This window comes from Cryptomeria japonica, chromosome 4 (assembly GCF_030272615.1).
Source record: "Cryptomeria japonica chromosome 4, Sugi_1.0, whole genome shotgun sequence".
Classification (NCBI taxonomy): Eukaryota; Viridiplantae; Streptophyta; class Pinopsida; order Cupressales; family Cupressaceae; genus Cryptomeria; species Cryptomeria japonica.
Window position 1 is genome coordinate 666,276,155 of NC_081408.1, and position 144,179 is coordinate 666,420,333.

Consider the following 144,179-nt stretch of genomic DNA (forward strand, 5'->3'; position numbering starts at 1 on the left):
GCATTTGTTAGTGTTGGGACATTATCTGAAGAAACAAAGGACAAAGATGTGCCACAATGGCTATACAAGGATGAAGAAGTCCAACAAGAGATCAATAATGCCAGAATACCTACAGAAAAATATGGCATGGGATTTAACATTCTTCGGAAAATAGGATACACTGGAACGGGTACTTTAGGAAAAAGAAAGGCATTCTAGAACCCATAGGACCTCATACTCAACAGGCTACAGACAAATCAGGCTTAGGGTATGGACAAGTTACTCTACAAGAGGACACATCTTCTAGGCAACAAAAAGATGAATATGATAACAGACAAGAGCAACTTGCAATTGAAAGGGAAGAAGAAGATGTAGGTGTCGATGTAGTTCATGCGTATGCAGGACAAATTTTAGGAACTAGATCACTTGAATTAGAATCACATTTGGTTGACTTGGACTTAATCGAGGATGATCGGGAACTACTTGCGAGAGGTCATTCTAACGAGAGTATCGTTCTAGACAATGAAATACATATCGAAAGCTATGGCATCTCTATCATGACCCTTAATACCTTTGAAGCATCTCAACCTTAAGACCCCTTACCCCTAATCCATCCAGAACTTATTGACTAGGAAAATGAAAGACATATTGTCATTGATACCTTTCCTAATGACCATGCCATATCCTTATATCTTAATATAATCGAACCCACAACAACTTCACCAAGGATTTCGTCAATGCATCTTCCAATCAAGTGGATGCCAAATCTTCCAGTCGCAAAAGTGAAAATAAAGAAAACAATATCAGGTCTACTAATGAAAACCATTTATTGGCAACATTAGATGAAGGAAAAGTAAAAATAAAGGACACATCTAATGGAAAAAACCTCCTTGAGGCACCGAAAGATGGGAGATTTGACACTTTACCTGAATATTATCAAGAGAGATCATCTATATTGATTGAACCAACAGAGGCAGTCAACATTGGAACAATAGATAAACCAAAGGTTCTACATCCGCCAACTTCTCTATCAGAACAAGAAAAGCATCAATATCTGGAATTTTTTAAAAGACGACAAATCAATTTCATCTGGTCCTATGTAGACATGTCAAGGTTGGATCCAAATCTTATAATGCATCACTTAAATGTCACTTCAGGAGAAAAACCAGTAAAACGGAAATTGAGAAAGATGCATCCTCATATAACTCTCCTTATGAAAGCAGAACTAAAGAAATTACTATACATGGGATTCATCAGACCTGTAGCATATCCTCAATGGATATCAAATATTGTTCTAGTTTCTAAACCGGACAAAAGTATAAGAGTATGCGCAGACTTCAGAGATCTTAATAATGCATGTCCGAAGGATGACTTTCCTTTACTGAATATTGACATCATTGTTGATCTCACCGCTAAATATTCCATGTCTTCTCTAATGGATGGTTTCTCAGGGTACAATCAGATTAAAATAGCACCCGAAGATCAAGAAAAGATAGCTTTCACATGTCCATGGGGTACTTTCTACTAGAATGTCATGCCATTTGGGCTAAAGAATGCAGGTGCTACATATCAGAGAGCCATGACAACGATATTGCATGACATGATGCATACATTCATGGAAGACTATGTGGACGACATCTTGGAAAAATCATACAACAAAGAAGAAAAACTGGAAATGCAAGAAAAGATCTTTGACTGGCTAAAACAGTACAAGCTAAGGCTCAATCCCAAGAAATGTGCCTTAGGTGTCACTTTAGGTAAGCTATTGGGATACATTGTTTCAGCTAGAGGTATAGAAGTAGATCCGGCTAAAGTTAAAGAAATCAGGAAATGGCATCTCCCAAAAATATCAGTCAACTCAGGTCACTTCAAGGAAGACTGCAGTCAATTAGAAGATTTGTTGCCCAGTTGGCAGATAAATGTCAACCATTTACACATCTCTTACACAAGAATGTTCATTTCAAATGGGACAATCAATGTGATGAAGCACTCAACAAGATCAAGGAATATCTCATGCAACCACCACTCTTCATGTCACCAATTCAAGGAAAGTAGTTGTTACTATATGTATCAGCCACAGAAGTATCATTAGGAGTTTTGCTCGCACAACAGGATAATGAAGGAAAAGAACGATCTATTTACTACATCAGCAGAACATTAGTGGGATACGAGCTCAATTATTCTCCAACAAAAAAAGCATGCTTAGCAATAGTATTCGCTTCTCAAAAGTTGCGACACTATCTACTCTCTCACTCCATCAAACTGATTGCTAAAATAGATCCATTTAAGTATTTGCTCGGTAAAGCGACATTAACAGGAAGACTAGCAATATAGATCATGATATTAAGTGAATTTGATATTGAATATGTGGATAGGAAGGCTATCCAAGGACAAGTCATTGCAGACCAGCTAGCAAAGGCACCACTTCAAGATGATCATCTTTTACACATTGAATTTTCAAATGCAGATATACTCACAGCCATTAAACAAACATGGCAATTGTACTTTGATGGTTCATAAACCTAGCATGGATGAGGAGCAGGCATTATATTCGTCACATTGAAGGTCACATAACTCCAAAGGCATATAGATTGAGTTTTCCATGCACCAACAATATAGCAGAATATGAATCTTTGGTCACAGGAATCAAGATGGCCATAGAATGGAACATTGCATAGCTACAGGTTTTCGGAGATTCTCAGCTCGTCATCAATCAAATCAATGACGACTACCAAACAAAGGATGAAAATCTAATGCCTTATAAGAAGATGGTAGATGATTTCAAGAAGTATTTTGTAGAAATCACTTTTGAGCAGATTCCTAGAAATGACAACAAAGCAGCAGACGCCATGGAAACACTTGCTTCTCTATTGCAAACATAGGAAAATCAAGAGCGTTACGAATTCCTAGTGGAAGAGTTGTTTTACCCTACACATAATTGTCTTGATTCCCAAATTATCTATCACCTTGTTGGGCATGATTCTTCCCGCTATAGCCAAATTTATACATACCTGAAAGATAATATCATCCCTCCTGACTTGTCAAAGAACCAAAAGAGAAATTCCATTCACCAATCTTCCCATTATACTCTTGTCGCAGATACCCTTTACAAATGAGGCCTGGATGGTACTCTCTTAAGATGTCTCGAGCAAGAAGAATCTGAGAAGGCCTTAAATGAAGTCCATAACAGCATTTGTGGCACTCATTCAAGTGGTCTTACCCTTTCAAAAAAACTCATATGCTTGGGCTATTGTTGGCCAACTATAGAACGAGATTCTTTTCAGATAGCTAAAACATGCAAACAATGTCAAATCCATGGGAATTTAATTCATGCAACAACATAAGAGCTTCATGCTTTAGCAACTTCTTGGCATTTCTGCCAATGGGGTCTTGATCTACTAGAAAAGATAAACCCTCCTTCATCCAATGGTCACAAGTTCATCCTTGTAGCTACAGAATATTTTACAAAATGGAGTGAGGCGGTACCTCTCACAAATATCACAAGAAAACAAATTGTTGCATTTATCTTGAACTACATCATATGTCGCTATGGCATACCCATGACCATTATCACTGATAATGGGCGACCGTTCAAGAACCAGGATGTACAAGAGCTTTGTGAGAAATTTCAAATCCAACATAGATTCTCCACACCCTACTACTCACAAGGGAATGCATGCCAACAAGAGCCACACCTTTCTCTCTTGTCTATGGATCAGAAGCAATACTACCAATAGAAGTAAAGATACCTTCTCTATGAGTATCATTAAAGGTCTTATCCCAGATGAAGAACAGAGAGTATCTAAATTACAAGAGCTAGAATTGATCCATGAATGACGACAAAATGTCTTTGATCATTTGAAGGTATATCAGCAAAGAATGTTCTGAAGTTATAATCACAAGGTCAAACCAAGAGCCTTTCAAGTTGGAGAACTAGTATTAAAAGAAAATCCACGCAACCAGTCAGATCGAGAAAAGAAAGGGCAGTTTGAACCAAACTGGTTGGGTCCATTTGTGGTCACAGCAACATTTGGGTCAAGAGCCTATCAGTTATCAACGCCAGATGGGGATCAGCTCAAGGAACCCATCAATAGCATGCATCTGAAGAAGTGTTATGTCTAAAAAAGCAGAAAACAAAAAAAAATGTGAAAAAGCAAAAAAATCCAAAAAAAAAGTGAAAAAGCAGAAAAATCCAAAAAAAAAGTGAAAAAGCAGAAAAATCCAAAAAAAGAGTGAAAAAAAAAAAAGTGAAAAAGCGGAAAAATAAAAAACAGTGAAAAAGCAAAAAAATCAAAAACAGGGAAAAAGAAGAAAATACAAAAACAGTGAAAACGGCGAAAAATAATAAAAATCAAATATGAGAAAAAGTGCAATAAAAACAAATGGTGAAAACCTGGTAATAAGCGTTATCTGTCAACTAGCTCTTCTATCTATTAGTTCATGCATCCTTCCGCTTGCATTCATTTCCATCATCATTGTTCATATCCATAAATAAGTGTTTGTACATACGCAGCCCTTGCAGGTGATTTTTTCACCATGGTTTGGATCATTGGGTATATCATAATGAAGTTTGTTTCTAGACTAGGGGCAAAATCCTACACCTCGCTGGGGGTAGAATTTTCCATCGTTTTGAGCATTAATCCAACAAGTAGAACAACACTTAGACAACACTTGCCAAGCAAAACTGAGACACATCCAATATTGAACACGAGATCCAACTTATCAACCATCAAGCTATTACATGACAGTCTAAGCACATCACACACTTTCATGGATGATATCTTTTGACTTATGATTTTAACAATAATGGTTCAACTTTTATATCTTGATTTTCGCTATCATGATTTTTGAGTGACTCCAAAATGTCTTTGACTAGAGGAACAAGGAAGGAACATAATATTTTTATTGTCTACTGTCTCTAAATTAATCATTATTATGTGCAAATTTGTCTTAGGACATGATCATCGGAGTATCATCAAAGACATTTCCGATTTGCATGGTTAATCTTGCATGTTTTACGCTAACAACACTCAGGTCATCTTGGTTCAATTATACCTTGATGCTTGTGCTAACTTGCAATATCAAAATCCAGGAAAGTAGTGCTCAGGTCATCATGGTTCAATTATACCATCGATGTTTTCACTCACTTCCCAAATTTTAAAAAGCTCAATGATGACACAAAGCAATAACCCAGTGACTGGTCTGATCGCAACATTGCATTGCATTTGCATTTGCATATTTAAAGTAGATTGCAATCCATTCTTGCATAGGATCACAAAATCTCATCTTATCCAAGGCCAAATCTATCACAAGAATCATCAATGTATCATCATAGGTGTATATGCAATCAAAACAATGACTCATCTCTCTCCAAATTTTGTCGACCCAAAGCGAATCTAATGCCACTCCCCCGAATGTGCCAACATCAGCACATCTGAATCTTCTTGCAACATGGTATCAACAAAATGTTAGTTCTTTATCTAATCAATCCTATCAATTCTATCAATCCATCTCATCTGATCCATTCTATCATGTCTTATACAGGATGTATCCTTCCTGGAACCAGACGTTTTGATCAAGTCTTATACAAGATATATCGTTCCTAAAACCAGACGCTTCGATCATATTAGTCATAAACAGGAAGTGTCATTCATGAAACCAGACTTGATCTCAATCTTATCAATTCAATCAAACTCTATCAATCATCAAATCAAGCACCACATCAAAGTGATCAAAGGACTCACACTTTCATCAACCACAGTTGTATGAATCATCTAGTAATCTATCGAGAAATCAATTTTCCATGAATCCAAACACTCCAAAGGTCAATTTTCTCAATTGATCTCTCGAGGGGGCATCATTGTATCGCAATTTATCAATCAATGTCTAGGGTATCGCGTTGAACCTATATCACATCAACATCATCAAATTGAGAACTCTTTGAATCAACACGTCATCATACCTCGCTTCAAAGAGGGGCAAAATGTATACACCTAAAAATGGTTTGAAGATAATTAATTAAATAAGCAATTATTTAATTAATCCTCCTTCCCAATTTAATTTAATTCACTAGCAATTTAAAAAATTCCCCATTCATCTCCTTATAAATAAATCTAAGGATTTATTCATTAAGTTCATTTCAATAATCCCCTTTGATTAAATAATCTAAATTTTTATAATTCTCCCCCATTAAATTCATTTCTTCTAATCCCCTAATTAATTAAAACAAATCAATTTATGAGTTTGTTGAAAGTTAATTAGCCTTTTCCTATTATTTAAATTTTTAAATTCAAATTCCCCACATGCCTCCTAACTTCTAACCCCCTAACCTAACCCATTCCACCTAATCCTGGGTTTAACTAACCCTATCCTCTTGCACATCCTAACCTCCTATGGGTTGGATATTCTCCCCTTGAGACACGTGGAACTTATGCCACATGTCTCCCCCCTTGGATACTTGCCCTCTTGTGAGCAAGATTCCTTGACACTTGTCACCACAAAGATGACAAGTGTCCCTCCCTCCAACCTCTTCTCCAACCTCCTTCAATTTGACCCTTGATATCTTCATATTCAATCTTGACCATTGATTCCTGCCACCTCACCCCTAGCCTTGGAAATCCTATAAATATCCCCAATTTTGGAGCACAAAGGATCCCATCTCAAGCATTGTTATTATAGGCATATCATTTCTAGCATTCTAGTTTAGCATTGTTATCATTTATTTCATCTTGATATAGCATAATCAGTCTCTCATCTAGCTTAATTACATCTATCATTTAGTATAATCATGCATATCATTAACTTAATTAGCTTCTCGGATCAATCTAGCATAATCATGCATTCATCTATCTTGCACATTACATCATTTTAAATCCTCTATCTTGGTGTAGTCAAGTCATTGGGATTGCCCATTCATATTTGAGAGAAAATCCACACTCGCATCTCTTAGGAGGCGATAGGTCGCTTTGCCATGGTTTATCTTTCATTTGATTTCAGTTTTTTAACCATGTTTGTAATGATCTATTGAGTTGTTTGTGTTGCAGTTGCAGGTACCCCAGTTCACACTCACGACGACAAAAACAAACTATTTGTTTAAACGTGTTATTGATTGTTTGAACTTTCTTGTCAATTTTTGGATACATTTTTTATCTCACATGTCCCTTAAGAAAACTCATCCAAATGATCCTATAAGGTTGAAGAGATATGGATGGTGAGTCCTTTGTAATTAAACCCTTAATGTGTTGATGTAATAAATTTTATACAATGACACATACTAGTTTTGGAATTGGGCACTTGATACCCAAACACTACACCAAACTAATGCTCTTGGTGACATTTGATTGCCTGCCATTTTGCGAAAATCTCTTTGTGTTGGAAAGATATTTAGGAGTATTTAGAAATTATTTATATAATTATAGGAATACATGATGCATACATATGTGTCACTATTTTTATTCATTATCCTATCAAAGTTTGACATATATACGATGAGTATTAAATTAGAGTTTCAAAGATTATCTTAAGATCTTATTGGAATTGAACAATTATAAAAAACTTGATCTGAAATGATTTAATTATCCTTCTAGAAATTTGAATTATTTTACAATTAAGTTTAGTTCAATTATCCAATTATAAATAATAATTAGTTGTCACTACATGAGCAATAAAACTAGTTAAATTGTATTATTCAAAATATCTTATTAATTTCCAAAAAAAACTAAATAACATTTTTCTTGTTTATATTTTTATATGTATGAAAGTTTTTTTTTAAATATTAGATGTCTCTAATTATTTCAATAATCTTGATAAGAAAATCATATAATAATTTGCATCTTAAGATTTATATTATCAATTTAGTACTTTTTTTTTTGTAGATACAAGAAAGCTTTTATATGAATGTTAAGTAAATAATGCATTATGTGATAGATATTATATTGTTCTATAGTCGGTTTCTATACAATGAGGTAGATATAATTATTTGAGTTTTAGTTTAGCTTCTAGGTAGTATAGTTAGTGAACTGATAAAATCTAATGATATAAATAAATTTCATTTTAAATGTTTCAATATTAAAAGGCATTATAAATTGAATTGTTATGACTATCTAGTGATAGTTCAATCTATTATTTTAATTTTGAAATATATATTATTTTGTAAAGTTAGTGATTAACTTCATGAAATTATTTTTAATAGAAAAATTTAAATTTTTTTTGTTTATTTCATTAAATGATACTTTAATTAACATATCTCTTCTTTATTCATTTCAAACAAACTTAAACAAATCATGAACCAAAAACTAGCAGCATTCGATAACAAAGGTGTCTTTGGTTCACATACACAAGTAATGTCATCATGTGTGAACTATTGCACTTAATATAATTGTAACATTTGTGGCATCATCCATATAAATCATAAGAGAGAAATAAGAAACATCTTATTGATTAAAATTTCAAGGAGCTAGTAATCTTCCTTGGATTGCAATTTTAAAAAAAAAAATGCACAAAATAATAGAATCAAACACAAAAAAATCATCATGTAGTTTCATAATGAAGTATAGATAACTTTACATAATTTTTAATGAATATAATTATAATCTTTTGAGCTTCAAAGGGAAATGAAATCATCTCCTAGACCTAGAAGATTCGAACAAACGTTATATAGTTCAAAGAGAGTTTGTATTTTATTAAGATTGGGTATTAGATGAAATGAGCAAACAAGTATTGGTCATGGTGACTTAATACTTCGATTTTTAATGTCTCCCTTCTTGGGTAGTAGTTAAAGAGGAATTATCTAGAGGAAAAGGATCCTATAAAAGGTTGTGTACCCACAAAAAGAGTTCAAATCAAACATAGTTTAAAAAATAAAACTAAATGTATATTATACATTGATCTCATTTGGAAGTGGTGCATATCGATAGTCTAGAGAACAAAACTAGTTTCCAATACTTTGGTGTTTAAGCACAAGGTTGAGAAAGTATCCAAGAATGATTATATCAACTTTAATATTAGTATTGGGTTAAACTTTAATATTAGTATTGGGTTAATCATTCAAGAGAATAATTCAACTACAACTAAGGGTGAAATCCCTAAAAAATTACAAGATAAAACATATTTATTGTATACTCAAACGACCAAACTAAATATACAATTAATTCCTTAAGGCTTTAGGGCAAACTACATATGTAGGTTAATTCCTTAAGGCCTTAGTCCAAACTATATATATACCTATAGAGGGTGTGGTATTCAATTAGTGACTCAGGATCTGAATGGTCAAGATGAATCTTAGACTTTGGCCAAAGCATATACCTATCCTATATGGATATATGTCTATCCCATTTGGATAGATGCTTATTCTACATGAATAGAGGAATATATGTTTCCTATTGACATATTACTAGCCTATATGGTTGGATCCTTATCCAAAATGGATGATTGTTTGTCATGTATGGATAGACATACATGTGTATATAAAGGAATAGACACTTAACAACTTGTAAAAACAACAAACCAACCAAAAATATAGCGGTAAATTTGGGTGTAATGATTGGGTCCTTACAACGAGGCCTAATGGAAATTGTAAACAACTCCAAATATCAATATAATAAGATATATTGTATTTCAATCAAAAGAATCAATAGAATGGATTATAATAAGAATACAAGAGGTGGATGTCTTTGGACATGTAGTGTCATGGTTAAAACACGTCGTTGGTGAAGCGGCCACCAAGGTTCAAACCCCTGTTGGGCCATTGTGCTCGCAAGCCTTGTGTCTTTGTTGGGTCGTTGTGCTCGCGGGTTTGAACAAGTGAAGTGTGGGGTTGTGGCCTCACCAGTTCATAGCTTCGGGTCAAAAGTTGTTCACGTGGAGTCGGAGGGCGTGTCATGCCAGCGTCGTCAGTCACGTTACAAAGTTTACTAAGCATTATTTAATAAAAAATAAAAAAATACAAGAGGTGAATATTTATAGGATACACCACCAAGAGATGTAAATGTACAACAAATTTGGGATAAATGATATGTACTCACATGTGACCATACTATCTCCACCAAAGTAGGAAGGTACAAGTCAGATGATATAACCTACCCAAATAGATATCTACCTAAGAAATCTTATTATACCTCAAGTGCATAAAATTCAATAAAACAAATAAATTAATATAGAAATAAAATAATGCACCAATGCCCTCCATAAGTGCAACTTAAAATGGGAAATTGATAAATGGGTCTTACCAAATATATGTAGCCATGATAGGAACCAATATATAAAATGATCCCCTCAAATGGAAGAGGAGGAAACTCATAGGATAATAAGAGGAAAGGAAGAGAATATCTAGGGGAAGAAATTTCTTGCACCCATAAGAGAGCTCACAAATGATGGAACTTACTCTTAACGAAGGGTTTGGTGAAGATATCTATGACCTAGATTATTATAGGACAATATTGCAAATTAATGTCTTGGTCATGGATTAGTTCCCTAGCGTAGTGTATGTGAATCTTGGTGTGTTTGGTCCGCTAATGGTGAACCAAGTTCTTTGGGATTTGGATGACACTCTAATTGTTATAAAAAAAGATTGATGACAGGGAATAGAGATGCTAAACTCAATCAAAATATTTTGAATCCAAATATCCTTAGTGGTATCATTAGTATCCCCCAATTCTCATCCTTAATTGAACAAAGAATAACAACATGATACTTCTTTCTCCACCAATAAATGGGGCCAAAACCAACGTGAAATTTGTAGCTAAATGTGGGCTTATGATCATCAAGATTGTTATCTAGATCCAAAAAAAAAAATTATCCAACAAGGTACATAGTGAATACCGTGGCTATGAATGTTCTATATATAATGGAAGATACATTGGGTCACATTCTAATGAAGCTTTTGTGGCTCCTGCAACAAGAATGAAACCATGCCAATTGCAAATGAAATGTTGGGGCAAGTGTGGTTCAAATAGATGAGGCTATCAACAAGTTGACAATACAATGTGGCATCAACAAGGGAAGTTGAACACTCTTGATCTTGACAAAAATGGAATCAATGTAGGCTTATAATCAACAATATGGAACTAAATTGACAAATCAAGAGCATATACGATGCAAAGGAAGGATTGAGACAACACAAATCAAATTTAGATTCTTCCTATCACCATTCATTCATAAAGTGAAACTAGGACAACACTGGATTTTTTGACCTTCCATCATGGGACCTCTCAAACACCTTGGGGACACAAACTATCTAAGGACACCCTCAATATATTTTATGACATTGCAAGGTCTTCTTGACTCCTAACACCAACCCACATACATTTCCAAATACAACTTGACATATGAAAGCAACCCTCCACTCATATAATGGGACTACACTATTGAGGAATATTGAGACATACAAAGCAAGTTTGGTTCACTGACACTTGAACAAAGTCTAAAACCATTCTAAGACTCTTTCCAACATATACCATGAGTATTCCACCCGATTTTGAACAAAGTTTCTTCAATCTCCTATTCCTTGTCCTTAACCAGTCATACACTATCCTTTTAGGTTTGTTATTGGGTAATTTGTCCCAAGCATCACATGGGAAACTGTGGCACATTGATTTAGGTTTGAAAGACCTCTCCACACCTCTACATTCATCAACTTACATCAAGCAGCACCCATTCAATGACTGGTAACTTCAATATCATCACTTTCTTGTCTTGACAATATGATATGCCATGAAAATCAGACTTTCTGTCAATTAGAAGCACATGCAATCTTCATCATGGGAACCTGCAAACTTGGAGCATCATAGAATACATAATTACAGACCTCTCCACCCATTTTGAGGATTTTTCAATGGTGGAGTGTGAAGATATACAATTATTTTACTTGTTGCTTACCCTAGGTAGGGTTTTGACCAATCTTCACTAAAAATGCAACTTTCAAAATACTAAATGAAAATTGATGAGACCAGAAGCAAACGAAAGCAGATTCACATGCCAACAAATCCCAAATGGTTTCAGATCATAATGTGGATCATACAATCTGTACCATTTGCTACAACAGCCTGCAAATTCTAGAAAAAACAGTCTTATAGGGTTGTCTATAGTAAAATGGCCATAACTTTCTTCAAACTCAATGAAAAACCATCAACCAAAAGCAAACAAAAGTATATTCACATGAGAACCTTTTCCAACCAGTCTTGGGTCATGAAATGGAAAATGCAGTCCGTACAAGATGAAGTAGCACCAAAAATATTCTAAAATTTTTGTTTTCCTTCACCCAAAACTCCAATACAAGTTCTCCAACCCTTGGGGTCGTGTGGAAAATGCTTATGTATGCCTTAACAATTAGTTTCTGAACCCCCAACCGACCTACAACTGCCCTTTAACAACATTTTAAAAAGTTGTCATTACAAGCGAAAAGTTGTCATGATAGCATTGACAACTTTGTAGCAATTTTTACATCTTTTATCCAAATGACCCCAAACTTTCACAAATGACTCCAAATGATTATTAATGGTCCAAAATGACCTTATTTACATGAAACAACACAAAACATGACAAAAACTCAAACTTTGACTCTCGGAGGCATGATAGGCATGTGGGTGCTCCTGCACCAATATAGTTTGAATGAGAGTGGTCCTAGAGTGACTTTGATCTTAAGAAAGTACTAAAAGAGGCCCAATTTTGCAAAGTAAATGACTACCAATGCTAGTGACAAACTCTTAGTAATGATCACAATCAACATAGAGAACTAGAAGCAAATGTGAGTCATCCTATCATTAAATGTAGACAATTGGATGCAAGTGGCATCTTGAGAATCTCATTTAGACTGGAAATAAATCTTGGGATACCAAACTCGAGGGGCTTATTTGAGCCTATAAATAGACTTCCTTGACTTGTAAGCCAAATCATAATTCTGAATGATCCTTATGTTTGCTCCATGTAAATCTCCTTTTGAATATCCTTGTGAAGAAATGCATTCACAACCATTTGATATATAATCCAACCATGACCTACAACTATAGCAAGAATCAAGTGAATGAAATTTGTATTTCATATGGGGGTGAAGTTCTTAGTGTAACACTTGAAACTTGAAAGAAACCTTTAGACACAAGTCATCCTTTGAACTTGTCAACAGTTCCATACTTTACATATTTGGTTTAATAGGTCCACATTCACCAAACTATTTTCCTTCTTTTAAGATGGGGGATGATGCCCCATGTGTTGTTCCTCATCACGGAATTGAATTATTTATCCATTAATGAATCCAATTAGTAATACCTAATTCTTTATGAAAAGATTGTGGTTCTAAAGTAGAGGGAATGTATACATGTGGAAGATTTGTATGTTATGAATGAGACCAATATCTAAAGGATCCCCAACAAATGTGCTTGTTAACTAGATTTTGTTGAGCCCATTGAGAAAATGAAGAAGTTGGGGATGGAGGAGAGTCCTGAAACCCTAAATGTAAACGCAATAGAGGTGGTGAACCCTCATGATCCTCTTTTCTCAACCTCTAAATGGGAACCTAATGGAGTTGGAGGTGAACCCTCATGATCAAACCCACAAGTTCAAGGTTGAGGAGAAACCTATAAGTTACTATTGGTGTAAATAATTATTCATCATGGATATTATTACACTTACTTAAGTTTACTTAGGATAATGCATTTCATAGTAGTTTGGATATGAGACACTTGGGTGTTTGTGCCACATTGGGATAGTGTGTGTAGGAGAAATTCTACCTCTTATGGTGTTGATCTTGTTATTACACTATCATATCCACTTATTGTGGAGTGATAATTCCACCTTCGGTGGGTGATCCACCTCATGTGGAATATTATATTATTTCTCCTACCTACCCACACCTATTTCCTACCTACCCTTGTTTCTTATTGAGCCACATGTCATGTTTGTGTGCTCATACATATCCCTAGCCTTGCCTATATAAGCAGGCTCATCTACATTGTATGTAACTATTGAACAGTTGATTATTGATCATTTTCTATTGATGAGAATACAGTTTATTCTTATCCCATATTATGTCTCTTTCATGTACATTTCAATGACTTCTTGATCTTGGCAAAATCCAACATGGTATCAGAGCTATTGGAGTCTTATTGATTCGTCTTGAAGAGGCATTATTGCGACATCAAGAGGCAGATCTGAGGAGTATCGTCACTTGGAGGCATCCTAGACCAGATCCGACCTCTCCATTGCATCCGGAAGGCCGTTTCCATGAATTTTGGTTATAAAGTTGGCCTATTTTGGTGAGAAAATTTTTTTCTCCATTTTTGCCTATATCGTACGGATTTCGAAATTTTTTTATTAATATTTGCAAAAAAATAAATTTTTCTCTGAATATTATTTTTCAAAAATTGAAAAATCAAAAAAAAAAATCAAAAATCAAAAAAAAAATTCAAAAAAAAATCAAAAAAAAAATTGAAAAAATTCGAAAAATTGAAAAGCAAAAGTGAAAAATCAAAAAAAAAGAAAAAAAAAATCATTTTTTGGGGGGTCCGCAGACCCCCCCCCCGTGCCGAAAGAACCTGCGCAGGTTGCAGGTCTTGCAGACGCCGTACTCTGCACTATCGTACCTGTCACGCCGTCCGTGCAATCGCCGTCGCCGAGTCCATCGCACGCAGAGCCGCCAGCGCCTGTGCATTCTCTCGGGCTCCGTGAACAGCTGCCTCGCCCGTACACGTCGCGTCTCCTCCGTCGCAGGTCTGCAGACGTCCGCCCTTCGCTCCCCTCGTCTCCGGCAGCGCCTGTACCAGCGGCGTCCACCGGTACCACACGCCGCCCGAGCTCCCGTTCCACGCCCACCGCGGCCTCCGTCCCTTCGCCCGCAGCGCCTCCTCGGACTCCGTCACCAGGAACTCCCGCGTCCTCTCCTCCCCGACGGTAACTGCTCGGCTCCTAGCGCCTCCTCCACCAGCGGCTCCGCCCGTCCGCTCAACCTCCGGGCACCGCCACGTGGACACAAACCGGCGAATACCGCGCCCGCCACGTGGCAGGTGGCCACTGGCCCGCGGGTACCCTCCGTACAGACACGTCGCATTTCCGTACAGTGCCACGTCAAACACCGTACGCACAGTCAACAGTACGGACAGCCACATCACCTGCACAGTCAGCAATTCCGTACAGTACGGAACGTACAGTCAGCTTGCCACACGTAATCCGTCCGTACGGTACGGACGCCCAGTCAGCCAGGCAGCGAAGTTTTGGCGACGGTCATACGGCCGTCAAATTTAACCCCATGTTTTGCTGACGTCAGCGCCACATCAGCAGGGTTTGGAAATTTTTTGACCCCCTCTCATTTGCATTTTTGATTTTGCAGTTCAACTTCAAATGGCCATAACTTGCTCATTTTTGCTCCTTTTTGGGTGCAATTTTTTTTGAAATGGGCTAGAATTTCGTGCTCTCCGCATTGGTGAAAGAATTTTTTGATTTTGATGCACGGATTTTTCAGAAAATGCAGTTTTTGGTGACTGTCCCTGAGTAATCCCAGTTTTTGCAACTTCAGAGGCTTCGTTTGGGGTCATCCGACCTCCTTTTTAGGTGCCGTTTTTTTTGAAAGTGCGTATTTTTTCGTCTACTTTCACATGATGCTATCAGATTGATGTCATTGTAAGTAGAAATTGTACTTTCAGATCTTGGCCTTTTTTGGCTCTCTTGGTACTTGTATATTTGCTTGAATCTCAGTTAGATTCATTGCAATATTGATTGAAGTCTCTTGTATCTCATTTGAGAAGTTGTAAAATTTGCATCATAAGCCCACTTTGCCTTGTTTTGCAAGTGGCTCATTGTAACCGCACTAAGTATAAAGTGCCAAAATCATCACTTTTGGGGGGGTACTTTGATTGATTGAATTTGGGGGGTGTCTCTTGTGCTTTTGTGCTCTTGTGTTCTTTCCTTTTTTGCTGCTATGAGTTCTTCTAAGTTTCCTCTCTTAACTCCACATAACTATGCTACTTGGAAAATTGATGCATGGAGTAAACTTATGGAAAAAGGACTCACTCATTACATTGATGGAACTATTGTTGCTCCAGCTGATCCAGTTGGTCACTTAGATTGGCTCACTAAAAATATCATGGCAATTGGTACCTTAAGAAAGTATGTATCAAAGGATCTCATTTTTCATATTGAGAAATGTACTCTAATCAAGGATGCTTGGCAAAAGTTTCAAGACTTGTATGGTCAAGTTGATGAGATTAGGGGATATCAAATTGATAGTGATCTCACCATGTTAGATCCCAAGAACTTTGATACTATACAAGATTATGTCACTAAGGCAAATGAGTTGAGGGCACAACTCAAAGATTGTGGCATTGATAAGAAGGATACTCAATTGATATTCAACTTGATAGGGAAGCTTCCACAAGAATATGCAGCATTTGTTTCTAGTTTCCAAACTCATAGGATGACAATGGGTTCAAGCTACAAAATGTCTACATTTGATGCTTTCAATGAAATGTTGATGATGGAACAAACTAAGTTGATAAGCATGGGCATTCTTAAGACTTCTTCTAAGTCTCAAGCATTAGTGGCAAATCAAGGGAACAAAGGAAATCAAGGAAAGGACAACTCAAACAAGAAGAAATGGCAATCAAAGCCTAAGGATAAAGCATCATCTTCTCCACAACAAGGAGATTCATCTTCTTCCAAGAAAGATAATTCACCAAAGAGAGAGAGACCTACTTGTGCTTATTGTAAAAAGATTGGTCATGAGGAACATCGTTGCCATACTAAGAAGATTGATGAGCTCACACATATCATCAAAAAGCATAACATTGATTTGCCTAAAGTCTACAAGAAGGATGATTCATCAACTTCCACTTCCTCACATTCAAAAGGAAAAGGGCAAGCATTCATGGCTTCTACAAGTGGAAAAACTCACTCTTTTGGAACAAGAAAAGGAAAAGCTCTATGTGCTACAACAAATCATACTTCAGAGAGATGGCTTCTAGATTCAGGGGCTTCTCATCATATGGCATCTTCACAATCTATGTTCTCTACATTTGAGCCTTGCACCATGCCACAGATTTTGATGGGCAATCATACATACATGGATGTGATTGGGAAAGGATCTATTGACATTGGGGATAACTCCTTCAATGATGTGTTGTGTGTACCCCACTTGACAAACAATCTCCTTTCTATCTATCAAATCACACATGGCGCAACTAAGAAAGTTGTGGAGTTCACACCTGACTCAGTTTTTATTAGAGACATGGAGACTAGAGCAATCATTGCAACTGGGGTGGTTGATCATGCATCTCGGTTATACTCCTTTTCAGATTTTGTTGATGATGATGATTACACATTTGATGATTCTACACATGATGATCACACTTATTGTGATGATTCAGATTTTGAGGAGAACTTTGGACACTTGAACTTGGGGATTCTCACATGTAACCCAGTTCTTGAGTCTTGTACTTCATCTTCTCATATTGATATCACATCACCTATTGCACCTGATGATGCAGATAGTGCGACAGTTTTGCCTTCATGTGATTCAGTGCAGCAGGATATACATTGTCTTCCAGCTTCAGATTCATGGGATGATTACATGACAGATATTGCAGGTTTGTTTGTGGAATCCTACATTGCAGATTTGGGAGACATCATTGATGACATACATCTTCTCTTTGATGAAGATGATCCTTCTTCGATTGTTGCGAGGGCACACTCTGACCCTCTTGTTCATTCTCTACATGATCATTCTTTTGAGGTTGACATGATTGTGGATACTTATGTACAACAGTTGGAGGAGGTCTCTTTATGCTTTGAGGAGACACATGAGTCTTTGGACATTGTTCTACATCCATCTTCACTAGATGTTGGAGTTCCTTTTTCAGCAGTATGGCACAGTTTACCATCTTTGGAAGGGGTATCTTTCAGCATTGACATGGGGACACTTGAGCAGTTTTCAGAGATTCATTTCATCATGAGTTTTCTTCATACATCTTCCCTTCATGATTGGGGAGACTTCATGGATACACCTTTGGTTTTGTTTCTTCCTAAGGGGAGGAATGTTGTTCGACGTTCGTGGAGCAGTTTCTTCATACATCGAGCTTCTATCATTGGTGCAGATTCTTCATTGAGGGATGATCACAGTTTGACTTCTCTTCTTCTCTCATATGGGGGGGACTATTTCCTACATGGGGTTTTGTTCCTCACATACTTCTATGAGAGTTCTCTTGTATAGCTTTCATCTCTCTTTTGGGGGAGGGTTTTTTCCCATTGGGTTTTTCTCTCTTTCCCCACTTTGTGAGAGATTTCATTGCATTGGTTTGCATGCATTTGCATTTGTGCATGGGTACCTAACATGGCCTCGTAGCCGGGACCCATCTTGCATTGCTTAGTTGCATTGTAGACTTAAGTGCATTCCCCTAAGTTGCACTTAAGGGGGGGTGTTGGTGTAAATAATTATTCATCATGGATATTATTACACTTACTTAAGTTTACTTAGGATAATGCATTTCATAGTAGTTTGGATATGAGACACTTGGGTGTTTGTGCCACATTGGGATAGTGTGTGTAGGAGAAATTCTACCTCTTATGGTGTTGATCTTGTTATTACACTATCATATCCACTTATTGTGGAGTGATAATTCCACCTTCGGTGGGTGATCCACCTCATGTGGAATATTATATTATTTCTCCTACCTACCCACACCTATTTCCTACCTACCCTTGTTTCTTATTGAGCCACATGTCATGTTTGTGTGCTCATACATATCCCTAGCCTTGCCTATATAAGCAGGCTCATCTACATTGTATGTAACTATTGAACAGTTGATTATTGATCATTTTCTATTGATGAGAATACAGTTTATTCTTATCCCATATTATGTCTCTTTCATGTACATTTCAATGACTTCTTGATCTTGGCAAAATCCAACAGTTACTGTAATTTGAGCCCAAGAAATACTTCCTCTAAGTTAACACTCCTCTCAATGGAGAGTTCATGCATATCATAGTCCAAGAGCCAATACCCCTTGACAACATCAAGATATCCAATAAAGATATAAGGTTGGCTTTGTGGTTCCAAAGCCTTCAGTTTTTTGAAAGAATGTTGCACAGCTAGTTTCCTCCCACAGTAAGCTTCAAATGGAATCATACCTTTCAAGGCCTTGTGGAAAACTTGATTCTAAATGTGATTAGCATAGTTAATTGATTCAATCCAAAATTCAACGCAAGATAATGAGCATGAATCATGTAACTAGTGTATCCTCTATGGTCATACTTGTTCATTTGTCAACACCATTCCATTGTGGTGCATATACAATTGTATGTTGAAGATCAATCCCCTTGAGGGCACACAATTGCTCAACATAATGGTTCACGTTTTCTTCCATTGTCACTTTGGAGAATCTTGAGTTACCTCTTGGATTGCTTCTCAACAAGAACCTTGAAGTCTCGAAACCTTTTAAACACTTCACCCTTCTAGTGAAGTAAGTAGATGCAATCTAGAAGAGTCATCAACAAAGATGAGTATATAGCGAGCCTTACTAAAAGACAAATATGGAAAGGGACTTGTTAGATCATTATGAATCAACTCAAGTACTTTTGAAGCCCTCCAAGACATTCCTTTTTCAAACTTATACTTGAGACATTACTTGAGACATGACGATTCATATTCATATTCTTTCTCATTGAGAATATGAATCGTCATGTCTCAAGTAATGCTTCATATTTATTCAAGAGAAGGTAATATGAAGCATTACTTGAGACATGACGATTCATATTCTCATTGCAAGTGTCACAACCATCGACAACAGGACAAGTTGTGCAGAAACATAGACATCAAGTTATAACTTGCAGTTTGGAACGCAATTGTTGACTATGATGAGAATCCTATTGACAAAACCAGAAGGCCATTGTGCAACACTTAATATTGCAATATGCCTGAGCACTCAGATTTTCCTGGATCAATTTAAAACTAGTCAAAGACATATTAGGTTAACTAATTACTAAAAAATTAAAATTGAAAACTATAAAGAAGGTGACTGGAACAAAAGTTAAAATGATCAACACACTGTTTAAGAACGCTCAATTAAAAACACATGCTAAAAGCCCTATGTTATGGTACGTCACAGATGCCCTTATGTTCTCCTGGCAACAAAATTCCACCATGCGTACAAATAAAATTTCTAGCTGTAGAATTCACACTGAAATCCTAGGTGCAACTCTTTTTTTTCCAAAATAATCAAATATACTTGCTTCTGGCTTAATGGTTGTTATTGTTTTGCAAATCAAGTCTACTGTCACAAAAAGTCAAGCAAGAAATCCCCTCACCCGACCCTTGGACTGATGTCAATGATCTTTTTTAAATTAATCATATCTTAGCAGAAGGCTACCAAGATGGACCAAGTGTTAACAGAAATGGTGAAAACGTTATAAAATGTGAGAGTGCAACATAGAGGACAAAGCGTTGAAGGGATGATATGAAATGCTGAAAATACTCTTACATAATTTGGCAAAACATGCAAAAAACAAATTAAATGTCCCTCCTATTCAAGGCTCTGTACCTCCAACAAAACTTTCAAAGGACAGCAATTAATACTTGTAAACAAGCTGTAGATTTGACATTCCTAGAAAAAATCACCCTAGAAATACAAGAATGTCCTGAAAAATTCTGTCATAAACTGGATGAGGAAATGTATTTACAGGAATTCTATTTGGTTGCCTGTGCAATTATATTGCTCAAAGAACTAGCCTGTTCTTTGGCACTCTCCACCAAAGAATCCTGTAGCAAAAATGAATTGTCTTAAAACATCAGAAACCAGACATCTATTTAGCTTAAGCAATGTTAAAGGATAAATGAATTTGCAATCTACAGTAATAATTGAATTCTAGAAACAGAACAGAAGTAAGTTACTCATACCTGAGCAGCTATAACTCGTGCAATGGTCTTCTTACTTGGCTCTACAAGCTCTCCAGCAATCAAAAGTTCGTCTAGAATGTAATAGGCCTAACAGAAGTTTCAAAAAAATATAAGGTACATGTCCCAAAATATACATTAGCATTAGATAAACAATATCTGAATGAATTAACAAATGACTATCCTAGTCTGCCCAGCACTTAAAATACTGAAGTAGGGGCAAGTTAAAAACTGCTTAGATGAGTACGCACTTTATGAAAGTTGAAGATGAGATCCAACTCACAAACCTGCAAGCATACATAAGAAAACATGTAGCAACATTATAACTTAAACATCCACACTATCAATGCCAATTGCAAATTAATCTGGTCATATATGGAATCTAGTCCTTGCTAAAGCATTGCAGATCTACAATTAAGGCAAATATCCAGACTGACTCACACTGCCAAAGTAGCGGTCAAGAATCTCAACATAGTGATGAATTATCTCAAGGATCTCTAGCTCGTTGTCCTCCCCATCAATGCACATGCAGAAATACAAGCTGGCATACCTGCAATAAAATAAACAATCAGATTCATCTCCTCCAAATCATCTAAACAAGAGAAACTACAAATCAGAATAATCATGCCATTGGTACATTCAACACCAAAATGCTTTCAATTTGATTAGGTGGATCCCACATGGATGCGAAGTCCCTTGTAGGATCTTTAGCAGAAATTTTATATAAAATCAAATGCTGTTATTGCATACTTGTAATATTTAGAATTATCTGCCTATTAATGGGCACCTGAGAGCTAATCTTCAGAGTCAAGCTCAATCAATCCCTGAATGGACTCCGCCAGAAAAGGGGTGGATTAAGATTAATTTCGATGGTGCATCGAGGGGCAACCCGGGGGTTTCTGGTGTTGGGGTGATTGCTCGAGACGATTGGAGCAACACTTTGGCCATTGGTGCTAAAAGATTTGGTGGATGGATCGAACAACGTTGCTGAGTGTCAAGCAGCGTTAAAAGCTATCCTAATGGCTAGGAAACTAGGAGTGAAGAAACTCCATTTGGAAGGAGACTCTCAGGTTGTGGTGAACGGGATAGCTCAAGGCCGAATGGAGGCGTGGCACTTCGACAAGCAAGTTCAAAGAATGCAACTTCTGTTGGACGGTTTTGAAGATTTTAAGGTGACTCATGTCCTCCGAGAAGCAAACTTGGAAGCTGACAAACTTTCAAATGTGGGAGCGAATGGCTCCTTGGAAAATAAGTATAGTTTGTTCGAGGACTTTAGAAATTTTAGTCCTGTCGATTTTGAATTTGGTTAGATGGCTTATCATAGAAAAGTGAACCCAAGCTCGATTTGAAGTGACCATTTGTAGCCATGGTCCTGTGGGAATTAAAGATCCTCGTGGTGTGTGATCTACGATGTTACTGCAAGTGGCCTTGCGGTGATGGATGATGATGGAGGCGACCGGTGTGAGTGACTGGCGATGATGCTTAGTTTTCTGCGAGGCGTGTGGAGTAATCATGATATGTGATGGTGGTGACTTTTAAAGGCCTTTGTGTTTCGTTTCCTGGCATTTTGTGGTGGCTGCTTGGTGGTAGGCGGTGTGTTCAGGGTTTTTTTTGTGCAGTAGCGAGAAAGGATGGAAGCAAATTTTTCTTTGATGTCGGATGGGCAATTGCCTGCGTTTCGTGGGCTGATCTTGAGGAATAGGCTGACGAACGTCTTCAGAGTGGATGGAGAAGACTTCTGGGGGGCAGTGAGGTTGTTGTTTGGAGAGGAATTCCTGACTCTAGATTGGCGGCCGAGAACAAACCTTGACATTTCGTCGCTTTTTGCTGCTCTGGCCTTGCAGGTGGGAAAGTCGGTGGAGGAAGTGCAACGGGTTACATCTCTGGTGTTGAGACCCAAATGGGCGGGTGGTTTGCAAGAAGTGGTGGCCCGAGCTATCATTGACGGGGGGCTGAAATTGGTGGAAGGCCCGCGGAGGAGGATTGGGGTGGATGTGGGGGCGCTGCAGCCTTTTGTCATCTGGTCGGCTTCCTGGCCGATTGCACTGCAAGTGGAGGACGCAAGGAAAGGTTGGGGCGAGATTGTGGATTTTGTGCGTAAATTGGGGCCAACTGAGCGAGTGAAGATTCGTGGGAAGGTGACCCCCATTCGGTCTGAGGCCCCTCTGGATGCGGATGGGAGGCCTTTGGTTCGACACCAAATTCCAAAGAAACAGGCGAAGGTGGTGGAGCGTGGGTCTCTGTGTGGTAGCAGGCAAGGAACGGTGCCAGGTGGAGGGAGCGTGACGCAGGAGGTAGGACCCAACAGGGGTATCCCCAATTTCTCAAGAGAAGAGGCATTAGGGTGGTTTAGTAGATAGGTTATATGGGTCGTTCGGGGCCTCTTTGGTGGTTTTTGTGTCTGTAAGTGGTTTTTTTTGTGGTTGTTGGTCGTGGTGGGATGGTGTCTTGTCGGGTTCCTTGTTGTAGTAGGGGCGTGACCCCATAGTGTGGCAGAATGTCTATCTGCTCTTCGGATGTAAAACTTTTCTATTTTAAGCAATATATTATATATTGTTATCGATCAAAAAAAAAAAATTAGAATTATCTATTATATATTCTGCTGTGCATCACTACTGTGCCACATGTAACTGTATTCAATCCACTATAAAATTGCTTCCCACTAACACATGAATTATATAGATTATCGAGGCTGAAATAATACAATCTACATAGGAATTCTTTATATTGCTAGTGCCTCATGTTTAGAGTGATTGAAGATTTGAATTTCTGTCTGTCAGGTTTCTGTGTGGCAGTAAGTTATGATATTGACAAATGCATTTCACAGGTATCATTTGATTGGATGATTCATGTCATCTATGAAAGGTTATTTTTGCAGTAACTGATTGTCAATCTTGAACAATATTGTTGAATACTCATTCAAAAAAATTATGTATCACTTAAATATATATTGATAATATGAAGATGTTTAAGGAGACAAAAAGACCTCACCATGCCAGTGGATTTGCAAGATGTTGACCCTATCATCTTGTAGTTTATTTAATATTATATTCCCTTGATAATCAGGTAGAGCTACCACGAGCAGTGCCCTGGTTTTGTGAGGCTTTTGGAATGATCTTCAATATATCTCTGTTGGATGCATGGAAGTCTATTCTAGCATATTGACTTAATCATTACCAACATTGGCAAGAGGTCGATTCATAATCTTTAGATAACCAGTGATCAGACATTGTCTGCCCACGCTATCAGCATAATTCATCTGTAGATTACCTTTTGACTGAAGCTGTTGAGGTTAACTGGCTGACCTTTTTCAAAGACTAGGATCCTCCATAACACAACATTCTAGAGGTCAAAATTGACTTGCATATATGAAAAGTAAAACACATGCACATACATGCAAACTAATGATAAACTTTTTGGAAGATGTTCAAGTTTAAAAAATGGGACTTGCCAATTACATCACCATCCTGTCAATACATCTACAGAGGTAGATGTCAGGACGCTATAAAGTTTGAAATCAATGCTACCTACTTATGGATGTCAAAATGCACACTATGCCATAGAACATTAATTACCTAACAGAGAGCAATGGTAGCTATAGCACATATCTAACTTGCATAGACCTATTTGAGGAGTATGCAATTGTTGGGATAAAGTGTTGTACACCTTGCATGATATTTGTCATGCTTTATTATTTTATTATGTGTGTTGCACCTAGGGGAACCTAGATGGATGTGCATCACGTAGAGATTCCATTCAGAATATTCTTGGGGCCGCTTAATAAGTTGTATTGTAACATTGTAATATTAAATTGTATTTACTCAACATTGGGAAAAGATATTTAATAAAGTGAAAACTTCGTAACCAATATTAAATGAGGGGTCAATGATATTGTGTTCACATGGTTTTGTGGCACATGGTTTTACTTTACAACTTGGTTGTATTTGTGTGAGCTTGAATCTATATAAGCAAGCACGTGTTTAGTGGTTAACGTGGGCTGGTGATTTGGGATTTAACTACTATATTGAGTCCTTTGGAGGATTGCATATGTGAAGCATGGCATGGGATGTGTGGATTCGTGCTTGGACACGTGGAGAATGCATTGGAAGGCTTGATGATTCAGAAGCGTTCATTGTAACTTTGTAAGTACATTGTATTGCTTTATTGCTGAATAATAAATGGAGTATGGATGCTTTTGGAGGTTGGGTTTTTCCCTCATGAGGGTTTTTCTAGGGTATATCTTGTGTTATCTTATGGTTTGACTATTTGATCTTTATAATGATGGTTCTGTAAGCTTGTATGCATGTTTTTTTCTCATGGATTATGTAGGAAATAGATTAAATGTAACTGGGTATTGCTACATTACTTCCTAACAAGTGGTATCAAAGCTTTTATGGTTGATTTGGAGTTATAACTCTAGCTTGAGTGAACAAGGTGCAAAGTTGAAGCCATGGCTATGCATAAAGGATGTGGGACATTACAAGGCATGGAACACATTTGCACGTTGTTTTATTGCAGATTTAAAGGTTTTGGATTTGCTATTATGATGGGCTGTTTGCAAATTTGGGGCTTGGAAAATATCGAGTCAAATGGGTTTTTTTTGGATATGCATTCATATGAGAGTTTTGGGGGGGAGTGTTCAAAACTGACTTCCTAGGAAAAAATGGACCTCACCATTGGATCCAGGCCGACCAAGGATGAATTTTAATATATAATTTGACCTTTTTTCACCAAAGTTGAAAAAAATGCAAAAAAAAATTAGCCATGCAATCATCAATTTTAGTTTGTAAATGTTAATGCAATAGTAGCTTCTACAAGATAAGACTCTCCTAACTCATTCTGTTATTAGCTTAGACTATCGGGTGTGATTATCGAACTGTTATTATTTGCAATGATACTGATTCATTATGTTTACAGATTTGTTATCATTTACACTAGCACCGATTAGTTATCATCGAATGGATCGGTTGATATTGGTAAGAGTCACAACCAAGTGACATCTTGGTCGGACGTGTCTAAAAGACATGTCCGATCAAGGTGCCACTTGATCGTGACAACCTTACTATATATACATCATTCAAAAGAAAGGAGATGACATTGAAATCGATACATGTTCATCCTCCATACTGTTGTGCGAATCGCACACCCATCCCCATCTTGGACAGGCCCCGTCTTGGATAGGGACCCCCCCAGTTCGTGTCTTTCTTACCTGATCCTGAAATTTGGTTAAGTCTGGAATTTCCTGACCCTGAAATTTGGCTAACTCTGAAAACTGAGGAAACCTCCAAAAACTAGAATTTGCAATATAACTCCTGGAGGATATAAGTGATATTTCCTTATATCCTTCTCCTTTCTTATACTTAAATGTTATATTCCATTAAATGATCCTCCGAGGAGAACTGGACAAACTTGCCCAAGTGCCCAAGCTCGCACTTCTTGAGAAAACGTTTAAAATCGCCCAAAATGCCCAATTTCGGACCCTGGGGCTAAAATGTGAAAAAGTTCAAAAGTTACGAAAATGCCCCAGAGATCAGAATTTCACTTAAGTTGTCCAATTTCGGACCCCTGGGCCAAAAAAGTGAAAAAGTTGACAAAACTGGCAGGAGGTCCGAAAAAGTGAAATGTTGCAAAAGTGCCTTCAGGTCCGAATTTCACTTAAAGCACCAATTTCGGACCCTAGGGCCGAAATTCAAAGTTTCTTCTAAATTTGCAAAACGCGTTTATAGGTCCAAAATTCTTCTGAAAATTGCGAAATATGCCTTATGGTCCGAAAATGCCTTTGGGCACCAAAGCGCGAAAACTCCAAAATCGCAAAGGCAGAAAAGTGTGCTAACACTTCGAAATCTTCAAAATTGCGAAGGACGCCTTAAGGATCCGGAGTTTGCTATAAATTGGCGAAAGTCTCCAGTTCGCTAAAGCACCTTTGCTCCAAAATTTGAAATAATGGCAAATCACAAAAGAGGCGTTGAAGCTCCGAAATGTGTAAAACACTCTATGTCCGAAATTCGCCTTAAGCCTCATTTTTGGACCCTGGGGGGAGGTAAATGGAAAGTGTATCGAGTTTATAAAGGCGCATTTAGGTCCAAAGTTCCTTTTAAACTTCGCCAAAAATGTTCTAAGGTCCGAAATCACTTAAAATCCTCATTTTCGGACCCTAGGGGCGGAATGTGAAAACGCGAAATCTTGCAAGGCTCCTCCAGGTCCGAAGTTCGCCTTAGACACCCATTTTCGGACCCCAACCCCAAAATTTTAAAAACCCATCAAACTTGCAAATAGTATGAATGCTCCGAAAATATCTCCAAGGTTGCAAAACGCTGGGAGCTCCGAAATTTGTTTAAAATTTGCAAAATATGCTTCAAAACGCTGAAAGCTCCAAAAGGTTAAAATCGCGAAAAATACCTTGGGCACCAAAACGTTAAAACCTCCAAAAAATCCGAACTTCACTTCAAAGATTCGCAAAAACGTTGAATGGTCTGAAATTCTGGACAAGTTGCAAAAGGCGCCTTAAGTTCCGAATTTGGCATTAAGATCACAAAATTCCAAAACGCCTTATGGTCCGAAGTTTTCTTTTAAAATTCCAAAAAACGCCAGGAGGTCCGAAAATGATAAAGTTGCAAAAAGTTCAAACAATCTGAAATTTCCCAAAAAGGGTGCTTTAGGTCTGAAAATGCTTAAAAGTTTGTACGAAACCCCAAGAGCTCCGAATTTCACCCAAAACATCAATTTCGGACCGTGGGGCCGAAATTTAATATTTGGAAGGTTTGTAAAAAATCCCCATAAGGCCCGAAATTCGCCTTGAGTCCGCCAATTTTGGACCCTGGGGGACTAAATTGGAGAATATGATGAAATTACAAAAGGTTCCCTCCATTCTCCGAAATTCACCAAAAAAGCATGAGAGTTAAGAGTTTTAAAATCTGCAGAAGTTCTCCAAACCTCCAGAATCGCGCCATAAGAAGATTTCAAAACGCCCAACACTCGAAAGGTAAAATCACGCAGAAGTAAAACGCCCAAGGATCAGATTTCACAATTGAAGAGAAAGAGAAGCATTTTCAAGATACATCTCACAAAGAGCTTCTCAAGCCAGACGTCGTAATTAAATTTAATGTTTGTTAAAATTAAATTATTTAATTTTTCAAATTGATTTAATGAAATGAAATTGGTTGATCGCAGGACGTCATCGAAGAACCAGGAGAAAGACTTGAAACGCAAATCAAGGAAGGGTCGCAATTCAAGGCCAGGCGCTGAAGATTGGAAAAGAAAAGATGCAGGAGCGCAAGAGCAACCAAGCATTGGGAACCGTGTCGTTGAACATAAATGAAGTCCACCGGCGAAATTGAAGGCAAAAGGCAAAAAAACACTCAGTCTATGCATTCTCAAGAAAGTGCACAGATGGATTTAAGTCCAGAAATTCAGTTTTAAAGCTGAAATTGCTTTATTATAAACTGCCTATGGGTCCCGTGTAAGATATTTTTGTGGATAACTATTCCCAACCACCAAGAAGACCAGATAGACCTAAATTAAAGCCAAAAGTGGTTGGTAGTTGAGATATTTGTTGGTTGGATAACTGAGAATTTAATGGGCATGGGTCAAAGTTGTCAGCTTCTGGAAGGCAGATCAGGACCCTTGGATGCAGTCCATCCTGGCCTCTGATTCAAAATTGTAATATCTATAAAAGGCAGAGGCCTTTCTTTTGTAAAGGGTTGGAGATTGTTAGATAGTGAGATGGTTAGATAGTTAGATTTTAGAGTTAGAATAGGTTAGATCTTAGCAGTAGCATAGAGATGCTACAGAAATTGTTGTAATAGGCAGTTGAAATCAATATATAAACATTGATTTGGTGTTTATTGTCTTGTTTTCATCCTGTTTGCATGGTTTCTTTCAGCATTTTAGATAGATCTTTTTATTTTGGGTGTGCAGGTATTTGATAGATTCGGGCTCATACCATTGAGGATATGCTGATTGTGTATCCTTTTGTGTGGTTAACCTGAGCCTTCGATTGTGCTTAGTTCAATTGCAAGTGTCTGTCTGAGCTGCGCCAGAATTGGGTGCTTAGCCGTGCGTCTCCAGTCTGAAAATCTTCCAAGACCCTTTGAAGATTGCACCGTTCCTGCAAGGTTGTGAGCTATTCTGGCTAAGCAGGAATTGGTTATGTGGAATCCGTCTACCCGCATACCCGTGTTGTTAGTTTTAGATCTCCTAAACCTTTCCTTTTGCTCTTTATTGCGTAATTCGAGAATCACCGCAGACTAGCTTGTTGCAAATCGTAAGTCCCCTTGTGTTTCCAGCAAAAACACATCAAGCCACTGAGAGATCCCACAGTCAAGACCTGACAAAAGAAACCTTGAGGTTATCCCCTTTGATCAAAGCGTAGAAAATAGCATTAGGGATTCCCTTATTTCAAAAGAGGATAGGATAATCAGTTGGCTATTCTATTTTGCGTTGACCGTATGGAGTTTGCAGCAATGCGATTTCATCCACGTCAACACATACCTACAGCAAAAGAAAGATAACAATATTATTGTCATAGTTATAATATCAAAATTTTAAAATACACCATCCTGCATATAACTTGTTCTTTAAATTGGAAATTGCAATAACATTTACATGGTATCAGCGCCAGGTTGATCGAACTTGAGGCTATTCAATTTCGTGAAACAAATTTAAGAACAAGATTATATACTACATCACATTTCTCCAATGGCCAGCGCTATCAGATTCGAAGACAGACTCAGAGGTGGCGATAACTTTTCAGCCTGGAAATTTAGAATTCAGATGATCTTAAAAGAGAACAAAGTGGATTCATTTGTTCAAACTAAAAATGACCAACCTGAAACTGAACCTGACAAAACAGCATGGATTGAGGGAAATAAAAAGGCAATAAAAATAATAGTTGATGGGGTGAGAAACAACATAATGCCCCATCATAAGAAAACATCAGACAGCCTATAAAATGTTCAAAGCACTTGAAAGCACATTTGAGATATCAAATGCAAGTCGAACTCTAGCATTAAAACGAGAAATAAATCATATCACCATGAACAAGGGGGAGACAATCAACGCCTACTTTATGCGGATATCAATTCTAAGAGATGAATTAGCAACTTTGGATTACGAAATCCAAAGCAGAGAGTTAACACTCATTGCTCTAGATGGGTTGCCTAGTGGATGGAGCACATTCGTCCAAGGCATCAGTGCAAGGTCCAAGTATCCTAAGTTTGAAAGATTAAGGGATGATTGTCTCCAAGAAGAATCAAGATTGAACAAGATGGGAATGAAACATAAGAATATAGATGAAGACCTACAAGTCCTAAACACTAACTCCACCAAGCAAAACAAGAAAAGGCAGTTTAGAAAGAGAAAAGGTCGTCAAGGCAAAAATACTTCAAAGAAGGACTTATCTCACATTCAATGTTACAGATGTGATCAATTCGGACACTATGTTGCAAAGTGCCCAGAAAGAACCAAGAAACATGCTACATTTGCCAAAGTAGAAAAGACTAAAGGGGAAGATGACTCTAGAAAATATGTATTCTACTCGGCACTCACAAGCCAAGCTTCTAACAAGATCAACTCATGGGTGATTGACAATGGTTCATCCAGGCACATCACAGGGTTCAGAGAAGTACTTGACTCCATGACAGAGGAGAGTGATGAGGACGTAACCATCGGAGATGACTCCACACATCCAGTCAGAGGAATAGGAACCTACACCATCAAATTGAAGACAAGCATATCCTTGCGGTTCGAAGGAGTACTATATGTCCCCAGCATCAAAAGGAATCTAGTCTCCATATCGGCACTGGAAGATAACGGATACAGAATGACATTCATGGACAACAGAGTATTGGCTTGGCCAAAGAACTCTTCAATCAAGAAGGCAAAGACCATTGGACAGAGACGGGGCTATTTGTAGAGCTGTGCACGGAACCCAACCTAGCCCTAATCCATGAAGCCACTAATGCAAATGAAGTTTGGCATAGAAGATTAGGCCATCTGAATTTTAGGGCTTTATCTTCAATGGGAAACCTTGTCACAGGTCTACCCAAGTTAAAGCAAGATCATTCAGGGGCATGCAAAGGATGTGCCCTAGGTAAAAATACCAAAGGTACATTCCAAAATAGTACTAGGAAAACTAGTAAAATTCTAGAGTTAGTTCATTCTGATGTATGCGGACCTATGTTTGTATCCTCTCTAGGGGGATTCTTATATTATGTAATATTTGTTGATGACTACTCTAGGAAGACTTGGATCTACTTTCTGAAAAATAAAGAATCAGAAGAGATCCTCTCTAGGTTTAAAGAATTTAAATCACTAACTGAAAACCACTCAGGAAACAAAGTTAAAACCCTAAGAACCGACAATGGGGGAGAATACACATCAGATTCGTTTAAAGAATTTTGTAGAGATAATGGGATTAAGAGGGAGCTCACTATACCTTATAACCCCCAACAAAATGGGGTACCTGAAAGGAAAAATAGGACTATAGTCGAAGCTGCCAAGACCATGATTCTAGATCAAAACCTTAACACAAATCTCTGGGCAGAAGCATCCAGCACCGCAGTATATATACAGAACAAATGCCCTCACTCCCATCTTGAAAACAAAACTCCTGAGGAAGTATTCACTAAAATTAAGCCAGATATCAGCCACCTTAGGATATTTGGATGTCCTGTCTATATCCATGTACCTAAAGAAAAAAAACTAAAACTAGAGCCTTCTGGAAAAAGAGGATTGCTTGAAGGATATAGTGAAACCACCAAAGCCTACAAAATCTATGTACCTGGTAAAAGAAATATTGAACTAAGTAGGGATGTAATCTTTGAGGACCTAGCCTTCAAAAGAGCTCAGAGCTTCATAGAACCTGAAATCCGTACCCCTAACTTGTCCTAGAATTGCAAACCTTGCAAATTCTCAATGCCTTGGGTAATATCAAAGTAGCGCAGCGGAAGGTGAATTACAATTAAGACCCCATGGACATTGCTTGAGGACAAGTAATTTTGGGAAGGGCAGACTGTAATGTCCCCTTTTCAAATTAGGATTTAATGAAAAACAATAATAATAAAATTATAAATATAAAAGAATAAAATTAAATAGAACCATAACTAAAATTTAGTTAAGTTTAATGAATGGTCAAAAGGCATAAGATGAAAAGTTGTGACACCCTCAAAAAGGAGATATAAAAGGGACAAGAGAACTTCATTTGAAAGGGGGATAATTTGGGAATCAGAAGTGTAGATCTGATTTAAATAAGAAGTGCAGATCTGATTGTGAAAGGTTGTGTCCCTTTCAAAGAGTAGACATAATGAAGAGTTGCACTCTTTCAAAGGGTGCTAATGGTGAAATGGTGTGTCTCTTGCCAAAGGGCATCCATAATGAAGAAGTGTGACCTCTCCCTCACATTGAGAGATATAAAGGAAAGGAATCAAAAGCATCTAGTGATGGGACTATTGATCATATCAGAACTGAACTATTATTAAGTTACAGGAATTCGCAGCCTCCTAGTAGGGGACATTACATCCTGATTCTATAGTTGAAGCTTTGACATTGATCTTGGGTGATTCTCTTTGTATTGAGTACATGATCATTTGCTTGATTACTTCATGATGGTGCTACGTTAAATTTGGAGTTTGGCATGGATTGATGGGTTACAGGTGCTCATGGATGCATGGACACTTAGGTGATGCTAGAGTTCTCTTGTGATTAGAGACATGTGTTAAGATAGTTGGTTGTTTTAGCAAATAGACTGCGAGATTTCACCTGGTATTGACTTGAGAGAAGATTGTTCTTAGAGTGAGTCATGATGACTTGGATATCTTGATGAGCATTCTCTTCTCCACTCGACATTTTACTACTTGAGAGGTAATGCCCATTGTTCCTTTCAGGTGCATTATGTTAATGCTTAACTATCATATATATGGATCTTCAGTTATGGATAGATGGTTAGTTTTGGAGGATTCATTTTGAGAGATGGATAGCAAGGTTATCTCCTTGTCCATATGTCATTATTATAATATCTTTATGAGGATATTAGGAGATAGTTTATTGGGCCAATTTCCTTCATTGGGTATGTATTATGAGTTTGATCTTCTTAGTTATGAGAGGCTTGCATCCATGTTGACATTACATGATATCTATGTTTGTTTGATCTAAGAGATTGAACTAGTTTGGGTGTTGTTATGGCTTTTCATTTGGGGTACTTTGGAGGAGATCATACTTAACACAATGTTGCTTCCTTGAGGTGTTGGTAGAAGGACAAGTTATGATTTACAAGTTGTTTCTCTTCATTCTATGGTTTCTTCCATGAGATTCGTGTTCATATGATTTGGGAAGATGGTGACATATTGTCAGAGAGTATGCAACATTTGAGTTGCATGTGTGGATCATTGTGGTTGTTCTTGGTTCATGTTTTGATTTACCTATCACACCTTGATATGTGTATTTACTAGTAGACTTGATATACTTCAAGCTTCATTTCAGAATTGGTAGATGCAGTGGGAGTTCTTGGATATGTATGTTCTTCATTGATAGGTTTACATACAGGGAGCTTGATTGTGGTTTATCGGTTAAAATGATGTTGGCATGAGTTTACTAATGTTCTTTATACCTAGGAGGTATGGATGGTTGGATGCATAGTTTGAGGAGTTGGTGAGTCTTGGCAAAGACTCACGGATCTTGTGAGTCCTAAGGCTCGCCAAGTCAACTCGCCACGGACTTGCGAGCCAAGTCCTGGACAATCTCGGCCAAAACTCATCGAGTCCTAGCATGAGACGCACACAAGTCCTAACGCAAGACTCTCACATCCAGTTAGGACATCCAACAACTTTAAAAATTAGGTTTTTTCGCCCTGGGCCCTCTCTAAGGGTCAGGAGCGATTTTCCTATTTTCATCAAGGTCCTCCATCATTTCAAGTCAAAACTTCTTCATGTGGGTGGAGAAAGTCATTCATTTCGCTTTCATGCTCAAAACTTAGTCTCTTTTCATTGCAAAATGAAGGAAATCAAAATCTCGCCTTGGGCCCTCTCTGAGGGTCAGGAGCGATTTTTCCTTTAGTCTCCAAAATTCATCAATTTTCATGCCTTCAAATCTTCAATTGCATCAAGTGACGTCCAATCTTCCTTCTGAGAGACCCTGCACAAAACAAGTTAGCCAAAATTAGTGAAAAATAAGCTCCAATAAGATTTTCGCTCTGGACCCTCAGCAAGGGTCAGGAGTGACTTTTACAATCTAGGCTAAATTGCTGAATCTTTTAGTTTCAAACCACTTCACAGGGCGAGGTAAGATCATTTTCAAGGCCAGGAACAAGGTTTCAAGCTCAAACAAGGTGGCAAATGAAGTTTATAATGAATTTCGCTCTGGACCCTCAGCAAGGGTCAGAAGCGAGATTCGCTTTGGACCTCCTGAGAGGGTCAAGAGCGAAATTCGCTTTGGACCTCCTGAGAGGGTCAAGAGCGAAATTCGCTTTGGACCTTCAGGAAGGGTCAGGAGCGAAATTTGACCTTTTGAACTCTCCGTCAGGATAATTTTATGGAATATAACATTTAAGTATAAGAGAATTATACTTTAAGTTATATTCCATATATACTTGCAAGATGTTTGAGAGTGGTTTCAGACCTCCAGGAGCTATATTGCAAAATCTAGTTTTTGGAGGATTTTCAGTTTTCAAACTTAGTCAAATTTCAGGATCAGGACATTCCAGACTTAGCCAAATTTCAAGATCAGGACATCACTCCAACAGGACCTGCTATCCAGGTGATCCCCTTGGCGACACTCAAAATGCAAAGGCTAACTAACAAAACCCTAAAAGACCTAGAAAACAAACCCTAGAAAGCAAAAAGCAGGGGTCCCCATTTGCAATGGGGCGATGTGTGAAATGATCACAACATCTAGCGCCACCTTGAATAAATGTTCCTGAACATTTCAGATATAAAGACTCAATCGGCACCTAGAAGCTCCGGAAGATTCAACCTAACTTATCAAGAGACTAGAAAATGCACTCAAAGTGGAAGGAAAATCCTTAACCAGATCTAGACACTTAGTCTTTGATTACGCATGTGTGTGCAAGTGAATTCATTCCTCTCGACAAGACAATTATGACCTTCAGGTTCCCCTGTGATTAGCTACGTAGTTTATCTGAACTTCAAAAGCATCCTGGATAGAGCCCCACTGCCAGTCAGACATCCATAGTCCCGACGAGGTTATCGCCGCAAGCTCACGAACATTGCTCCATTGCCAACCAGGCGTCTATAGCCCCGATGGAGTTACTCGCATATTCCCCTTAGCCAATTTTGATATTTCATTTCATTTCATTTTTCTCTTCATTTTTCTCTTTGATTTTCTCATTTTTTCCTTTTGATATTGCTTTTTCATTCCGTCAATTCCTTTGGCTCGTAAGCAGTGAAGCTTACTAGGGTTTGAGGATTGCGGTGGCACTGAAGTCAGATTTTAGATTTTTCACCAATCACAGCTTTGCCTGAAAACCATAATGACTCGGAGTCTATTAATGTGTGAAGATATAGTAATCAACAGATGTAGGCATCAAGATACAGAAAATGATTCCCTTCCAAGTCAAATACAGGTCTTGATCAGATGATAAAGCTGGGGAGGAACAACCTCGAATTCCGAGCACTTCATGAATAGATATCTAAGAAATGAGTCTAACATAAGATCCAGGATATTGCCAGTGTGTGAGCAACAACACAGACGCCTTTCTCACAAGATGGAGGCTCCTACTCAAGACACCTAAACTAAAGCAAACCGACCAACAAACCGACTCAAAGCAAACTAAACTAAAGCGCACACCAAAAGCAAACTATCTAAAGAAGGCAAACAACTAAACTACTTGAGCCACGCTAGATCATGAGTCAAATGACTCAAGGCAAATCAAGAACAAGGCTCAAAAGACCTCTAACTAAAGACACGAAAAGAAAACCTACTCTAAACCTATATACAAGACTCCTAAACTCGACATGACACAAAGAAGCAAAATATATACATAACTTCACATGATTTCTCAGGTTGTGCAACAGGAGCATGGCAAGCGTGATGGTTCTCAGTCGGGCAAATTCATCCTTAAATACGGAAAAGCAAGCTCTCACCATGCATCTCTCATACTCGGGCAAATTTTCACTCAAAATGATCAACTAAGGCAATTCGTTAGGACCATGATCAATCCAGATGCAAGTTGTTTTCCCAAAATCCCCATAATCAAAATCATAATAACTTTCAAGGCTAGGATTAAGGAAAGAGACAACCTGGCATATTTCAGGCTCATACGGAACTGCATTGTCGGAAGCGAGGTCACCAGCTGCTTCAGGAGGTCGCCATTGATGATGAATCATTCCATGAGCATTTGCAGTATGTTGGTCTTGATTTGGAAGTTCTTCTTGAAACGAGCTCAGCACCCCTTTGAATAACTCAAGATTCTCTGTTTTCACTAAGATATCTTGCATAAACCAGGCATCTTCATGAAATTTTGTTAGCATATCTTCAAAAACCAAGCACTCTCTGATGGATTGAGCCTCAAACATCTCCTCTAGTTGATCAAAGATAATCTCAGGTGGCCTTTCTTCTTCAAGCATAGTCTCAGGAGGTCGGAGCTGATGATGGATCATATCACTCACAGTAACTTGCTTATCTAAAAAAAATTTTGGCAGTGATTCCATTTGTGTTTCCTCTACAAGATCTTTCAATGTTTCCTCAAATAGCATAATGGTGATGAAATCTTTAAGCGCCCCTTTGAATTGTTCTTCATACTAGGGCTCACTTATGATAATTTGTAATTCTTCATTCAATATGTCAACTTGATTGTCTTTCTTAAGAATGCCATTTGAAACATCCTGCAATTCAATCTCAAGGATCCCCTTTTGTAGCATAAACGAGAATTCTTCAAGGAATGAGTCATCTTCTTCTTTAATTGCTTGTTCAAATCCTGGATCTTCCTTTATCACTGCTAGAGTATCTTGAACTGATTCTTCAACTTTTGTTTCATGGTTTTCCTTTTTAGGTGCAAGGCATGGTGAGCTATCCATTGTAATACATTGTTCCTCAGGTGCATTGGTATCGTCAACGTACAACTGATCCTTCTCACATTCAGATGCTGGAGCAATGTTTTGTTCATAGGTTCTCCTGAATTCAACTGCAAGATGTGAACCCCAAGATCTGTTCACAATACATTCTTTCTCGGACAAAGTTGGTATTCCAAACTGGTTTCTGACTTGATTGATAGCCATTTCACATACTGAGCAAGTAAATTCAGAGTGAGGTGAGTTGTGAATTCTAGAGTGAGGTGAGTTGTGAATTCTACACCACAATGGTAGCAATATGTTTTCTAAACGCATTTCACCATCCAAAATGAGCTGACTCTCGATCATCCACATGAAGCTTAGAAGAGGATCCTTGCTTTCTGGGACACTGAAATTGCTCTCATCGGCCTCTAGTCTGGGGACATCCCAAAAGAAGATTTTTCCCTGCGCTGTCGATTCCATTCTTGATAAGTACTTCAAGCAATGCATTTCATCATGCTCCTCTGTCTCGTGAACTCGACACTGCCCTGGTTTTGCAAACTCAGACAATCTGCGTGGATAAAGTTGTGTATCTAATCTCCACCAAAGCTCAGGAAAATCAACTTGTTGCTCATCATGAAAATGTTGTTGCTCCATTGAGAAATCTTTTCCTTTTTTTGATTTTTTGGATTTTCTATTTTTCACTTTTTTTGGATTTTCTGGAATAAGAGAGATCTTGAATATCTCTGATTCAACTTGAACATTCAACTGGTTCCAGCTTGATTCCTTGTTTTCGCAAGTCCAACTAATGACCCAACAATCACCTTCTGTATTTGTATCACTTCCATTGAGTGTTTGAAAAAAAGGCTTTCCACTGATCTTCCTTGGATTTCAAGAGTTCGCGTTTGCTGTCTTTTCTTCTACTTCAATTTTGGTCGAGCATGGAGGAGGGTAAAAAGCTCTTGAGATTACTCCTTGCAAATTAGGATCTCGATTTCATCTACTCATAGCATGATAATGCTCGCCCTCCTTCTAGCACCAATTATGTTGATGTGTATTTTGTACACGACCAAACACAGAATAAAATACCTAAAGGTACCTTATCCTCTCTTGAATAAAGTCTCCAAATGCTGAAGATGACGCGAAAAGGATCAATCGGGATGACTTCAAGGTTCTTTGTTGTAGGATCTCTACGTGTGGATAAGCTCTCTATGGTATGTTGTGATTTGCTGGAATCACATCATACTTACACTCAATGACCTGAACGTCTTTGAATATTGCTGGAACACAGGATTTTACTAACTAATTGGAAGACAAACAAATGGCAAAAGATACAAGGTTCAGGAAGTCTACTCTACTACCTAGAATGCGAGAAGATGGATGAATGACTAGGTGGATTCCTACTGGGCTGGGTCTCACCATCAGGCTAAACAATTCAACACCAACTCAGTGCGATCTTCTAAGGGATGCTTCCAATATGTTTAAATCATACACCATCTGACAATGATCACCATTCAAGAAAATGCATGAAACAATAGACGTGTAACGACTTATGATTAAGCTCATTTCATTCCAGTTGACCACACAAGGCGTCCTTACAATCAGTAAGAGGCTAGTGGTATGGATTAAACGGATTCCACACAGGTGCATTCAACAATTTCCTTCATTCAATCTAATCATCTACCATCTAGAATTGAAGATTCAACAAGAAACCATGCATATTGCAAGAAACGACACACTTCACCATTACTTCAATGAAAATGGAGTTTGTTTACAATCAATGGCAACAATTTCTTGCCTTGTCCTCCTATTCTACTCTAATTGCTATTCTACCAACTGACTACTCACCTTCTAACTACTCTCTATCTACCTTCTATTATTAGCCTTTCACAAATGAAGAGTCGGGGCTTATATAGTGCCCGCAATACAATTTGACGGCTAAGATCAATTTGAGATCAATGGCCAAGATTCAATAATGAAAACCCTAATTAGGGTTTGTTACAACCATTACATAACATTTAATGCTTGACCAATGATAAAATTACATCTTTAGGACACATGTCTTCTCTGGAAAAATCAACCAATGGATAGCTAGGGTAGGTACATCGAAGTTTGTGCCACCTCCCATGAGTTAGGTACATTGAATTTGGACACGCTGAGGTGGACCACACCGACTGGAGGAGTGATGACTAGGATGCCACCTCGTCTGACACTTGTAATTGGCCAATTTTGATGTTGCTGAGAAGCTAGCTTTAATTAACTCTTCTGAAACTATCTGCTTCTTCAACGAACCCTTGCTCTAACTTCTTTTGTCTTTGATGTGCAGGATGATTGATGTACCTCGCCTTGAAATGCTAGATTGGAAGAGGTTAGTCATGATGATGCTTGACCGAAGAAGGTCGTCCTTATCCTTGCTTGATCTTCTTTGATGAGAACCTGTCGACTTGTAGATCCTCTAGACTTTGGAGTCGCCATCTTGATACCTACACAACATTTCAAAATTAGTAATATATCTTGAAGTCTAGAAATTAAACCTAAAAGGAAGATTTAAGATTTTAATTAGGAAACTTCATGATAAATCTTGAGTTATCATTTCCTAATTAACCATGCAATACTTAGATTTTTCCAAAACAAATGTCCAAAAATCAAACCTTAAACAAGGATGTTAAGATGATTTTGCCATACCTCCTCTTGAGTATTAAACTCTAAGAAATGATGTAAAAATAGATGAATTTCGCTAGGCAAAGTGTAGATCATAGCCTCCTCTTGGATGAATCACGCCTCCATTAACCTCCAACACTTAGCAAACTTCGCCTCCAATCTTCTGGATTTCGCTCCTCCAATTCGCACTTCAACTTTGCACTTGAAAAAGGATGAATGAATGATTAAAACTTGAACAAAGCATCTCCTATTATATAGAGCGCTCACCCCTTTGCTTCCTCTAGGCCGACTTGGCAAAAAGGAGGTAAAAAATAAGTAAAATCTCAAAAAAGGGGACCGACTTGGCTAATAAAAACAAAATAAGGCCTTGAGCGCTTTATTAAAAATTAATTTTAAATGCCTCCAAAATAAATTTCGATTTTCTAAGGCTTAAAATCAATTTATTAAATGCCAAAATGCTTTAATTTAATGCTAATTTAATTTTAATTTTCCAAATGCCTCAAAATTAGCAATTCTGGCGATCAAATGCAATTTGGAGAATATTAATTTTCAAAACAAGGCTTGATTAAACTCCATGATGATTTCGCCCTGGACCCTCTCTGAGGGTCAGGAGCGATTTTCTAATTTTAGCCTTGAATACTTCACATCTTGACTTGAAAATCTCCTGGAGGGTCAATTGATATCCAGTTAATGTGTTGCACTTCAAATTTGACATTTTGCGTGAGGAAAAATAGGTGGAAATGTCAATTTCGCCCTGGACCCTTAGCAAGGGTCAAGAGCGATTTTTCATTTTCTACTCAAGATTAGCATTTTTCAACGTCCAAAACCTCTTCAAGACATTTCAACTAGGCCTTCTTACTGACTTGCAAACTTAGCATTATCAAATTATGGAGAAAAGGTGTGATTTTGAGGTTTTTTGCCCTGGACACTCTCTGAGGGTCAGGAGCGATTTTTGCAAATCGGGCTTGATTCTCTATCATTTTTCATTAAAACCTTATTCGCCACTAGGCAATGACCTTGCTTTAGCACTCTACCCAAATTTGCTTCGTTGTTGTTACGAAAAATGAGAATTTTCATCATTTTCGCTCTGGGCCCTCTCTGAGGGTCAGGAGTGATTTTTCATTTTGTGACCAAAATCATCAAGTTTCAAAGGCAAAACAATATTCATCATGCTTTTGGAGGTCTCTTCGCCTTATCCACACAAGATTTTGTCTCAATTCCTCAAACAAAGGAGAGAATCCTGGAAAATCGCTTTGGGCCCTCTCTGAGGGTCAGGAGCGATTTTTGCAAATGCCTTCTAAATCTTCATTCCCAACAATCCCTTTTCACTTCAAGGCAACTTAAACATCATTTCGAGCTCATGTCTAGGCTTGTCTTTTCTCAAACTTGGATGAAAAGATCATATATTAGGTTTTTCGCCCTGGGCCCTCTCTGAGGGTCAGGAGCGATTTTTTGATTTTGGGTTGATTTCCTCTTTTGTTGATCATCCAAATTATATTCAACGGGTAGAACATGCTTTCCCTCATCCCTTCCAATCATAAAAATCATTTTGATCTTGCAAGAATAGTGCACTTTTGAAAATCTCGCTCTAGACCCTCAGCAAGGGTCAGGAGCGATTTTTGCTACCTGGACCAAAATGCCTCACTTTTCATCTCGAAATTTCTTTGCCAAGGAAGATGTCGCCTTGCTTCATGCTATGAATAAGTTCTCATGTCCAAGAAAGGTCAAAAAAATGTGCACATAAAGAAAATTGCTCTGGACCCTCTCTGAGGGTGAGGAGCGATTTTTACCTTTCTTGGGCAAAACTCCTTGAATTCATCATCTTCAATCAAGTCTGGATACTTTATCATGCTCACTTCATCCTCCACCATGCCTTTGACATCTCAAATCGACTAAATAAGGCTAAAAATGACCTTCATAAGATTTTTCGCCCTGGGCCCTCTCTGAGGGTCAGGAGCGATTTCCTATTTTCATCAAGGTCCTCCATCATTTCAAGTCAAAACTTCTTCAGGTGGGTGGAGAAAGTCATTCATTTCCCTTTCATGCTCAAAACTTAGTCTCTTTTCATTGCAAAATGAAGGAAATCAAAATCTCGCCTTGGGCCCTCTCTGAGGGTCAGGAGCGATTTTTCCTTTAGTCTCCAAAATTCATCAATTTTCATGCCTTCAAATCTTCAATTGCATCAAGTGACGTCCAATCTTCCTTCTGAGAGACCCTGCACAAAACAAGTTAGCCAAAATTAGTGAAAAATAAGCTCCAATAAGATTTTCGCTCTGGACCCTCAGCAAGGGTCAGGAGCGACTTTTACAATCTAGGCTAAACTGCTCAATCTTTTAGTTTCAAACCACTTCACAGGGCGAGGTAAGATCATTTTCAAGGCCAAGAACAAGGTTTCAAGCTCAAACAAGGTGGCAAATGAAGTTTATAATGAATTTCGCTCTGGACCCTCAGCAAGGGTCAGAAGCGAGATTCGCTTTGGACCTCCTGAGAGGGTCAAGAGCGAAATTCGCTTTGGACCTTCAGGAAGGGTCAGGAGCGAAATTTGACCTTTTGAACTCTCCGTCAGGATAATTTTATGGAATATAACATTTAAGTATAAGAGACTTATACTTTAAGTTATATTTCATATATACTTGCAGGATGTTTGAGAGTGGTTTCAGACCTCCAGGAGCTATATTGCAAAATCTAGTTTTTGGAGGATTTTCAGTTTTCAGACTTAGTCAAATTTCAGGATCAGGACATTCCAGACTTAGCCAAATTTCAAGATCAGGACATCACTCCAGCAGGACCTGCTATCCAGGTGATCCCCTTGGCGACACTCAAAATGCAAAGGCTAACTAACAAAACCCTAAAAGACCTAGAAAACAAACCCTAGAAAGCAAAAAGCAGGGGTCCCCATTTGCAATGGGGCGATGTGTGAAATGGTCACAACACAAACCAATGCCAATTATATGAACCTTATATCCCGAATGATTCACACTATGTGTGCAATGCAATTGCTGATCTGTATATATTATATTTATCTAAATAAGAAAGTTTATGTTGATCTGACTGTATAGATATATCTAGATTCTCGTTGTTCCTGATCTTTGACTACCACGTGTTTTTTGATGATCTAATACTGATTTCAAATGATATCTTGAATGCCGTTTCAGATTATTGATATCATATTCATGCCTTTGCAATGATGGAGCTGTCTCTGGTTGGTATCCTTAATTCCTCATGTGTCTATCCTTCTTATTTTTCCTTCCCTTGAGAACTTCCAACTAGGTTATTAATAATATCCCCATATCAACTAAGAGACACAACCTTTAGAATAGATATCTCTTTTAAAAGAGACATGTATTTTCAATAACTAATCGCTGCTCTTTATACACATTAATTATCTTCAACGACCTCCTTAATGATAATCGTTGCCTTTTGCCTTTTTTCCACAGAGTCACAAACTTAATTGCTGCTTTTACCAAGTATCTTGTGTTAAGACTTGTTGCCCATTAGTTAAAACTCGTAGCATCTATTTGCATCCCTTAGAAGGGTCACACTAAACTGATGTTTGGCTCTCAACAAATATGTGTCATCTGTTCGTATTCTTCAGCCAAAGTCGTCATCTTACTCATTCTTTTTTCCTAACCAATGTCACTTAGTTAATTGTCTTTATACTGAAACGAGTCACTCCTCTTGCTGCCTCACTCATGATGCGAATTGTTGTCCAAACCCTTGTGGTTACTTTATCGCTGCATACTATATTGTGATGAGATCATTTATCTGTGTATTGTATCCTTCCTTCTTCATTAATCACTAACAAAGTCTTGTGTTCGTATTATAATTTGGATGGTGACATCATAGTCTCCCCTCCTTGAAATTGCTTGCCCACAAACAATGATGATCCCCGGACCAATCCTTGAAGTTTTGTGTTTCTTATTTTAGTTTGGTTGCCCTCCATGTTTGTTCAATCTCTTGGATATCTCTTTACATCAAAGCAAAGGTGATCTTAACATATATTTAGATGAGAAATAGGAACATGACACAACTCTATGATCTCAAATGCAGTTTATATCCTTCTACTTATTCATATATTGAATATGAACCAAACACGGAGCATACACATGAAAACACGAAGTATACACATGAATGCATGAAGACACGAAGCATACAAACAGATACACATGTTGTCAAACCTTGTTTGAAGTCATGCAATAGGTTAGGAAACCATTGGAACTAATAATATAATTCTCTAAAGAAAGATAATTAAGCATAAATTAACTTAACTAGAGCCTGGTCCAACTCCCTATAGGAGCTCAATCATAAGAAAGTGGGGGTAAGAAGAATGATGAGGTTTCCAAGAGACCCTCTACCCTAGGCCCAAGAGCAGAGTGAAAGCCAGAGCCCCCTTGGCCTCATGGGACCATCGGCCAAACTACCATGAGGTGGTCTACCTAGTGAGGTATCCTATCACCATTCTCCTTCATCACTTCCATCCTTAAACCTTGTTTATAATCAACTATGATAGAGTTTGGAAAGATACAATAGGGTGTCCTGAACGTCCTTCTCCTCTAAATCCAAGAGCGGTGGACTCCGTCTTACACCCTCTTGGCCTCATGGGACCATCAGTCAACTACCATGAGGTGGTCTACCTAGAAGAGGACCTCATCACTATTCTCCCTCCTTGTACTTCCTTATATTATTATCATGGCAGTTTGCTCAATAAATTCAACAAGGATTACTTATACATTTCATAGTTGCGTAATTTTAATACAAGTTTTCTCATTTTGTTCTATGAGGGCTTGGGTGGTTTTGGCGGTTTGCTCTATGAAGGCCCTGTTAATTTTGTGTCTCAAATCAGAAATCAGAATTTATTAAAATGATTTTAGGATTAAGTAGGCATGAAAACAAAGCAAGTGCACAAGAGACTTAAGACATTTACCCTGGAAAAACCTCTGATGAGGAAAAACCCAGCTATAAAGACCCACAGGTCTGACTATGTATTCACTTTAATTGTAACAATAAAATGCATAGATAGGGCTTTTGTTACAGCACCTCAACAACAAATAAGAACAGCACCTAAGCAACCATCACCTTTGAAGGAGAGTCTTCAACACAATTCGCACCCTTTTAAGCAACACAATTCGCACCCTTTTAAGAGCAGATCTGAAACTTGATTGATATCATTTGCAATCAAAATGCTCTTTATTTATATGAGCTACTGGGGATGCAATATGAGGTCGGCCTCGAACTTTGGCGCTAAAAACCTTTTATTGTTTTATCAAAAATCCCTTTTATTTGGGGCCACACGTTTTGATAAGGGAGGCGTGTTCTCCCTTTAGGGTCGGCCCTAAAGGGACACGCTACCTCTTGTAGCGTGAGGGTCCAGCCCTATTTTCTTAAATAGTTACAAACCAACACTCCCTCTTAACTAGGAAGAAAATGAATACATAATCAGAACCTTTAGTGTTCCATCTAGCACACAAGCATAGAATTACATCTTCCACCTAGCACACAAGCATAGGATGGTTCTAGCACAAAAGCATAGAAAGTGTAGTACACAAGTGGGTCTTTATACAATTACAACCTTCCTATCTAGCACACAAGCGTAGATTGGAACCTTCCATTCTTGCACACAAGCGAAGAATGGGCCATTCTTGATCCATAGTGAATTACTGAGGTTGAGGCTCTCTTTCAACCTGGGCTTCATTTTCCACAATACCAAGTTTGTTTCTGAAGTATTCAAACTTCACTCTGGACAAGGGCTTGGTAAGAATATCTGCAACTTGTTCATCTGTGCTGATATATTTTAGCTGAATGGCGCCTCTTTGAACCATATCCCGAATGTCGTGATAATGAGTTTCCGCATGTTTTGATCTGTCATGAAATACTGGGTTGACAGACATCTTTATGCAACTCTGATTATCACAATGAATGGTAGAAGGACCACTAGGTTGTTCAAACAATCCAACAAAAAGTTTGCGGAGCCATACTGCTTCTCTGGATGCAACAGATGCTGCAATGTACTCAGCTTCTGTAGTACTTGATGCTACAGAAGATTGTTTTCTACTGGTCCAAGAGATTACTGCAGATCCCAAGCTAAAGCAGATACCCGAAGTACTTTTCCTATCTTTGACACTTCCTGCCCAGGCTGAGTCTGAATAGCCTTCCAAGGAGATTGAAGTATTGAGTGAATGCTTCAGTCCATACCCAATAGTGCCTCGCAGATATCTCAGTATATGTTTAGCTGCAACAAGGTGAACATGCTTAGGCATGCACATGAATTGACTGGGAGCATTCACTGCATAACAGATATTCGGTCTAGTGTTAACTAGATACATCAAAGATCCGATCAATTGCCTGTACTCAGATGGATCTGCAAAATCAGAGTTAGCTGCAGAGATGCTCAACTTCTTTAAGTTGGATTCCATAGGAGTAGACATAGGTTTGCAATCCATCATTCTAAATCTTTTCAAAATATCAATAGTGTACTTTCCTTGACTTAAGATAATTTCATTAGATTTCTACCATACTTCTAATCCTAGGAAGTAATGTATTAACCCTAAATCCTTCATTTCAAATTTTGAGGCTAATTCTTTCTTTCATCTCATAATTAGTTTATCTTCACCAGTGAGAAATAAATCATCCACATATAAAACCAAAATAAGCATATCATCATTGCATATTTTAAAGTAAAAATTAGCATCAACATCATTCTTACAAAACCCTGAGCTTAGTAAATATTTATCAATTCTTTCATACCAAGCGCGAGGAGCCTGTTTGAGTCCATATAAGGCTTTCTTCAATCTGCAAACATGAGAGTCTCTTCTATGTATTACATAACCTTCTGGTTGCTCAATGTAGACTTCTTCCTCAATAACACCATTTAGAAAAGCTGTCTTAACATCCATTTGATGTAGTTTCCAACCTTTAGTTGCAGCAATAGCTATTATAGATCTAATAGAAGTATATCTAGCAACATGAGCGAATGTTTCCTCATAATCTATTCCTTCCTTTTGAGAAAAACCACGAGCTACAAATCTAGCTTCATATTTCTCAATACTACCATCAACATTATGCTTAATTTTAAATAAACATTTAGAGGAAACAACAGACTTACCTTTGGGTTTGGGTACAATGTCCCAAACATCATTCTTGATGATAGACTCATACTCTTCATCCATGGCTAACTTCCAAGCATGATGATTCATAGCTTCTTCGACATTGTGAGGTTCAGACTCAATGATGTTGCACATTACCGAAATGTAGTTGGCATGATTTTGAGGTCTCTTGCTATCTCTGAAGGTTCCTCTAGGAGCAGCAAATCTTTTAGCATTTTGAATGGTGTTTCTAACCCAAAGTGGCCTCTTCTTGCTGACCACAATATCCTTAGGTATATCTGTAGAATTAATGGGTTCAGCTGGATCAGCCTGAACTTCCTGTTCTGGGAGGTCAATAGACTCCTTGTGTATCTCAGGGTTAGTATCAACATTTGATTCTTGATTTTCAGTCACAATATCATCATCATCAGATAATGAACTTTTAGATCTTTTGAATGCAATATCTTCTTCAAAAGTTACATCTCTACTTACCTCAACACACCTTTGACCTGAAATGTTTATTCAGAAGGCTTTGGAAGATTCACTGTATCCTACTAAGATGCCTTTCTTTCCAAAGGGATCCAACTTGGTCCGCTTTTCCTTAGGCACATGAACATACACAGGGCTCCCGAAAATCCTTAAGTGGCTGATGTCAAGTTTGATTCCTATAAAGGCTTCTTCAAGAGTTACATTCTTTAAAGCGCGATGAGAACATCTATTCTGAATGTAAACTGCTGTTTTGGATGCCTCCGCCCATAGGAAGGGTTGCAAGTCTTGATCATGAATCATGGCTCTTGCAGCCTCAACAATGGACTTGTTCTTTCTTTCAGCAACTCCATTTTGTTGAGGATTGTAGGGAACACAGAACTCCCTCTTAATTCCTGTCTCAACACAAAAATCATGAAAACTACTTGAGGTGTACTCACCTCCATTGTTAGACCTTAAACATTTAATTCGCTTTCCAGAAGTATTTTCAACCAAGGCTTTGAATTCTTTAAATCTATTTAAGACTTCATCAGATTCTTTAGATTTAAGAAAGTAAATCCATGTTTTCCTAGAAAAATCATCTATGAAGATAACATAATAAAGGAAACCGCTAGGAGAGGCTACAAACATAGGACCACATAGATCTGAATGGATAAGCTCTAACTTTTCTTTAGTCCTACTATCACTTTTATGAAATGGACTCTTCACATTCTTACCCATTGCACAACCTTTACAAGCATCATCATGAGATAAATTGAGTTTAGGCATACCTTTAAACATTTTACCAAGAGTGGGAAGAGCCTGGAAGTGCAGATGTCCAAGTCTTCTATGCCATAGCTCGCATGATTCAGGAGCCTCGTGAATGAGAGCTTGAACTGGGTTAGCTGCAAGCTTATACAAACTATCACATCTATTTCCAATAACACGAACAGATTTGAAACTAGATTTCTTAGACCAAGCAAGTACTTTACCTTCAGAAAATGCTACTTGCAAACCCTTATCTTCTCAAGCAGAAATGGAAATAAGATTTCTTTTAATTCCAGGTACAAAAAGAATATCACTGAGTTGTAAGGAAATACCAAAATCTAGTTTTAAAGTAGTACCAGAACCTTTTACAGAGTATCGAGCATCATCACCGATTACCACATGGAGATTGGTGTCTTTTTCTATCAGATCTGAAAGATGTTCAGGGTAACCTGAGATGTGTGTGGAGGCTCCACTATCAATTATCCAAGTATTACTATCTGTAGGAACATTGCTTGATAAGACAGAGATAAAAAGATAGTCCTCATTTTGTTCAGAGACTTTGTTTAAATTTGCTTCCCTTTCCTTAGGTTCATTCTGACATTCTCTAGCATAGTGACCATACTTGTCACATCTGAAACAACGAATATGAGAGGAATCTCTTGACTTCTTCCTTGGATCGTAGGAAGGAGGTCTGAAATCTTTGCCTCTTATCTTTCTTCCAATTCCCACCTTTCTTGGACTTAGCTGTAAGAACATGGTTATCATCTTTGTGAGAGTTCTTGTGTTTTCCCCTCATTTAAATGCGAGATTCCTCGTCAATGCAATTAGCTTGAAGACGCTCATAGTTGGGACGTTCAACTCTCCCGCCAATGCTACGAATGAAGGGATCTCATTCATCAGGTAGACCATTTAATGCAATTAGAACAAGGTCTTTGTCTGGAACTTCACAATCAAGAGTGCTTAGTTTATCCTTCAGTTCATTGATCTTCATAAAGTAGGCCATGATCGAGTCCTCTTCTTTCATTTTGATATGAAGTAGCTGTTGTCTTAGAGCAAGGGCTCTACTGAGATTGTTTACTTCAAACATCCCTTCCAAGTGTTTGATTATTTCCTTGGCTGAAGCAAACTTCAATATGACAGTAACAAGATGATTTCTGACGGATTCAATAACGATCTTCCTAGCTTTGGCTGAATCCTTCTTGAACTGTTTTAGTTGCTCTGCATCTTCAGGAGGGGACAACTTTTCTTCTTCAACAAATTTGAGGAGCTCATTCTCCTCAAGTATGAGCTGAATGCAAACTTTCCAAGCAGCAAAGTCAAGGGCTCCATCAAGTCTATCTTCACCCTTCAAACCTGACATTTTAATCTGAAAAACAAACAGCAACTAGATGCAAAAAATGACCTTACTGAAATCTGATGTTAGTATAACCTAGCTCTGATACCATGTTAGTTTTGTGTCTCAGATCAGAAATCAGAATTTAATAAAATGAATTTAGGATTAAGTAGGCATGAAAACAAAGCAAGTGTACAAGAGACTTAAGACATTTACCCTGGGAAAACCTCTGATGAGGAAAAACCCAGTTATAAAGACCCACAGGTCTGACTATGTATTCACTTTAATTGTAACAATAAAATGCATAGATAGGGCTTTTGTTACAGCACCTCAACAGCAAATAAGAACAGCACCTAAGAAACCATCACCTTTGAAGGAGAGTCTTCAACACAATTCGCACTCTTCTGGAGATAATTCGCACCCTTTTAAGAGCAGATCTGAAACTTGATTGATATCATTTGCAATCAAAATGCTCTTTATTTATATGAGCTGCTGGGGATGCAATATCAGGTTGGCCTCAAACTTTGGCGCTAAAAACCTTTTTATTGTTTTATCAAAAATCCCTTTTATTTGGGGCCACACGTTTTGATAAGGGAGGTGTGTTCTCCCTTTAGGGTCGGCCCTAAAGGGACACGCTACCTCTTGTAGCGTGAGGGTCCAGCCCTATTTTCTTACATAGTTACAAACCAACAGGCCCTTATTTAATTGCTCAATTGTTCAATCATGTTGTTTCCCCTTCTTCGATAGGTTTGCATTTACTATATTTCACAGGATGGCAGGAAAGATGCTTCGATACCACTTGTAATGTCCCCTTATTAAAATATTTAGGCCTTGTCTAATTTCATATATTCATATATATATATATATATATATATATATATATATATATATATATATATATATATATATATATATATATATATATATATATATATATATATATATATATTGCTGCATATGATTCTTTTATTTGATAGAAATGTATGTATTGAATATGATGTACAAATGTAAATATTTGTTCTTTATCATGTAATATTAATGCCCTTAGTTTAATGAATTAGATAATGAAGAAATTGTTCAATGCGATTGTCTGCTGCCTTTCTAGACTAACTATTTATGGAAATTGCCGTCATCAAACTAATGTGAATTATACGAAACTTATATCCAGAATGATTCAGACTATGTGTGCAATGCAACTGCTGATCTATATATATAATATTTATCTGAATAAGAGAGTTTATGTTGATCTGACTGTATAGATATATCTAGATTATCATTGTTCCTGATCTTTGACTACCACGTGTTTTTTGATGATCTAATACTGATTTCAAATGATATCTTGAATGCTGTTTCAGATTACTGATATCGTATTCATGCCTTTGCAGTGATGGAGCCATCTCTATTTGGTATCTTTAATTCCTCATGTGTCTATCCTTCTTATTCTTCCTTCCCTTGAGAACTTCCGACTAGGTTATTAATAATATCCTCATAACAACTAAGTGACACAACCTTTAGAAAAGATATCTCTTTTAAAAGAGACGTGTCTTTTCAATAACTAATCGCTGCTCTTTGTACACATTAATTATCTTCAAAGACCTCCTTAATGATAATCGTTGCCTTTTGCCTTTTTTCCATATAGAGTCACAAACTTAATTGCTGCTTAAGAAAGTATCTTGCATTAGACCTGTTGCCCATTAGTTAAAACTCGTAGCATCTATTTGCATCCCTTAAAAGAGTCGCACTAAACTGATGTTTGGCTCTTAACAAATACATGCCATCTGGTCGTACTCTTCAGCCAAAGTCATCATCTTACTCATTCTTTTTTCCTAACCGATGTCACTTAGTTAATTGTCTTTGTACTGAAAGGAGTCGCTCCTCTTGCTGCTCGCTCATGATGTGAATTGTTGTCCAAACCATTGTGGTTACTTTATTGCTGCACACTATATTGTGATGAGATCATTAGCTGTGTATTGTATCCTTCCTTCTTCATTAATTGCTAACAAAGTCTTGTGTTTGTATTATAATTTGGATGGGGACATCACAACCTCTGAACCTCCACTTCCAGCCCCTGAGGAAATGAAAGTACCCCTTCTATCGTTGGGTTTTTCTCATATCCAACACCTTGTGCAGCTTATCATTACTGCCCCTCAAACCCATTAGGATCTCCACTCCCAAACCCCCACTAAGCCCCACTAGTTATTAAATATGAATTATGAAATTTCAAATATTAAGTGTTTAAAGATTATATAACATGTGTAATGTTTGAATTATAACAAATTGATAGTCAAATGAGGCTTTAATGTTCTCTAAATGCATTAATTTCTTTTTTTTTTGTAAAACTATGCTTTTTTTTTGCTGAGGCCTGAGTTCAAGTCCTATTTTGGGCTGTCGAGTCCGAGTCCTAAAAATATGGTTGGATGTATTAACATGTGTTGTGGATGTCATTTCCAATCATGTGGGTTTTTGCTTTATGACAACAGCTTGGAGCCTTTGTTATCAAATTGGATTTGATGTTTGTGTTTTTGGATTGGTGCATCTTCACCTTGGCTTGTTCCTTTTCTTTCATAGGTGGCATCTTTAGAGGATGAAAGGATTTCTTGCTTGAAATGGTGGTCACTTGGTTTTATTGCAGGTATCTTGATGGAGCATGAGAGCATGTTGGAGATTCATGTGGTTACATGTATGGCTATGATGATGTATTTCATTGATTGACCATTATGCATTATATACAACAAGTTGGAGAATGTTGAGATAAGGTGTTATACACCTTGCATAATATTTGTAATGTTTTATTATTTTATTGTGTGTGTTGCACCTAAGGGAACCTAGATGGATGTGCATCACATAGAAATTCCATTAGAAATATTCTTGGGGTCACTTGATGAATTGTATTGTAACATTGTAATATTATATTGTATTTATTTAAAATTGGGGAAAGATATTTAAAAAAGTGAAAACTTAGTAACCAATACTAAATGAGGGGTCAATAATATTGTGTCGACATGGTTTTGTGGCACATGGTTTTACTTTACCACTTGGTTGTGAGCTTGATTCTATATAAGCAAGCACATGTTCAGTGGTTAAGGTGGGTTGGTGATTTGGGATGTCACTATATTGAGTCCTTTGGAGGGATGCATATGTAAACAATAGCATAAGATGTGTTGATTCATGCTTGGACACATGGAGAATACATTGGAGGGCTTGATGATTCAAGAGTATTCATCATAACTTCATAAGTACATTGTATTGCTTTATTGCTAAATAATACATGAAGTATGGATGCTTTTGGAGGTTGGGTTTTTCCGTCCTGAGGATTTTCCCAGAGTATATCTTGTGTTCTCTTGTGGTTTGTCACTTTGTCTATTTGATCTTTCCATAATGGTGATTCTTGTTGTGAGCCCCATTGCTAATGGGGACCCCCTCTTTTCCGGCTTTCTGCGTTGTTAGGTTAGGGTTTTGGCTGCTTAGTGGGAAATTTTGTCTCTCTCGTGCCCAAGTCTCAGAGTTTTGATCATGCCTAGTGTCATTTAGGGTTTTTAAAGTTATAGGATCAAGCGTAAAATTGAGATTTCTAAATAATCCTAGTTTTGTCTAAATGTAGACCCGTTTGGAGCGTTAACGTGTTTTTAAATGTCCTTGTTGGTGATTTTAAGTGCTAAGGTGTTTTCAGACCTTTTGGAGTTGTTTTCTCGCTCCTAGGGAATTATTCAAGTTGATTTCGCACTTTATACCGATAGTTTTCCTTGTGTTACGCTTTTTGATGAATTTGCCTAAGTCCAGTTGAGTTTTATTAAGTTTCAGAGTTTCTAAGTGATTCTGAAGTGGAAAAAATCATCATTTTCCGAAGTAAAATCCATATGCTAAGGGTTAAAAGGTCAAAATTCCATGCTAGAGGTGTTTTTCCCCTCATATTCCTGACTACCCATGGTTTCCCCACTCAAAATCCGGACTGGACATGGATTTCCCCTGGAATCCATAATTGCCTCATTTTTCCACCACTGATAATCCATACTAGGGTCGTTTTTCCCCTAGAAGAATTAAAATTTGACTAAGTGACTACCCACGTTTTTCCACCAGGGAGGTATGGACAAGATTGTTGATGATGTTTGCATTCATTCCACACCTAGGTCATTTTTCCACCAAGAATTTGTGACAAGTTTTTGAGGATTTTTGTCCGGATTTTTATCCAGATTCAAGGCAATTTTCCACTGAGAGTGCATTTCATAATTTTGAGTTCGGATTTTCATCTAGACTGAGATCGTTTTTCCACCAGGGAGTATTTTTGTGAATGAAGTGAATTTTGAATTTGGATTCTTTGATGAGGATTTTTGTCCACACTGAAATCGATTTTCCCTAGTGGGGAAAATTTTGACATTTTAAATGATTTTAATGGGATTTTTTTTAATCCCTACACCAATCGATTTTCCCTTATGGCTCAATTTTTGACTTGAATTGAAATATTTTAATAAATGAGCCCTACTTTAATTGTTTTTAAATGATGATTGACGATTATTTAAAAATTTTAAAAAAAAATTAAATAATTTGCAATAAGCATTTAATGTTTTTACCCTTCTAGAAACAAGTTAGTTTTGCCAGGCAAGTATAAGAGAAAGTTTTTTATCCCACATTGCTTGTATGGTAAAAGTGAGAGACAAAAGCAAGTATAAGAGAGGAGTCTCTAGTATTATTTTATTATTAAATTTTCCAGGTGTCTCCATGCAAGGCGATTTTTCTCTCTTATTGGCGAATTTTGGCGAAGTGTTTTGGTAAAGCGATTGATTGAGGATTCTTTTCTCCTCCATTTTTTCCAGCTTATCAACCTTTTGGTGGCTGCCATTAATGGCTTAGTGCCACGATTTTCCAAGTTTGGCGCTATTTTTGGTGTGTTTGGCGATTTTGGTATTGGCGAACTTTGGTGATTTTTCCTTGACTCCACCATCATTGCTTGTTGTTCCCAGACCTTAGTTGCAGATTGTATGCAGGTTGGAGTTAGATTGAAGACATTTTCAGACTTGAGTGTTTGGCACCATGATTGGAAAAATACGATTTTGACTTGGCAAGTGTTTTGTACCATTGTTTGGGTGGATTCCATGCATATTTGGTCTCCTCCATCACTCCCTACTTGCTGATGTGTTGCAAACCTAGGTTTACCCTCCATTGTTGTAGCTGGTTCGATCTCCACAGTTGGCTGGAAAATCAATTTTCAGACTTATATCTTGTTCTCAGCTAATTTGTGCCTTAGGCGATTTTATTCGAAGGGCTGATTGGAGGCATTCTCAATCAATTTTCAGAATTATCTTCCATTGTTGCAGATCTGAAACTTCATTGTAGGGGGCTATCCTCAGAAAACAATTTTTTCCAGCCACCTACCTACCTTGCGATTTCACTTGGGAAGCATTCTTGCTTCATTCCAAAGTTTATTTCTGAGTATTTTATCATTCCCAAGGGTGCTGGTAAGTCTGAAAACTTCATTTTCAGATTTGTATTCAGACTAAGGTTTCATTTCCAGCGCTGCATACATGCTCAGATTTTCTTATGTTTGCCTTGGAAGGTTGATTCTCATCAAATTTGTGCATATCTAGGTGATTGCAACATGTTTTAAAAGTTTAATTTTCAGGTTGTCTTCAAATTTTGTTGACCTCCATTGTTGACTGTGGAAGGTGTCCTCAGACATACTTTGTGTGAAAACACAACCTTTCACACCTTTCCCTAGTCACTCTTGATTTGGTATACTCCTTTGCACTTTAGTTTACACAATTTCTAAGTATAAGTAGGTGTTGATTTCATGAGGGTTGTCATACCCTAGTCTTGTCATATTTTGTGTTTAAATTGTTAAGATCTACCTAAAGTGTGAACTATTTTCCTGACTTCATGCTCTAATTAGCTAAAAATCCTTAGGAAGTCAGGAATTCTATTAAGAATATTATTTATTTTCCTAAGTTCTAACTTCAAGCGTTGTACAGGGGCGATGTCGAAGTCCGGATTTAAGGAAAGAAAAGAACTACAGAAGATACTGGAGACTAGATTCTATCCAGAGCCCAAGATATCATCCAGATGGAAGGGGATTACAGATACAAACATGCATTTCCTGAACCTGAACCTGATGCGACAACGGATGTTTGGAGTCAGAAATCATATTCCTTCCCCGACATATGTAAACATTATGAAGAGTGGTATTTTTCATGCAGTTGGATTTCCACAGTCCATACATGCAATGAGCTTATCCTGGAGTGTGCACGATGTTATGATCCTCGCTTGCGAATGATCAAAACTGCTAAGGGCGTTGTTATTGCCTACCTTGCTAAGGATGCGATTGTTGAGGTGTTTGGAATTCCAAGCGAAGCAGATATGAAGGATGCAACTAAGGATGAATATGAAGAGCGGTACATGAAGAAGATGGATGCGTGTAAGAGTATGATAAACAAAGAGTAGATGATTAAGCCTAGGCTTCATCATTCCAAGGCTCCCAAGACACTCATGTGCACAAACTTCAAAGAGGAGTATAGTGACTTAGTATTCCTGCTCAACAGAGTGATGGGGATGCCGCAGGGTGCAATATTCAATGGATGCATGTTCTACTTCATCCAGGATTGTCTTAGAGGGACATTGATAAATTGGTCTAGAATCATAAGTGACAATCTGGACTTTCAGCTGAAAAATGTAGAGCGGTCCAAGTCATTTGCTATGACTTCCTACTTGGTATACCTACTTGCACGGTTTGTTTCATACAAAGCATTGATATGCAGAGGTGAAGTCGGGAATGGGCAAGGACAATTCAAGAGTCATGAGTGCTACCCTCAATTGAACATGTATAGAATTGAAGATTATAAGAGAGTGAATGATGTATTCACAATGTACATCACGCAAATGTTGCAAGGCGGAATCCACAGAAGATTGTCCAGGGAGGCAATAGAGCTGATAGAGAAATATGGATCATGGTATATTCAGTTTCCCACTTTCACGTACCTTAGGATTCATGGATTTCAATCCGAACCCTACAGGCTTCCTAGGTATCCATCCGACAAAATGATCTTGTTGGAAGTGGTGAGACAGCTTCTAGAGTTTGATTTCATTCAGAGAGAGAAGCATAGGATAGGCATGATATTCCCTATTTCAGTTGGGAAGACATCAGAGGTTTGTCAGTCTACCTTAGCTGCCAGCACTGCGAGTGAGGAGCTTGCATTCTATCGATTTGCAACCTTCAAGAAAAGAGAAAGATTTGATCCAGATAAGAAAGTTGGAAGGATCGGGGGAGAGAAGTTCATCCACAGAGTAGACATAGAAGATTATTGAGCCGACCTAATGGATGAACAAGCAGTGAAGAGACGAATGTGGTCCAAAATGTCAGTGGATTTCATGAGGAAGTGTGGAATTTTCCTCATTCTTGATCAGGTGTTAGATGACAAGGATCATACACATCCACAGTATGAGAATGAAATGAAGAAGGCAATCTTATTGGTCAAAATCAGAAGAGATTGATCTAAATGTATTGATGAGAGAGGTCTTGAGTTTCTCCCATGCATGGGTAGATATTCAGATGAATAAGTTAGTTGATATGGGTGTTTCTTTCACTTATGAAAAGATGAAGTTGAAAGAGTTTGCTTCCGAAAATGATCTGAAGAACTATCAATGATGTCAGGATTCATGCAGATGAAGAGAGTCAAGCCCCCAAGAGAAGGAAAAACATGCCAGGAAGAGTCAAGGATAGAGGAAAGAAGATTGAGGAGGTGAAGAAGAAGAAACAAAAGACTATCATTCCCCCACCTATCATTCCTTCACCACCTCTCAGTGTCTCATCAATTAGGGTGATTGAAATAACAAAGCAGAATAAGGAAACCCAGCAATGTTCCAACACAGTGATACTACCAGAAAATATTCAAGAGTTACATGCCACAGCAACATCTGCACCACCAAATGAGAATGATGATCAGTCGGGATCCCCTACTGTCCTTTTGGAAGTTAGTTTGGGAAATGAGGTATACAATTTGACCAAGAATAATCCTAATGATGATGATGATGATGATGATGTTATCTCAGCATTGAGAGGGCTTGATCGAGAGTTGTGTCTCGATGATGGTATGGAGATGGCCGCTATTCCTGATTGGTTGATGAGAAGTATGGAAAAAAGTAAGAAAATGATAGAGGTACAGCCTATTGATAACATTGATGACTACCTAGCTAGGAATGCTAAGGAGAAAGAACCCAAGAGCACTGAGATTTTGTTGCACATAGCTAGAGATGAGACAGGAATGCGGATTGCGCAGGTTGTTGTTCCTATTGCAAGTGTGACGGCGGGCATTGCTACTCCTATGGATTTCTAGATTACTTCAGTTGCCCTTGGTTGTACACCAAGAGAGCAAGAGTTTCAGGAGGCTAGTGATAACCTTAAGTCAATCAGTGCAAGGTTAGACAGAGAAATTGAAAAGGAGAAGTACAAAGAAGAGAATATTAGACTTAGAGAGCATATTGCGGGGATAAGGCGTGAAAATCCCACTCTTATTTCCCCTATTGCAGTTGATCATGGACTACATTCACACTATGAGGCAGCGAGAGATACACTCTCAGAGGTGGAAAAGTGGATTGAGAGTGCAAGAAAATAGGCAGATGATTTCCTTACTCGGTTTGTCCAGGCATATGATAGGAAAACAGGGCTCGTGTTTAGAATCTAGTATTTGGAGGGAGATTGGGAAGAATTCCGGCCTATTTAGGAGAAGACAATTCCACGCCTCAAGGCTTTGAAGAAGATTCCTAATTCCACCTTGGTCAGCGAAAACATTGTGCACAATGGAGACAGATATGATTTTCATGGCTGGTATTGTTCATTGGCTGTGAAGAGATCAACTTATGAGAGAGCCCAGTCCAGCTCTATGGAGATGGAGGGATTGATTCAAGACATTCAAATGAAGATCCTTGCCTCAATTGAGGAATTATTGGGTGTTGATGTTAGTGATGTTAGTAGTTTACACTTAGCCGAATTAAGAGACAAGATGAAATTTATGTATTTTTGTCAATTAGACTCTTTGAAGAAGAGTCAGATAGATGACTTAGTCTCTTTGTTGATTCATGTTCATAGTTCACAGAAGCTCATGTCAGATTGTGAGAACACTTTGGACGCTTGCTCGGATTCACTGGACGTGATTGATTTGCAACAGGATACCTTGCCTAGCATTTCCATGGAGGAGTTAGATTATGTATTGGTTAGTTTCTTGGAGTATGCTAGGAGAGAGAGAGATGCAGGGAGGAATCTTCTAGAAGATTCCCTATTTGATGACTAGGTATCTTTTTATTGGGCCATATGTTGGTGGCGCCATTTTTTATGTAAACCCTAATTAAGGCAATTTTAAGGTTTTGTTGGCATGATCTTGGCCGTTGATCTTGTATCGATCCTGGCCATCCATTTTGTAAGAGACTCTATATATGCCTCCTTGTCTCTCATTCGTAAGAGAGTTTTTGTAGAATTGTTGGTATATGCTATAGCTATTGGAATCATAATCATTGTTCAATTGTTGGTGATTTTGCTCTTCAAATGTTGTCTTTGCATTCATGGTTCTCAATTCCTCCAAGTTAGATTAGAATTTTAGTTTAGAATTTATTTTCATGTATGTTAGATTGAGTGAAAGATTTGTTGAATATATTTGTGTGGAATCCTTAATCCATACCACTAGCCTCTTGCCGTTGGTAAGTGTGCCTTGTGTGGTCAACTGGAAATTTGAGTAAGCTTAACTTCAACAATTATGCAACCTTTGACAAGCATCAACTTGGATGGTGTCAATGTGTGATGGTAATACTCTGAAAATCCTCAAGTATACCTTAGACGATTGCACTAAGCTTGTGTCAATACCTGTTTGTGAGACCTTGCCTAGTTTGATTCCACTAGATTTGTTCATCATTTCTTGCATTTTTAGGCTTAGAATAGATTTCCTTAACCCTATTTCCTTTTGCCCATTTTTTTAGTAAGAATTAAATCCGGAGCTTCATTGTTAAATCCTAAGTTGTCAGCACACCTATTCTGCATATTTTCATGATTGAAGAAGATAGTCCTAACATTTGCGTAAGTCCCCAAGTGAACACAGCAATTCACATCGACCATTGAGTTACCCACTCGTCGAGACCTGACATGTAGAAACACCTTGGAATCATTTTAGTTGATCTTATCCTTAGCATCTGAGGTGATTTTGTTCAAGAGAGGGTAAATTACCTTGGTATTTTATTCTGAAATGTTATGTGCATAAAACACACATCAACAATTCTATAAGCTTGTATGCATGTTTTTCTCTCATGGGTTATGTACAAAATGGATTAAATGTAATTGGGTATTGCTGCATTATTTCCTAACAGCAATAAGCTGGAAGGAATATTAAGAACCCTAGTTCTTAAGTTAGTGCTTGCATTACGATTTTGTCACTTCTTTATTATGTACTTAAAGCATGTAATCTATGATCTTGCTTCAAGATTTTATATCATAAAAATTTATGCTTAGGTTCTATTATATTTTCCCTGTTTACCATTTTAGTTTCAATAACTGTTCTTGAGTAATCAAAGTATTCAAGCTCATAGAATAGCTGGAGCATAATAACAAGATATGCACTATATCAATCAGATTCGTGTTTAAAAACCACCTCATACCTTTTGTATACAACCTTGAAACCTCTCCATTCAACAAAATTACAAAGCTTGGGTCCTCTGCTAAGAATCACTCCACTAAGTTCACGAATTACCTTAACAAAGAAAATCCAACTTATGCTTGTGAGATTTACAAAAATACAATAAGCTAAATAGAAATACAATCGCCTGCAAAAACTAAAACCTTTGAAAAAGGTACAAGATGTTTCAATTGAAATATATTTTAGATACAGAAATTTAAATATCAGCATGCTCTCTACCTTTGTTCTCTCCTTCTGTGAATAAGGAGAATACCACTTGGTCAATCTCACTTTGCCCTGCCGGCTAATTAGAAGCACAAACTGAATCTGGAAAACAGAAGATGAACTGCCCTGTTAATTTTCTAGATTGCTTAAAAATGTAAAAAAATTATAACCAATTGTCCAAGATACACTCCATACAACAAAAAAATCAATCCATGGCCCATGTGATCAATATGCATCAAATTTTTTATTCAGAATTATTTTGCCATACAAAATGTAAATATAATAATATTACAAAAACTCGTTAAGAATTCTTTTTAAAATGAATGAATGTCATTTTCTTCATAGAACCATACCCAAGTTTGTATATGTGTTCAGCATAAACATCACATGCAGGGGTAGACGTAATTTAAAATGATAGCCTTTGACAAGTTATGTATTGTCCTTTAACCCAGACCATTCAATGACCAAAAGTTGTGCTCCCAAGGACGCATCCCCTGACCTAGTACCTATTGGTGTTGGAAATAAGCCACACCCAGACCAACGATGGACTGGTCCAAGAGGGCCAGTAGCTCAGTGGTAGAGCACTCCAGCAGCGTTAGAAGGTCCTAGGTTCGAGTCCTAGCTGGTCCATGTCTCAACATGGTATCAGAGCCAGGTCCAGGCTAGGAGCCCCAAGCACACGAGAGGTGTGGCTTAAGGGGGGGTGTTGGTGTTGGAAATAAGCCACACCCGGACCGACGATGGACTGGTCCAAGAGGGGCCAGTAGCTCAGTGGTAGAGCACTCCAGCAGCGTTGGAAGGTCCTAGGTTCGAGTCCTAGCTGGTCCATGTCTCAACAGTACCCATCCCCTAAAGGGAATATTTTGAGGAATTGAGGACACCTAGGAAATGTCCCACCGCCCTGTCCTCAATCAGTGCAAACAAAGGGAAACATGCCACCCTTACCATCCCCGACATGTCCAGCAATTTCCGATCATCCCAGGGGCAGCTAGCAATTTCACTTGCTTTTAAAAAAATATACAATTTTAAATTATAAAAAGGATGGACAGGCAAAAAAAAGCAAGGAATTCCATTGGAGAGATTGCAGCCTAGTGTGTCATTGCCTACAAGATCTGTGGATGTTAGATTTCATGGGGGAGAGGGTTCTACTTCTACTTCTACTAGAGGAAAGAAGAAAACTACTATTGTTTCAAATATGTTTAACACACAATTACGAAATATGGTTGATTCCTCTATTGCTAAGTTCTTTTATGCTCATGCCATACCATTTTATGTGGCACATTCACCATATTTTAAACAAATGTTGAAATATGTGATAGTTGCTAGTCCTTCATGTGTTCCACTTGGAGAATAAAAACTATTCACCACCATTCTTGATAGAGAATATTCCAAGGTGAGTGTGTTGATGGAAGATATGAGACAAAATTTGATAATAGATGGATGCTCCATGAGCATGGATGGGTGGACCAATATCAATTATTGACCACTCATCAATATTACTGTCACAAGTCCACTTCGCACTTATTTTCTTAGAGCTATTGATTGTTCGGGGAAAAAGGAGGATGCAAACTTTCAATTTCAAATTTTAAAAGATGGCATAGAAGAGGTTGGAGCCTCTAATGTTGCACAAGTAGGGACCAATTCAACACGTTTGTGTAAGTTAACTGACTTGATGGTGCAGTTTGCTTCTAAGCATATTTTTTGTACCCCAAGTTGTGCTCATGCATTGAACAATACCTTGAAGGACATTGGGAAGATAGATTGGGAGAAGATAGCGGTATTAGAGGCTAGAGATGTGCAGATGTTCATTTGCAACCATCACACTTCACTTGCTTTGTTCAAGACATTTTTGAGCAAGGAATTCGTCCAGCCCATTTGACATGAATTCCTGGCTCTCTTTACATCCTAATGAAGGGTCATGGAGTATAATCCGAAACATTGATGCAAACAAAATCTCACACAATAGAATCCAGAAACAAAGTAACAAACTCCTAAGTATCGTTAGGACTCCAACCTTATGTTAAGATGTTGATCCTAAAAACGGTATACAAATTGATGAAGAGACATAGGAGGGATTGGTTAGGGATCTATTACCTAAGGCAGCCCCTTATATTGGTAGCAATGTTACAAGATTCAAACTCGCCTTAGACTTGGCAAGCTGATTTTTGACTTGACACCCAAACTCGGCCCAAACTTGACAAAGACTCATTAAATTGAAAAACCCAAGAAATTCAGAGATTTTTTAAGATTTAAAACTTGCTTCATGCAACCTTTAATAAATAAACCTTAAAGACATAATAACCTCATTATATAGAAGCTACTTTGATCACACACAAGCATACATCAATCACATAAGTATAAATGAAAAATTTAGCTGAAAGAAATAACACATTTAGATACATAAATACTGTCCAATGTATACAAAACTCATGGAATAATAATTTGTCACATCAAAACAAATATCAAACTAAAAATATAAGTCTATGGCTCAAAGGAACCTACATTACTCATCCTAACATCATGGCAATTCATACACTAGCGTCTAAGATAGGTCCTACATGACGATGTAGCCATGATATTTTCTTGTGATTAGTGTGCCTAATCATGTGAGGAATTTATTTTTGAAGTTTTCTTGAAGCCTTCAAGATTGCACATTTTGTTGACAAGTTCATTAACAAAGACGAAAGTTATGTAAAATACTAATAAGATTAATGGTTATGTTCTTGTTTGACCTTAGCTAGGATACTAATAGATGGGATCGTTCTATGAGTTGTCTATGTAGGGCATGGTGATACATTTTTGCATTATGAAAATGCCATTTCTTGCCACCTATAACTTAACTTGTATTTAGCAATACAATGACTCTAGCATGCCAACTTCGCCCATAACAATCCTTGTATACTGAACAAGTTGTCCAATGTATAAAATAAGATATAATCCTTGATTGTGGCTTTGATTGTGAAGATGCAGTGATTTGCAACAAGGAATATGTACTTCGTAGATTTCATGATCATGATTCATCATTGACCTCTATTGCTTGCTTAACTTATAGTTTGATGGGGTTTTGGGGGCAACACTCCAACAGGGTCAAGGGGCATCACCCTTATGGAATTTTGGGGACATCAACCCTCGCGAGGATTTGGGGGCAATGCCCCCAACAAGGTCCAAGGGTAGCACCTTTGGTTTGTTCCTTGTCGCAATATAGGGCGAGGTCGAGGGGTGGACCCCTTGCCACCAAGCCCAACTAAAGACTTTCATGGAACACACCGTTTTCACATTTTTTTGTAAATCCTCGATGGGCATGTCATAAACCAAACAAGCATTGAAACGTTGTAAGTTTTTTTTAACTAAAATATTGGATTAACAATTCACAATTTTGTTTATCTTTTTCTACTTTTTTCTTTCCCCAATCCTAGCCAAGTTTGGCATGCAGAACTTGTCAGGTATGGCGAGTCTAGTCTCCAAGATTTATTCAAGTTTGGTGAGTCTAGAAGGGGAGTCTATATGCTCGACGAGTCTCTAGGACTCATTTGGCCTAGCTCACCTCAAGACTCGTTGAGTCTAGACAAGTCCAAGCGAGTCTTGCAACACTAACTAGCAATGACTTAGACTTGAGCTCCGATTTTGATATTGATACAAATCTACCAGTTACATTTGCTGATTTAGATAAGGGACAACCATATATTTTCTATTTTTTTGTCATTTTATAGTTGAAACTTGAAAACTTTGGGCATTTTGTTATAATTCTTATATAATATGTATGCACATTGACAATGAAAGCATTGAAATTTTGATAATTTGTTTGCCAATTCTCATGCGAAATCTCAAATCAGTCTAATATTTCATATTTAGACTCTATAATGTCTATGATGAATGATTTATCAATGATATGATTTGAATATTTCAAGTTTCTCTATATTTTTAAAAATTGCCCTAATTTTGGGACCCCACAACGCAGCGGTTAGCTGCGAGCCTCCTACATGGGAGGTCTTAGGTTCGAATTGACTGGTTCTTAGCTTCAGGGAAAAAGCTAAAAATTCTGCTTCAGCTCTGACTTATCAAAAAAAGAAATGCCCTATTTTTTAAAAGTCATCACATCCCTTAAAAAATGGCCCAAAAGTACCACCATACCAGAAACACATCCCGCTGTCACTTGCTGCTCCCATCCCCAAAACTTGGGGGAGCACAGCTAAAAGTGCTTCTAGTTTTTCCTATGTTAGGATTACAAGACCAGCTTCTCTTAGAGCTTGCTCTAGAATCCTTGACTGCCTAATTACCAACTTCCTCACTTCTAAGGAATTATCTTCAAACTTGAATGTTAGGAACTATGTTGCCAGTTTGGGTACCAGTTTGGGATGCAGGTCAATTAATAATTTGATATCGAACATCAAATCAATTCAAAATTATAATCATTAATCTTTATCTTGCTCTCCATCGAGAACATCAATCTCATCACTTGGTTCATTTGAACCATTGAGAAGCTGCAGTGCCAATCCCACTAGCTGCATTGTCCAAGCCTCCTCATCCTCTTAAAAAATGTGTTAAACTGTGCAATAGAAGCATCCAAGTTGGCAGACTCAAGTGCTACATCCCAATTCCTCATCACCCCCTCCATGTACTCAACTTGCTTATGTGATTCATTTTCTGGGTATATACTGAATAAACAGATCATTTTATTATCCCAGCATTTTGATAAATTTCGTTATCAATATTTTTTTAAATTATCAGAAATTATTTATAGTGCTGTGTGTGCCTGTGGAAAAGTACCATATAATTCAGATTTTTATATTAGACGAGTTTCCAGCCTTGCAGTACCCTATTGGAGCAAGCTACATGCAGTGCAAATGCCACACAAGGGGATTGATGCTCATTTGGAAGGCATAAAACTAAAAGCCTTAATAGAATTTGTTCTAGCCTTTAATATGCTCTAAAAGGCCAGCGCAGCATTTAAAAGGGGTTTTGCAGCCTTTAATAAGCTGTTGTAACAATATTAAGAGAGCTGTGCAACCTTTGGGGAGCGCCATACAGCCTTGAGGAAGCTTTGAAAAGTATGAAGGGTTGCTGATTGGATAAAAGGGTATGCTGATAGGACTGTACAGCAGAGGTCAGCACTTTTATTTATTAATATTTTTATTTTGCTTAGTATTATCAATTCTGAGAGGAAATTCCGGAAGTTATAGTTTACATTATCAATGCATATATTTATCATTTGTTAACTGATTTGTAAATCAATCAGTAATTCTTTGGAGAAAAACAGTTCCCAGAATTTGGAGTTGAGAAATTTAATTCTGTAGAATTTATTTGTGAAATATGATGAAACAATGTTGAATGCAAACTGTTTGACGAAATGCCTTCATAACTAGAATTGTGATAATTGCAAGATTTTGTTAAAATTTCTTGGAAGCTTATTACACATGCCAGTCCCATTAGCAAAATTCTGTGAGTCTTCTCATCCTCTTAAGAAATTGTGTTAAACCCTGCAATAGAAGAGCTACATCCCAATTCGTGATCATCCCATCCATGTACTCAACTTGCTTGTGTGACATGGGTTGCAAATTGGAATGTACATAGTCCAACTCTCTATCTTTTTTGCAGCCAACAAGTTCCACTTATCAAAGACATTCTTTCAATCCTTCAACACTCAAAAGCAGTGGCGGCCTTCAGCAATGCAAAAAAAAACTGGAAGTTTGGAGTGATCTGTAAGTTGAAATGAGTTTTCGTGTTGGTGATGGCACTTTGTTTTACGTTGCTTTTACAATTAATTTTTTTAAGCTATGTTGGGCAGCTTGCCCTGTGGGTTCACCTGGGACATGCCTGGACAAAACCCCCAGGTACCCAGCTCCCAATCCATTCAGTCCAAGTCCAGGGAGCTACCAGAGCAGACCCGGTAACTTAAGTTAGGAGTGATGTAAATTCTATCTCTCCATAGCTTACTTTCTTCCACAAAAGATCAACACACAGCAAGGCCCTTCTATCATTCTTGTAAAGCCCCCCTCTAGTTGACATCCTCTGGCAGGTCCTTAATGGCAATATTGCAGATATACTGTAATGTCCCCTTTTGGGGATGTTCCTAAATCTTGCCCTAAAATCACAAGTTCAATTAAAACAAGAATAACAGCTCATTAAGATACAACTTGCCAATTAACAGTTTCCTTTCCAATATAAACTTCCTGTAATAATGTTAGTCAACATTTGAAATATAATTCATAAGGCCATTTATTTCTCAAACGGTTAGGAATCTAATAACATATTAATGCATATATCATCAATCACATTAAAGATATTTAAGTCACATAACATCACTCATTGGGATCTAATCTATATTTGTATTTCCAAGAATCAACCATTTGAGAGGAAAGCATGATTGAGCACCCGGAACCATCCGCCACAACTAAGCCCAAGGGCACAGGGCATCCAACCAAGACAACCTGACCCCTTGGCCCACAAGTGGCAGGACCTCTAGTCCATCCAACTTGGGGTGGTCTGCTTAGAGGGGGAAACTGTATCTGCTTTCTCAACCGTGTCTCCTTACTAACCCATACATAATTGCTTCTTTCACTTCCCACAACCAACCATCATGGGGATTGGAGAGGATAACACAAAAGGTGTCCAACACCATTCGCCACAACTAAGCCCAAGGGCACGGAGCATCCAACCAAGACAACTTGACCCTTTGGCCCACAAGTGGCAAGAACATCCAACCAAGACAATTCCATCCAACTTGGGGTGGCCTAATTAGAGGGGGAAACCGTATTTGCTTTCCCAATCGTAATACCTTGCCAACCCTTATATGATTGTTCATAGGAGAATAAATTGATTAAATAAAAAATGATAAGAGTCTAGATGGATTAGCAATTCCCATTCTTAATCATCTTAATACTGCATATGAGATTATGTGAGATTATCTTAATTATCTATCCTTTCATTTGGATTGAACAGACAAGAATTTCCTGAAGCACATTGTGATTAGTCAATTCTTTCTGTCAAATATTATGGGCTTCCTTCTATTAGCAACCTGAACAGTGATGAATTCTGTCAACAAAGAGAATAAAAAATCAAAATCAACAAAGCTGATACAAGGAAAAGCATCATGTTCATGGGATAACAGCCTAAGTAAATTTTATCATCAAAGGTGGATCTCCAATTCCAAATACCAGTGACTGCTCATCCTGTTAATGTTCATCAGCCTTTGATTCTTTATTATGAGTGTCCATTTGTTCCTGTAAGTGGGTATCATATGGAAGATAGACTAATGTTCCCATATTCTTGGAAGGTAGAGATCTAAAAATATTTAAAGAAAAAACCTCACTTACAACACTCATTAACTGATTCTTTTCTGGATTTGGAATACAATAATCAAGGCGATCTATGCAATATATTTTTACTTTGGGCAGTCTTTAGTCTTTCTCCTTTGTAACACACCTCAAGCTACTCAAGAGTCAATTATGGGGAACTACTTTCTTAGGACAGAAAATCTTCTCACATCTCAGCAGGCCAATGGGAACAGTATCATCCATGGTCTAAATACTAATGAATGACATCAAGAATTGTGAATCCATACACAATCTAGCTAAGATGCAAGTCAACAATATGAGGGATCAAATAAACAATAAAATGATCCAAATGTCCAACAGTAATTGCATTAAGTCATAATAGAAATACAACCAATATACACAACAAAAGAGTTGTGCCATGGATACCAAAATACCTCGGCATTAATATACTCCCAAACAATATGCTTGAGGCAGTGTTACACCATACAACAAACCATAGTTTGCAATTTCAACCAAGTATTCAGTGAAACAAGTACTCGTGAGTTTTTTTCCCAAGTGAGTCTCTAAAGGTAAACTCACTGGTCTGAGGTGGCTGAGTTTACGGTGAGTAGTGGACAGGGAATATTGATGAGTACACACCAAATTTTGGCAAGTCTGTCAAAAAACCTAAAAAACCTTTTATTTTAACCATTTAACCCTACAAGTCATAGCCAACCCTCAAACAGCACTTGTGCATCCTTGAGAGCAATTTGAAAAGATTTTTAGTGGATTTGACAAGCAGATTTGAGGAATTTCAGTTTCCAGATTAGTTACTTCTAGCATGTTAATAAAAGAATTGCAAACATTATTTACAGTTTTACTTGCAATGAATTTGATTTAGAAAATTTTATTGCTGGTTTATACTAGTTTTTGAATGAAATCACTGTTCTTTTTTGTAAACAAAGAATTTTACACTATTGAGTTGCAAAAATGGTTTTTGGGATAAATTAATTAACGGAATGCCACATTGCTTTTCAATTACCATATGACATTTCTAATGCAAGATTTATATATATAATTTTTATTTTATTTTCTATTTAAAACATTGTTTTTTACTTTGGTATCTAAACATGTTGTAGGTTAGAAACAATCTTGCTCCACATTAGACTCAACTTCAGTTACTATAAGTCATCCCATAGGAAGCAAAGACCCCACTTGGAAATATGTCATAATGGAACCAATAGTAGGGAGTGTGATGTGTATCATATGCATCAAAAAGCTTTTAATGGAGCCATCAATCGCCTCAAACACCATATTGCAAATATTGTTAATCACAACGCCAAGCCACGCTAAAAAGAAACAAGAAGAAAAACGAGAGATGCAAGCACTACTTCCATTGTTGGATGAGAAGAAACTAGAGAGGACAAGGACGCTGGTAGTCATTAATCCTAACATGCAAGCACAAAGAGACGAAGATATGGCAGGCATTGTGGGCTCCAGTTGTGGTCCACACTAGCATCCACCTCATCCAATTCAAACAAAGTGCCAACACAAGGCCTTTTTGTACCTAGAAACATACTTGCGGCACGACCTCATTGTAAGGTGTGGGTTGGAATAAGGAGGTGCACCGAGAAGTGAACAAGATGTATGCAAGTTTCTGAATTTACAACTTTGCTTCAATGTGGCAAAGAGTCTGTATTGGGAGAATTCGGTGACACCATTGACAATTGCAAGGAAAGGGTATAAGGCGGCCTCACCAAAATATTCAAATGGAAAGTTACTCCAGAATGACATTAAAGATGCAAAGTTAATTCTAGAAGAACAAAAGAGGCACTGGTAAAAGTTTAGATGTGCTATTCTTTTAGATGAGTGAATGGATTGTAAAAACTGTAACCTTATCAATTTTTTGGCAGCTCCAAATGGTAAGATATTTTCAATGAAGTCAATTGATGCCTCTATCAAAGTAAAAAATGTATAAGCTTTGAGTCTAATGTTGGAGCAAGTTGTCTTAAAGGTAGTGTTGATGTGTTTTTTACGCACATGCGAACACAGAATAAAATACCTAAAGGTACCTTATCCTCTCTTGAGTAAAGTTTCTGAATGCTGAAGATATCGCGAAAAGGATCAATCGGAGAAACTTCAAGGTTCTTGTATGTAGGGTCTCTACGTGTGGATAAGCTCTCTGTGGTATGATGTGATTTGCTGGAATCACAAGGGGACTTGCACTTGATGACTAAACGTCTGATTTGCTGGAATCACGAGTCCTATTTACTAACTGGAAGACAAACCAATGGCAAAAGATGCAAGGTTCAGGAAGTCTACTCTACTACCTAGAATGCGAGAAGATGGATGAATGACTAGGTGGAGTCCTACTGGGCTGGGTCTCACCATCAGGCTTGATCAATTCGACACCAACTCAATGCGATCTTCTAAGGGATGCTTCCAATATGTTTAAATCGTACACCATCTGACAATGATCACCATTCAAGAAAATGCATGAAACAATAGACGTGTAACGACTTATGATTAAGCTCATTTCATTCCAGTTGACCACGCAAGGCGCACTTACCATCAGCAAGAGGCTAGTGGTTTGGATTAGACGGATCCCACACAGGTGCATTCAACAATTTCCTTCATTCAATCTAATCATCTACCATCTAGAATTGAAGATTCAACAAGAAACGATGCATATTGCAAGAAACGACACACTTCACCATTACTTCAATGAAAATGGAGTTTGTTTACAATCAATGGCAACAATTTCTTGCCTTGTCCTCCTATTCTACTCTAATTGCTACTCTATCAACTGACTATTCACCTTCTAACTACTCTCTATCTATCTTCTATTGTCTATTCTCGTATCCTTTACAAATGAAGAGTCGAGGCTTATATAGTGCCCATAATACAATTCGATGGCTAAGATCAATTTGAGATCAATGGCCAAGATTCAATAATGAAAACCCTAATTAGGGTTTGTTACAACCATTACATAGCATTTAATGCTTGACCAATGAAATAATTGTATTAATTGGACAAATGTCTTTTCTGGAAAATTCGACCAATGGATAGCTGGGGTAGGTACATCGAAGTTTGTGCCATCTCCCATGAGTTAGGTACATTGAATCTAGACATGCTGAGGTGGACCACACCGATTGGAGAAGTGATGACTAGGATGCCACCTCGTCTGACACTTGTAATTTGGTGGATATTCAACTTGACGTTGCTGAGAAGCTAGCTTTAATTAACTCTTCTGGAACTATCTGCTCCTTCGACGAACCCTTGCTCTGACTTATTTTGTCTTTGATGTGCAGGATGATGATGTACCTCGCCTTGGAATGCTGGATTGGAAGAAGTCATTCCTGATGATACTTGACCGAAGAAGGCCGTCCTTGTCGATGCTAGACTAGAGGAGGTCACCCTTATCCTTGCTTGATCGTCTTTGATGAGAACCTACCGACTTGTAGATGCTCCTGCCTTTGGAGTTGCCATCTTGACACCTACACAACATTTCACAATTAGTAATATATCTTGAAGTGTAGAAATTAGGATTCAAAAGAAAGATTTAAGATTTTAATTAGGAAACTTCATGATAAATCTTGAGTTATCATTTCCTAATTAACCATGCGATACTTAGATTTTTCAAAACAAATGTCCAAAAATCAAATCTTCAACAAGGGTGTCATGATGATTTCGCCATACCTCCCCTTGAGTATTAAACTCTAAGAAATGATGCAAAAATAGATTTTGCTAGGCAAAATTTAAATCAAAATTCTCCCTTGGATGAATTGTGCCTCCTCTAGCTTCAAAAAGAATAGACTCCACCCTCTTTGATCTTCAACACTTAGTAGAAATTCGCTCCACTCTAGCTAGATTTCGCTCCTCCAAATTGCACTTCAACCTCTGGATTTTGCCCCTCAAATAGCTCTCCAATTTCGCACTTCAACTTTGCACTTGAAAAAGGATGAATGAATGATTAAAACTTGAACAAAGCATCTCCCATATATAGAGCGCTCACCTTGATCCCCTCCAAGGCCGACTTGCCAAAAGGGAAATGAAAATGAAATAAAATCCCCCTCAAAAGAAGGCCGACTTGCTTGTAAAAGCAAATAAATGTATTTGAGCGCTCACCTTCATTTAAAATTTGAAAATTAATTTTAATGCCTCCAAAGTGGATTTTTGATTATTTCAAGGCCTAAAAATTAATTTATTACATTAAAATGCCTTTAATTTAATGCGAATTTGATTTAGCCTTTCCAAAGGCCTCAAAGTTCGCAACTTGGTGAATTTTAAGGAATATCAACGCTCAATAAAAAATGAAGGATATCACCAATTTCGCCCTGGACCTTCAGTGAAGGTCAGGAGCGATTTTTCAATCTTGCTCTTAATCCTTCATCTTTTGGATTCCAAATTGCTTCCAAGGCATAAAATATCATCTCTTCTTCCTATCCACAAAAGATTTGGTCTCAATTCCTCAAACAAAGGAGAGGATCCTGAAAAATCGCTATGGGCCCTCTCTGAGGGTCAAGAGCGACTTTTTGATTTTAGGCTTGATTCTTCATCATTTTTCATTGAAACTTCATTTGTCATTAAGCAACATCCTTCCTTAATCCACTTCAACCAAATTCGCTTTGTTGTTGCAAGGTAAAATGAGGATTTTCAACAATATCACTATGGGCCCTCTCTGAGGGTCAGGAGCGATTTTTTATTTTCTGACCAAAATCATCAAGTTTCAAAGGCAAAACAACATTCATCATGTTTTTGGAGGTCTCTTCTCCTTATCCTAACCTTGCCTTAGCACCATTTTGAAGAAAACATGCATTTTTTGAAAATCTCGCTGTGGACCTTCAGTGAGGGTCAAGAACGACTTTTTGGTTTTAGGCAAATTCCTTTATCTTTTAATCTTCAAATCACCTCCAAGGCATAACACATCACGTTCTCCTCCTGTCCAAGCAAGATTTTATCTCAATTGTTCAAACAAAGGAGAGAAAACTGGAAAATCGCTATGGGCCCTCTCTGAGGGTCCGAAGCGATTTTTGTAATTGCCTTCAAAATATTGATTCTCAACGATTTCTTTTCACTTCAAGGCTTTTCAAACATCGTTTCAAACCCATGCCTAACCTTAGCTTTCCTCAAACTTGGATGGAAAATTCCCATTTTAGGTTTCTCGCTGTGGGCCCTCTTTGAGGGTCCGAAGCGATTTTTCGCTATGGGCCTTCTCTGAGGGTCCGGAGCGATTTTTCGCTGTGGGCCTTCAGTGAGGGTCAGGAGCGATTCTTTCATTTTGGGTTGATTTCCTCTTGTATTGATCCTCCAAATTATATTCAACGGATAGAACATGCTTCCTTCATCCCTTCCAATCATAAAATCACTTTGATCTTGCAAGAATAATGCATATTTGAAAATCTCGCTGTGGACCCTCTCTGAGGGTCAGGAGCAATTTTTGCTACCTGGACCAAAATGTTTCACTTTTCATCTAAAAATCACTTTGCCAAGGGAGATATCGTCTTGTTCTTTGCTATGAATAAAAATTCATGTCCAAGAAAGGTCCAAAAATGTGCACACAAAGAAAATCGCTGTGGGCCCTCTCTGAGGGTCAGGAGAGATTTTTCCTTTCCTGGGCAAAACTCCTTCAATTTATCATCTTTGATCAAGTCTAGATACCTCATTATGCTCATTCTATCCTTCACCATGCTTTTGACATCTCAAATCGACCAAATAAGGCTAGCAATGACACCTATGAGATTTCTCGCTGTGGGCCCTCTCTGAGGGTCAGGAGCGATTTTTCTATTTTCAACAAGGTCCTTCATTATTTCAAGTCAAAACTTCTTCAGGCGGGTGGAGAAAGTCATTTATTTCCCCTTCATGATCAAAACTTGGTCTCTTTCCATTGCAAAATGAAGTAAATCAAAATCTCGCCCTGGGCCCTCTCTGAGGGTCAGGAGCGATTTTTCGTTGTGGACCTTCACAAAGGGTCAGGAGCGATTTTCGCTCTGGGCCTTCACTGAGGGTCAAGAGCGATTTTTTGACCTTTTGAACTCTCCGTCAGGATAATTTTATGGAATATAACATTTAAGTATAAGAACTTTAAGTTATATTCCATTTATACTTTCAGGATGTTTGAGAGTGGTTTCAGACCTCCAGGAGTTATATTGCAAAATCTAGTTTTTGGAGGTTTTTCAGTTTCCAGACTTAGTCAAATTTCAAGATCAGGACATTCCAAACTTAGCCAAATTTCAGGATCAGGACATTCCAGACTCAACCAAATTTCAGGATAAGGACATCACTCCAGCAGGACTTGCTATCCAGGTGATCCCTGTTTACCTCACTAGGTAAACAGGAAGAATACAGAAACTGAACAGCAATGCACAATGCAATTACAAAGGAAGTACCAGAATAAGCTTTCCATTAATGTCAAAAGATGTTCATATTATAATCTGTCGTCCACATTCCATGTCCTCCAACACCCGGAGGTGGTACAATATATGACAGCCGAAGGGGTGCGACACAACCGTCGCAACTCCAACTACCTACCCGTCGGCTAACTAACTGACCGCCGTAACTCATTATTACCGACGACAACATAAACATAATATACCAACATAACATAATGATTATTCCCGTCAACATCATCCCCCCCAAGAAAAGAAGTCGACTCCGACGACTTAATACAAAATAGAGATGAACGGCAGGAACTACTGACGCCAGTCGGGCCCGGATCTTATACACTTGCTGCGTCCTCGCCTGAAAACCCTTTTCTGCTACCATTTGATGCTCAAGTGCGGATTTCACCAATATTGCTTCCTTTGCCATCATAGTTCTCCTGGGCCTAACCCAAACTTGTCTGCAAAACACGTTTTTCAGTCTCAGCTTCCACCAACTGCTACTCAAATGATTCTGTCTCCCTAGCCAATTTGTCCTCGATAGCCACCCGTGCTGCTCTCTCGGCATCCAACTCCTGGGTACACTGAACTAAGTCTCACGCGACTATTGCCTCCAACCTGGTGGTCAGCTCCTCCCGAGCCCTCTGTGCATCCACCAAGGCAACCTCACGTCCAGCCGAGACATACTCCGAGTTCCTCAAAGCGTACCAGTCATGCCTGGAGGTGGCCACAATCCGTTGGCACAAATGCTAGGAGCCAACTCAAATCCTCCATCACACTCCCCAAAGGCTAAAAACTGAACTGAATAACTCCCTGGTGTCATACAACTGCGCGGACCTGCAATGCCTTCCCTCAAACTCTTTTTGTTCGCAACCTCCAAATCCGTCTCCCTCTACGGCTTATGGCTTCCCTGCCAATGCTTAGCTGTGGGCTTCTTTCGCACAATACGAACAACCACAACACTTCCCGTGGTCTTTTGTAGCTCAAAATAAACTGGGGGTCTGGGGGCAGCGCCCCCGCCGCCAACACCAATTTACAACCTTCAGAACCCCACGAAAGTCCATGGCGCGCATCATTTTTGTGATATTTTATGATGTCAAAACCCTTCTTCTACACTCCAATATTTTCAGTGTCCAGGCTCCAGATGTCAGCAAATCATTTTAAATCTGGCCGTCGTAGTTTTTTTTTTTGTTTTTTTTTTTTTTTTAAGGGCACTGTAATGTCCCCGATGGCTACCCGGCCATACAACCTCCCTATACGGTCAACAACAGCATTGGCACCTCCGATCGTGCGGCTGCTTGGTCTACCTGTGGCGGTCGGCCCGTGCTTTACCCTTCGCATCACGTGGTGGCGTGCTGGTGCGGTGTTCGGCGTCTTCTTCCCTTTACCCCTTGCTGTGCGGTGATGGCGGTGTGCGGGGTTGTTTTGTTCTTCGTCGCGGTGGTGTTGTGCGGCGTCTTTGATGTCTTGGCTTGGTGACCGCCTTTGGTGGCTCCCACCGCACGATGGTGCCACCACACGGTGGTGCCACCGTCGGTGCTTCCACCGCACGGTGGTTCCGCCGCACGGTGGTGCCACCGTCGGTGCTTCCACCGCACGGTGGTTCCGCCGTCGGTGATGCCACCGTCGGTGCTTCCACCGCACGGTGGTGTCACCTTGTCACCTTGGTCCCACCGTACGGTGGCCATTTTCCCCTTCTTTTTCTTTTTTTTTGACCGTACGGTCGCTGTTGTACGACCGTGCGATTTTTTTTTTCTTTTTTTTTTTTTTTTTTTTTTTTGAAGTTGTCTAGAGAGTCTTCGGCTCGGGTCCCCTGTCTCTGGGATCGCCCTTCATTCTTCTCAGTTTTTCTCGCCCAAAAGTCTCCTGCTTTTGTCCTGTGCCTCTCAAGTCGCTTGCCCGGCCTCTTAGGTCCCCTTCCATCCTCTTGGGTCCCCCTTCGAGCTCTCGGGTGTCCGTCCGGCCTCTCGGGTCCCCTGCGCGCTTCGCGTGATAGGGTTTCAATTTAAACCTATTGGTGGCAAGTTTATTTTCCATGGCCATCCGAAGACCTGGAACCACAAATTCTATAGGGACCACAGTCTCCTTCCCGTACATAAGAAGAAGGATAATAAAGATTTTGAAGGCTACGGCCTTCCACACAGGGTTCCAATCATTGCCGACACTCTTCGGATTATTTACGTCGCCAGGGTTTGGGGCGTCTCCCTTCCAATATTCTCTGTATTCTGGAGGATATTGATCTGGCTCCTCTCCTTCCACGCTTAATACGTTACAGGAGGGTGAGAACATCTCATAGTCCTCCTGCTGCCAATGGAACAATCCATTTAGTGAATCTGTGTCATCCTCCGAACAGCAACCTCCGATTTTTAATATGCCTTCGGCATCTGGGTCCATCCTCTCTCTCCCTTCGTCTCGTGGGTCATTTTCCCTCTCGGATTCAGATCCCGAGGAAGAGGCAAGTTCCTCGCCCACCGTGTCCGGAGATCAATAGTGAATTTCTTGCCTCCGCTCTCCATCGAGAGTGTATTCCGTTTCTAGTTGTGGTTTGCTTTCGCTGCCACCAACCATCCTCTTCCAAGTATGGCGTCATACCCTTTCTGTTTCAATGGAATGACAACGAAGTCGAGTACAAAAGGTTGTGCACCCACGGTGACTTGCTGTGCCATCAACATGCCGAGGGGTTTAATCCCGTGCTGGTCTGCACCTAGCAGATTAAACGTAGGTGGCCACAGAGTGGGCTTTCCTAGCTTTTTCCATGTGTCCTTCGGAAGGACATTTACTCCGGAACCGCCGTCTACTATAGTATCTGTCAGGATGGTGCCCAGGATGCCCATCTCCACCACGGCTGGGTGTCGGCCATTGTTGACAGTAAGTACAACTGGATTTGTTGCCGAGCTTCCTAGTATGGGAGCGTCCATGTCTCTCGGTTTGGGTTTATCAACCTTTGTGCCCAACAACATTGTCCCCAATTGTGGTATGGTGTGTAGGAGGTCTTCCAGTTTCACAGGTACCTCCATTTGAAGCATCTGCCGTACAATGTTCCTCTCCGCGTCTGTGCAGTAGGGTCCAGATGAGTCGTGTGTCTCTCCCCGTCGGGCTTTCATGGCCCTTTCTATTTCCTCCCTTGCCTCCGTCATTCTCTGCTTCTCCGTGCGGGGATGGGGGTATCGAGCTTCCTTTGCCTGCCCTCGGGTAAGAGCAAGGATGGCTTCTTTACCCCGTGTGTTGCCTTCGATATCAATCAGATTGGCCCCTACGCCAGACTTCGGACAATCGGCATCTTCATGGTCACCGGGGCCACACCACCGACATAGCTTTTGAGCGGTGTCATTGTTATTACACTCTTGTGCGTAATGACCCCATTGATTGCAAGCCCTACATTGAATCATCGGGCGTCCCTTCGCATCGTATTGGACCCTGTTTCTGGTGGAATTATTATTATTCCCCCGTCCGCCTTGTCGGTTTCCTCGGTAGCCTCCGGAAGATGCATTATTGTTTGAATCCGATGTGGAGGGCTGCTCATGTGCAAAGAGCACTTGCTGGTTACGTGCCTTCAGATTGTATGGGCATTCCTTCGTAGAATGTCCCATGATCTGGCAGATGTCACAGAATGCCTTCTTGGGACAGACACCCTTTGTGTGGCCGCTCTCCTTACAATCCGTGCACCACAGTTCATCATCCTTGCTTGTGGTCCCCTTCATTGTCTTAAACTCTTTTAACATCCGTTCCATATCCTTCTGAAGGGCCGTGACTTTCTTCTTCGGCTTCTCATCACTGCTACTCTCTTCTTCCGACGTATCATCTTCAGAGGATGACGAAGATCTATTCTTCTTCTTTTTGGCCGTCTTATTTTCACTTTCCAAGTCCATGGCCCGATTGTATGCATCATCGTAGGATGTCGGAGGCACAATTTTCATCTTTCGTCGTAGCTTAGGGTTCAGACCCTCGACATAGGGTTCAGACCCTCGACAAACCACCGCTTCTTTAAGCCATCAGCCAGTTGGCTTTCCATCTTTCCGACTAATTCCTTTAGCCGGCGGCCATATGCCCGTACGGTCTCCTTCTTTCCTTGCTTTGTTCCATAGATTTCGGAGACTATCTCATTATCATCTCGGAGAAGCCGAAATTCCTTCTCGAATGCTTTCTTCAATTCATCCCACGTAGTTACCCCGGTTTTATCCAAGTCTGAATACCAGTCAATAGCCACTCCTCTCAGTGTGGCGGGGAACTGCTTCATCCATTCATCCTGGTCAGTCACCCCGTTGGCTGTCCAGATGGTTTCGCAGGTACGGCAATGCCGTGCGGGATCATCTTTGCTATCCCCGTTGAATTTGGGCAACTTCTGTTTGGTCGCCATTGATGGAAGTCGTCCACTTGGAGGCGGTTGTGGCCGTGTCTGCCCTCTGGCGCCGCTCCCTCCGATGCCGCTGATGTCTCTTGTGGTGGTGACCAAAGGTACGGTGTTCTGCCTTGTACCTACCGTGCGGTTAGCTTCCCCTTCGCCGTCACCCGTGCCCGGCTCCCTTCGGTGATCCTCCCTTTGTGGCGTGAGAGCAACTACCGTGCGGTTAGCTTCCCCTTCGCCGTCACCCGTGCCCGGCTCCCTTCAGTGATCCTCCCTTTGTGGCGTGAGAGATAAGTTTTTGAACCGATCTCGAGTCTCTTCAACTAGTTCTCTCCGTAACCTAGTTTCCTCCAGAAACTCTTCGAGGCTTCTCGCTCTACAGTAGTCTGGCGACGCGTAGAAATTCCCCTCGGCTTCTGCACCTTCCGTGACACCTCCTTGGTTCCCTTCGGGCAACCCTTCGGCAGGTCGTCCTTCGGCAAGTTGCCTCAGCCTCCGTCTATGTTCTACACGTCGTTCCAGAATCAAAGCCTTCTGCGCAGCCTCCCACTCGTCGGTTTCTAATTTCTTATTTCTGTCTTTATTCAGTAAATTGGGCATTAATTGTGGTACAATTTCATGTTTCACAACACATAAATCAAAACACAACACGTCTTTATTAATTCATTCTTTTGTATACAATCAACATAATTCTTCTGCTTCTAACAGTGTTCTTTATTTCTCTCCCTTCACAACTTAAGGATTATTTGTCCTTCGTCGGTCTTCCCTACGTCCGTCATCCTGGCGCTCATGAAATTCTCGTAAGATTTGCTGTCGTCGGTTCTCACGGTAGGTGTCTTCTCTGCGGTTTTGAAGAGCCAAAAATGCTTGAGCCAGAAGGTTAGGCAAATTGCTCATTAACCGATTCACCGTCGGGCTTACACCAAGCGCGCTCCACACAGCATCCTCTGGAACAGCCTCAATGGTGGCTTCCCTCCGTACGTGTGTTTCGATGGCTGCTTGAAGGATGCAAGAGAAATCTTTTGTGAGTGCTCGTTCTCCTTCGAACAGTTCTTGGTGATCCTCGTCAGGTTTACTGCTCGTCCCCTCGGGCAATGGTTGTCCCATTATCCCTGTGCCATGTAGTATATTCCCGTCCCTCCCGAAATAATTTCGACAACGGCGCCAAATGTTTACCTCACTGGGTAAACAGGAAGAATACAGAAACTGAACAGCAATGCACAATGCAATTACAAAGGAAGTACCAGAATAAGCTTTCCATTAATGTCAAAAGATGTTCATATTATAATCTGTCGTCCACATTCCATGTCCTCCAACACCCAGAGGTGGTACAATATATGACAGCCGAAGGGGTGCGACACAACCGTCGCAACTCCAACTACCTACCCGTCGGCTAACTAACTGACCGCCGTAACTCATTATTACCGATGACAACATAAACATAATATACCAACATAACATAATGATTATTCCCGTCAACAATCCCCTTGGCGACACTCAAAATGCAAAGGCTAACAGACAAAACCCTAAAAGACCAAAAAGACAAACCCTAAAAAGCAAAAAGCAGGGGTCCCCATTTGCAATGGGGCGATGTGTGAAATGGTCACAACAAGTAGGCAAAGAGAATATGGTGCAAATTTTCACTAACAATGCGATCAACAAGGAGCTTTTTCCAAGAGAGGCATCCATCACTCTTTTGAACCCATCATGCAACACATTGCCTTGACCATCTTTTGGAGGACATAAGCAACATCGATTGAGTGAGATCAATTGTAAATTGTAAAAGATGCAAGGAACATCACAAAATAAAATTGAGTCTAATGTTGGAGTAAGTTGTCTTAAAGGTGGGCGTAGATGCAAATTTTCACCAACAATGCAATCAACAAGGAGGTTGCTTCAAGAGAGGCATCCATCACTGTTTTGAACCCCTCATATAGCACATTGCCTTGACCATCTTTTAGAGGACATAAGCAAAATTGATTATGGGAGATCAGTTGTAAAAGATGCAAGGAACATCACAAAATATAATTATAATGACCCTTGAGTTATTAGCTTAATGAGAGATTGCACCAAAGGGAAAAAGCTTGCATGATCAGGTTTCACAACATTTGCGACTAATGTCATACTATTGCAAAGAATTACTAGTTTGTTGACATCATTGAGATAGATGTTTGTGAGTCGAGTAAGGCTAGACTAGACATATTCTTTGCTATTTTTTATTTAAGTCTCGATGAAGAGAATTACAAAGATCATCAAAGTAACCTCAAAACATCAATTTAAATTTCAAATTGAATAATTTATTTTTAAACTTTAAAAGTATTTACTTTCATTGTAAATTTGTAACTTTAATTTGTTTGTACTTATAGGTGTTGAAGCCCTTGGTGAGAACTTTGGCTCAATGGACACAGATCAAAACCCAATGGAATACATTTATGAGGCCATGGATAAGACTAAAGAGGCCATCCAAATCTATTACATAGGGATAGAGACAAATTTGATCCCATCTTGAAAATTATTGATCAAAGATGAAACAATCGACTTCACCAACTCATTCATGAAATAGGCACTACCTCAACCCTAACTTTTTCTTCTCCAATAGCTTCACAAATCCTAATAGTGAAATGAAATGAAATGAAATGAAAGATTTTAATGATGTCCACGAGACTAAACAATCTATGGGACCAAGGCAACCAACTTTAATTTATCTTTAAACTCTTTTCCATGTCGGATCTCCTGTTATTAATCTTGACTAGTAAGCTAGTTGTCTGATTAATCATGTCTTCTTCAAATAGTTGATGCATGTTGTCAACCTTCAAACTATTTTTGTACTGATTACAAATATCTTCATAAGCAGTGCATTCCATGATGAAATGTCATTCCATTTCCACAACTCCCTTATTGCAGAAAATGCAAACACTTTCTTCCCAAGTTTCCTTGGGTATCTTCCACCTCTCAGTCTCACACTTAAGATGATGCAATCCCGTCCTTAATTGTGCAACTAGCAGCCTCAATTTCCCTTTAATAGCTGCCCCTAAATATGTTTTTTCACCATGATCCTTTGCTGGGTTAAACTCTTTGATACAGTACGCTTTTTTCTTCGTCACTAGCTATTCGAGGAAGATCCACTCTTTTTCTAGGTAACAAAAACTGAAGTCTTATTTCTTACAGGTTACAAATTAGAACTATTAATCATAATTGCTTGCTTAGAAACTCTTGAGTTTTAATTGCAGATTCTTGGTGGGAAGAGTGGGGTGAAAATACCCCAAATCTTCAAAAGTTATCCCCATCAATTTTGTATTTGTAAGTGCAACTAAAGTTTGTTTGACACCAGTCACACAAAAAAGTGTAATAAGTTAACTCAATGATGCCTCAATAAGCTTGTTTTTGTGCAATACAATATTTGACTTTGCACAAAAAAGGTGGACAAATCAAAGGAGCTTATTAACTATAGTGATTAAACTCAATAGGATGAGGAGCCCTCCTTGTTTACCAAAGACAAAATTGTTGATTTTGAGAGGCAAGCTTTGGAAGATTTGGCTACAACGAAGCAAAAGATATCGGATTGGATGGCATTGATGGGATAGAGGAAGAGTCATTGCCATCTAGTAGCAAGGTAGAGTCACAGGCATAGCCTTCGAGGCCAAGTGAGGAGCCAATTGCAAGGACTAGGTCATCTCCCCAATTTCTCACTAGATAGAGAAGAAAAATGTAAAATCTTGTAATTTGTAACTTGCCTAGATATGTAATTGATGATGATGATTTTCAAAAACAAGCATTATAAATTCATAATAGTTATCAGCTAGCTATTGTATCCGCTTGATGATGCAATTTTGTACTTTATTTCTGTGAGATCTAAAAGAGAACACTTCCCCTACATTTTACAAACTCGTTGGATACATTTTGTAGCTGAATTTCGCATAAAAATGTGATTTTTAAAGAAACTTAGTTATTTTTTAAGTTGCCTAATCAGGAATTTTCAGTCTACCAAAATCTGAGTCAAGCCCAAGTTTACAAACTATGCAACAAACTTACAAGGAAGGATCTATTCAGGAATATCCTTTAATATGAGAGCCAAAACAGCTATTTCTTATCTCCTACTATATTTATATTTAATACCTCCCCTTATGAAATGCTATGAGACTCCTATATATAACCTTTAGTCAAATAAAAAAGCTGTGCAACCATAAACTCTAACTTCTAGGTTACACATTAGAGTGACTTAATCCACAAATTACCCATATGAGTCAATATGGCTAACCAAAGGGTCCGTGTGTAGGATAGTAAAGGGACGTGCATGACAATGCAATACCCTTATCGGCCACTAAAATAGACCAGAATCCAGTGTATGCTCGAAAGAATTTCAAAGAACTGTGTAAAGGATGTAAGATATGTCACAGGAAGAAAAGGTTCATTTGAGCCATAAATATTTTAATACATATATTTTGACCTCCCTCCTTTTTTACATTTCTTTCTTTCTAGATTTTACTTTCAAATTTCAATAATTAAAAAAATTAATAATTACTTAAAATCAACAGGCGAAAAATCATGAGACCACTGGCACCAACAAAACCTCCTCAAAATTTTAGTTACATGGGATCCTGCTGTGAAGATTTCCCGAGAAAAAGAAATTAGCATTTGAAAAAATATTACAAAACTAAGTTTTCATTTGGAAAAAATTTAAAAAAGTCATAAGGGTTAAAGGCAAAATAATACTATAAAAACTACCTCAAACGATGCAAAGTCTGCAAACTTACACGTCCATAATGCACACAACAAATGCCCTGTATTTGTTAAGTGGTATAATTTGTAGTAAATCGTAGAGACTTTCAAATCTTTAGAAAACAAGCTAAGTGTCAAAATTGGATAAAATACTGTATCCAACTCTGGATGAGACATACTTCAAGAGAGGAGATCAATGAAAATCACAAGTGGTATTGACGGAAGAGCTACTCCTTAGTCATGAAACCTAAACTAATGCTACCATACAAAAAGAATTGATCAATTACAAAAATATGTCCGTAAATCAAAATGGATCGGTCCTTAAAAAGAAAAATACGTAAATCTAAAACAGTTTCAGGACAAAAATTCTTTTGACTCGCAATCTTCACGAAAACCCTTTTTCATGAATTTGTCAATTTATTTGATCCATCATGGTGCATGCAAGCTGCACTAGAATGCTATGGGCATAAGGGTGAAATGTTAAATTATGCTCCATCACGCACCTGAAAGTATGCACCTCCACAAAATTCTACACTAACAATTACAAACCCATCAAATCTGTTATTCGAGCTTATGTTGCCGTATGTCTCTTCGATGCATAATTGATAGATCAGATCGAAACAGCAATAAAAGGGGCATAGCAGAGATCACAAAAATGCTGGCCATTTTATGGCTAGATTTGATCGGTGGAAAAAGAAAATGAAGCAGCAAGCAGAAGGACTCACCATTGTTCTTAGGAACTCACCCACCACTTGTATATATTTATAATATTTCGCCTCACAAAGATCAACAAAGAGATCTAAGTAATAGTACACAGAAATAAAACATCTTGGCGAAACAAATTTTCCTTTTAAATCTGTCCTTTTGACTAAAAGCAAAATACATATTTCCTAATTAAAATGCGTTTATGTAACAAATTAATAATCACGAGAATACGGTAATGGTGAAAAATTCATACCCATGGGCTACGCCCTTTCCGCTTTGGGTCTTTTTACATTAGGGAGGGAGATTATTAGTCATATGATGTTTACATGAATATGATAAGATTTTCATTTTTAAGAAATGTAAAATAAATATTTATCTAATTTCAATTATAATTTGAAGGTGTGATTCATTATGTAACTCTTAAAATTATACTTCTAGTTCAAGTGTTTTAAAATAATTTTTTTAAGATTCGACTAAAATTTAATTTAAAAATCGCTAGTAGTTAAACAAAAAACTATAATTTGTTATTAGTAGAATACCATATTTTTATTTATAATATAACTTATATGTAATCTAAATGGACCAAATATCTATTAGTAACCATAAATTTGTGTTATCTTTATATCCAACACAAATTGACCCATAGTTGAATACAAAAATAATTTGTTATTACAAAAAAAACACATTATGTGTGGCGACCACCTCACCATCATCACTTGGTATTGTTTCTCTGTATTTTTTTTAATGATGCAGTTTACTTAGGTTGGAGCACATGTGACACCTTTGGAAAATCGAGCTCTCGTGGAAAGAAAAGAGCTTGGATGGACATGTGGGTGTCTTATTAATGATTATTCCTTAAGTCTTGATTTCAAGGCGGCGTCATTAATCTCTAATGTCACTTTGAAATGCTAGAGTTACCCTTCGCATGTGTCTCTTTGTCTGGAGGATAATCTGAGCAATTATTTTGTCGCTGGCTTGTATGATTTCCATAATCTTCACATTTTTGTTATTTAGCTAATCTTACTTTTACAAGGCAGTGTTTCTTGGCTATCTTTCATGCTAAAGGGTTTACGTCAAGAGCTTAGGAAAGTGCTTTAGCTTTTAATTTATGTGATTCATCCATGGGAGGTGACAGAGTTCGCTTTGAGCCTAATAAGCCCAATGATTTCAAGAAGGATCTAGTGGTTTAGAATTACTGTGTTGAAGGTGGGGTGGCGGAGTTCATGGAAAACCTGCATGGACATGATGAACAACTCTCTATTCAATTTGCTATTTCCCGAAATAATCATAGAGTTGTTGTTGGGGGAATCTCCTTTGAAGTTTCTAAGGAAGTTATTGCTCATGTGACTGGCCTTTTTTTGGAGAGAAGGAGATGGAAGTGGATGAGTCATGTGGCAAATAGCGATGACCTCAACAGATTCTTCAAGGGGAAGGGGGATCTGTCAAACTGCAAGGTGGTTTCGCCAAAGAGGAACTCCAACATTTGTGGGACTTGGTATGTTTAATGGTCATGAAATATTTTACTCTTGAGGGCCACCACAAAGATTATTATTATTACCATTTTCCCTTGTTAAAATATTTTAGGAACCATGATCTTTTTTGTTTGCCTTTATATCTACTACATTCTCTGAAATGCTCAATCAAGGAAGCCCTTAACCCAAAAATTTAGGATAAGTAACCTATCCCCCTCCACTAGGGTTTGATTAACAGGTTCTATTGTTACCATTTGGCCTTATACCCCCCCTGTAACGTTATGTTAATTCAATCCCCTCTACATGTCTCTCACCCTTGGGTGGCGTTTGCAAGTGGAGTGGCCCCTTCCAAATTCTGCCATCTCTCTAATGAAGGATTTTTTTCCTCTCCTCTTCCCTCTTCCTTTGTTACCATCACTAAGATGAGGCCCCCTACCTTTCCCTCCCCCTCTACTGCTAAAGAGCGAAAACCCTTTTTCCCTAAAGGCAAGGGTGAATCATTGGAAAATGAAAACGAATTGTAATTGATAATTCCAGCTTGGAGGACATGGATGAAGTAGACCCTATTATGGAAATTGAGGGAAGGAGAAGGTCTTGAAGGCTTTCCTCCAAGGGTGCTAGTGAGAAAAAGCATAAGAATCATATTGTTGTTGATACTGAAGGTTATCTTAAAGTGGGTGAGGGTGGCAATAATTTAAATGAACTTGAGGGGGAAGAGGTTGGCACTGGGGGTTTGGACATTAGTAGCATGGACGATTTTGGTCCCCCACTAGGCCCTCAAGATTTGAATGCAACAAATGTGCTCCTTGCTAAGAATTTTGAAGATGTGGCCCTGGAGAAAATTATGTAGAAAGTGGACCCGGTCATTAGGATGGCCTTTGAGTTGGATGAAGGGGTCGAGGGTAACAAAGGAGTTACCATGGAAGGAATGAACAAGGGTAAGAAAAGTGACAAGAAAAAGGGGAAGAATAAAAAAGATAAGAGATGTTCTCCTACAGAAGAGGACCAACAAGAAATGCAGATTGATGAGAAAGAAGAGCCCACTAACCACCCAAGGGATGACGACATTCAAGCTCTTAAATGTGAGGTTCGCGAGTTGCAGAACCATCTGGATAGTTTTGGCATAGACAAGGAAATACAGAATTTGAAGGAGGAAAACAGGGAGATAAAGCATAGATGGAACACCAGAGATAAGCAACTTGTTAGCATCAACAAGTTTTGCACGATAATCATTCACAGCCTGGCCATGAACCTTTGTCTCCTACAAGACAAGGTTGTTGATGATGATGTAGATAAAAAGGCCTACAAGGAACTCTATAGGTTCCTTACTAAGGATTGGGACAATGTCCTTGGTATGGTTGGGATTCGTAAGCCAACCTCCTAGGTCTAGGTTTGTTTATTTTTTGCTTATGTTATTGGTTTCTAATTCACTGGACTTACAAGGTATGCCCTTGCTACTCTCTTTTAGTACTAGTATAGTCTCTGGACTATGTGAAGGGTAAGCGCCCTTGTTAACACTACTATTATAATCATAAACACATTATTATATAAAATACAACTTAAATCTAACACAGATAAATCGATAGTTGAACACTAAATTTTTTTGACAATCTTTCACATTTCATGGAAAAATACAATGCACTTATTGTGCTCACCTTTTATATTTGTTTCTATAGTTATGATGGGACAAATTATCAATATGAAATACTTCAATGCATATGCATTGCTACTCTAATAGTTGTACACATAAAGAATAATATTTTTTCACTATGACAACAATAATTGTTTAAATGAGCATCTTATTTAAAATAAATAAATAAATTATTTTACTATTTACGTTTTTTTATACAACATTCATAGGTTCTCATGTGTTCAAGTATTGATCCATCTCGAGAAACTTTTTTCTTTGGAAAAATACAAATATTAATGCAAAAATAAACAAGAGACGCCTTGCATCAAGTTCCTACCTATAAGTTGTTGGCAACAATGCAGCGAGCTGAGAGGGGGGGTGAATCAGTTTGCACAAAATATTACTGCAACTTAAACCACAAATCAAATCTGATAATTAACAGTTAAAGCATGAGACAACACCACATCAATAACACACATAACACCAAGATTTTTGGCATGGAAAACCCAGGTGAGTGAAAAACCATGATGGGAACCTACCCACAATGAGATAATACCCTGTTAGGAGTAAGTGACATATTACAATGGGGAGTGCACATGCATTCAAGCACACTACCTAGAGCTCACTGCTCAAATAAGAAATCCAGAAAGGCTACAACCCTTAGGGAAGGCTCACTGCCTTACAGGAAGTCTCACTAACCTACAAAAGCATTCGAACAACAATCTGGATTACATGAACTATGAAAATAGCATCTTCATATGCCTGAGTACAGTTTTGGTTAAGCTCACTATCAAATCTTCTTTGCAACACACTTCTTCACATAACTTTGCACAACTTCCCTACTACTGAATGATTTATACAATATTCACACATAACATGATACCTCACAATGATTATTACATTTATTTATACAAGTTATCAACCCATACAATATAGGTCGGTTAAACCCTCAACACAAATAACAAAATAATAACCTCACACGCTACAACAATACATGTGAACCAAAACAATGTTGACTAAGACATAGTCTGGACCAAAACAACCTATGAAACACCTCCAACAATTACACCTCAATCATCCGCAACACGCTACCACACCAAGAATGTCGCATAACACAAAGAACATCATCAGACAAAGAAAATATTTAATAACATGCACAATAATCAATGCGGACCACCAATATGCATAGAACGCGGTCTAGAAACATTCACAAACAACGTGAATTGCACCACAACAACTGCAACAACTCAGATCACTGGAATCATCATCATCCCTCTACCGAAGCTCAAGAATATAAACATAACTAACTATCAACCTGAAAGATTCGCTTGTGGATTTCCAAATCATGAACCAATCAAACTGAGGACACACATCTACATCCAGAATACATCCCATACATCCACAACTAAAGATAATACAATTATGGAGCAATACAGAGCACAAACTAAAATACCAAATAACACGAACAATTGAATAACATCCTCAATACCAGACCTCATAACTCAATCAAATCAACATGCAGACCTCTCAAACTTTTGTTGAATCATTTAGAGATAAGTATCTCAAAACCCATTAAACCACATCAGCTCATGTGTAACACACATACTAAACCAACTCATCCAACCAAACTGCAACAGTGGAATACATAGAAGAATATGTTGACATGAATGATAGCACACTATTCCAGCAAACTTCCCAACAATATCCAACATAAGTGTTATAGTAGTTATTGTTAGGTAGAGTAGGTGATTGTTGTAGTTGGATTAATGGAAACATAGAGTGTACATTGTTAATCATCTAGCTAATTGCTCTTTTTCAATGCTCTATATTAGCCACATGGCTTATCAGGTTCAAAATTGTGTGCAACTAGTCACGTTAAAATAAAAAACATAGATGGTCAAGTTTGTTTGTAGCATCTTGCACCATTCTTTACAATTTGCAACCATGTATTTCAATAAATAGCTCGTTGATTCCATATATGAAACATCTTCAATATAAAAATAATTATTAAAGTAATTTAAGTATAATTAGTAAAAAGTTGTTATTAATTAGAGGTTATTATACATAGGTTGGAAATATTTGTATATATTTGTTTTATGCAACAATAATGTATTGTATATTATACAAATAATAGATACATAAAAAAAATAACAAAGTATTAAAAAAAAATTAAACATTGAATGTGATCAATTGTAAAACAAATATGGTAATTGTTGCATGGACAATACATAAAGTAGGCAGGTATTTTATATAAATTACAAAATGTTTAAATTTAAAAAAAAAAATTATATTTAATTGGATAGATATGAATGACATCACAAATGTCATTCAAGGAGACAACATAATGTTAAAATCAACAATTTACTTTTATGATGATGTATAAAATATTTTATATGTCATTCAACTCATTGATTGAATTGACAAAATTTTAAAAACAAAACAAAAACTTATTTTTGCAATGGCTACTCCCAATATGAACCAATAGAGAGGAAGATAAATGATATTTTTTAATTTATTAAATGAAAAAAGTAAGTATAGACTATAGAATTGTTGCTCAAATTTTTAATTTTGTACAATGATTGGTTGAACTAATCAAAAAGTTGGATGCAATGAATGCATGAGTATCATGCCTATGGCAAGAACTAATAATGCAATAGGATGTCCCTTCAAGATAAGAATCTTGAAGGTAGAAAATAAAGACAAAGAACAATAGCAACAAGGTGTTACAATGCAAAGCAAAACAAAAAATACATTAGAGTGAGATAATACAAATACGGAATGAGAATCACAAAAAGGTCATTTCTCTCCAAGAATATCAAGAACAAGATCATTTGTGATAATGTTCACAATTGAGAGAGGAAATCCATTTTGGTCTCTGGCAATAACTATCGGTTGGGACTGAATTTGAGTTAATTGATTATTGACCTCTACAATGAAGTTGAGTTTCTCTTTCAAGACTTTAATGAGAAATGATTTTTTGCAAAATAACACTAGAGAGTAAACTGTGCATAATGGGTATGTGCAGGATCATGGTGGGCCAAAACAAGCCCTTAAGTGGCAATGAAATTTCAGAAAAATGGAATTAGGTAACTTGACATAAAAATTTAAATAAGTTATGAATCCAATTTTAAAAATATGTAAGAACAAAATTTGTAGCATATTGAATGTAGTTTCTAAGCTACTAGTTGTTTTCTCGGAAAAAAAAAAATCTATTTGACAAAAATTTGAAATTTCAAGAAAAATATAAGAAGTAGGTGTATGTATGACCACCCTAACCACAATCAAATCATAATATTTTTTTATAAGATTTCAAATATAAGTAATAGACTCATGTCTAGATGCGACACATATTTTTTTGTAATTTTTTTAAAGTAAATAATTAATTATGATTTTTTTACTACAACTTTTCATAAATATAAAAACTTGTATGTCTGACCACCTTAACTTGGTCAAAACTTTGTTATCCTATAGTAGCTAAAGCATAGAATGAGATGCATGTTTCAGATTTTAAAAATGTGATATTGTTTGAAAGTTATAAATGTTTTTCAATCAGCCTATCAATCAGGACATTAGTCAGAATTCAATTAGAAAATGAATAATAATTATGAATTAAAGTCAAAATACGACAAACCTTGTATTGTTGGAAAGATAAGTATGTCCTTAAAAATTCCTTCTCGTTTCATCAATTTCGGCTAAAAAAAAGTCATCAGCCACCAAAGTGAAGTCTAGAAAAGCAAGGAACACTCAAAAATACGTTTTTTCTGTTGACTTTCTAGGTTTGGCATTTCCTAGCCAAATCCCAATGCAGTCCCAAGCCAAATACCAAGGTTTCAAAATTTTGTCAGAGAATCGGATATCCAATTAAAATCAAATATTAAATATTAATTTGATATCCAATTAAAATCAAATATTGGATATTAATTTGATATCCAATTAAAATCAAATATTGGATATTAATCCGATATTCGATTTTTTATAATTTTATATTATAAATATAATTAATAATATATAATATATTATTATTGTACACACCTAAATCTGCACACTTAATTAATTAAATTAAGGTTTAATTAATATCCCCTTTTCTTCTATCCAACAATTAATCAAATTCATAATTCCCCTTTCTTCTATTAATTAAATAAATTTAATTTATTTGATTAAATCCTCTTTCTATATTTAATTAAATTTATATTTAATTAAAATCCTTTCTTGCATATAAATAAATCAATATTTATTTATAAACCTCCCCCGCTTGCATTTTCCTACAAATGCAAGTTGCATCTATTTTTAGTTAAGATTAAACATTTTATTTTAATTAAAATCCTAATATCCTCCCACCTGCATCCTCCTAACAAATCCACTTACATGCCTAAACCCCTTCTAAATTCTTCTAAAACTATCCTAATTAGTCAAATCCCCCCTTAAGCATTTACACAATCCTCAAGAGAATGTCCCTTCTCAAAAACCCCCAAAATCTTTGGAATGCATTAAAGGCTTTATGCCTTCAACAAGTTATCCATCAAAATCTTCCTAACCATTAACGATTAGCTCAACCTTACCTATTTGGTTAGAGACTTTATCTCTAACTTAACCCCTTTCTAACCCATAGGTCTCTTTAAGAATTCATTTCTTTGACCATGGTTATCCATTAACTCTTGCACAAGAGTTTATCCTTTGGGTAAAAGGATTATCCAATAACTCAACCATAACCTTACCTCCTAACGTAACCACCATATCTTCTCATGCATTTAATATCTCTTACATCTCCTCTCAAGCACCCTCATGGTGACACTTGTCAACCTAGGATTGGGTTGAAAATCTCACAAGGATTGAAGATCATTCGATCCTAACCCTTATTAATATTACTCAATCTTAACCCTCTAATGACCCATTTCTTCGATAAATAGGCTTCATTTCCTTCATTATAATCAATCCAAGTCTTCATGCATCTAATTTATAGTCTCATTTCATCAAGCGTTTTAGCCTCTCTTTGATAATATTAATTAGATCATTTTAGTAGCATCATAGCCTAGATTTATCATATTTTGCATATCATGTTAGTAGTATATCTTAATATCATCTTCAGGGTAGCTTAAGTATCATATTAATATCATCCCTTGCATCATATCATCATCTAGTTTCATATCAAAATTATTCACTAAGATCTCAGTTGCACTTGCATTTAGATCTTTTATCAAACTATCCCTCATTCTTTGAGTAGTCATCCTAGAGATCAAGTGCTCATCCAAGCTGAGAGCCACGTTTATTTGAAGGATCCTTGGAGATAGAGAGCAATGGAACAATCCTAGGAGATGGATGATTTAGCTTGCTTTGTCATTTAGATCTTTATTTTATTATGTTTCATTGGTATACTTCCTTGTTTATGTTGTTTATTGGCTAACCACTCTTTCAGGTGTACATTTTTGGCACCCATTGTGGGGCAACCCACTCTTTTTAACAATTTTTCCCGCAGGTTCACGCAAAGAGAATTTTAGCACATATAACATTTCTTATAGGGCATCCATGCTATGTTTCTACGCATACAAACTATCTTTTGGCACATATGACAACTATTTTAGCGCATATAATCATTGTTACAACGCATATAATCTATCTTGTGGTGCATACAAACTTTCTTTTGGCGCATACAACAACTGTTCTAGCGCATATAACAATTTCTGAAGCGCATTTAAACATTTTTTTAGCATATTTGGCTATTGTTTTAACACATTTGGCTCTTTGTTTTGGCACATTTGACACAGAGAGTAGAATTTTTTTTTGTAGCAGATTGAAATTTAGGCTTGTGAAGCCCACCATTAAGATAAATTGCTACTAACTGGTTTTGTGCAGGTTCTAAAGGTGTTTTGCAGGTTCCAATGGAGTTAAATTAGTTCTTTCTTACTTTCTTTCAAAGTAAATTTAAAGAACTCATTTTTCTTTTCTTTCTTTTTTACAAAAGGTAAAAAGAACCTCATTTTCATTTAGTGCTTAAAAGAAATCAAAACTCTTTTTTTGGTGTTTAAAAGGAACTACATTTTTTGCTTTCTTGCAAGGTTAAAAAGAACAACAAAATCAAATTTCCTTTTTGCAAGTTAGGTTTACACTTCTTTTGGTGCTCTCTAGAAATGAACAAAGACAATATTTCATTTTACAAGGGATAAAAAGAACAATCGACATCTTTTCTTGCAAGTTAAAAAAGAACAAACCACATTTGCTTATAGCAACATGATTTCTTTTGTTGACCGGGTTTGATTTCAAGTAAAAAACAAATTCTATGAGGGATTAAAAATGAACACCATGTTTTTTAGAGCAACATCTCCAAATAGAGGTTAGAAAACTATTTCTATAAAGGATTATAAGGACTTGATTGCTTTGTCTCGAAAGTGATAGGTATATGCTCTCCCTTTAATTGGGTGACCAAAAAGACAAACTCGCTATTTCAAGTTTTCTTTCAATTCATGCAAGTACGATACAACCTTTAGCAAGCCTGCCCTCCCGAGAAGCCCATAAGGTTGGTGAGAGGGGAACGACCTAAGTGGGGAACGACTTTTAGCCAAGTTTACCAACCCACTATAATCAAATGTGGAGGCTGATGAAAATCCCCTCGAATGATAATGTGCATTGATAGCCTTCCCCCAGTATCCTCGAGATACGAAAAGCCTTTGTTTTAAAGGTTGGGAAGGCTCTTGAGGGAGTTTATATTTCGTCATGCCGAATGGAACCCTTATTAAAAAGCCTTAGAACTAGAAAATCTTCGTTGAATTAGTAACTAGACATTTATAATATCATAGTGCAAGGGTGGGGAATAATCTGCCCCCAAGACACTCACCATACATCTCCCAAGAAAATAATTCAATTGAGGAGCAATCCTCTTTGGTTTAAATTCTGGAAAAGAAAAAAAATGGGGCACCCTAGGGTGTGACAGGGTTGTTTGAGCTAAAGGAGTATTGAGTTGTAGGCTATGATATTATTTATGATCTTTGAATAAAGAGTCTTCTTGGTGTGTTTTTATTGTATCAAACTAGTGAAAACATCGGGGATTTGAAGAGATACTCAAAAGAACATACACTTCATGTTAGATTAAGACCAAAACTACTATTGTTTTCATGTGTTTTTATTGTATTCTTGTTGGATATCAAACAAACATCTTGCAAAAATATCAAACAAAATAAAAAAACACTTTACAACTTGCAAAATTCAGGTTTCTTCCAACAAAATCAAAGGAACATCAACTATCGATCCAAGTGACACAATTTCAACCAATATCATCATTAGATACTTAGTCTAGGTATCCAAGTTAGTCAAATCAATCTAGTTTCCAAAATCAGGGAACTTTATCATATCATTTGACACTTAGTCACATCAATAGGGAGCATATCAAACCCTCCATTCAACTTAGTGAGCTTGAGTATCCAAACAAGGTATTTGTTATCAAATTAACCTATCAACAAACATCAACTTTGATCACTTGTATAACCACTCCTCAACACTTAAAGAGGAAGAATCTTCATCAAAAAACTTATTTGAAGAGAAAGCAACCTAGCCAAGAGAAAATATTAATGAGAAGGAAGTTTCTCGACATAAACCGTAAACTCTTCCTAAAACATCACACTTTCTTACACAACTTTCATATCTATCTATGCAGTAAAGGAAGTGAGTTTGATGAGGAAACTTTGCAAGAACGTGCCTTTGAACAAAAGTCATCATTCTCTCAATGTCTTAATAAAGGAGGAAAGATAAACTTAGCTTATCTACCCAAGGATCCAATCACTTATTGAATCAAATCAATAACATGCTATTTTTTACAAGATCCCATAAAAACGAGTGGGATGAAGAGCCTAAATCAAGCATGGAACAGAGAGAAACCAACACCTAGAAAAAGTACCTAAATATGGATGAGGAAGATATAACAAATGATGTTATCAAGGAAGCACAACAAGACCCTAGCCTACAAAAACTCCTGGAAAGACTCATCGAAATAGATAAACAAAAATACTTCATCCCGCTATCTAGCAAAAGTGTTAAAATCCATGAGGATTTTGACACGGATCAATCAAAACAAATTAATAGCATAAAAAGGACAAAATCAAGAGCATACACCTACAACACTAATCATAATAATACGCACGATCATGACAATACTAATTATCAAGACGACACTAATGATCAAGATAACACCAACAATCAAGATACCAACAATGAGAACAATCCCTTTATGACACTTACACAACAACGACAAGCACTTCAACAACAAATGAAAGACATGCAACAAGGGACCACCATGTGATATTCCTTGGAGGATATTTGTTTGTATCCCTTTGATAGATGTTTAAGCATGGTGTCATTCCCACCAAACTCTGAAATACCAAAGTATGACAAATACAATGGTAAAAGTCATCCTCGTGATCATATAAGGGAATTTTGCACAATAAGCTTAGAGTTTGCCCACAATGACACATACATGATGAGGTTATTTCCAAGAAGCCTAGGAGGACAAATGATGAAATGGATTTCAAAACTCACACCTCCCATCAAATCATGTGAAGAGTTGGTGAACAAGTTTGTTTCACAATACTCTTATAATATTCAACATGAGGTCACCATGCTTGAACTTTGTAACACACAAAAAAAGAACAATGAACCATTCATGATGTTCTTGCAGAGATGGAGACGATTGATCTCTGGATATCCCCAAATCGTACCTAAAAAGAAAAAAATGGAAATCTTTATAGACAATTTAAATGATGAGATGAGATATCTACTTAAACTACAATGTCTACCTAGTTTTCAAAAGTTGATCGACAATGACATCCAGATAGAAGAGGCCCTAATAAAAAATGGAACTTAAAAATTTTCTAAGGAAGGTGCTAGTTCATCAAACAACAACTATAACAACAACAACTACAACAACAACTCAAACAAATCCAAATTTTTGACAAGGAACAAGAATGTCATCAATGATGGTGTAGTTGATGCTAACCATATTAAATCAAAACAACCAGTTCTAAACTTATCAGGTACTACTCCAACAACCAACAACCAACAATCAAGGAAACAAAAATAAAAGGAACAACAACGACACAAAACCTACACCATATCGACAAAAGTTCACACCTTTAGGGCAAACTCTTTAATCAACATTTTCATAGTTGTTGACAAACTCATTACATTACCAAACACAAGGTATTTTGAACCCCAAGTCAAACCTTCATGGTGGAATGATGCACACTTCTATGAATATCATAGAAACAAAGGGCATCGCGCAAATGATTTCCTAAGGTTGAAGTTTTTGGTTCAATATTTACTAGATAAAGGTGACATAACAATAGATGATCATAAAACCAACTATGATCATGAGGGCTTCAAGAATCCACTTCCTAATTATGACAAAGGCACATCATCATCCTCAAATAGCAAAGGGGCCCATATAAATCATGTATATAATAATGTCATAAATCACATCTCGGTATACAACAATCAAGTCAATATCATAAAAAATCAAGGACAAGCAAGAGCAAGTCCCAGTAAATGTGACTACACGGGCCCAATGCAAGTATGTGATGAAAGGAAATCCCTCCAACATATCCACTCCTCTAAAAGAACAATATAACCTAGCAGATCCATTGAAGAAAATGCCAACCCACATATTTATATCAGAGCTTCTCAAGATCTCACTAGCACACAAGGATATTCTACAAAAAGATCTTGTTGACACCATGGTTCCAAATAACCTAGATATTGATCAATTCCAAGCTATGGTGGGACATTTAATTGTGCCTCATAATCTATCATTTTCCAAAAATGATGACATCTCTTTAAATCATTTGCATAATAATCCACTCCATTTTGAAATCCTACTCTATAAACATTGAGTGAAATAAGTACTAATAGATGGAGGGGTTGGTCTAAATATTTGTACTCTAAAAATTCTTCATGCATTGGGTTTCTCTGAAACAACCATTGATCCTAAGAAAATGATAACAATCAAAGCATATGATGATGAAGAAAGATCATCAAAAGGGCTCGTGGTATTACCTATTCAAGTAGGACCATTTCAGAGAGATACTCCATGTCAAGTTTTGGACATAGACTTATCTTACAACATACTTTTGGGTCATCCTTGGATCCATGAAATGCAAGAAGTACCATCCACATACCACTAGTGCCTTAAATTCCCATAAGATGGGCAAGAAAATTCCATCACCACAAACACAAATCCTTTTTAGTATTGCAACAATCTTAAAGCAACTCAAAATGTTCTTGTACCACATAACAGGGAAGCTCTTGCTTTCACATCATCAAATAGTAAGGATCAACTCAAAACTCTATCCATAGATTTTGAGAAAAATATGAAGTTAAAAGACAAAGGCATGAGAGAATACTCTTTTGAACCATCCTCATGTCTATCAAAATTGCCAATTTCACCAAGGTCTCATGGACAATAGTCACCATCCAAGCAAAAATCCTCACAACCCATCAAACTCTTTGATAGTATGTTTATTCAAGCAGGAACACTAGCAGATGAAACATAAGACAAGGATGTTTTGAACTGGTTGTACAAAGATAATGAAGACACACAAGAAGAAATGTTAAGTGTCACCCTCCCAACAAAGTAATATGGCGATGGATTCAAAATCATGCAAAAGATAGGATACTCAGGAAAAGGTCCTATTAGCAAACGACAAGAGGGTATCGTAGAACCAATCCAACCATACTCACAACTTGCCAAGGATAAATTTGGACTAGGATATGGACAACATCAAAATCAACCTGATCAACATAATCAACAACAAGCATCTGCATAGCAAAAAAATTGCCAACAAGAAACCATATGGTGATAACAAAGGAAACATGAATCACCACAACAACAAACAATTGATGAGGCAGCCCAAAAGCACTGAAAGACAACAAGAAGAGCTTGTCATACAAAGAGAGGAGGATTCTCACAAGACCATTCATAGATTGCAACCTAGTACAAAGCCTGATTCAAATAGAATGCAAGTAAGTTCAAAGACAGAAGCAAGAACTAAACCAGTTGTCAGCAAACTCTTCTCACCAAATGATATCCTCATCATATACAACAATAGAGTCCTAGAGAGTGATTTTGAAACAGAATTGCATGAATATGAATGGGATACTTATTATGATGTAACTGAAGACATTATATAGATTTAATATATACATATACACCCACGCCTAATGAAGGACAAGGCTCAGGGTCTAGATCATTTGAATTTGGACCACAACATATCTACGAAGACAGTGAGAAGGAGAAGGGTTGCTATGAAACAAGCAATACTGAAGAGAGTACCATCATAAACCTCGATCGTGTTATTGACAACTTTGATAACATTTCTATCACGACCCTTAAATTTGTTGACCTAAATCCACCTAATGATTCCTTGCCCCTCATACATCCTGAACTCATAGACTGGGAACAACCTGAACAACTCAACATACCTATCTTCCTAAATTATGACAATATTGTCCCGTAGTCACACAAATCTGTCCATTTTAATTAAATGAATATTTCGTATTTATTTGATTAAAAATCCACTAGCCATCAGTTAATTAAATAAATATTTAATTAATTCATCCCCAAACATTCTTCTATTAATTAAATAAATTACTCAATTTATTTTAATTCATTCATTAAATCAAATTTCAATCAATTAAATAAATAAAATCAATTTATTTAATTAAAATCCTCCTTTTAAATAAATTAACATTTATTTAAATCATTTTAAACCCCCCCCCACTTGCATTTTCCTACAAATGCAACTTGCACACATTTATTGAAATAAATGAATTTTTATTTTAATAAAATCCTATTTTCCCTCACCCACCAAATCCACTTGCAAACCTAATCCCCTTCTAGATTCTTCTAACCCCTTCCTAATTAGCCTAATCCATCCCCTAATTATTGTCACATTCCTCAGCAAAATGGAGTCACTTCTCAAAGACTCCAAAGTCTTTGAAAAGCATTTAATGCTTTGTGTGTTCAACAAATTAACCCCCAAAGTCTTCCAAGACCACTAATGGCTCTTACATGACCATTTATGTCTCTTACATAACCATTTATGGTTATTTCAATCTTGTCTCCCCAAACATTTATTGTTTGACCATATTCATCCATTTCACATTTGCACAAGAATTTATCCATTGGATAAAAGGTTTATTCTTTGAATAAAGAGTTTATTCATTCAACCAACCTTGACTCAAAATCCCAAGGTCATATCAGGCATTTAATGCTTATTCCCTCTCCTCTTAACCTATCTCACATTGACACTTGTCATCCTGGGATTGGGTTGAAAGCCCTCACATGGATTTGAAATCATTCAATCCTGACCCTTGTTGAGATTGCTCAATCTCAACCATCCATTGCTCCATTTTTCCTATAAATAGAGCCCATTCCTTCATAATCCAGATCCTGAAAAACTTGTAAGCATTTAGACTATAGCCATTTTAGAGAGCATTTAGCATAGCATAACTAAATCTTGTCTTTTTGGTTAAAATACATCATTTTAGCATAAAAATAGCTTTTCATTTCATGTTTGGAGTTATACTACAATCTCAATTCTCCATAAGCATCCATAGTGCAAAAAGCTACTGAGAGCTACACTATTTTGGAACTTGGAGAGGAGAGGAGCAAGGGAGAAGAAACTAAGGCCATGCTAAGAGGCAGTTGGAGATGTCTCATGATCTTTGTTTTACTTATTAGATATATTAGCATGTCTCTTTGTGTCTCTTTTGGTATGCCTTCATAGTTTAGTTTTAGATTGATTAACACTAATGTTTTGTGTGCTTTTGTGTTCTTTGATCTTAGACTAACCTTGTGCCATTTAGGAGGGCATCATGTCCATTACCTTTGTTCAGTAAACCCAGAAACATGTTCCACCAGCGAATCTCATAATGAAGTTCTCAATTAGGAGAGTGCCAAATCTCTTAGTCGCAAAATGAATAAAATAAAAAACGATCTAATGGTGAAAACCATTTCATGGCAATATTAGATCATAAAAAAGAAAAAAAAGGACGTATCCAATGGTGAAAACCTCCTTGAGGTGCCAGAGGATAAGAGACTTGACACTCTTCCTGAACATTATCAGGAGAGATCACCAATTTTGATTGAACCAACTCAATCAATGAACATCAACACTGAAGCAACGACAAAGACCATTACACCTGATAGAGTCATTAACAAAACAAGAACGACCCGACTTCACCAATTTATTCAAAGAAAAGCAAATGAATTTTGCTTGGTCCTATGCAGATATGCAAAGGGTAGATCCATATTTGATCATGCACCACTTATCTATAGCTCCAGGAGCTAAGCCATTTAAGTAGAAACTGAGAAAAATGAACCCGCATGTCGCACTATTGGTTAAAGTAGAATTGAAGAAGCTACTTGATGTAGGATTCATTTGACCTATATATTATGTGGAATAGATTTCTAACATTGTACATGTATCCAAAATAGATAAGAGCATTATAATGTGAACAGATTTAAGAGATCTCAACAAGGCCTGTCTGAAAGATGACTTTCCTTTACCCAGAATTGACACAATTGTAGATCTAACAGCAGAACATTCTATGTTATAACTTATGGATAGTTTCTTAGAATATAATCAAATCAAAATAGCACCTAAAGAACGAGATAAAACAACATTTACGTATCCATGGGGTACTTACTGCTGAAATGTCATGCCTTTTGGCTTGAAGAATGCGGGAGCGACCTATCAACGGGCAATGACCACAATATTTCATGACATGATGCACACATTAATAGAAGATTATGTAGATGACCTATTGGCCAAATCATTTACAAGAGAAGGACAGTTGGAGATTCTAGACAAAATCTTTCAGAGCCTAGAACAATTCAACGTACAACTGAACCCTAAAAAGTGTGTCTTCAGTGTAACATCTGGTAAACTCTTAGGATACATAGTCTTAGAAAAAGGAATCGAGGTGGACCTTGTAAAGGTACAAGCAATAATAGAGATTCCACCTCCTATAAATATCAGCTAGTTAAGATCTCTACAGGGAGGACTACAATCCATAAGAATATTCATTGCTCAACTGGCTGACAAGTGCCTTCCTTTCACACATCTACTCCATAAGAATGTCCATTTTACATGGGAAGATTGATGTGTAGAATCATTCCACCAACTCAAGCAATATCTGATAAATCCACCTATCTTGGTACCACCAATAGCAGGTAAACTTCTCATTCTTTAGATATAAGCTACAAAAGTATCACTAGGAGCATTGTTAGCACAAGAGGATTCAATGAGCAAGGAAAGAACAATATACTACATCAGTAGGACATTGAATGGTTACGAGCTCAACTACACATTCATTTAAAAATCGTGTTTGGTCGTGGTGTTCGCTTCTCAAAAATTTTGACAGTATATGCTAGCTCACACAATCAAGCTTGTAGCAAAGATTGACCCATTAAAATGTCTACTCAACAAGGCTGCTCTCACAAGGAGGTTAGCTAAATGGTGATGATTCTAAGTGAGTTTGACATTCAGTACACAGATAGAAAGGCTATCAAAGGTCAAGCTATCGCAGATCAGCTAGCAAAAGCACCATTACAAGACAATCATCCAATCTGTGTTGAATTTCTAGACACAAATATTCTCACAGTATCGTTAAAACCATGGGTCTTATACTTTGGCAGGTCATACACAACATTGATCAGGTGCTGACTATGAAGCTCTACTAACATGCATCAAAATGGTAATAGAGTGGAATATCACAGAGTTGAAAGTCTTTGGAGACTCCTAATTAGTCACTAATCAAGTTAACAATGACTATCAAACAAAGAACGACAAGTTGATGCCCTACAAGCGCATGGTGGATGATTTCAAGAAGTACTTGTGGACATCAAATTTGAGCAGATTCCAAGGTTGAACAATCAATTTGTTGATGTCATGGAAACCATTGCCTCACTCCTACAAATACCAGACAAACAAAGTCATTATGAGCTCCCAATGGAACAATTGTTTTCCCCTGCCTATGACAATTCTAAATCCCAAGTCATATGCCACATAGTCGGTTCTGACTCGCCACTCTATGGAAAGATCTACGCCTACCTAAAAGACAATATCCTTCCACTAGATCTATCCTGAAACTAGAAAAACAACTTTATTCATCAAGCAACCCACTACATCCTAACCGTTGACACCCTTTATTGACGAGGTCTCGATAGTACTCTCCTTTAGTGTCTTGATCGTAACAAATCAAAAACCACCTTGCAAGAACTTCACGAAGGTATTTGTGGCACACATTCAAGTGGTCCTACTCTCACCATGAAACTTCTAAGGATGGGATATTATTGGCCAACCATGGAAAAGGAGTCATAACATTTTGCTAGAAAATGTCCAAAATGCCAAATTCATGGAAATTTTATACATGCACCAACATAGGAGTTGCAACCGTTTACTACATCATGTTCATTCTAGCAATGGGGACTCGACTTAGTGGGCAAGATTCATCCTTCCTCATTAAATGGACATAAGTTTATCATCGAGGCCATTGAGTATTTTACAAAGTGGATGTAAGTTGTCCCATTGACTACTATTACTGGCAAGCAAATATCCTCTTTTATCCTAAATTATGTCATTTGTCGATATGAAATTCCTAGTTCCATTATCACTAATAATGGAAGACCATTCAAGAAACAAGATGTGAAAGAACTGTGCGAATGATTCCATATCTAGCATCATTTCTCTACACCTTACTATCCACAAGGGAATGGCCAAGTAGAGGCCTCAAACAAAACAATCTTGAAAATCCTCAAGAAAACAATGAACAAAGTTGGTCATGATTGGCATATTCAACTCAACCTAGCATTATTGGCCCAAAGAACTAGCATCCACACACCTATAGGAGATACACCATACTCACTTGTGTATGGATCAGATGTTATTCTACCTATTGAGGTTGAGATTACATTACTCAGATCATCATTGAAGGGACTCATCCTAGATGAGGAATATTAGGTAAACAAACTACAAGAATTAGAGCTGCTAGATGAATACTGACAACGTGCTTTTGATCACCTCAAAGCATATCAGTAATGCATGTGCAAGAGATACAATCACAAAGTAAAACCAAGGGAACTTAAAATTGATGACTTGGTACTAAAGGAAAATCCCTGCAATCAACAAGATCGAGAAAAGAAGGGCAAGTTTGAATCAAATTGGTTGGGTCCTTTTGTCATCATATCAACCTATGGATCTAAGGCATATCAACTATCTACATCAGAAGGGGACCTGTTTGATGAACCTATCAACAAAATTCACCTCAATAATGTCTATACATGAGTTATCCAATGCACGGATAAGGGAAAAATACAAAAAAAAAATTTTAAAAATCAAGAAAAATACAAAAAATTATAAAAAAAAAAGTGCAATAAAAGCAAGTAGTGAAACCCTGGCAACAAACGTTATTTGTGATAGATCGACTCTTCCATATATAGGTGCATAAATCATATCTTTGGCATCCATCTGAGCTAAACCAATGGCCATTGCAAAACCTTTTAACACAACACAATCTTGGCCACACTTAGCGTAGTCACTATCCTTGATTATTTGAATAATTATCCGCATCATATCTCATCATGGCTTGATGATCAATGTATATATCCATATCATAAGAAGTGTCCACAGCTATGGATAAAATCTTGATCTTAACTGGGGCATCTTGCCTTTTTGGTTTAAAACAAACAAAACAACACAAATATAGACGCTTAAATGAAGACAAAGATCAAAACTATCAATGGAAAAATGATAATTGAACACACAACTAATCTCTGCAATAAAAACATGAATATATTTGTAAGATGTTTTATCTGACAAACTACATAGGACAACATGCATGTCTATCCTAGTAGTTTTTTAATTTTTGTGATCATATCTCCTAAGCAGCTCAAGAATATCTTCAAGACTAGAGAAGCGAGGAAGAAGTGTGATATTTTCTTTATTTGTTGTTTGTGAGCAAAGCCTTATTACTATGCAAATTTTTCTTACAACGTGATCAGACAACATATCACTAAGGACATTACCACTTTTTATAGGACAAAAGATTAAACTCTTGTCTGTTTTACACAAGCAACACTCAGGTCATCTTGGTTCAATTATACCTCGATGCTTGTGTCATCTTGCAATATCAAAATCCATGTAAGTTATACTCGGGTCATCATGGCTCAATTATATTGCAATGTTTGTATCAACTTTCGACGTTGTAAAAAGTTTCAATGATGATAAAAAAGGAAGCACTACAAATTTAATCAAAAGGATGACTATCTCAGAGGGTGCCTTATCATATCATTTAAAGTGCATTTCGTTGTAATTTTTATATCATATAAGGGAATTATCATATCGTATCATTCCATTAGTATGATTAATAATTTCTTATCATTAGTATCATTTCATCATTCCATTAATATCATCAATTATTTCATTTAATATCATTTAAATTAGTATCATTTCATTTCATTTAAAACCATATCATTGCATTTAGAGTCATTAAACATTTAATTAAATTAACATCACAATATTTAATATCATATCATTTAATTACATTTCATTAGTATATTTTAGCAAAATATCAAAGCATTTATCATTTCTCATCATCCTAGGCATTCAAAAAATGTTAAAAAGCATCATCATATCAAATCACATCCACATATCATATCTTCTACACATGCATATTGTTGTCATGAAGGATTGCATCTATGATGGCTAAGTATGAAACCCAACAATCCTATGAAACATGGGAATACTTTTAGGCATGTGGGTATGCCTATGGTCAAAGTAGACCTTCAGATTATAGGTCAACTTCTTGTATGATGAGTCTCTTGCAATTAATTTCTGTTGAGAAAAGGGATAGAAGGAATACTGAAATTAAACCTATCCTACGAGGAGATGCACCAAATGTTCTTCCCGAGACCTGCAACTGCTTAACTCACAAAATCCTTCAACTAGTAGACTTAAATTACTCACAAACCAACTAAACATGTAGATGCATAAATATTTAATAGAAAGGATTGAATTTAGAATTTGCTTGAAGGAGAACAAATTGTTTTCACAACTACAAATCATTGAAATCAGCTTGCACAATCTACAACCTGCACCTATCATGCAACTACTCACACCAATCATATTTGAATGAGACATAATTATAGGATTTAAACACAAATGACAATAATAACATCAAATCACTTATCCATAGCACAATACAAGAAGTTTTGAGAAGGAAAATATTGTTATTTTATTGAAAAATGAAGGACTTGTTGTTTTTACAAACTCAAAAATGTGAGCTACAATGCTATCCTTGAGCATGAAAGGGCCTAAAACAATCCACAATCATGTTGAGAAAATAAAAGAACCCAAAAATAAATGAAGAGAAGAGGAATATATAGAAGACAAGCTCCTACGAATAGAGAGCTAAAGATAACTGAGTCCCAAATTAAAAAAAAATTGCATGAAGAAACCCTAGGCGAATTTGCCTAAAATAGTGTGCAAAGCACATGTAAAAATCTACCAAAAATAGTCATTGTGGATAAAAACAGTCCCTCAAATCATAAGATATGCAACTAATACTCTGACTGCCACTAACTACCAAATATAGCCACAAACTCCCCTTCTCTAAAAAACTGCATGATGTACACTGCCAAATATAGCTTCTTAAAAAGCACCTCTCTTTGAATTCTGCATGTGACCCTTTCAGCCAAATATAGCCAAAAAGAAAACATTCCCCTTCTGAAAATGCATGTTGCATATATTTCTTCCTTTTACTTTTTAAATGATTTTATTTTAATACTTATTAAAACAATCTGTCTTAATAAAAATATTAAAATAAAATATTTATTTCTTTTTAAATAATTTTATTTTAACATTTATTAAAATAATTAATAATATTTTTTTCAATAAATGTTAAAATAAAATATTTATTTCTCTTATATATATTCCCCTTTATAACTTAATATAATTTTATTAAGATTTCTAATAAAATAAACCTTAATAAAATTATATTAATTATAACTTTAGGCAAAAGAAAATAAATAGCCTATTAAAAGCTCTTGGCCCTTAATTTAGGGCTCATTACATGGCTTTGGTAAAGACATAAAGTCTTTAACCATGAGGCATAACAATAGATGCATCATTTGTTCATAACAATAAATCAAAAAGCCCCAAAAAAACTCGAGCTAGGGCATGTGAGACCAAGAAACCCTAGCCGCTATTCTCATTTCAATTTTGTAATCTTGTGGGAGAGAACTGTTGTAGTCGACATGTATAATCTTTGAACTCAAACTTGGATTCTACTAGATCTTTGCATGTTTGGACTCAGATTTCTTTGAACGTGGTATGTGAACCTCTATCTTTTTATATCTTCTTTTAAAAGAAGCGTAGAGACTTTGCTTTTATCAGCATCTATTTTAGGTTTTTTTGCATGAAAAAGCTCTGCTTGGAGTTGTATGGTTTTTACCATTGATGATGCTTTTTGAAATACTCCATTCTTTGTATGTGTAGGTTTTGATCATTTGGTTTGTATTGGAGGACTTTCAAGGGTCTGCTCATGATATTGCTTTGATGCTTGTAAGCTTTTGATGGCTATATATGTTCCTCTGTCTTTGGAGACTGACAATGATTGTGTCTACAATTATTAACAGTGATATCAGACTGCTATATGTCCCCATGACTAATATTTACTTGGTTTTTTGACTGTGACCCATTTTTCATTAACGTGTTCTTTTGTTGTTATGAAGCATTTTCACTGTTTTAAGTTAGTGTCCACTGTCATTTGGAAGTTGCACTAAATGTTTGAATGGATCTTCTCTCTAATGAACATGCTCGTCAAGACTTTTGTATAATTCATGATTACTTCTTCCAACTTCCTCCATGAAAGGCTTTTACTATTTTTTTATCTCTGCATTTTAACCTTTAAAAGTTGCACCATGTATTATGTCTAAAACCTACAATCAAAATTTGTATGACTGCAAATGATACTTGATGGCTTTGATTTATGTCTTTGGTGAAAAACATTCACTGTATATTATGTGTGATACCCCAATGTATTTCCCTTATTGGTCTTTTGAATGCACCAAAACTTTGATCAGTGTATTTGGACTCCCAAAATCCCTCTTTGTGTATGCAACTGTCAATTTCAATCCTTGGCTGTGAAATCTCTTTATTTGCACCCTTTTGGACTAGTGAAGGATTTTCTAAATTTGTGAACTATATTTTCACAAGATTTTCTAGGTTTTTTCATTTCCTCACTTTCTAATTTCTGTGAAAAAATTAGAAAAACCCAGTTTACCGATTTCAAGAACCCTTTAAATCAACGTGTCTATAATTTTTGAGGCCAAAATCTGTCTTTTCTCAGGTGGCAGAGATTGCTATAATTATCTGTGTATGCGTGACTGCTCTAGACCCCCTTTATTCTCACTGTATTTCTTCAGATATGCTTGACAAGTTCCTTTGTATGGACAAGAAATGTAGTACCCCTGCCCTAATCAATTTCTAATCTCGGTTTGACCTGAGTTAGTTTATCTTATTATAGTGTTATAGTCAGATGTTTTGATTTTAGTGCATACCTGTTAATGTGGTTTTCACACCAGTTTGTATGCAAGTTTATTAGTTTTCCTATTTCGTGTTATTATCTTGGGCTAACGCTTTTATTAAATTTATATATGTATGCATGTATGACTCTTGGTTGCAGGAGATTTTAGGCACAATACCGCATGTGTGTGAGGTTCGTCTCTACTTGGATTTGCAGGTTTGAGTGTACCTCTTTAATCCTTAGAGTTGGATTAGGTGGTCGTGATACCCTTGTTTGACCATAGTCGTGCTCAAGTGAGCGTCGTCAGTATTCCCTTTGGTTGGGTTTGCGGGTCGTCTGTCCATTTGGCTTCTTGGGTTGCATGTTTTGTGTGTATGGTTAAATTGAGTAATTAGTCCTTAGTATTTAATTTGATTAAATATGTGTTTGTGCATTAAAGATTAATGGACTAAATTAAACAGGGCTTCTTTATATGATTATCGTTAATTTGAATTGTTCAATTTAAATTGGGAGCAAGTTCAATTAAATAGTTAATTTTAATGTTAAATTTATTATATTTATGCTTATGAAAAGAAAGATTTAAATTTAATTGAAATAGAATTAATTTAATCTTGTTGGCTCCTTTGTAATAGAAAGGTTAATTTCAGTTAATTGAGAAAATCAAATTTTAAATTGAAAAACAAGTTTAATTTATTGATATAGTTTAAAAGAATGATTTTTGTGATTTATTTTAAATAAAAATTTTAAATCCAAAAATAAAATTTTTGGTCAAACTTTTCCCATTTAACCTAGACTTTTGGAAAATATTGGGGATTGATTTTTTTGTTGGAAAAATATTTTTGGAAAATATTTTGGATGGAAAATTTGGGGATTTTGGAAGGAGAAGGATTTCTTGAGTTGCGGGTAGGGGCTCTCCATCAGATCCTTTCCAGGAATGCTTATTGAGGTAGGAATTTTGCTTATCAATTTAGTTATTGTTTAAATTTAAAAAAAAGATGGGCTTGAATGTTCTTCATGCAATTTTGGTTTCAAATTCTCCATTGATTGCCTCAAGATCAAGAATTATAGTGGAAATTAGTTAAGATTGGCTGATTGCTTGTATCTTGTTTGAGAAATGATTTTTCTTTTTGCCCAAAATGGTATATTTTGGAAGGGTATTCAACAAATTTCTCTATTTTGTAAACCTCTATCATTCTAAAAATTTTAATTTTAAGTCTTTATATGAGACTGTTAAAAAAAGAAAATGGGTGTTTATCTTTAAAAAAAAAATTAAAAAAAAAAATTATTGCACTCTATTCTTGTGTTTTAGCTTTATCCCTTTGGGGTTTCCTGGCGGGGCATTACATTTGGCATCAAAGCCCATGTTGCAAACATTGGGATCTCTGGTGTCGTGTGTGCCCTTAGTTGGTGTGAGGTGTATCAACCTTATGTGCATGCTTGTCCTCCTCTTTGTATGTGAGTGATTGAGCAGACCTTAACTTGTGTGTAACGCGTGTGTGCACACCTTGTTTTCACCTTCTTGATGTTGGTGTTTTAAGTGATTATATGTGCTTATTGATGTCTTGGTCTACGATTACTCATATTATGAAAGAGAGTTGTATGTACCTTCCTTATTGAGTGTTGTACTCTTTGGACTAATCCATTTGGGTTGGTCAGTGCTTGTCTAGAATCTGAAAGTGCGAAATGTGCTTGTTTAAGATTATGATCTAGCTTATTGTTGTTCGCTTGAAGGACTAGTATGGTAAATGTTGAATGCTTATTTTGTAGCAAATTGAATGGTTATAACCCTTCCTCCTCTCTCTCTCTTTCTGGAAATTAAAATATTTGGGGTGTGTGTAATTATCTCTGATTTGAGTTTTCCTTTTTGCAAGAGAAGGGTGTGACTTCTTGAACCCTGTGTGAACCCTATGACGCTTCTGTGTTTTAGATTATAAAAGGGCTTCGGGTTGAAAGTCCATTTTGGTTATTGGGAGAAAACTACATGTTTACATTAAAGAATTCTCCATGTGTTTTCTAAAAGTAACATAATTAAATTATATCTTAAGTAATGTGCATTAATATGCGAATAGTTGTTATGTGAAACTACTTTGTTTGTAAAAGAAGTATTAAAGGGAACATGTTATAGTAGCTTCAAGAGTGTAATAATGTGTTCCACAAAAGATTGTTTTATGTGTTTCTCTAAACCAGTTTGATTAAGGATCTATTTTAATAATGCTCAATTGAGCGTGCTTTGGATATATGTAATTACCTTATTATGTTTAGAAAGTGCAAATGAAAAGCCTGTTTGATGTGTAGGCATTGATATGTATTATTTTGTTGATAGCTCCTCGCTTACCTTCTGATTGTAATTTGATTTTAATGATAGGTTGCAAAATTAGGACATGTGTCTGTATTGTATTAAGAATAAGTGAGTGTTTTCAAGAGGTCTAGTATTATCGAAAAGATTGCTTGTTTTGATCTATGTTGTTTGGAAAACTAGAACATTACGTTGCAACCATAATAATTGGAAATGTCATGTTAGGTCAATTGATACTCTTCAAAAATGGTAGCGAAATGAAAACCGTGCAATTAAAATGATAGACTTATAGTGAGAAATTTGAGCATGTAGTGTGATTTTGTTGATCTTGTGTCTATGTAGGAAATAGTTTGGTTATCAAACTCTCTTTTCCTACTCTTTGCCTAGATTATAAGATTTGTAGAAATGCTACTAAGAATGCATTGATTTAAAAAGAATTTTTATAACGCATGTGAAATTGTACTGTTGCATTTTGGCTTCATATTGAAAGATGAAAGTCCTCCTTGGAAAAGAATTTGCATAGTTGGTAATTTAGTTATGAATGCTTAGTGGAATTCGAGAAAGATATAGGAATGATGTTATTCCTTATGTAATTGTGAATTGTTAATAATTTGAGTACTTGTCTGTTGCTTATGAGTATGAGAAACCATACTGTTTATGTGATGTTGCTTATTTGTTTCCCTACTGAGTACCAAACCTCGGGTTGTGGGTAATTCAGTATGTTAAGGGGTAGTATTGGAAGTCACCATTCCTTGAAAAGTATGGATCGGTGTACGAGTAATGTAGACATGAAGCGACTTTAGCTTCTCTATTTTGAGGAATGATATAGTTATACTATAAGACTGTATCAAAGGTGTACTCAATACTTTCCCTTTTGATGAATCTATTTATAGGTTTATGTGTGGCAGCCTATTCCTTTCCTTTATTTGAGCATTTTGATGGTGATTCTTGAGTATAGTGATGGTGTATTTTGGAGGATCCTTTGCCTTGTCTTCATGAAAGGTAGGTTTATCCACATGAGCTTCCAGTTAGTATGTGTTGGTGGGCATGTGGGTGGACCTTAGTCATGTATACCTCTGGCTTATGGCGAGTATCCTTCTAGATACGTCGCTATGCGGGACGTGACCTGCACGTGCTTGTTTTCGTGAGGTACACTACCATGCAGAATACGTCCATTGTGTGTCTTCTCTGCTTGGGGTATTGCCATGCCACGTGATGACGTGATGCGGGGTGATGTCGAGGTGCACACCGCCATGCCATGTGGGTAGTGTGACTATGTCGCACCACATGATGAGCTACTGCAATAGCTAGATGATTGTTCCTTTCTTCCTCGTTGGTGGCTAGATGCTAGTCACACAGTGATGTTATGTGTAGTTGTGATATTCTTTTTATTTCTTTGGGGACCAGCAATTTATCTTACTTTGATTTTGAAGGTTTAACCATGATCTTGTGATCTTTTGCATTCTTGATTTGGTGTTGCAAATTCCGGATTATTTTCTTGCCTTATTGTTGGAATTGATGATTTATTATCTTTATTCATCTATACTTTGGTGGCTAAACTGATTTATCCTTATTGTTTTCATATGCTGGTCTTGTGTTGAAATGTGAAATTCCTCTCTAAGGACGTACGCGACAGTCTTGGTAGAGTGTGTACGAGGAAGTAGACGTAAGGAACCTTGAGGATGGGGGTATGTGAGGCTATGATGCAGCTAGGATCCACTACCTACCTATGTGTGGTGACTATCTCTTGGAGGCTAACCACCTTACTCAACAAGGGATGTTCACGAAGGTCTTGTATGGAAGATAACACCGCTATGGTGTGCCAAGCACCATCGAGCCTTGAGTGAGATATTGGATATTTATGATCATTTTATTGTTCTGAGATCAGGCATAGAGATGCTGATCGTGCATGTTATCTTTGACCGAGCATTAGACATGCTCACATGTGGCCTTTTGAATTGTGCATTCCAGTTAGGTGGATGGTTATTATGTGTATCATGGAGTAAATTGTGTTAACTTGTCACTATGTTATGGGACATAGTCTTTGGAAAGGTTTTCTTATGCCTAGCAAGTGTAAGCAATTGAGTTATTTATGTTGCTCTTATTTATTGAAAGTTAACTTGGTTGTAGAAATTGATATTTGAAGCTAGTTCTATGCGATAAAATTTTAAGAAAAAGATGTATTGGTAAAAGAAATTGATCATGATGGCATGTTTTCTTGTCATGTTTGATAGAGGAGAATGACAATTTTTGCTTACCTCTTTTAATGTTTTAATTTGGTGTAATGAAAGGGAGAAGATTCTTGTATCTCTACTATGATTGTAGATAATTCCTAGAATGTTATAAGAAATGTATGGATTTAGATGTATCTTGCCAATGGATAATGGCATTCATAGAGGATTTAGCAATATTGTTTCATTTATTTATGGAAAGATTCCTATGTGCAATTTAATATTTTTTGAATGAGTTTCAAGGCTAATGTGTGTGACATGTTCTCCATCTAGCCTTGCGACTTCCAAGAGTAAGTCAGAACCTAGGGGGGAAGAATGTAGTACCCCTGCCCTAATCAGTTTCTAATCTTGGTTTGACCTAAGTTAGTTTATCATATTATATTGTTATAGTCAGATGTTTTGATTTTAGTGCATACCTGTTAATGTGGTTTTCGCACCAGTTTGTATGCAAGTTTATTAGTTTTCCTATTTCATGTTATTATCTCGGGCTAACAATTTCATTAAATTTATATATGTATGCATGTATGACTCTTGGTTGTAGGAGATTTCAGGTACAGTACCGCATGGGTGCGAGGTTCGTCTCCACCTAGATTTGCAGGTTTGAGTTTACCTCTTTAATCCTTAGAGTTGGATTAGGTGGTCGTGATACCCTCGTTTGACCATAGTCGTGCTCAAGTGAGCGTTGTCAGTGGTCATCGGTATTCCCTTTGGTTGGGTTTGTGGGTTGTCTGTCTGTTTGGCTTCTTGGGTTGCGTGTTTTGTGTGTATGGTTAAATTGAGTAATTAGTCCTTAGTATTTAATTTGATTAAATATGTGTTTGTGCATTAAAGATTAATGGACTAAATTAAACAGGACTTCTTTATGCGATTATCGTTAATTTGAATTGTTCAATTTAAATTGGGAGCAAGTTTAATTAAATAGTTAATTTTAATGTTAAATTTATTATGTTTATGCTTATGAAAAGAAAGATTTAAATTTAATTGAAATAGAATTAATTTAATCATGTTGGCTCCTTTGTAATAGAAAAGTTAATTTCAATTAATTAAGAAAATCAAATTTTAAATTGAAAAGCAAGTTTAATTTATTGATATAGTTTAAAAGAATGATTTTTGTGATTTATTTTAAATAAAAATTTTAAATCCAAAAATAAAATTTTTGGTCAAACTTTTCCCATTTAACCTAGACTTTTGGAAAATATTGGGGATTGATTTTTTTGTTGGAAAATATTTTGGATGGAAAATTTGGGGATTTTGGAAGGAGAAGGATTTCTTGAGTTGCAGGTTGGGGCTCTCCATCAGATCCTTTCCAGGAATGCTTATTGAGGTAGGAATTTCACTTATCAATTTAGTTATTGTTTAAATTTTAAAAAAAGATGGGCTTGAATGTTCTTCATGCAATTTTGGTTTCAAATTCTCCATTGATTGCCTCAAGATTAGGAATTATAGTGGAAATTAGTTAAGATTGGTTGATTGCTTGTATCTTGTTTGAGAAATGAGTTTTCTTTTTGCCCAAAATGGTATATTTTGGAAGGGTATTCAACAAATTTCTCTATCTTGTAAACCTCTATCATTCTGAAAATTTTAATTTTAAGTCTTTATATGAGACTATTAAAAAAAGAAAATGGGGGTTTGTTAAAAAAAAAAGGGGGGGAAAAGAAAAAGAAACCATGCTGCTGGAAGATTTGTTTTAAGTCTCTGGGAGACTGACTGTGTTTTTTTCACAGTAAACAATGTTTAAAAAAAAAAATTGATTAAATTAAAATAAAGAAAAAATAAAATAAAATGAAACCCACGTGGCAGGGCACAAATCCCCACCACGCGGGAGACAATTGCTACCAAAGGTAGCGGCTGCTACCTATTGGCAGCAGCGCTACCAATGGTAGCGAACTGCTATCTTTTGGTAGCAATGTTGCCATAGGTAGCGTGGGCTACCAAGGGGGACCCACGTGGGTATCCCCCTCCCCCCCCCCATACCTTTTTTTTATTACTTTTTGTAAAAAAAATAAATGTTTTTTTTTAATAATTTTTTTTATATAATAAAAATAATAATAATAATAATTTATTATTATTAAATATATATTTTTTTAAATTAAGTTTTAATAAAGTTTAAAAATAGCATTCAATTAATAAATTACGATTAGTTTGTAATTAATTAATTGTATAAGTGGTAATATACATTAATTAATTTTCAAAATTGTATTTTATTAGTAATGCATATTTTTCTTATTAGATACTTAATTTGTTATTTTGTTATTAAATTATTAATTGTTTATATTTTATTAATCGTAGATTAATAAGTGTATATTAATTAATAGTTAATTTTGGCATTCTTTTCTATATGAGTAAGGAAATAATTGTTAAGTTAGGAATGGACTATCTTTAATTGGATTCCTTATATGTTTATGTTTCCTTGATCCATATAGTGTAACTGGGCTTGGAAAAAACGAAATTGGAGAGATTGTTTTTGAGCTAGTATGGGAATGATGTTTTATTTCAAGAATAAATATCATATTTAGTTGGTTAAGGTTTATTTATTTTATTTATGTGAATTGGGTTTAAGACTCATAATGATGCATTTATGTATGTTTGATGCAATTGAACCTTAGAGAGTTAGAAAACCAAAAATGATTTGTACCTAGATGAGGTAGATATCTGCAATCTAACTTAGATCATTTAGAAAACTTGATCGACATTTAATGTTTAAATCATTTCGGAAAAGGTTGTATCTGCGGGTTATTGCCTATGCGAGTTTAATTTCTGTATTCGCTTTTGCTTAAGTAATGGCAAACCTTGCTTTGTTTGATTGGACCCTGTCGTATGGTTGATTTGGGTACCTGTTTCTGTCCTCGGGTACTCGAGTTGACTATTATTTTGTTGTGGTGTTGTATTGGTCATATCCTGTATGTGGGTGTCGAATGATGATTCGTGGTTGACCGTAGTTGGTTAGGTCTCTGGTTAGAGTACTGTTAGTAAGTGTACCTCTTTGAGTTGTGTTTGACCAGATGGATGTTCCCTCCTTTTTGAACTCTGTTTGCTTGACCATGTGTTTTCCTTGGTTGCTGAGGTCGCTTGAGTATAGTCTAGTGTCGTATGGGAAAGTGGCTTTCGATTAGGGGTCGCGCCTAAAGTGGCTGCTGGATAACCCATCGAAAGTGAGTCTAATAAGTGATAACCTAACAGTAGATTAAAATGTTAATCTCTATGTAAGATATTTGTGCCTCACACATGGGACGAGTGCTAACACAGACTCGACATGCTGTGAGAAGGCCTGAAATGGCAAACCATCATCCTTGTCTTCACGAAAGGATGTGTGGGTCCACATGAGGCTTGGATGGGTCGGAGGTTCAGATTAGGTTGCCAGGCTAACCTAGTGTATGGGGTCAGAACCTATGAAGACCTGCCATGGTAACCATACCAGGTTGTGTGATGACACTTGTCCCTACGTTCGCTAGTGTGTGGTTGTATGGTCTTGATAGGAGCACCTTTTGTGGAGTCGTCCTGTTGCTTATGTCCTTGTGAGAACTTGATTTCATGCCAGACCTTGGGTTGCGATGACTCGGTTTTGTGGATGCTCCAGTGGACCTTTGTATTAGCTTCGATTATGTTCAGCTGGATCCCTTCCTTTTCAAGGATCGTTTATGTATTTATTGACCGATGTGGTCATTTGTATATTGATTATGTTTCGTCATGATGGTAGGATTGTAAATTATGAGACCCTCATGTATTCTTAACTTTATTAATTATCAGAGGGGTCTTGCAGTTGAGCAGACCCGAAGATGTAGCCCTTTAGGGGTGAACTCCAAGATCATCTTGGTGTTATGTGATGTCTTCCGCTATGTAATCTGAATCTTTGATATCTTGTTGTATCTTAATGTTGTGTAACTTTTTTAAAAAAAATTATTGCACTCTATTCTTGTGTTTTAGCTTTATCCCTTTGGGGTTTCCTGGCAGGGCATTACAAGAAACGATGTCAGATGATTGAAGTCTTTAATGTGATCTTTGGTGTTTCTTGTATGATTTGATGTAGATTACACCATTATTCATGACCCAACTCATTTATATTTTTTGCTAGATTCACTATTGTTTTGTGAATCTCATTGTCTCTTTATGTATTTATTGTAGACACCTAAAATTGTCTTGTCTAATTAAATAAATATTTTTATTTATTTAATTATTTTATCCTAATTCTTCTATTAATTAAATAAATCTTTATTTATTTAATTAATTCATTTATCCTCTTCTAGCCTTATTTCTCATTTAAATAAATACTTTTATTTATTTAAATTGTCTTTTCTTAAATTAAATAAATACTTTTATTTATTTAATTGATCCCACTTCTTCTATTAATTAAATAAATCTTTATTTAATTAATTCATTAACCTTTTCTACCCATGACACATGTCATTAATCTCTTAATTCCTACACTACCTACCCTCTCATTATTTTCTTATTTTCTCTACCTACCCTCTAATCATAGTCGACCATTTATCTTTTACACCTCTTAATCTTATCCCTCCATTTCTTATAGTGTCTTCTATATAAGGAGATGTTTCCTTAATCATCAACCCTATTCAACAATCCTAATCATTCTAATCAAGCCTTCTAGCATTCGAACTTCATATGCGATCAAGTTTACTTGCAACCATATTTCCATTCTTTGTTGAGCTCTTGTGCACACATAAAATCCGAGAGCAAATATATCAAGCAAGATCAATGGAGATAGGAAGAATGAAGATTCAAACCCTATTGGACATGTGATGGTATAATCTTTGTGATTTCATTTGATTTTCATTGTCTTAGGTAATCTTCATATGTTATGGTGGATCTTTGTTGTTGTTAGGATAGGGTTTTGTGGTTGAATTCAGTTAGTCTTTCAATATCATTTATCCACTTTTCACCATAAACATTTACTACCTTAGCTGTCCTTTTCATGGGCTATTTTCTTTTGAGACTTCTAGGTAACTACTCTTTGTCAAGAAGATTATTGTATCCTTTTCAAATCAAGGCTTCTCTTTCCTGAATCTGCCTACACATGCATTGCTTTGTTGGTCTTATCACTTGTTGTAGATGAATCTTGTATCCCTGCTCTGCATGAATGTCTAGAACAATTTATTTTGATTCTTGAGGCTGCTATTTATTGTTTGCATCATTTTCTTTTGGTGCAAATAAGATTCCTCTCTTTTATATGTTAGTGTATTTGCCCTTTGGGTGAGACTCTATTCTTCAAAAACTCATTTTAGCTTACCATAACATAGAGACCTTGTGCTTTGGTATTGATGTAACAGTGCTATATGAATAATCTTTTCTTGACTTGAGGGTGTTAATGGATTGCATCTTCACTGTTTATTATGACTGTCATTAGTATAACTTCCCGCTCCATGAGATTTTGATAGCAAATGGTTCAATCTACCTTTGATAGCTTCGATTGCTTGTGTTTGGCTTTGCCATTAGTCATTCTGTGAAATAATATTTATTATACATGATAATAAAATCTTATCTCATTTGTCTTCCTTAGTGACTGACTTATATGTACTGCAACCACTAATTCCTTCCTTGGACTGTTCATGCCTACCATGGACTTAATGATTGCCCTTCATTCACTACTCTCACATTATTGGTTTGTCATTACTCATAACCTTTTTGGACTCATCATGATGCTTTGATGGATATTATAATTATTTCTCTAAAGCTCTATGTATAGTACTCTTTGGTTGGAACAAATACCACTATCCATTGTGTCCTTGATAGTTGCCCTGGTTCATTGTACCCTGATCATTGTTTTTTTAACTTTTAACAGTGTTTCCTCTATATAAAGCTATGCTTCTGTTATTAGTGACAAAATTAGGATTGTATGTATATGGTTCTTATCACTTGATTCTATAATACTCCATTTCTCACTGCTTATACCTTCTCATTTTCACTATATTGGATGTTTGTGCTTGCTGTAGGTGGCTACTACAAAACATATAAATCTCTATGACTGTATTTACCTTCTTCATGGTATTGTTATAAGACCTTGCTTTCATTGCTCTATGTTTGTTGTTATTGTTCATTGCCTTGATGCATACCATGACTACAATGATACCTGAAGCTTGCCAGAGTATATTTAGAAGTTAGTCTTTCAAAGATACTACTCATGTACATAGTCTCTATTACTATTCAAGATTCAAATCTATGAGTGTTATGAATCTGTGACTTACCTTTTCATCAAGACTCATGATATTATGAGTTTGTGAGATCTGAAGCTTTAAATGCTCGGAGCGATTCTTCATGGCTGCCATTGTACCTTTCATTCCATCTCTACCCATAAAGGAACTGTTATGCATGTACTTTGATAGTTGCAAATGTCCATATATCTCTGAGTCTTAAGATTGATTTCATTATTACCCCAAGAAGATATTTGATTGTTATGACTTTGTTTACTATTACCAAGGTGACATCTCTACTCAGGATTTAGTTATGATGTTGTAATCGTCCATTTAGATGATTGTCCTTGAAATTGAGATGGTTTGAAAGCTTATTATCTGGCTGACTATTTTTTGAGATTGATGACCATTAGTTGTGATCATTGGAATAGAAGATTTATCTCATGATTCAAGGTTCTTGGTTGTCTAGACTTGTATCATGTTTACTTACCAATGTTTGAGATATTAATACTGCTCTAAATTTTATCACTGCCAAACTTGTTCCATGCATTGTGATTACATTTTGTTCTTACTATTTGCTTCCAAATTTGAATGTATTCATTGATGAATTGTTTGGTAATTGTGCATTACCAAAGCATGACTATTCTAAAAAGTGGATACAGTCTCAAGGACTATCTTAGTGATGATTGATCACTAACAATTCATATTTGAAAATGTTATTCATTATTCTTGTCTATCATGTGGCTACCATTATCCTCTAAATGTGTGCCCATTGTACATGGTTGTGACATAAAATATCATTTGACTGTATACTGGTTGATTCTCTATATGATGGCAGTCTTTCACTATGACCTTTGCATTAACTCACTACTATCTTTGAGTGCATTTCACTACTTTTAGTGTTCTCTGTCAATGTCAACCATTTAACCATTGCTATGTACTTTGAGACGGTATTGATTGGTAATGGCTATCTTTTCATGACGGTGATGTACTCTTTTGTTATTATCAATGCACCGTCTTGTACATCACTATTATTTCTATAGTTGTAGATGCATCATTTGATGCTCTAAGTAATACTCTAATCATCATGTCTATGCTTTGTTAGGGACTACTTTGTATATTGCTATGAGGGATTTGAAGAACTTAAATCATTGTTATAAGTTGTTTGGCTTCCTTAATTGTACTCATTATTCTAAGACCCTATTAGGGTTGTTTGGCCTTTTAATATGCCCAGTATAGTTCCATTGGACACACACACATCATTCATGATAGTGATCCTAAAAGTTCCATTGTTATGGATGATAGGTCCCTGTTCTATGAAGCTATACTAACATGTTAGCATGTTGGGATCAACCCTTGTGGGAGCTTGATTTTACACCACATGCTTAAACATGGAATATAATTATAAGCATATACCTTGACATTGAACAAACATGTTAGAAAAAACATGCTATTTGTTGTTATCTCATAGCATTTTGTTGATTTCTTTGATATTTATTTTCTGAATCTGGCTCACTAATAGCTGTAGGCATAAATTTTTGTATCTTATATGCAGATGAACTATATTTCATTGAGTTTGAGTATGAAAGTATGCTAATCCTTATTTCTCTAACTCAACTAAAATTATTTTGCAGGTACTCTTGGAATGAGGAGCGAAAGAAGCTGGAGCAGGTGGGCAACTGAAAAGTGAATCAACTCCCTCAAGTTTGGACTCGTCATTCCTGGAAATGACGGGTTACCCTATTTCCATATTCATTTTTTTCTTCTGTAATATAGTTTATTTTCATATTGTATAAAAATATTTGTTTATAGTTTAGTTTCAACTATTCCCATGGCTTGTGTGGGATACCTTACACATTTTTTGTAATATAAAAGCTATTTATATGCAATCTTTTGCTATCATTTATCTGAGATACTTGCATATATGAAATAAAATTTGACTTTTAAACTATAATATACAAAAGGAAGAACTTGTAAAAAAAAATCTGTGTATCTTTCTCCAAATGCAATGTGTAAGGCCTGCAATAGGCCACCAAATTAAGTTGTAATGAAATTTTGGTAACACATACATCACATGAGCATAATAAGGCATTCATTTATCTTATATGAATATCCACAACATAACACATATCCATATGCATTGCATAAATCATCATTTTCATACATAAGCATGTAATCAAAATCATTGTACAGGCATATATCACCTTTAAAATATATAGATCACATCATCATAAAAAAATATCATCTACATCATAACAACAAAATCATGATCATCAAAGTAAATGCATCCATGACATGTATAAGCATATCTATTATCATATCATCATGTATGTGTGACCCATGTCGATCCAAAGGAAAATCATTGATACATGTCAGAATGAATAAAAAGAAAGAATAAATGTCAAAAGTCCCTAGATATCATCTCATAAATAAATGTACAAAGAGATATGAATCATCAATATACATCAATATGTACATCATATCATCAAGCAATAAAAAATACATCAAAATGAGGGGCAGTATAGGGGTGGGTGCCATCCGAATCTATTGGCTTAGCACCCAAACCACCACCTGCGCCTATGTCATTAGCACCAAGATCTCTCTTAAGTCCCAAGACTCCATATCAGTTCTATCTATCACATGGATCAATCATCGTGACTTAAATCAAACAAGTATTCTATCAACTCAGTATGAGATCTTAATCAATCTCATTGAGCCCCTATCAGTGACGCAAGTCATGCTATCATTCAGGAGTTTAGATCATAAACTCTTATCAAATTAGGTGATTTCATCTTAACCTATCTTATTAGTGACGCAAGTCATACTATCATTCAAAGGTTTTGATCACAAACTCTTATCAAATCAAGTGGGTTCATCTTAATATATCCTATCAGTGACGCAAGTCATGCTATCATTTGGGAGTTTCCATTATAAAATCTTATCAAATTAGGTGGGTTCATCTTAACCTATCCTATCAGTGACACAATTCATGCTATCACTCGAGAGTTTCGATCATAAACTCTTATCAAATCAAGTTGATTCATCTTAATGTATCCTATCAGTGACACAAGTCACGCTATCATTCGAGAGTTTCGATCACAAACTCTTATCAAATCAGGTGGGTTCATCTTAACCTATCCTATCTGTGATGCAAGTCATGCTATCATTCAAGAGTTTCAATCATAAACTCTTATCAAATCAAGTGAGTTCATCTTAACCTATCCTATTAGTGACACAAGTCACGCTATCACTCAAGAGTTTCGATCATAAACTCTTATCAAATCAAGTGGGTTCATCTTAACCTATCTTATCAGTGACACAAGTCACACTATCAGTCAGGAGTTTCGATCATAAACTCTTATCAAATCAGGTGGGTACATATTAACCTATCTTATCAGTGACCCAAGTCATGCTATCAATCAGGAGTTTCTATCACAAACTCTTATCAAATTAGCAAGTTCATCTCAAACTATCCTATTAGTGTCACGATCATCTATCACTTTATCTTATATAGGATGTATCCTTCCTGAAACCAAATGTCATGATCATCTTTGTCTTATATGGGATGTGTCATTTCTGAAACCAAACTTGATCCCAATCTTATCAATCAAATCAATCCGATCAATCTTATCAATCCAATCAAACCCATGCATGTCATCAACTATCCACTCTTCTATATTTCATATAGCCTCTCTTCTTTTGAGAGATTATTCATGACTTTAATGCACAAACAATCTCTTGAGGGGGCATCCTACTTATATTTCTCAACATACTGGGGCAAATCCAGTCAATCTCATTATCATATCGACATCTAAAATCAATATCAGGGGCACCATATTGAAAATTTTGACAACGACATCAAAATAAAAAAAAATTGGCAACATATCAAGCGATTTTTCTTTGAATCAACATGTGGTCACACATCACTTTAAAGAGGGGCAAAATGTACACACCTAAATCTGCACACTTAATTAAATTATTTTTATTTGTTTAATTATCATTTATTCACCTATTAATTAAATTAAGGTTTAATTAATATCCCCCTTTCTTCTATCCAGCCATTAATCAAATTCAACAATTAATTAATTCCTCTTTCTTCTATTAATTAAATAAATTTGATTTATTTGATTAAATCCTCTTTCTACATTTAATTAAATTTATATTTAATTAAAATCCTTTCTTGCATATAAATAAATCAATATTTATTTATAAACTCCTTCCACTTACATTTCCCTACAAATGCAAGTTGCATCCACTTTTAGTTAAGATAAAACATTTTATTTTAATTAAAATCCTAATATCCTCCCACTTGCATTCTCCTAAGAAATCCACTTGCATTCGTCAACCCCTTCTAGATTCTTCTAAAACTATCCTAATTATCCTAACCCCCACCCCCCACTTAAGCATTTGCACAATCCTTGAGAGAATGTCACTTCTCAAAAACCCCCAGTCTTTGAAATGCATTAAAGGATTTATGTCTTCAACAAGTTAACCCTCAAAGTCTTCATAACCATTAATGGTTAACTCAACCTTACCTCTTTGGTTAAAGACTTTCTCTCAAACTTAACCCCTATCTAACCCATGGGTCTCTTCAAGCATTCATTGCTTTGACCATGGTTATCCATTAACTCTTGCACAAGAGTTTATCCTTTGGGTTAAAGGATTATCCAATAACTCAACCATAACCTTACCTCCTAAGGTAACCACCATGTCTTCTTAGGCATTTAATGCCTCTTACATCTCCTCTCAAGCATCCTCATGGTGACACTTGTCAACCTAGGATTGGGTTGAAAATCCCACAAGGATTGAAGATCATTCAATCCTACCCCTTGTTAAGATTACTCAATCTTAACCCTCCAATGTCCCATTTCTTCAATAAATAGGCTTCATTTCCTTCATTATAATCAATCCAAGTCTTCATGCATCTAATTTATAGTCTCATTTCATCAAGCATTTTAGCCTCTCTTTGATAATAGTAATTAGATCATTTTAGTAGCATCATAGCCTAGATTATCATATTTTGCATATCATGTTAGTAGTATATCTTAATATCATCTTCATGCTAGCTTAAGTATCATACTAATCTCATCCCTTGAATCATATCATCATCTAGTTTCATATCAAAATCATTCACTAAGATCTTAGTTGCACTTGCATTTAGATCTTTAATCAAATTATCTCATTCTTTGAGTAGTCATCCTAGAGATCACGTGCTCATCCAAGCTGAATGCCACCTTGATTTGAAAGATCCTCGAAGATAGAGAACAATGGAACAATCCTAGGAGATGGATGATTTATCTTGCTTTGCCATTTAGATATTTATTTTGTTATGTTTCAATGGTATACTTGCTTGTTTATGTTGTTTATTGGCTAACCACTCTTTCAGGTGTACAATTATATATTGTATAGTATTAATATATAATATATAAATTATATATTAATATTATAATATATATATATATACATAAATACATAAATACATATATATTAAAATATGTTAATAATGTATATTATTAATATTTTTTTTATATATTAATAAAAAAAGAAATCGGGTATCGAATAATATCTGATATTTGATACCTTGTTTAGGAGAGAGAGAGAGAGAGAGAGAGAGAGAGAGAGAGAGAGAGAGAGAGAGAGAGAGAGAGAGAGAGAGAGAGAGAGAGAGATGGTTGGCAAGGGATAAGGAGAAAGTGATCTAGATAGGGAGAGAAAGGGAAAGGGAGAGGGAGAGATAGGGAGAGAAGGGTATAGGGAGAGAAGGGTGAAGGGATATAGAGTGAGAGGGGGGAGAGGGAGAGAAATATCTAATAACTTATTTAGGATATGGAGAAAGAGAGAGAGAGAGAGAGAGAGAGAGAGAGAGAGAGAGAGAGAGAGAGAGAGAGAGAGAGAGTTACTTGGGGAGAGTGATATTATAGAGAGAGAGAGAAGGATAAAGGGAGAGGGAGAGAGAGAGGGTTGGAAAGGGATGCTTAGTAATCATAACATGGATGCTAAGTAATGACAAATGACAAGTAAAAAAATTGATCTAAAGTGCACATCTGTTATAAGGGAAGCTCTTACTTGAAACAATCTTTGTTTCCTCAAAATGACAAGCACTGATGTTTTTCACACACCCAGATCTTCCAAACATATCAACCTCCATGTACAACTTCGCTATGTATTTGAACACAACAAATCTCCCATTTTCAAATTGTGATAATTGGCAATTTTTTTCCAACCATATCCAAATTCTAGTTTATGATTTGAATTCTTTAACTCCAACTCACAGTCCTATTCATTTGGGCTTTGCAAAACCATATGATAAATCATATGATTGTCTTTCTCATCTATGAACCATGAAAGAAATGCACGAGGATTGCGCTACATGAAAGAGAGTTGAGCATTGTTTATGATTTGCATATGATTGTCTTTCTCATCTATGAATTGTCAAAGAAATGTAGGAGAAATGCACTGCATGAAAGAGAGTTGAGAATTATTTATGGTTTGCATGTAATTCTCTTTCTCATATATGAATTGTGAAACAAATGTAGGAGGAATGTGCTATATGAAAGAGAGTTGAGCATTGTTTATGATTTGCATATGATTGTCTTTCTCATCTATAAACTGTGAAACAAATGCAAGAGGAATGTGTTGCATGAAAGAGAGCTGAGCATTGTTTATGATTTGCATATGATTGTCTTTCTCATATATGAACTATGAAACAAATGCAGGAGGAATGCAATACATGAAAGAGAGATGAACACTATTTATGATTTGCATGTGATTGTATTTCCCATTTATGAATTGTGAAACAAATGCAGTAGGAATGTGCTACATGAAAGAGAGTTGAGCACTATTTATGATTTGCATATGATTGTATTTCTTATCTATGAACTATGAAACAAATGCAGGTGAAATGTGTTGCATGAAAGAGAGTTGAGCATTGTTTATGATTTGCATATGATTGTCTTTCTCTTCTATAAACTGTGAAACAAATGCAGGAGGAATGTGTTGCATGAAAGAGAGTTGAGCACTATTTATGATTTGCATATGATTATCTTTTTTAAAGAATTAAATTATTGTTATTCACTTCTAATCAACACACATACACATACAACTGTTAAACTATTTATCTTAATTATTTTATATATTAGTTTGCATTACATGTAAGATATTTTTGACTTATATAACTATTTATATTGCTTGAAATAGACAACATAGATACCTTATGAGAGTAACATATTACATGGATCAATCAACGTACTGGACTGTTCCCTTTTACCGGGTTATAATCCTTGGCAAGCAGATCTCAAGTCTCAAATTGTAATTTTAATTTTCCGAGACATGATTCTCAGCTTTTCACTTTTATTTTCCTTTGATCTATGACTGTCTTTCTCATCCATGAGCTATGAAACAAATTTTGCATGAAAGAGAGTTGATAAATGTTTTTTATTTGCATATGATTGTCTTTCTCATCTATGAACTATGAAAAAAATGCAAGAGGAATGTGCAACATGAAAGAGAGTTGAGCAGTGTTTATGATTTGCATATGATTGTCTTTCTCATCTATGAATTGTTAAACAAATGCAGGAGAAATGAGTTGCATGAAAGAGAGATGAGAATTGTTTATGATTTGCATATGATTGTCTTTCTCATCTATGAACTATGAACCAAATGCACGAGGAATGTGTTACATGAAAGAGAGTTGAGCAATGTTTATGATTTGCATATGATTGTCTCTCATCTATGAGCTATGAAACAAATGCAGAAGGGATACACTACATGAAACAGAGCTGAGCACAAATTAGTCTCTCTCTCTCTCTCTCTCTCTCTCTCTCTCTCTCTCTCTCTCTCTCTCTCTCTCTCTCTCTCTCTCTCCCCCTATGTCTCCCCTTATCTCTCTCACTTTTCCTATATGGGAAGAAATATCCAATCCCTCTGCATTTGGGTGCCAATAGAAATTTTGGTGTCCATATAAAAAAATAAGTATCAAATATCTGATATGTGGAACACATAAAATAGGATTGTGGGTTGTTTTGTTCATTCCAACGGTCCCTACATTCTTTTTGCAGGCAACAAACATGGGTTTTTAGTCATACAATGAATTTTTTATTTTTTTTTTGAAATTCTTCTAGACAAATTTGTCATTGGTAATCATTTTAGAGAATCTTTGTGGAGGTATAATGGGGAGCAACATTCATTGAAAGCAAAAACATAAAAGAAATATTTCAAATGAGCAAACTGAATTTGAAAATGTTGTTTATGTTTAGATTAAAAATTCTTCAAAATTAGGTCTTTTTGATGGACAATGTTATTTCATCACCATTTTGCTTCAACCATCGATGGTACATTCTATGTAATTAATAATTAGGTATCTTCATGGTATATAATCCCACCTCTTCATTTATTATCATGCATTTCATTTCAAATAATGATCATAGTACTATGTAGTTCACATTGCTCATGTTGGTTTTCATTTATATGCAGACATTGCTCTACACAAGCTTGGAGTAGGACGTGAGGCTATCATATGTATATGGAGTAGGATGTTGTATTTGTGTATGAGTACATTGATGTAACTTTGTTAAGATGGTATTGATGATATATAATGTATTTGTACATGAGTACATAGGTTTAGTTGTATTGATGATATACAATGTATTTATACATGAGTACATTGGTGTAGTTTTATTGATGAAATACAATGTATTTGTACATGAGTACATGGGTAATCAAAAGGAGATGTAGTTGTAATGGTGATTATGTGCCACAATGTATGCAAATCATGATGATTATGATGAAAAATATGCAGACTTACAAATCTTATGTGTATGACCCACTTATGTATGTCCATGGATGTCACATGTAAGTGTTTAATGGTGATTATGTGTCTATAATAAATGCAAATAATGATGATCATGGTTGATGCTCTGTGAAATGGACAAGGTTAGACAAAAGCCCGTGGTTGTATAACACACAAATACACAAGAAACCGTTAGTGTTAATCAACCAAAAACTAATCTAAGCAGGCATATCAAAAGAGACACTAAAAACATGATAAAGGATTTAACTATGGAAGTAAATACCACAAGACATCTCTAAATTCCTTTTAACATGCTCTTAGCTCCTTCTCCTTTGTTGCTCTCCTCTCCAAGTTCCAAATTAGTGTAGCTCTCAGCAGCTTTTTGCACTATGGATGCTTATGGAGGTTCAAGATTGAAATGTTTTAACTATGCTATGCAAGTGTAAAACAAAATAATTAGACATATTATGAAATGAACTAAGATTTATTTTAGTCCAAAATGACAATATATGTGATTTATACTAAATGCTCTCTCTAAAATTCACTGTAGATTAAATGCATACAAGTTTTCAGGATCTGGATTATGAAGAAATGAGCTCTATTTATGGGAAAAAAGGAGCAATGGATGGTTGAGATTGAGTAATCTCAACAAGGGTCAGGATTGAATGATATAAAATCCATGTGAGGGCTTTCAACCCAATCCCAGGATGACAAGTGTCAATATGAGATAGGTTGAGAGGAGAGGGAAGAAGCATTAAATGCTTGACACGACCTGAGGGTTAACTTGGGAGGTAGGGTTAAGGTTGGGTTGAGTGAATAAATTCTTTATTCAAAGAATAAAGCCTTTATCCAATGGATAAACTCTTGTGCAAGGGTCAAAGGGATAACCATGGTCAAAGCAATAAATGCTTGAGGAGACACATGAGTCACATGAGGGTTGAGTTAGGGGTTAACCATAAATGGTCATGTAAGAGCCATAAGTGGTTTGGAAGACTTTAGAGGTTAGCTTGTTGAACACACCAAGCATTTAATTCTTTTCAAAGACTTTGAAGTCTTTGAGGAGTGACTCCAAGTTGCTTAGGAATGTGACAATAATTAGGGGATGGATTAGGCCAATTGATTATGATTAGATAGGTTCTAGAAGAATTTAGGAAGGGCAAGTGGGAGATGTAGGAAAATGCAAGTGGGAGGGAATAAATGATTTAAATAAATGTTTTATTTAATTTATTTAAAAGAGGAAAGAGGATTAAATTGAATAAATATAATTTATTCATTTAATTGATTGTGATTTTGGTTTAATGGATTAATTAAAATAAATTGAATAATTTATTTAATTAATATGAGAATGTTTGAAGATGAATTAATTAAATATTAATTTAATTAACTGATGGCTAGTGGGCTTTTAATCAAATAAATACAAAATATTCATTTAATTAAAATGGATAGATTTATGGGTTTTTTTTTTAGACATTGAAGAAAAAAATACGAATGAATGTGAACGGTAGAAGCTTTTCTGCAAACCCTTCGAAATACCCCCATGGGCAGGGGAGGTTTCACGGGATATGGTAGACTGGTTTTTCTCCTCAGGGGGTTCATAAAAATGCCATAAGCACCTCAAAAAGATTCGATGCCTTGAATCCATCCCGTTCATGTGCTAAAGGGGCAAATTCAATTATTTTAAAGCTCAAAAGGGCCTTCTTCTTGGTTGTGGGGGCTCCAAAGGGCCTTCTTCTTGACCTAGGGCAAACAAAAGGTCCCTCCTCTTCTATGGCAAAGCCGGTCTGGAAACAGACTCAACAGTCTGCGAGGATACCCTGTAAAAATCAAGCAAATTCTTCTTCTCAAAAGAAGGGGGTTTTCCACAATAATTCACAGGTTTTACCAAAAAATTGGCTCCCTAACAGAGGATGGTCTTCCAGGTTGTCTCTCTCCCAAGCAGAGACTTTCTCTCGAGAACATGGTGTTGTGGCCTCTGGGGCAAAACGAACAAAACTTGGGGTAAGAAAACCCTACTCAATTAGTTAAAATTCTCCCACATGAAGAAGAGATGGTTTCTTCCCTAAGCAATGCCCTACAAACATCCAAAAGCCATCATGCTTCAACATAGATAACATTATGATAATAAGCGACAAACATATAGATGAATTGTGGGAATATTACAATGATTGAGGGCTCTTTGGCAAATGGTTTGGTTTTGGAGCATCTACCTCTGAGGTCCTTCAGTGGTTGAAGTCCACCACGGGAAATCAGATAAGTATCACTCGCTTAGAATATGATTTTTTGTTTATCAAATGCAATTCTAGTGATCTCAAAAATAATTTACTTAGAAACAATCATAGATTCTTTAAAGGTTATTGTTTCAAATTTTTTAACTAGAAACCCAATTTCTCCCCCATAGACTTTGAGAAACTTAGGGTACCAAAATGGTTTTGATTTCCCCATCTGCCGGTAGAATTAATCCATAGCCAAGTCCTTAAAGAAATAGGGGATTTTTTAGGAGGGTTTGAGGGTTTGGAGGATAATTACATGGAATCCTCTGATATCAGAATTCTAGCCAACGTCGAGATAGGAAAATTAACATTCGAACCCATCAAAATTATCACAAACTATTCAATATATGAAATTCAACCGGAGATCCTCACGAATGGATTCACATCCAGGACTGTAATCCCCACTTTTCAGAATACAAAGAAAGAATGCTCTAAAGCTAAGACTGTTGTGGATTTAAACATAAAATTCAACCCTATTGGTGGTTTTGTGTTTAACAAACAAATCCCTGGGCTAAGAAGTTAGAAAACATACATAAAAAGGTAGTAGGTGAAAAAGAAAAAATTAAAAGTGAAAACAAACTTAAGGAACCAGTGAGGGAACAACGAAGGATAGATATAGTGAATAAAGTAAGTGATTTGCAAAATGCTACACCATTAGCAGACATGGTATCCATGGAAATGAGTGATGAAGGTCTAGTTAATAGCCCCCTAAGGTCAGAGGCCAACCCTATTAACCAGGAGGCTTCATCAGATTACAACAAAAATTTGGAGGAGAAGGTTGAAGCACTAAACAACCTCATTTTGAATGAAGATGATATGGTTAAAGGCTTAAGAAAAAAGAAAAAGAAAAAGAACAAAAAAGGAATAGGAAAAAAAGAAAAAAGAAAAAAAAAACCAAAAAAAAACCATAACATAAATAACATCAATAAGGATATGAATGAGGATGCAAGGAGGGAATTAGAAGATAAATGCATACTTGAGTATGTTGGCAACTCAGTTACAAATGACCTCATTGAACTATTTATTGATGAAATAGCTGATGAGGACGAACTGGCATTACAAAAAACACTGCTAGCTCAAGAGTTATGCAAACTTGACATAACCGAGGATACGACACAAAACCCCAATGATGAGGACACATTAGAGAAATTGGACAACCTAGGGATAGCTAAAACCGTTGAGAACTGCTCACCCCCGGATTATGCCTCTGACCTAAAAAAGCGTGGGAGAAAATCAATTTTTGAATTACTTACCAGAGCTGGAAGCGCTGTGGGTCAGACTAAAACCACAAACCTTTTTGAGGCAGGGAAGGGGAAGAAACTTCCCATAGGGTTATGAAACTCCTTACTTGGAATGTTAGGGGTATGAATGCCCCTAACAAGCAATGTATCTTTAAGTGGTGCATTGCTAAATATAATCCAGAATTATTCTTAATATAGGAAACCAAACTAAATAACAACGAACTAACAAACCTAAACAAAAAATTAGGTATTAGAGAACTTGAAGGACAAACTGCTTGTGGAGCATCAGGTGGATTGGCCATCATATGGGACCCTAGGCAAATATCCTTCAAACTTATAAGCAAAAACCCAAATTGGATGTGTGGCAGGGTTATAAGCATCAAAAGTAACTTAAATTTTATTATAATTAATGTCTATGGCCTTATCCAAACACAAGCAAAAAGACAAGTCTGGGATGAAATTGAGAATTTCCTTCTAAGTGACATTGAACAAACATACTTAATTGGTGGGGATTTCAATGCAATTTTGGACCCCAAGGAAAAATGGGGCAGTAATAATAAAATGACTCAATCATGTCTGGATTTCAAGGACTGGACTCATAAATGTAACTTGTTGGAATTAAAAACCAGAAATGAAGCTTTCACTTGGAATAACAGAAGACAAGGTTTCTGCAACATTGCAGAAAAACTTGATAGATTCTTCCTTTGTGGAAATCTGACACAGTCTTTTGAATCCTCTGTCCTCCCGTTCTCAAAATCAGACCATTTCCCTGTCCAATTAATTATATCAGAAGAACTAAAGCAAACCAAAACCCCCTTGCGCTTTGAAAAAATGTGGCTCAGGGATGGAAATCTATTACAACTAACTGAAAAGTGGTGGAATGAAATTGAAGTCATAGGCTCTAAGACTTTCAAAGTAGTAACCAAACTTAAAAAGATAAAGCCGTAATTAATAATTTGGAATAAAGTACACTTTGGTAATATCTTCACACAAAAAATAGAGATTGAGAAAGAAATGGAGAAAACTAATGAGGAAGTAATCAGGTATGGGATGAATAACAATCTATATCAAAAGGAAAAAAGCAATCTGGCTCGGTATGAAGAAATCTTAGCCCAATAAGAAATATATTGGAAACAGAAATCTAGGGATCACTGGCTAGAGGCTAGGGATAGAAACACAAGCTTCTTTCATAATAGCACAAAACAACGCAGAGCTATCAACAGAATCAACAAGATTAAATTGGTATCAGGTGACTTCAGTGATAATCCTGAGCTGATAACCAAGGCAGTAGTTGAGTATTTTGAGGCCATCCTTATCAACAATGAAGGCTCCAAATGGACTAAGGAGAACAATTTCTTAAAACACATCCCGAAATTAATATCTAAAGAACACGACTTGATGCTTAATAAAAAACTAACTTTAGAAGAAGTAGAATTAGCTTTATTTCAAATGGGTCCGGATAAGGCCCCTGGCCCTGACGGGTTCCCAGCACACTTTTTCCAAAAATGTTGGAGCTTCATGGGTAAGGAAATCACAGAGGCCTTAGAAGGGATGAGAAACTCAGGGAAAATTCTTAGGGAACTAAACAACACATTCATAGATTTAATCCCAAAAAAGGAGATAGTGGATAGTTTTGAGGATTTCTGTCCAATAGCATTATGTAATACACTTTATAAATTACTCACAAAAACAATGGCTAATAGACTACACAACCTTCTCCCCATAATTATCAGTGAGGAACAAACAGGTTTTGTGCCTAACAGATCCATTTATGATGGTATAATCATTGCTCAGGAAGCTATCCATTCAGTACAAAACAATAAGGTACCAAGCATGATGGTCAAACTGGATATTAGAAAAACATATGATAAAGTAGACTGGCACTTTCTCTACAAATGTCTTGAGTCTTTCGGGTTTAATAAGCAGTGGATTAATTTGGTCTTTGACTGCATTGCTACACCTAGGGTTTCAATCCTAGTCAATAGGGCCTCAGAAGGCTTTTTTGAAATCTCTAGAGGTCTTAGACAGGGGGATCCCCTCTCCCCCTTTCTTTTCATCAACATGGCAGAATCACTAGGAAGAATGCTCAATTGGGCTAGAGAAATAGAACAGCTAACCGGTATTAAAATTACCTTTGACATGGAACCTATTACCCATCAACAATTTGTTGATGATACCATGTTCTTTGGATTGAGCAATACTATAGAAGCAAAAGTAATTAAAAAAATCCTAAACAACTACACCACCATCTCTGGACAAGAAATCAACACTTTGAAGTCCAACATAACCTTTTTTAACACAAATAAAGAACTCCAAAGGAAAATCCTTAATATCCTTAAATACAAAATAGGAGAATTACCGTGTAAATACCTGGGACTCCCCTTAGACAAGGGTATTAGATCATCCAAACTATGGGATCAGGTTGTCTCCAAAATCACAAATAGGATATCCTCATGGAAAGGAAAATGGTTATCCTCTGCCAGTAAGGCCACTATGATCAAGGCGGTTCTCTCAGCTATGCCAATTTACCAACTCTCATGCATGGACCTTCCCACATCTAAGAGAAAGGAGATCACAAAACACATAAGGACCTTTTTTTGGCAAGGCTCTGAAGACAAATTTAGACTTCCAATGATCACTTGGGATAAGATTTGCTTGCCTAAGGAGATGGGGGGTTTGGGCATCAAAGATCTAAAAATCCAAAGCAAAGCCTTGGGTGCTAAGCTAGTTTGGCGAATGTATACTAACCCCAAAATTAAATGGGCACGCACCCTTTATAATAAATACCTGCATAACCAAGATCCTATAAGCATCTTCAGGACAACCCACCCTCATAAAGGTTCTAGAATCTGGAACTTTATGCTGGAGTGTAGAGATATCATAACAGACAAGCTAACATGGAACATTGGTAATGGACAGGATGCCCTTTTTTGGAGAGACTCTTAGGGGGCTCATCCTCCCTTAAATACTCTTCATAACTTCAATAAGATCATACCCACCCTTGAAGAACTCTGGGGTGTGCATGTAAAAGATTATGCGAAAGAATTCAGCATTGGGCGCCTTAAAACATGGAGATGGAAATCAATGGATTATCTAAACATTCTGGCCCAGGAAAGATCCCTCTTATCTCGGATCCTAGCCTCAAGAAGTGCTGCTTTAAACTCTGAAATAGATAAACTGATATGGGTTGGATCCAATAAGGGGAAATACAAAACTAAGGATGGTTATAAACAACTGCTAAATAAAGATAATAACCCTTGTTCCAACCTACCCCTAACTCTTTGTTGGGATAAAAGGTGCCTTCCGAAAGCAGGCCTGTTTGCATGGATGGCTATTGAAAATCGAATCCTCACTAACGAAACCTTTAGGAAACTAGGATATGAAGGTCCTAGTAGATGTCCATTATGTGAAAAGGAAGAAGAAAATTCTAACCATCTCCTAGTAACCTGCGATTATGCTCATAATTGTTGGGGATGGTTAAAAAATCAGTTGATTTGGTATACCCCTATTCCTAATAATATCTCTGATCTATTCCATGCTTAGCCAATCCAAAACATTGGCTGCATGTTTGAAAATTTATGGATCATTACCCCCTCCATTATGATCTGGGAAATCTAGAAGGAAAGAAATAGGAGGATTTTCAAAGATAGTAAAATGCAATGGTATCAATTGACCAATAAAATTGAAGCCACCATAGTTGAAATAATAAATAACCAGACCTCCAATTACCAGAGAGATGTCAATATGTCCTATTGGGATGAAAAAATGAAACTAAGATGGAAAGGTCTAAAGATACCCCCCCTTCATTGGTAAAGGTCCACCATCCAACTTTATATTACATAAGGAATGCAAGGGGCTTCCCCCTATTGTTGGATGGTTTAAACTTAACTTTGATGGCACTTCTAGGGGTAACCCGGGGAGTGCTAGTCTTGGGTGCAACCTTCATAATTCAAATGGGGATGAGGTGGCCTATATGGCCCTCCCATCTGGTAAATGCACAAACAATGTAGCAGAAATGCATGCACTTGCTGAAGGAATAAACCTATGCATTATACTCAATATTAAGAGGATCATCATTGAAGGGGATTCAGCCATTATCATCAATGCCCTTAGGAAAGGGGTAATGCCTGATTGGAAGCTAAATGCCTCCCTGGCTAAGATAATGATAAACATCAAAACATTTGAAGGGGTCATCTTTAATCATATCTATAGGGAAGGCAACAAAAGAGTTGATTCCCTCCCTAACATGGGGGCTGAGGTAAGACAATAATCCATGTAGCTCCTAACATTTATCCTTAAAACAACATTTCACATCTACACACAACAAATAACTATAACAGTATTCATACCATATGATAGCAATCACATAAATTGCCCATAACCTGTACCCTATCATATACATAAAATCAGTCGGAACCTAGACCTATAGGAGAAAAAGAGAAAACCTATCCTCCAAATCCTTTGATTGATATCATTTGAGGCCCCATATTAATTTACTAACATACTCAACAATTTTTTCAAACTTTCTTATACACATAAATATACAAATACATAAACCACACACACACACACACACACACACAGATATATATATATATATATATATATATATATATATATATATATATATATATATATATATATATATATATATATATATATATATATATATATATATATATATATATATATATATATATATATATATATATATATATATATATATATATATATATATATATATATATATATATATATATATATATATATATATATATATATATATATATCAGAGGATTTATAAATTATATCAGAGGATATATATATATTACACACACACACACACACATATAGAAATTTATTTATATTTTTAATTCGAAACTAATAATTAAAATATTTATATAATGAACATAAATATACACACATATAAATACACACACAACTCACACACACACACACATATACTTTATATATATATACACACACACACAGTGTGTGTGTGTGTGTGTGTCTATATATATATATATATTCATACATACATAAATTAATTCATATTTATAATCCAAAACCAATAATTTTATATTTATATAACGAACATAACAATTAATATATATTATCATATTTATATCTACACATACAAAATGAAAATATACCTATAGAACATTTCATACAGATAAATCTTCAACTTAGATTTATTAATATACAAATTTATCAAGATTTTATGATTATACATTAGGTATCATTCATAAACACTTTGCCCAAAGGTTTAAACTTTGCATCTTACGAAGCAGAGGTCAATTATTAGATTAGTAGGCAGGGGCACTCATATCTAAATATAAATTATATAATAATAAACCCCCAATTAAGAGTGCCTGATCATCATAGCAATTATGATCCCCAAGAAATCCTAGCCATTATGACAGGTCAGGGCTGTGGTGTAAGGCGTACTTGTTGGCTTTTTGTATCAACAACTCGTTTGATCATCTGCCAAAATTAAATTTGGCTTCTCAAAATGATTTTCCCACAAGCGGCTCATCATTTAAGGATATGGCATTATTACTAAACCAATAAGAAAAATCCAATGTGGGCTTAAGGCTTGCATGAATTTAGAATGGCTGAGAAAACTCAGACTTTCACATAATTACCCTACATGACTATTAAACCAAGCCTTCAGGTTATAATTCAGAAGCTCTTTAATCCAACAAGACCTAGGATTAAAGAATAGCAGGTGATGGATACCCCGATAAAATTATGCAATTCTAAGAGGCAAATGGCGTTTGAGGGTGCTATTACTAGGGACCACCTCAAGCGCATCATACACCTTCCCCATACCTTAGTTATTGATGCGGTGGAGACTATCCTTGGTCCAGACTTTCTCATAAATTCAAACAGAACCAGAGCTAACTCGAATGTGGCCGCCATGTTTCTTGCTATGACGGTTTCCTCCACCAAAAATTGAGAGGACACAGGTGCTCTGTGTAAGGAGGTCTTCATTGCCTCAATCTTAGGTGATTTGGAGCGGGTTTTAGTCAACATTGACAATGAATGGACAATCCCAAGGCTGAGAGACTATGACATCCTCATTCAGAACAATAGGCCGGTTCCAAGACTTCCTATTATCTCTATGAATGGTGCGACCTTCACCAGGGAGAGGAGTGATGCAATTAACAAGAATGTCAACTTTTTGCTGTATTTATTTCATGTGAAACACCCTCCAAAATCTATTTGGTTCGAGGACTTCCTCAAGGCAGAGGGCCTGGTTCTGGACGATGAGGAAGCTACAGCCACGTCTTTTGGGTCAGAGTGAGTAGGCTTTGGCCCTTGGTGAGTGCATGGGATAATTTTGATAGTAAAACAGAGTTAATTTTGTATGGGATAATTTTGATACTAAACGTTTGGCCTATATTGACGATTTAGCATATTACTATTTCTAGTAAAACAGTGTTAATTTTGTAGCTAACTGAGACCTCGGAGGAGATATTAACATTGTTGAATCCTAAAAACAAACTTAAGCGACCTACAAGACATTAAAATAGTTTGCTTTAACTGTTAGTTTCAAAGGTACTAAGATAAAATAGGCATGATGGAATGATTATTTATATAGACACGCAGATGGGAAAATAGGACCATTATATTAGCATTCTGTTTTGGACACTCAGTAATATGAATATATACTCTAGATATTTATAAGCATCTAGATGCATCCATTTATTGGTATTTATTCACATTGGTGGAAATCCTATCAGGGTGGGAAATAATGGCTTCAATTTTTTCATGTGTTTGGCCTATTTTGAACAATAAACACTAGCTGTAGTGCTCAAGTGCCATCTATTGAAGAATTCTCTATTTTGGGGTGACCTTCTGACAAATCTTAGACTATGGCTTATATATGGCATACATGCAAAATATTCGGGGTATGGATAGAGGTTGTATCCAGCCTTGAATAATCATATACCCCGTTACCCTCTCTGGTATTAATTTACAGTGCAGGGAGGGTATGCCAATTCCTGGCATGATAGAATCTCACTTACCTACTCTTGTTTTTGTAGCCTGGATTTTATCCATTACTAGGGATAGCATCCAGGAGCACAAACAAGAGTTGGTAAATTGGATTTTCATTTTAAGGAAGGGTCAAAATTCGATCAAGAGAGGTACATTTTCTTCAGAACTCGGCTTATGTTTGAAATACCATCTACAAATTGGGATAATGAGGAATATCCAACTACGTTTAAGGTTTTGTTTATATCTCTTTGTATAAGATCTGAGAGGATAGGCCTTATAGGATATTTGGTTGTGGAAATTTTCTAGCTCGATAGATAAAATTTCATTTGAAATAATAGACTAAAATGCACTAACAATTTTGTCAAGTGTTTGAGAAACTAACCATGCAGGACAAACAAGGATATCTCTTGGCAATTAACGGATACTATATGCAATCAGAGATCAACTTCAGATCCATGCCTCAAGAAGTCAGGGGATAAATGATAACTGAAATTTGTAATCAAGGGCTTGTAAGGGAGGGGAAAAAAAATAGAAACACCCTCCCACCTGCTTACCCTAGCCCAGGGTGATGATGTGTTATTAAGATTTGAAACTATTGTATATTGATGTAAGATTATCTAGACTACGATCCCGGGCAAGGCCGAAGGTTTCTTGCCTCCACTCTTTCCTACCGATGCCCGCATGAGTGGAGTAATGTAAAATTTCAAAATGATTAATAAAATTCTTGGCTTTGGCCTCTTATCGATCAAAAAAATAAAAATGGACAAATTTATGTGACTACATTTGCCCCTCTTTGAGACGGTGTGGTTTATCGTGTCATTTCAAAGAAAGAAACATAGGTGTGAAGAAATATGCCTCATAAATTTTTAATTTAGTGGGTGGTATGCTCCCTCGAGAGATGGACCAAAAATTTCAAAGAATCGAGCGATCTCTCAAAAAAGAATGAAAGAAGTTGTTGGGAGGGAGAGTAGAAGAAATGAGCAATAATGGTAAAAGAATGGAAGAAATCGGAGTGAATATGGAAAAACAACAAGCCAGTGAGTACCCTTAGGTCATGCAGGAGATACGGTGAAAATGTGGTGGTTGTGCTTTTGAGTGATGCTATATAATTGATCAAAATTGGTTGAACAATCTGGTGCAATTGGTTTAATTGCCCTAGTTGAGTCAAAGTGTGACAGTTGATGTCAGTTGGTCGCTTAGACAGGATAAAGTCTGAGTAAGTGAATCAAAGTGACCTGATGTGACTTAGACAATTGATGTAATTGCCCGATGAAGTCAAGGTATATGAAGCAAAATACTTGTTGAGACTTAGACAATTGATGTAACTGTCTGTTTTGATTGTGTTTGATTGGTTGATCAATTGATAATGTGTGCGTGGGATGGATGGTTGTTGTGAATCATAGCAGCCCCATTGAGACTAGGTCATTATGATAAATGCTTGATGTAGTCTAGGATTACCATGATCGATTACCTATTGAGACCCGAAGATACTTGATCAAAGTATCTGTTGATAGTCTAGGTGTGTGTGAGTCGATGTACTTGTGTAGATAGAGTAACTTGCTTGGCTTATAGGATGACTTAGGATAGGAAACACAACCCTTCCTATTAGAGATGGATGGTGATGAATGTGGCTTGATTGATTTGATGGGGAATGATATAGGGAATGTGATGTTGATTATCGAGATGGGGAGGGTGGGGGGTTCGATGTTAGATAGAAGAAATGGAGGACCTATGACTCATTCCTATGGAAGAAGAGTGTGAGATTTTTCCAAGATCAAGAGGCAATGGAAAACACAAATAAGAGAGACAAAATATATGATAGAAATAAATTGTATTCTATCAAGAGAAAATACTGATCAACTAGATCATCAATCGTTGCATACAATGAATATGAGCCTACTTATATAGGCAAGGCTATATGGATATGTGAGCACACAAACATGACATGTGGCTCAATAAGAAACAAGGGTAGGTAGGAAATAGGTGTGGGTAGGTAGGAGAAACAATATAATATTCCACATGAGGTGGATCACCCACTAAATGTGGAGTGTAACAAAAAGATCACACCATAAAAGGTGGAAATTCTCCTACACACACTATCCCAATGTGACACAAACACCCAAGTGTCTCATACCCAAACTACTATGAAATGCATGTACCTAAGTAAACTTAAGTAAGGTGTAATAATATCCAAGATGAATAATTATTTACACCAACAAAGAGGAAAATAGAGTATCCATTGTCATTACTATGTATGCATGATATGCATCTATTATGAATGTATGGATGAATGGAATGCAACGAAATGCAATATATAAAAATGAGATGAAATGATGATCCATAGTTCTTTATTTTCATCACTGAGCTTTAAAATGTTGTAAGAAAATACAAGCAACTTGAAATAATGATTCAAGATGACCCGAGTATTCCTTACATGGATTTTGATATAGCAAGTTAATACAAGCAACTTGATACAGTGGATCATGTTGCCCTGAGTATTGCCTGCAGAACATATAAGGATTATCTCCTTTCATGCATGACTTGGAACGTCCTCCTTGATCTTTTGCCGATCATATCCCGAGACAAGTTCATACCGTAATCAGAGATAAACCATTATCGAGTTTGGATGAGGCAGTAGGAACCAAAGATGGAGCATTGTACCTGTAAGCAAACAACATATATAATGAATAAAGAATATGGATCTTTGATAATGGTTCATGCCCATATGGTCGAGGTATACACTGTAGTCATCAAGTTGTAGTGATTTATGACTGTATTTCACATAAGATCTCGTAGCTTAGTGAACTTCCCACGTAGACACCATTAGTACATGCCCCAGTACTTCATCGAAATAATTCATAGAAGATACACAAACAATGTTGTAGGAACCTGATATATAAACGAATGAATAACCTACAAATCAACCAAGTAATTGAATAGCTTAAACATAATTTTCTTGTCAAAGAAAATGTCATCTTGTCTTTGTTTTGGTAAGGAAGGATGCATCCTTGTTAAGACAATTTGTGTGTGTTGATGTTGATTGTTTGGTTGATCGGATAAGTGGTCATCGTTGGAGTATTTCACAATGTTTTGTTTTGGTATCTGCTTTGAAAAATGTATGTACAGTGTTGCCATGTTTTTGTTTGTTTTATGTTTTTTGATGTTTTTGGATTTGGTGAGATAGTTTTGAGTGTTTTTGGATTTTTGTGAGATAGTTTTGAGTGTTTTTGGATTTTGTGAGATAGTTTTGAATGTTTTTTGGATTTTGTGAGATAGTTTTGAATGTTTTTGGATTTTGTGAGATAGTTTTGAACAAAGAATCAATGAATCACAAGTAATGCAGAATCCACTTCCATCAAATAGGTTAAGGGTATTGCCCCCAGTTTTAGACATGACTCTGAAAAAGCTGGATGCAAGACGCATGAAGTACTATCCTTAATTGCAAATCAATAGCGATCCATGGTTTGGATGGATGGATGAGTGAATGTAGTGAATGTGATCGCAACAAGTCTGAAAGACAATGGAGCCATAGCCTTTACGAGTGGCGCCTGTTTGCCAAGTTTTCACCATTGCACTTACCCAAGGTGCCACCGGAGTGGTTTGTTCACCATTTAGATGCATGATTTTTCTCTTTACTATTTTGATTTTTTTGTATTTTCTTCAGGACATTTATCTGAATGTTTTTTGATGTTTTTGCCGATATGTATGAGAGCCTGATGCTCTGTACAGATTTTGTAGAAAACCATTTGAGGTTCATGCTGTTGATCGGATCTGCTAGCAGTTCTCCTTCTGAAGTAGCCAACTGATATGCCTCGGACCCAAATACAACAGTAATAACATAGGACCCAACCAATTTGATTCAAACTCTCCCTGATGTTTTCGGTTGGGTTGGTTACGAGGATTTTCTTGAAGAACAAGATCACCTACCTCGAATGTACGAGGTCTAACCCGATGATTATAGCTTCTGCTCATGCGTTGCTGATAGGCTTTGAGGTGATTGTATGCAACTTGTCGCTTCTCATCAAGTAGCTCTAAATATTGGAGACATGATACTCTGTATGCTTCATCATCTATGAGATTATGTAAGGAAACTCGTAGTGATGGTATCTCGACCTCAATAGGTAAGATAGCTTCTGCGCCATAGACTAGTGAGTAGGGAGTTACGCCTGTAGGGGTTTGAATGCTAGTTCAATATGCCCATAGTGCTAGATTCAATTGAACATGCCAATCACGACCGACATCATTGACTGTCTTCTTGAGGATTCTTAATATGTTCTTATTTGATGCTTCGGCTTGACCATTGCCTTGTGAGTAATAGGGAGTGAAAAAGTGATGTTGGATGTGAAATTTCTCACAGAGCTCACGAACATCTTGATTTTTGAAAGGAAGTCTGTTATCTGTGATGATGGACATGGGTACACCATACCGACAGATGATGTAATTAAGGATGAATGAGGTGATCTGCTTGCCGGTGACTTGGGTAAGTAGAACAACTTCGATCCACTTTGCGAAGTATTCGGTGGCGGTGATGATGAACTTGTGGCCGTTGGATGGAGATGGATGGATTTTACCCACAAGGTCAAGTCCCTTTTGGAAAAAGGGCCATGGTGTTATGATTGGTTGCAATTCTTGTGCTGGTGCATGTATCAGATCTCCATGAACTTGGCATTTCTTTCATTTTCTGACAAAATAGTAGGAGTCTTTTTCCATGGATGGCCAATAGTATCCAGTGCGCAGGAGTTTCTTAGCTAGTGACGGACCGCTTGCGTGAGTTCCACAAATTCCTTCATGTACCTCTTCCAAGGCCTTTGTTATCTCATCTTGCTCCAGACATTGAAGGAGAGTACCATCAAGATTTCATCGGTATAGGGTTTCAACAATAATGGTATATCAGATGGTTTGGCGAATGAAGGTTTTACGTTGGTTATTTGATTGGTTAGGAGGGAGGGTGTGATCGCGGAGGTAGGTGTAGAACTCACCGTACCATGGGGATTTAGAACCGATAAGGTGACATATCATCTCAGATTCAGGGATATCATAAGCGGGAATCCAAAGCTGTTCAACCAAGAACTCGTAGCGTGTTGAATTCTGTGGAAGATCTAGGAGAGATGCAATGGTTGCCATAGCGCCAGCTGCTTGATTTTGATCTCTAGGTATCTGCTCAAAGGTGATAGTAGTGAATGATGTTTTTAATGTATCCACCATTTGTTTGTATGGCATGAGTTTGTCATCCTTGGTCTGATATTCATCTATTGCTTATTGAATGACCAGTTGGGAGTCGCCATATACTTGTAGTTCTTGTAACGTCCATTGTATGGCTAGCCTGAGTCCTATGATTAAGGCCTCATATTCAGCTATGTTGTTGGTACATTGAAATGTGAGCCTGTAATATTTCGGGATGCTGTCACCTTGAGGTGTGATAAACATAATGCCTGCCCCCGAGCCATGCCTAGTGTATGAACCATCAAAGTATAGTTTCCATGGTTGTGCTGTTGTGATCATGAATATGTCTTCATCTGGAAAATTAGAAATAAGAGGATGATCGCCTATGACTGGTGCATTGGCCAACTGATCTGCAATAACTTGTCCTTTGATAGCCTTATGGTCCACATACTCGATGTCAAATTCACTTAGAATCATCACCCATTTGGCCAAGCGACCTGTCAACGCTGCTTTGCTGAGTAAGTATTTGAGTGGATCAATCTTTGCAATTAGTTGTACTTTATGTGTCAATAGATAGTGCCTTAGTTTAGTAGCTACCAAGATTACTGCTAGGCAAGCTCGCTCAATAGGTGTGTAATTGAGTTCATAGCCTACTAGTGTGTGAGAGATGTAGTAAATAGCACAATCTTTCCCTTTTGCATTGTGTTGTGCCAATAGTACACCTAATGTTGTATTTGTTGCTGATATATAGTGTAATAAAGGCCTACTTGGATCTGGTGAAATCAACAATGGTGTATTTATGAGATAGTCCTTAAGCATCTAGAATTCTCGCTGACATCTAGCATCCCATTGAAAATGGATGTTCTTGTATAACAGGTGTGTAAATGGGTGACACTTATCTGCCAGTTGTGCAATGAATCTTCAGATGGATTGAAGTGGTCCTTGCAATGTCCTTAGCTGACTGATGTTCTTTGGAGGTGGCATGTCCATGATTGCTTTGACCTTTGCAGGGTCAGCCTCAATGCCTTTGCTTGAGACAATGTATCCTAGAAGCTTCCCTAAAGTTACTCTAAAGGCACATTTCTTTGGGTTGAGTCAAACATGATATTGTTCTAGTCTATCAAAGATTTTGTCTAATATGTCTAGATGACCTTCTCTTGTTAGTGATTTTGCCAGTAAGTCATCAACATAATCTTCTATTATGTTATGCATCATGTCATGAAAAATGGTAGTCATTTCTCTTTGGTAGGTCGCTCCTGCATTCTTTAGACCAAAAGGCATTACATTCCAGCAGTATGTTCCCCATGGACATGTGAAGGCCATCTTATGTTGATCCTTTGGTGCGATCTTTATCTGATTGTACCCTGAAAAGACATCCATGAGGGAAAGCATGGCATGCCCTGCCGTTAGGTGCACTATTATGTCGATGTTTGGTAGGGCAAAGTCATCTTTAGGACATGCTTTGTTCAGATCTTTGAAGTCAGTACAGATACAGATGCCCCCGTTTGGTTTGCCAACAGGCACAATATTGGATAGCCAATCTGCATAATCAATTGGTCTGATAAAACCAACATCTAGGAGTTTCTTAAGTTCTACTTTGACTAGTACTGCAATCGAAGGATGCATCTTGTGAAGCTCTTGCTTGACAAGTTTGGCTCCTTCTGCTATGGTGAGGTGATGCATGACTAAATCAGAATCAAGCCCAGGCATGTCTGCATATGACCATGTGAAGCTGATCTGACGCTTCTGGAAGAACTCTACAAACTTAGGTTGTTCCTCTGGAGTTAAAAGAGATGCCAGATGTATGTGGTGAGGTGTTTCAGGAGTCCCCACATTGTATTCTTTTGTCTCTTCAATGAGAATTGTTGATCGTTCCTACTATGCACTAGAAGGGAGGATGTCAAACCTTTCATCCTCAGGCGCCTCAGAGAGGTTTTCACTGTT

At 36.9% G+C, this 144,179-nt stretch overlaps 1 protein-coding gene and 1 non-coding gene across 2 annotated transcripts; one reads left to right on the plus strand and one right to left on the minus strand.

Annotated features, from left to right (window-relative positions):
* Positions 1 to 20,407: 20,407 nt before the first annotated feature.
* LOC131061777 (AP-1 complex subunit sigma-2) lies at positions 20,408 to 83,608 on the minus strand. Its single transcript, XM_057995600.2, has 7 exons — positions 83,449 to 83,608; positions 60,042 to 60,128; positions 59,785 to 59,876; positions 21,290 to 21,398; positions 21,100 to 21,135; positions 20,852 to 20,938; positions 20,408 to 20,713 (listed from the first exon to the last, which is right to left on the minus strand). Exons 1-7 carry the CDS (start codon positions 83,449 to 83,451, stop codon positions 20,642 to 20,644), a joined length of 486 nt encoding a protein of 161 aa, XP_057851583.1. The 5' UTR covers positions 83,452 to 83,608; the 3' UTR covers positions 20,408 to 20,641.
* Positions 60,784 to 60,854, plus strand: TRNAA-AGC (transfer RNA alanine (anticodon AGC)). Its single transcript has one exon. It is a non-coding gene; the product is annotated as a tRNA-Ala (tRNA).
* Positions 83,609 to 144,179: the final 60,571 nt, after the last annotated feature.

Bases quoted from the DNA above. Each gene is read 5' to 3' on its own strand.
- LOC131061777 (XM_057995600.2), bottom strand. The intron at 59,877-60,041 runs GTAGAGAGCATG...TTCTTTGTTAAG, and splicing joins CACAGAAGGAGAGAACAAAG to GTAATTCGTGAACTTAGTGG. The intron at 21,136-21,289 runs GTGAGTCAGTCT...GTATGCTTGCAG, and splicing joins TTGACCGCTACTTTGGCAGT to GTTTGTGAGTTGGATCTCAT.